The sequence below is a fragment of the Seriola dumerili genome, unplaced genomic scaffold, assembly GCF_002260705.1.
Source record: "Seriola dumerili isolate Sdu_G_001 unplaced genomic scaffold, Sdu_1.0 BDQW01000193.1, whole genome shotgun sequence".
Lineage (NCBI taxonomy): Eukaryota > Metazoa > Chordata > Actinopteri > Carangiformes > Carangidae > Seriola > Seriola dumerili.
The window spans coordinates 1,746,093-1,863,344 of record NW_019174448.1 but is presented as its reverse complement, the minus strand read 5'-3'; the positions used below and the strand labels follow the sequence as shown (position 1 = coordinate 1,863,344).

The following is a 117,252-nucleotide window of genomic DNA, read 5'->3' as shown; positions in this document are numbered from 1 at the left end:
GTCACTGTTTACCAGTAAGCCAGACACATTTCAACAGGGAGGCTGTTCTAGCGTTGCCTGATGCAAATGCACAAATTCCTTATTTAAAAAGTTTGGATCCTCAGTTAAAATTTATTTTTTCCCATTTTCAATTATCATTATCAAGTCATTGTTATGTCTGACCAACAGTCCATAATCCAAGATAACCAGTCCACTGTTGTGTGTTACAAGAAAAGCATCAAACATTATATTGAAGAGACTGAAAAAGCAAAAGACTCAAACAGCTATTCTGTCTTTATGACATGTCTGTGTTCTCCTTCCTCTCTCTTTCTCCTCTGAATATTCTGTCATCATCTTACTTTATCCCTCTGTTTATTCCCTCTCCCTTATTTCTGTTCTATCTCTCTTATGTCTTGTAAATATAAACATTATCCCTCTGGTTAGACATGTAAGTGTTTGTCTTCTCTTCTCTCTAGTTTATTTCCATAGATAACATACTTTAACACGAGTGATGATCGTTCTTATTTATATCTAAAGCTGTGCTATTAGGTTTTGGTTGCTGTCCATCCATGTAATAAAGTACATGCCGGTTTGCCAGAGTTTGCATGGGAGTCTGCGGACGCTGGCGGGTGGCTATAAGGATCTGGATGAGGCTAGCATATTCACCCAGTGCAACAGCGCCACCCGAGCCAGCACTGCGCAGGGACGACCGTGAGAGCAAACTTGGACCAGCGTACGAGGAGATTGAGAAAGACCTGCTGGTAGGACTGGTGTCGCAGTGAAAGCTCATACTGTAAACACTGCATTTCTTTTTGTTTGAATTGTTGTGAAATTGCACAGCATGTTGATGATGTGTCTGAACCTGTGTCAGCGTGCTCGAGCAAACAGCCATAGAAGACAAGTTACAGGAACGGAGTACCTCAGACCATTCGAGCTTGCTGTCCAAGAGCTGACATCCAAAATCTGGGTTTGACCGGTGCAAGCAAGGTGCACAACATTTTACAAGTCTGAGAAGGTTTGATGCATTCCGAGTTAGTAGTTTTTTATCCTTAGTGATCAATAATAAAGGAGGAGGTGTCACTTCGTCAACCTGGGGTCGTTTCCTTTTATGGTGAAATTTATTCATTAAATACCAGTTTATTCGGCCTGGGTTTGAATTTGTGTCGTTTTGGCCATAATTTCTATTTGTATAGTTGTATATAGTTTTATAGCTCACAGTGAAATCCAATGGATTTAGGTCAGCTGACGAACTTCTTCCCTTTGTTGTCAATAGAAACACCGGTAACTACAGCTGCAACGAATACGTCGATTAATCTATCTAGAGAAAATTAACTGTCAACTAGTTTGGAAAAAATCAATTATCTTTTTAGGCATTTTTAATAAAAGTCTCAACATTTGCTGATCAGCTTCTTCAAGATGAGAGGATTATTATATTTTTTATGACATTGAAACTGAATATCTCTGGTTGTGAGCTGTTCAGTCAGAATATATGATACCAAGTCTGCCCTTCCCCTAAAATAATATATCATCATATATTTGACATTATAGACATTTACATGTTTAACACATTACAACCTAGAAACCTATATACATCCAACAATACCTCACAAGTGGATCAGCTGTTTCAGTGCTGTTTCAGTGCTCTACTTCACCCACTGTATAACTTTTTAATTTATTTAATATATTATTTACTATTTTCCTGTTAGTTCATCGTGCTGTTCTGTGAAAGTATTTCAGATACTGGCATGAAACATCATGCAGAATCCCTGTTAGATATTTGCTCTTCATTCTGTGACATTTTGATGAAATTTATTTTTCGTATGCATTTCATTTCTGTTGTTATTTTCCACCTGCTGATGTTGTCGTTTATTTGTATTGCAGAAACGGCAGAAAACATCGGTTACTCATGCAACTTACTGCGAGAGGAGATGACTGAGGTCTTCATCATCTCAGGCAACACACCCGAGGACGTCAGAGAGGAACTGAGGTCAGAGCGAGTTCTCAAAAACTCAGTTCTAGTTCCAATTGCAAGTGAATCACTCAGCGACTGTCGCCTTCGCAAGCTGATTGTGAAACTTCTTTTTGTTTTTTCTTGTGGAGCAGAAATGCCAGAACCTCCATGAAACCAGACGCAGTGGATTCAATGTTTTTCCCGCAGAAGACGCTGGTTAACGGTGTGAAAGCGATCACAGACGAGGTGGTGAATGGAGAGTACGGCCTGGTCATCAACGGCCACAGTCTGGTACGCCAAAAGAAGTTCGCTCGTAACTTCCCAGTGTGACTTGTCTGTTTTACTCTCTGTCTGCTTCTAAGCTTGTATCATGTTTATTACCTCCTACTGCTATTTTAGCAGTATGGACATCTGAAGTTGTGAACACTGTGCAGCTAAGTTGTATTATTTTCAGCTGTTATATAATTCCTGCCTTTCATCCCTTTTTCATTTTTTTCTCCCATGGTCCTTCAGGCCTACGCCCTGGAGCGCAGCGTGGAGGTGGAGTTCCTGAGGACAGCGTGCATGTGTAAAGCAGTGATCTGCTGCAGGGTCACTCCTCTGCAGAAGGCTCAGGTGGTCGAGCTGGTCAAAAAGTACAAGCAGGTGGTCACACTGGCCATCGGAGATGGAGCCAACGACGTCAGCATGATCAAAGGTACCAGCAGGGGCAACGGTGTGATGTTCCTGCTCCTTCTGCATTCGTTTATTTGTATGTTTTATTGTGGAAAATGTGCATAAAAGAGAAATTATATTTATAATTTACAAAATGCAGAGAAACAGGAATATTTTGCTATAAAATTATAGCTTCTTTAAATGAAGATGCTACAGTTACTGCTCCTCACTTAGACAGTGCAGTAGTTCTTGTAGCTTTAGTTTCCATGAAAAAGGCTTTGGTAAACTGACAAGAGCTGAAACAATGAATCAATGAATAGATTGGTTGATTGACAAGAAGTTATTTGGCATCTATTATGATGATCTTTTAATCTTTAATCTGGCAAACAATTGCTTTCCAGCTTCTCAAATGTCAGGATTTACATCACTGTAAACTGATGATGAAACAATTTCTCAAACAAAACTCATTTAAATGATTAATCAGTTAATCAAGCAAATAATCTGCAGATAAATATAAGATAAAATTAACCGGTTGTTGCAGCACTAGAAATTATTGTAATTGCACTGCAATTCAATATGCTGACGAGCTGGTGAGCATGTTGTGTATCTCTGTTGCCTAGTGGCCAGAAACTGATTAATGCAGCTTTAAGTTTTTGGATCCGTGGTTGCCTGAAACCTGTGACAACAAGAGAGTGACTCGAATATCCGTGTCCACCCAGCGGCTCATATAGGTGTGGGCATCTCTGGTCAGGAGGGCATGCAGGCCGTGCTGTCCAGCGACTACTCCTTCGCCCAGTTCCGCTTCCTGCAGTACCTCCTGCTGGTGCACGGCCGCTGGTCCTACCTGCGCATGTGCAAGTTCCTGCGCTACTTCTTCTACAAGAACTTCACCTTCACCTTCGTCCACTTCTGGTACGCCTTCTTCTGCGGCTTCTCTGCACAGGTGAGAGAGTTAACAGGTGTGGGGAAATGAGGGAGGCTGGAGAGGTGGGTGAATGTGAAGGGATGAGAAAACAGTTTTTTTTTTTCGTTTATTTAATTCATACACATCCACAAACTTTCCTCACTCACATGTAACATTTATATGATGTAACACATCCTTGAACAGTTTAGACAATCTGACACAGCAATGAAGCAACCTCTAATGTTGGGTACGGGTCTGTAGTTTCTTTTCTGCAGCGTGTGAAACCACCTTTTTTTACTTTACAAAATAAAATGTAAGAATAAGCAGGGCTAGTGGAAGGATGAGGTATATGAGGAAGTACAAACAGAGCAATAGTATGTTTGAAAAACAAAGAAAGAAAGTAAAGTCTTGTACATTCTTACATGTATTTTTTTATTCATTTGCACTTATAGAAACAACTTAAAACATGTGACAGGACAGATATGACAATGGGCCTCCAAGCTAAACTAAAAGACACACAATATAGGGCATAATTAATAATATTAATAAATAAATAACAAAAAAGAAATGCTCATAAATGCAAAAAAGGGTAATAAGAAGCACACAAAATAAACAGAGCGATGTGGCACCAGTCTTACAAAGAGATAAATAGTGGACCTGTCATTGTATTGTATATGACTGATTATTATTAAAAGATTCTCTTCTGTTCTTTGACTTTGCTTTTCAGACGGTGTATGATGAGTGGTTCATAACACTGTACAATCTGGTGTACACAGCACTACCTGTACTGGGAATGAGTCTGTTTGACCAGGTGAGTAAATTTAATCCCTTTACATAATCACTTTTTATAGATACATTCGAGCTCAAGGTGTTTTTTTTTTTTATCAATGATTAATGTGACAGATACAAGACAGAGGGAAGTCAAACGACCAATAACATGAAGCTAATGGTGCAAAAAAAATTATCTTTGTCTCCGCCTGCTGGTCAGGATGTGAACTGCAAGTACAGTTTCCAGCATCCTCAGCTCTACATCCCCGGTCAACTCAACCTGTACTTCAGCAAGACGGCCTTCTTCAAGTGCGCCCTCCACAGCTGCTACAGCTCTCTGGTGCTCTTCTTCATCCCCTACGCAGCCATGCAAGACACGGTGAGGGACGACGGCAAGGACGTCGCCGACTACCAGTCCTTCGCCCTCCTAACCCAGACGTGTCTGCTGTTTGCCGTCAGCATCCAGGTATGAGGAACCATTTCTTTTGGATAATCTTGTCTTCTGCATTTATGAGGCCTAGAATAAAGAATTGTTTTCTCTCTGTGTGTGTTTGTGTGTGTGTGTGTGTGTGTGTAGTTGGGGTTTGAGATGTCGTACTGGACGGCGGTCAACACTTTCTTCGTTCTGGGCAGCCTGGCCATGTACTTTGCTGTCACATTCACCATGTACAGTAACGGCATGTTTCTCATGTTGCCATCAGCCTTTTCTTTCATAGGTGAGTGGCAAACTCTCGCCGAAGCATGAATTCACTGCAAAGAAAACTCTGTGTGCATTTCCACGTTTCTGTTGGTTAGTGACTGTTTAGATGCACGTCTGCTCCTTAGAAAAGCTTTGCTCATACTTTAGAGGCTATTTCAGAGTAAAAGCAGGCAGCAGAATTCATGTTAACCTAATTATACTGCCAAATACAGTGCCTGACTTTAGACTGGTGTGTTTACACAGGCAAAACATCTGGTTACAAATAAAACAGATAACAAAACCGGCTTTGTTCACTGGTGTGTGTGCAGAAGTCCAACCAAGCCTTTTTTGGACAGTCTCATCCTCTGCCCCCTCAACATACTGTCACCTGCACTGAGAGCTGGCATTAAACACTTTGTTAGCCTCTTTTCTCTTTTTTACTTATTGTTTGAATAGATACTTAATGATTTACATAATAATTTGGCTGATTTCAGTCTTTATATTGCTGCAGTGTTGTTGTGAATATATGCACGTGATGATGAATGGGAGAAGTTTGGTTTATTTTGTAAAACCTAAAACAAGAAGAGACATTCCTTCGTTTGATCCACAGTGGTTGGAGTGTTTTTCACGTATCTTAACTTAAACATTTCTAACCTTGCACATGAATTTAAATCTCTAAATTTAGACCAGATGCCTGTAACTGTCTTTAATGTCTCAAAAATCGATATGGATGCCATGAGTGCCATTTGCAAATTCAGCTTCATTTGAAGTAGGGCTGCAGCTGATTATTTTTATCGTCAAGTGATCTGATTATTTTCCCAAAGAATTGTGTCATGGAAAAAATGTCAATTAAAAAACAAACAATTTTTACTAAAACAGAGGGAAGATGCTTTGAGATGTTTTCCAACTGTCTGACCAACAGTGCAAACAGATATTTAACTCTCACACAAGACAAAGAAAAGCAGCAAATCCTCACAATCAAGTGGCTGGCACTTATAAATTATTTTACCATTCTCTAATTGTCCAAGTACAGTTTCTAAATGCTTAGCAACATTTACCACTGCTGTAAATGAGTGGCAGGAATAGAAACAGCTCCCTTGAGGAGGGCGTTAGAAGTGTTAGAATTTTTGATAAAAAGAAGAATTTTACAAAATTTAAACAAAATGTATTTCCGTCATTCTGTGCCAGAGGGCAGTAAATATTGACCCTTTGGTATTTGGTAATGTATGTAGTATTGCTGTTTGTTGTACATGTGTGTGTTTATCCAGGAACAGCCCGAAACTCTCTGAACCAGCCGAACGTTTGGCTGACGATCCTCCTCACCTCCACTCTGTGTGTCCTTCCCGTGGTTACCTACCGCTTCCTGTTGATTCAGCTCTGCCCCACCATCAATGACAAGGTACGACTCCACACTGACCACTTTACTCTCCCCCTGACTTTCACTTTGGATATCAGAGGATATCATTACTTCTGATGTCCATTGCAAATACACAAAACAAGCACTTGTTGTAACTCCAGACTTGCTCGAGAATCATCACATTTTTAAGTTTTCTTCAGCATTAAAACAATCCAGTGAAAGTTATCTCTGCATCTGAGGATACATTGCAAACAGGAGCCGCTAATAGCTAATTCGTCACACCTTTAATGGCGCTAACAAATATAGACTAAGAAAATAGGGCTCTCATTGTAGCCCACAGCAAAATCACTGAATACTTTTTGCCAAATTACGGGGACTTTAGTTTTAAGACATGGAACATGATTATCCACCGAATAGAAATCAAACAAACAATAATAGAAGGAGTAAAAAAGTTTCTATGTTTTCTTATGGGAGGGGTTTGTATGTGTTCACTGCTGGGATTCAGACCATTGGCTCTCAGAGGAGAGATGGCCAAAATACTTGCCTCTGCATCACCTATATAATCACGGTTATTTTGTTTGACTTGAAGAAAAGTGAAACTGCCGTACAGCAGACATCAGCTTCTTGTAGATCCAGCAATTTACAGTTACACGTTAAACAAAATGGTGACCAAGCATGTGGATAAGTGCATCTCTATCCAATATTTTAACTTTGTCGCAATCTGCCAAACATTTACAGGTGATGTTCAAGGTGAGACGGACCAAACCAGCACCTTCCCCTCCCGCTCGACGCACCCGTATCCGCCGCACCAGCTCCCGCCGTTCGGGCTACGCCTTCTCGCACGCGCAGGGCTATGGTGACCTGGTGACGTCCGGCCGGTTCCTGCGGCGTCCTGCTGTGTCGCGATCTTCAGCTTTTACCAACGCGGGCCGCACCACCATGGGCTTCAGTCCCATGGGACGATCGGCCGGATACAGCCCGACGGGACGCCCCCAGGCCGCCAAGGTCGAGGATGTGGAGGGGATGTCTCTTCAGATGTACAGGACTATCAAAGATTCCACCCTCTGACAGACAGGAAGAACACGCTAACTGGAAAGCTGAATGACACAGGCAGTCAGAGGTGTTTAAAGCTCACTTTTGTACATTTGTTAGCATGAAGAACTCACTCGGGCTCTCCACAGAACTTCATGTCAACGAATTTTCAAAATCCGTCCCTCATCTACACAGTCACCCAAGACGTGTTCTGAAGAGCATGTGACTTTTGCTCTGAGCATTTTATTTTGTAGGAGTTTATCAAAGGGAACTGCAGCAAAATGTGTAGCTGCCTCTGATGGGTGCGAGGAAGACTTTCCTTAGATCATGAGTGTTCATGTCAAACATCCTCATGCAGAGTGAAGAGATGAGAGACTGATGAACGAAGTGTTTCTGACACTAGAAACAGTAACGGTGTGATTCATCTTCCAGTAGGAACAACCACAGAAGGGAAAGGAAACATGTTCATGCTTCATGAGAAGGAGAAAATCATGTTTACAGACTACCAGGACTTTTGTTGACCCTGGGAGTCCAGATGCACAGCAGGGCTTTGTACAGAGGAATCAACCAGCAAAGCCATGTTGCATAAGATATTTTAATTTTTGTACCTTAAGCATCTTTTATTTTCCTATCTTAAAGGCTGTGTTAGCAGTTAGCACTTTGGCAGCGTCACACGGCGATGGGAGATGTTTGAAAGATCATAAACATCTTTCTTCTCAGTGAAGAAGAAAAACAGAAAAAAAAAAAAATTGCAGCAGGATTCAGCATCTTCAAAAGACAGGGATATTTAAATCATAAGCATCAGTGCCACTGAGTAATGAGACATACTTTATATTTTAAGGGTTTATAAGTTGTAAGTAATAGTTTTATTATCGATCAGAAAATGAAGGATTATTGTTTAACAGAAAATTTACAAAACATTAATTTTTGATCATCAGTTTGCAAAAACCTTCGTTTGTGGATGTTTATCCTTCTCTTGTGTAACTTTTAAATAGCTCTTCAAAGCATCTTGATAGGTTATTGGTGATTGGTTTTGACCTCCTAAGGGATCACAAATAAATCTGGGCTGGTCAAGAGGAAGGAAAAAACATATTTCTGCTACAAGAATCATGTTTGTTTTATTTCTGACCTCTCATTAAAATGTGAAATACTGAGTAGTTTTCTTCTCCAGGCCCCTAAAAACGAATCAAATGAAGCAGTCTGGGAACTTTGTCTTTGTTTGAACTACTCCCAACTCATGACCATGGAAATAACAACAAATACTTATGCTACTAGTAAAATTTAATGTATTGACAAGGTTATTTTGCATAAAATTTGTCTTAGTTAACTAGTAAACAATTTATAAAGTATTCCTTATTACAAAGTGGCACCAAATCTTCTGCAGGATGAAATCTAACCTGTGCCTTGGTGTTAAAGTCAAGGGTTTACATTCTGAGTTGCTCTCCAATAAAAGCAACTGAGAGTCTAAAAGGCCGTATTCCAGCCGGCTGTATTACATGTGGAGGTATCATGTTTTCATCATGTTTAGATCTAATTATTATAGTTCAATATTTTCACCAGAAAATCCCTCAAATGCACCTCGAGATCTGATTTATCGTCTGTGGCTGCTGAGCAAACTACAAAAGAAAAATTCACATTTTCCCCCCATAAAACAGCAGGAGAGGTGAACTGCGCGGCTGTGGAGGAACTAATTTGTAGTACACACCTGTTCAGGTTGTTCACCTTAACATCAATCACTCAACATCTACCCGTGATCTACCCCACACACTACAGAGTTGACTGCATGGTCCTTTTAATCCATTCAGAGACACATTAGGATTCATATTCATCCACATGTCTGTCAGAGCCGACCACTGGTGATCAGATCACACGGGACGCATTTTAGTGCCAAGTCTGAAAAACACTGCTTAGGTGATTTATACCTCATTTTAGAATCAGTCTATCAGATATTGCATCACATCATGTATTTGCTTTTGCTGTTTCCGTAGGTGTGACAGTCAGCTCTGTGGTTAGCAGTGTTTCTAACCAAACATGTAAAAACACAGAATGTTTTCACTGTTCTTTCAGCTGACTGAAAACATGAGCTAACTTAAAAGAAAACACAGAAGGTGCCTTAATATTGAAAGAAAAAGAAATGAAACAATAATGGCAAGAATGTATGATGGAAGATAAGTGTGTTAAAAATAACAGGTTTTATGCAACACAGTCAAGGACAAGCATTCATTTTCAGGAAACAATTTTATTTTTATACAGTCAGGTTTATTTTTAGTGATAACAGCTGGACAGCTGCCACTTTAATTTATTATTTGGTGTGTGAAGGTTTATAGAATAGTCCAAATTAAATTTTATTATTTGCAAAATAATTGATAGTTGCCCATATTTTTTATGCAATTACTGGTTACTACAATTCAGTTTAAACTGTTAAACAGCTGATGGATGTCTTGACATTGTAAACCTGTTAAAGCAGCTTTAATGTTTTGTGTTTGTGAACATCTGTTACCACAGTGTGACTGAGACAGAATTGAATGCACTAACTCTAACCCTGCTGGTGAACCAATGATTTTTTAAGGCTTTGTGCGTCAACACATTTCAATATTTACTCTGAAGTGTTCTTCATGGAAATATTTCAGAGTCTGGATATGCAGAAGAAACATTTGTTGCATGTTTGTAAAAGATGTTGGATGTCAGATGTTACCAGTTTCATTACACAGGGGCCCATTTCATTGTGAGCACTGCTTACACACAGTTCACAGATTGCGAGGGCTCCACATTTACAGCTGCACAGCAGCGGATAAATATGCAAATCATACAGCGCTCTTATATGCTCATGTGAGGGTTAGAAGAACGTCATTCATTTTGATTAGTCAAACATCAAAATGTGCAAGAGAAAATGATCTCATGATGCAGATGTGCTGAAACAACCCCTTCAATCACACCCAGTAGAGCTCTGTGTGCAGTATTAATGCAGTATAAATGAATTCAGAGAGGCCACTACAAGGTCAAATCATGCATTGCAAGTATTTTTTCCAATATTACTGTGGTACTTTCCAAAATAAATTGCAGCCATAAAGATAACTTTAAATGTTTTGATGTTTATCAATATATTCCTATCATTATATCTCCTGCCCTGAAGACTGAAACTGTAACTTGACCATTTCTCAAACATGACAAAAAAATCGAATGATTTTTGAACTGCTCTTCCTCATAACCATTTTGTATAATTTTGTACTTTAAAAAGTTTATACTGCAATAAAAAAGATCAAGATGACGTGTCCTATCTTCGCAGTTGTGCCCTTTTCCATTAAGAATAAGAAACAATTTTCTTTGTGCAACTGCAGTTTCTCTGTGTTTTCTGGGGGAGTCCAGACGTGATGCTTGGAATGAATTCTTCTTCTGGAAGTTTCTCCCATCTCCACACAGGATCTCTGGAGCTCAGACCATCAGGTTCTTGGTCACCTCTCTTACCAAGGCCCTTCTCTACGGATGCAGCAGCCCTGTACAAAAAGAACAGAAGATTAAATACTGTTTGTAATCCTAATGTTAATTTGTACCACATAATCTCTGTCTAATAAACCCAGGAACAGGAGCAGAACAATGTGACTCTACTGTCAGATAAATTCTGTTTTATATGTGTGCAGCTCATCACCAGCAGATGGTGTCATGCTCCTTTACACCACAGCAGTGATATCTCAGCCAAACCTTACAACACCATCCTGCTGTTTCCAATTAGTGTGTAATACTGAAAGAATCTTATTGTGCTGAAACACCACAACTATAGAAGACGAGGAATTATTACAGCTCAAGCAGAGCATGTTTACATGTACAAGCAGTAATGTGTAATATGTAATACAGTATGACTTATGAGACTGCACTTTACTGATCATCTGAGGACCAAAACAGCACCTGAGAGAAACCTATATCAGGCTGTGTTGCAAATACATTGATTATTGCAAGTTAGACAGTGTGCTGGATTTTTTGTTAGCTACTTAAGTCTTTGAAAACGAAGCATTTTTCATTTTAAAATTGGTAGAATATTGTATTTTCATGTTCTTTTTAACCCCAACAGAGCCTGGTGACATGCAAATGCAATGCAACATGTTTTGTTTAATGCATTTGAATATTATCCACTGTAGAGATGCTCAAGTCTTTGAAAATGAAATGTCAAACAACATTTCAATTTTCATTTTAACATGGTCAGAGAACACCCCCACACAAGTACGTGAGAATGAAACATTTTGAAAACTATTACAGTTTACACAAAATCGCAGTTTTATGTGTTGTGCCAGTCTTAGGCCGTTTCAGACTTTATAATGGGTTTGTATTGCACGGGATGTTCAGAGCTAGAGTGGATGACATCATCGCTAGAGTCGGAGAAGCTCTAGAAACTCCTCTGAAAGAATTCTGTGTAAATCGTCCTCACAGCCACATAGTTCAGTCTTCACACATCACGGCTTTCTTGGCAGTAGACAAATTTGTGCTGTTTCCAAGAAAGTGTCTACCTAAGCACAGAGATTTACAGAATTTGAATAGTGAGCCTCAAAGTGATGTGAGTATCCTCCACCTCTCCCACTGACTGCAATACAAATTCAGGAGCTGATTTCCAGAGAAAAGGAGAAGTGACTCTTTTTTGTATCTTGCTCCTGTGTCCACTTTTTTGGCTCTAGAAAAACCAAAGCCACCTAAATGCAAAATAGGTAAATACAAACGTTTGTACATCACAAATTTTATGCAAGTATAAGGGAAAGCATGATTGCATTTCAAATTCCAAGCATAGATTTATATATGTCAAAGCAAATCAAAATGTTTTGTATGCATCAAATGTGTCAATATCAGTCAAATTGAAGTCAATGTCTTTGTTTTAACTTAAGTGTCAAAACTGTAAGTTAGTTTGCAATGTGGGGAAAGAACATGTAGCTTTACTTTTAAATGTCAGCTTTGGTGGTTGTGCTGTAAATGTGCAATATAAGATGTGGCCAGAACTTTAGTTTAAATTGTTGAAAAAAATGAATTAGAACCATCAACGTGTGTGATGTTTGATGGAGCCACAGTGATGATGTCATGATCAAGACCTCCATCTGTTGCATTTTAGTCATCTACAAATGAGCATGTTGTAATACCACGTTGTGACACTAGACGCTGTGTGAGTCAGTGGTGCGTCAAGTCTGCCCTCAGTCCCACGAAGAAGAAGAACAACTTCCGGCAGAGCTTGAAGTTAGCAACACAGAAACAGAAATCGCTGAACCTCCTAGAAGAAGATATTCATCTGCATCCCGAAGGACTGCTCTCGACATGAAACCTTGTTCAACGGCAAAGAAAAGAAGCAACATGAGTAAATCTCGATGTGGCTTTCCACCGCTGGAGACAGCTCCTGAGAGTAAAGAGATGCGGTTTGATGCCGAGCTCGCAACTTTCCTGTTAGCCTGGTGAGTAGCATCCATGTTAGCTCTTTAGCTAAAAGTATAATCAGTGCAACGACTGACAAACCGTACCGACAAACATTTCAGGTGGTGATATTGAAGTTGTCGACAGACGTTTTAGCGGTTAGTAGGATTGTGTCTGTTGCTCTCGGCTGTTGTACAGCTTGTTACGTCAGTAACTTTAGACTCATTTTGTAACTGATGACTGTAACTTGAGATTGTATGGACCCAGTAGACCGAGTGAATACACGTCGACCGGTTCAACATGTTGTAACCCCTTTACATTACTGTTAGGAGATCAGCCATGATTGAAAGTGCACTAGGTCTTTACATTTCTCAGGAGATTTCAGCATCCCTCTGTCTTTTTCAGGACCTGAGCCAGTACAGATGCAATACCGCCTCCACCCGTCTCACCAACGGCAGAGTCCAGACAGTGAGGAGGGTCTAGGTGAGTAACATGCTATCATTCACTTTTAAAAGTATGACCTGTCTATACCACTGATTGAATCAGACCCACAGTGTAAACATGTTCATGCTGCTGATTCTTAATAATGAATATACGACTGACTATGTTTATGTTGTTGTGTCCCAGCTATCAGGTGATTTTAAGGATGGGAGTGTTTTTAGGAGAAGACCCTAGGAAAGGTCAGGCGCCAGAAGAGGGTGAGCACCCCTTCCTTTTCTGTTTTTCGGACATTCCTAAAAGCTGACATCTGTTAAAGTGAAAAGGAGTTGAGGTATCTTTTAACTTCATATAGAATGACCATGTTTGGGCATAAATGTTGGCTCTGTGCCACTATTGGTTATTAGGAATTAGCTTTGTCATGAATATGTAACTAGGGGTTACCCAGCCTATAAATTGTATGGTTTTGGGGAAAAACGGCTTTGGGTCCTCTCACAGGCAGTTTTGATGCTTGTTAAAAGATGCTGTGCTTTCTTGTAATAAACCTTTTTATATACAACTGAGCCGATGTCTGCGGAGATTCCTTCATCATCATCACATCATTGCGACGGAAGATACCACAATGTATTTTACAGTATATCCATATTTGTTGGTTATATAGTGTGTATACATTGATTTCTTATCATACCTCTAGTTGTTTAGTAGCTAGCATTAGATTTTTTTTTTTAGTTATTGGTGACAAAAACGGACAAACAACAATTGTAAAAAATAATGATGACATTGATAAGAATGATAATGCTAACAATGATTATATAATTGCAATAAATGACGATGGCATCACTGTATGTGTGTATGTAGAGTATATATAGCTGCCCCCCCATTTTCATTTGCCCTATCATTCACAGCTAGCTTGCTGGCATTGGTTATTGATGATTGAATTTAACGATTTATAAGATTGAAGAATGATACAATGTAAAAAAGGAAGAACTTTCTAAATGCACTGTATGTCTAACTGATTGATCTGTCCAACAGCCATCTCTAGTATTCTTTCCTACCAGGGAGTTTTTCTAGGATGAAGTGTAATTCAGGCAGAGTTTATGTTCTTACAGCTGCTTTCACACTGCTGTGTGTGTGTACTAAATTCACACACAAATATTAAAATTTGAAAACCCCCCCTCCCTCCAGGTGACAAAGAAGCTCAATGGTGCTACTTCTGAAACAGCTGCCTGGGTTACCAATATTGGTATGTTGGCTTTCCAGGATGGCAGCTGGATTGATGACGCCATATCTTCGAGGTGGACCCCCGGAGGTACCTGCTGTCTCATTGAGGCATAGCGGTCCCAGCTGGAGGGGAAGCACAGGATGCTCGGCCTGACTGTTGCCAAGGTTTTCCTGAGGATCTCCTGGGTGGAGCGGAGGCTCCACTGTTGGAGGAGGACACATGGGGCGGAGGAGACGGCCCTCCTCTTCCAGGATCTCCAGGTCACCCTGGACGTCTCTTTGCTGGATTCTCTCTGCATCCAGGACATATGGAGACACAGAGGAGCCACCTCAGCTGCAGGACAGGGTCAACCTTCCAGTTTCCACCTTAACCAGTTCATCCCAGGTACATGCGTGTGTCTCAGAGCTTGTGATTAAGTATAATGTGTATTATCATTTCATGTAAACATAAAATTCATTTTTGCTCCAAAACCTTTTTCCTCAAGCCAGTGCCAAGTACTTCCAAGCTCCTGGCAACACCTGCCGGATAGAGCAGGAGGAATAGCGAGTTGTCTTCCCTCCCAGAGACCAGGAGAGGCAGCCCAGGTGACCGTTCAAGGCAGCGACAGGGAAGAACGCCTCCTGTCCTGGGAAGGAGAGTCTCCAGAGGTGAGATTCACTTCATATATCACTGTTTCCTCTAATGAATATCAGATCTATATTAACACACACTGCTCTCTGATTATCTTTCAGCTGTTGGTCCTCCCCTCGCTCCAGTGCTGCTCCTCTTCTGTTCAGCCACCTCCTCTGCCTGGACTACCTGTACCCAGGACCAGAGCATACAGGAGGAGGATGCCGGCCCAGAGCTGCTGTGGCAGAGCGGGGGCCGCTGCCTGGAGGTAAAAAACCTGCCAGCAGCAAGTGTGGCCAACCCAGAGGGATTGACACTGACCACACTCACATTGCAGGTGTGTCACACTGTGTGACTTTTGGTGGAAAGACTGTGGAGGAATGGAGGGAAGAGATGAAGAGAAGACAGGAGGACAACTTTTTTTATCTTCATTTATAACTGGGTAATAACACTTTTATTTTATTTGTTGCATTTGGAGTGGTGTTTGTGTCACCTGATGTCTCATGATGATCTCCTGACCAGCTCGAGGGAAATCTCTCTTTAGCTTCTTAATGCTCCACTATGTTCGGCAGCTGCTCTCAGACTGTGCCTGTCTGCTGTTTGCTGCTGAGGAGGTCGTGGACAGTGGCTACGGCCGAAAAAGTATATATATTCAATGATGACAAAGACTTTTACAGCAGTTTTTTTTCTTTTCTGTTAATTATTCTTAAATTGCATTCAAGATGGCCTTAAAAAGGTCTTAAAAACTCTTCAACACCAAGATAGAAAGTTAAAATGAGCACAGTGCGAAGACTGGACATTGACTGTTTCCCTGGTAAAAATGTTGTAAATAGTTTCCATTGGACACAATGCTGTTACTGTATGTAAGAATTAATTTGTAATTTGTGCTTTCTTTTATTCTTGCAGCTTACATCATGTGCTGTGGTGCAGTGGATGGATGGGCATCGGTTGAGAAAACTAAAGTCATCACATGACTCACTATCACAGGGTGAGGAGCCCTGGAGAGAGATCATCAGTTTCACCTGAACCTCAAGTTCTATTAGTAAGTTATATGATTGACTCATTATCGCCTCTTGAGGACCAAAGTGGTGTTACAATATGAGACGGCCTGTTCAGGACATCTAGAACCAGTTACACAGTGAACCTTTCTAAGGCAATCTGCAGTCACTTATTTCTGCCCCATTAACTCCATTACCATTGTGTTCAAAGAAATGCATTTTATTAAGTGTTGCTGTATATTGGGTAAACTTTAAATAAAGGGCTGATTTGTTCTAGCATTTGTAAGTGTCCATAATTTTTAGTTTTAATTCATATATATGTGTTAGGTGAACCTGGATGAAACTAATGCAGTATGAGGTCAGTGTCAGGATGAGTCTCTACGACATGAATGAAGTTGAAAGTATCGTCCTTTGTCCAGATTGAAATGTGAGGAGTGAAGTACACGCACCAAGCAGCAGGAACATTTAAAAGTTCTCCAGGAATTTTCTAGTTTGACTTTAAAATTCCAATATATAATATTGTTTGTACATACAATGACAAATTTATGACACACCATTTTGTTTGCGTGATAATTTTACATCATGAAATGTATTTCTTATTCATATGACATAGAAGTAAATACTCAAAAAAAATTTTTGTTTTGTTGTGTTTATAATAAAAAGTTGGACTGAAATATATTTCCAGTCAGACAAGGGTCATGCCATGCAGTTATTTTGTGTCCTATCTACTCAAAACTTTCATGTTACTTTACTGTTAAACTAATAAACTAAACTTGTGTTATTTTCAGTAAACTTTGAACTGAGTGAGCAAATTGGGATTTACAGTGTAGATCACATATCTTTACAGTATGACGTCTGAAAGGGACCAGACCAGATGAACGCTTCGCCTTGACTGAGCACGTACAATACAAATCAAAGTCATAATGAGTCCCAGAGGGTGAAAGGTCAACAGGGGCCTCCTGCTCTAATTTGCAAAGTTTGTTTTTGAGTAAATCAACCAGGGTGTATAACTTGTCTTTTTCCCAGTGCATGCTGGGATAGGCTCCAGCCTCCCGTGGCCCTGGAGGGGATCATCAGTTTTAGATAATGGATGAATCGTTTCTCTGTGAATCATTTATTCTCACACCTGAGGCAGCCATTTAGATTTAATATGATGAATCCCATGCTGCATCTTGTGTGGTGTTTTTCCTTTTAAATTTTACACCTTGAACATTTGAGGAAAGGTAGGTTTAATAATACAGTAAGGCAATGATGATTCCTCCTTTACTTTTTTCAGTGTTGAAAGAAGTATACAGATCATTTACTTGAGTAATTGTAGTGATACAACAGCTTAAAAATACTTAAATTCAAGCAAAAGTCCTGCATTCAAACTTTTACTTAAGTAGATGTACAGAAGTATTAATATCTAAATGTACTTAAAGTATCAAAAGTAAACATTCAGCAGACATTGCCTCTTTTATGTTGCTAAAGGTTTATTACCACCGATGCAATAACTTGTGAGCAGTATTTTTGTTGGAGTTTGAGTTGATTTTTAAATACTGAATAAAATATTTAATCTGCAAAAAGTCGTGAAAACCTACAGACATTTGTCTAAGAGTCCATTATTTTATTTTGCAGGGCAGTGAGGATATCTTAACCTGCCTTTCATTAATTGAAGAAAAAAATAATTAAAACAAGCATCTGTATCTTGAAACAACACAAAATTACTAGAAATAATTTTAGGACATTTTAATGAGGTAATCTGCATTAAAATAGTTTTGTTAAGTTATGACATTTGGTTGGATTTAAAGATTTAAAGAAACTGGTCTGCATTTTGAGAATTTTGCTTCATGAATATTATGTTTTCTAAACAAAAATAAATAACTCAATCACAATATCCACCTCTTAATGAAAAGCTGTGCTAGGTTTCTTCTGCTGAACTGTGATGAAAATAAAAGTGAAAGCTTTGCTGCCCTCCTGCGACCGAAGTAGCTCCACCAACTGACATATACCAATGCTGCGTTTATGGCGTGTAAAGAAAACGGTAATTTCACTATTCTCGTGGAAAAAGACCGTTTTCGTAACCTTTCGGGTGGCAAACAATTCCCAATTTATTTGCCTTTTAATCTGACAGGACACATCTAATCTTTGTGTTTTTTGATTGTGATTTTCTGGGTTTTAACATTGTTCAGTAGATGGTAAAACGTGAACCATCCAAGCCGCGACTTCTACCGAAATCGAGCCGCACCAACGCGTATCACGCAATTTCCCTTCAGACCTCAAATCCAGCGCCGGGACCAGACTGCCTTACATTGTTAACGCTGATTTCTCCTGTTCAACCCAGCATTTTGTGTTCCGTGAGCCAAACCTGGGTCACAGGCTCCCACGAAACGCATGAAATCTCGGCTACGTTTGAGAGCGGGACACACACCGGCATACTGTAAGATACTTCACAGCGTATTCATACAATTTGTCTCAGTTTATTCGCCTCCAGAAAGAGCCAAGAAACGTTGGGCAAAACATACCTACTAGCTAACGTTACTGTTCAGCATTCTGAATATTTCAGACTGCAGAGCAATATTCAGCGGTTTTCATTTAGGAAAAGCTCAACGGTTAGGCTTTAATTTTTATTTTTATTTTTTTTAGGGTTGTGACTTTTTTTTTTTACACAGTGAAACTGGGCTGAACACCTGTCCAGGTCCTCCCTGGTCATTATTTAAAGAAGACGGGCTAACGATATGACTTTACTCAGCAGTCATTTTCCTCGCTGGACTCAAAGGAGGAGGAGTAGGTCTGGCGTGTTTCCCATGGCTACACCAAGCTTTCCTGGGGGGTTATTTGCATTCCTAACCAGCCCGTGGTGACATACTTATGATTATATAGCTATTATCTTTGAAACTGGCAGCTGTTATAGCCCAGTAATTCAAACTGGTACCTGGGAGGATAATAGAGAGAGTAGGGACTGGGAGGAAAGATCAGCTCCAGGAGTCGTGACGTCGCCCTGGAGGTGCAGGTTCATTTCTCAGTCAGTTAGCTTTTCCTTTTGTTGACTGGACGCCCACCCGCCCACCCACCCCCCCCAATTTACACCAGTCAGGTTTCACAGTCGAGGGCTAACGCTTCTGCCTTTTCCTTCTCTATTGTGCGATATCCACTTGGTTCGGGAAGCCCTAACATGAGGAGGAGTGTTGGCTGTAACCCTGCCCAGACCGGAGGCTCCTGGTAGGGATGGTGCCGCTGTGAAGAGCCGGTGTGCCGCGTCGGTGGACAAGCCTGTGTGGTCGGGGGTAAACGGGAGGAGAGGACGTGCCCGGACAACATGACTGTTTTCAACCAGGAAAATGTTGAGGAATTTTATGAAATTGGAGACGAGCTGGGGAGGTGAGTTTCACTAAGGTTTATTCTTATTCCTAATACGTATGAACTTCCCCTTTTCATGTCTGTAGTATGAGACAGAGGGCGGATGACATATTGGAAAAAAAATCTAATTTTCAGCTTTAGATTTAGATGATAAATGTTTAGGTTGCATGCAGCATTTTAACAGAGTGTTCATATAATTGTCCTAAATATGTGTTTTCATGCCATGCTGCACCCACAACTCTGCATACACATGGATTTAATTCATACACACAAACACCACTGCATGCTCTCACTTGGGGCTGCAACTGGTGATTATTTTCATTATTGGATAATCTGCAGTTTATTTGTTTGGTCTATAAAATCGTTTGGTGCCAGAGAATAGTCCATAGTTTTGTCTGACATGCAGTCCTAAATCCAAGGGTATTCACTGTATTATCACTTATGACAAAGAAAAGCAGCAAATCGTCACGTTTGAGAAGCTAAAAACAGCATATGTTTGGCTTTTCTGCTCATGAAATGACTACAATTATCTAAATAGTTGCTGATTCATTTTCTGTGGATCAGCTTATCCAGTGGTTCCCAACCAGAGGGTATATCTGCAGTCACTAGGGGGTACATGAAACATTGTGAAGCTCAAATCATTTGAAAATAAAATTATTTCATAATACATATCCAGATACTTGTGTTTAGGAGGAAAACAGAATTACAAATGTGAATAATTTTGATCTTTAGTTTAGTTATTGTCACAATAATATGCCAACTATGGTGGTATGACTCGACTTTCCACCATCCTGAGTTAGCTGTAAGTCGACTGCAGAAGACTAGTAACAACAAACACAACAAAAAGCTCAAAGTAAAGATACTGTAAAATGGTTGAAATGTCCTGTTTCTGTCACTCCAAATGGCAGGATTAAAAATGCAGACTTGACCAAAGCGGGTAAATAAAAAAAAAAAAAGGAAAAGCCTAAGCACAAACAATTACTGTATGTCTTGTATGGATTCACACAGATCAGCGTTTTTCTGCAGTAAAATACCATGAAGTCGTGTCATCTATGAAGGGGTCTGATAAAAGGGTAATTTGGGCTGTGGGGGGTGTGTCACACAGAAAAGGTTGGGAATCACTGAACTAATAGCTGTAGCTCTAATTTTAACCCATCTACTACATCCAGAGCGATCATATAATAGTCCTAAATATATGTTCTCATGCCACGATGCACCCACAGCACTGCATACAGATGGCAGTAGTCCATACACACAAACGCCAATGCACAATCTCACTCAACCAATCATGCTATATATGTGAGTGGTATCCAGGACTTGCATCCCCCCTGTCTGCATCGGATAGGCTCTGATTAATGCAGTCTATAATGCACCGTCGTCAGTGATGAAGAGGGTAGTGTCTACTGTAGCTGCCTCTTCCAGGATTTATGGCAGGAAGGGGCAGACGGCATCACCCTGCGTCTTTACTGGGAGGGAATTTACATCGCAGCTCAGCGTGTGTCTGGTGGAAGGTGTATACTGACAATGTGGATGAATGTAGGTGAAACCATTTGACAGGACAGATGTGTGTTGGTTCTTTGGGTTGCTTTTTTGTCTGGAAAGTTGCTTAAATTACAAAGCAGGGTGGTCACATAAAAGCTGAGGAGTGAGCGACGCACTTGATTTGCTGTGTTCTCATAAATATGAAGCAACAGTGTCAAAACAGCACAAGTAAAGGTGCGTTCATCCCCACAGTGGATCACTGACACCTTCTCATGTAACTGTCAGAAACATGGAAATGGATCTCTGTGAGTTTGTGGTTATCAAAGTGACACATGTACTTCATGTTGGTAATAATCAACCAATTGTTTTCTGCTCTCCAGGGCCTATCTGGCAACACTGCTTCTCCTTTTAGCACTCACCTTCCCGCACTGTGGGGGAGAGCTGAAGTTGCTGTAGCTGCTTCTCTATGCTACTTTGGTAATAGAGACGATTGGGGAGCTTTGTGTAATGGGATTGAATTTCTGGCTGGAGGTAAATAGACGGCTACATGAGTGTGATAGTCTCATTTGGTCGCCACTCCAACTCCGGGATCTATTCTCTATTGTGGTTTGTGTAGGACAACAAGAGTTTAAGTCAGGCTCTTTGACATCATAGTAGAATTTTCTAACATTTGGAGTGTTGAAATATCGTAACCATTTGCTTTTCTTGTGAAAACATCCTGGTTCTGTTATAAAGGCATCCATGCAAGCTGGTTTTTGGAGTGTGCTTCAGTGGGCAAAAGCCCAGATAGCGTATTGCACAAGTTTAGTTTTGGAAGGATTTCATTTCTTTATGAAACAGAGGAGTTATGCATGACTTGGGGGGGGGTCAAGACTACCGCTTAAAATGGAAAATTAAATATAACCCACTTACTATTTGATAGACAAAATCTGTAAAATCTTGTAGATACAGGTAGAGTTGGTATACAGCAGCAGCCTGCTTTTGAAAATACATTAACTCATGAACAGAAATAAATAATGTCTGTGGGAGAGACGTGTTTTGCATTGGCTGTAAAGGCACGCACCTTGTCTGCAGCGAGAACTAGAGTTGAGTTTTATGCAAGAACAGCTCCTACAGACACGAATAACATGTAGTGATTTAAGAGAACTTGTTTGCTAATTTCCTTTACTTAAATGTTTCTCTGAGGTTAGCAAGACATTTTTTTTTGTAGCATCTAACTTCATGTTGCACCATCCCTTCATTATTTCTGTCACAGTTTATTAATGTTGTAATCACACAAAGTTGACAGCTGTAGTAATATAATATTGCTTTTGGGTCCTGTAATACCACGACTGACACTTGTCTTCATCTGCTGATCTCTGACAGCTGGACTCAAGGCTTCTTTTTACTTTTTGGCATCCATTGATGAATAAAACGGAATAGAATTGGAATTAGATCCTCACAGAAAAAGTAGGAGAGGTTTAGGATAAGAACAAAAAAATGTACCTCTGAGGCCCAATTACTACTATTGTGCTCGTGTTTACAAACATCGCTTCAAGTTTTTTTACGTGCATTAACTTGGATGAACTTTTGTTAAGCCATTGTTAGTTTATGATAAAAGCCTGTGAGTCTGTCTATTCATTGGCTAAATTACAGCGGCATGACCTGCACTATAAAGCCTTGCACACTTTAAGACAGAGAGCCTTTTGATCTGACTGTACTCCAGCCCTGACTCCGGCTGGAATTGGAATGAGGCCCATTTGGTTTGGCAAAATGATGAAAATGGGAAATCACCCGAGCAGTGACTTTATCCTTTTCACTGACGGTGCTTGCTTTGGTGTTTATGCACGGTAGAGCCGAAGCCTGGTGAAGCCAAGCATCTAACCTTCATTAGTATCCAGCCACAGTGAAGCATGCAAGCAGTATAATGAGGAAGAGAGTGTGGAAGAAGCTACGCAGATGCAGACTTCAGTAAATACAGTCAGGAGAAATGGATAATTGTCATTTTTGAGCCGTGTGTGCAGTTTGATTTTATCTAATCCTGTCTCTAAGTGTATCTGTAGCCTCTGGAACCACAGGTTAAGGTCTCTGAGGTCTTCACAGTATACAGAATGTTTGATTTATCAGACCTTTATTGAACCACCTAGTGTGGCATATATACTGTATGTCGAATATCTAGCCAGAGTTTAATGGCCCTACAAAGGTGCAAAAGGCAAGTGTAACAGTGGGTTAGCTGTTGAGCCTGCAGGAAAGGCATCAAGTTGTTACTTGCAGAGCTGCATTGAACAAAGTGCAATAATCCCAAGCAAATGAATTAGTGGTCAAATAATTCTCCCTTTTGAACTGTGTCCAAAAAAATGGCCACTTCAGCTCCTGATAGAAATTGCTACTGCTGGTCTCCTCCAAAGGCTTTCCTCTAATAAGTCAAGCGCTGACCACATCTGTGCACAGTTGATCTCTCTAATTGCCTCACAGATTGGCAGAAAACTCTCGCTTCATGCCTGAGATCAGCGGGGAATTACTGAAGACATTATAGCTACTGCCATCTCAGACGATCTCCTATTTGATGCCACCTCTAAATGATGGTTACACAAGGGGAGAAGCATCGTTGAAGGGTTTATGGGTTTCACACTGGTGCTGCAGGGATAAAAAGACTCTTAGGGCTTATGGCGTCTGTAGTCTCCACTTGAGGAATACTGGCACTTGTATTTTTTTTTCTAACAGGCTCTCAAACCTGTTATTTGTGTATGGTCCCAATACTCACTACATTGTGTGATTTGGGATATCACCCTTGACTCTGTGGAACTGTGATAAGCATTTTTTTTCTCCACAGTTTTTCACATTTCATAGAGAAATTAATAAAAAAAAAATACTCTGCCAAATAATCAGTCATGAAAATAAAAAAATAAAAAAATAATCATGAGTTGCATCCTTAATATATCTGTATATACCCAGTTTCATGCCAAAGAAGACGAGTATTCAGTGTTTACCCAAGTGCTTTTAAAATCTTTTAAACTTAAAACTTAAAATTTTTATAGAAAAACTCTAAACCAATTAAATTATAATGTGGGCAAGAAACTCTCAGGCGACTCTCTGCTGTTGTTTGGGGATAGAGGAAAATCTGGGACACTGACTAGCTGCAATAATCAAGACTGAATTTTCAAAAGGCTTCATTAAAGGAATGTGCAAAAAAAACAAAAAACAAATTACATATGTATTTTTCCATGGCTGTTAACAGAAAGAAACCCCCATCACGTCACCGGTAGACGACACTGACACTGGCTGATATTTGATCTCTCTTACGAGGCCAGTGTGAGTCTAGAATATCAACAAGCCTTTATATTAGCCCGACCATAGAATGCAGTCATTTAGGATTCCCTCAGACGGGTTAAAGACAAGAGCAACATCCAAGCTGATTTTTTTTTTCTTAAGTTTCCATGTTGTCATTTGTTTTGAGATCCACTGACTCAGCCACTTTCCGGCTGACTTGGACAGAGAACGATGACATTAGCCGACTGTGGAATGCATTTTGTGCTGCTTTCATCTGGTCCACAGGGCAGATGTACACTTTGCATAATTTTGCAGCGCTCTGCCTCCATCATAAGTCTGCATTAATCTGACCGCTTGTGTGTCTCTCTACCAATTGGCCCTCCTTTTGTGTCTAAGGTGTGTGTGTGTGTGTGTGTGTGTCTGGGCATGTGGCTGCCATTCGTAGGGGAGGAGGGGTGGGTGTATTTCAGAAAGGATTCTGCAATGCAAATGAGCGAAGAAAGCATTAAACTGGGACTGAATTTGGGTTATTCCTCTGCAAAATCACCCCAAAGACAAATTTCCATGAATACAAAATAGGATTATATGCAACACATCCATATGGCTTCCTGTAATAAATGGCAGTACAATTCAGAATTTCTTTTTCCCTCAAGAAACCGGTAGTCTTTATGCCGACCATTAAAAATAAATCTACAGAATATTCGCTACAGCAAACTGTGACATCCTTTTTTTTTCTTTTTTTTTTAACACACCAGCACCAGCTAATGCCATACATACACTCCGTGCAGACAGTGCCCCAGCTACTGACCTAGATTTACCCCCCTACCATGGGTTGCATTATTGGGTGGAGGGGCTAGTCTGGGTAGCAGGAGTGGCCTTGATGAGGCCTGCCACTCAACCCACCCCACCCTAACCCACCCTTACCCACCCCCCTCGACCCCAGGGAGCAGCAGCGCTGTCACATAAATGCACTGTTACTGCTTTTGAGTCCAAGGATTTAGCTTTGACTGCAAGACTTACTGGTTATTCCATGATTTATTAATAAAATCTTAAAATAACTGAGGTTCAGAGCATGATTGATTCGAGGCAGTTTAGCAATGATAGTCGCTGGAGAAAGAGAAAATGCAGAGCTTATACAATGAGACTAAATAATGTGATAATAGTTCCTGTTTTGACCCTCAGTTGAATTAAACAGCTATAATCTGTAACAGCTGCCACCTTCTTATAAATGAATGGCTGTTTTGCCTGCAGCTACTGCAGATTAATATAATACAATTCCGATTTAACCTGTACCCACTTCATCAGACCTTTTTAAAAAGGTTACACTCTTAGACAAAACCCTGTAGCTCAGAGGACGTGATAAGCCCTACATTTTTCGGTGAAGGTCACCGTGGATTGATGGACAGGCAGATAAGAGCATCACCTACACCTACACTGAACACCCAGACAGTTGATTGTCACATGACATCTGTAGGTTACCATTAATGCCTCAACTAACTAACTAACTGTTGGATACACAGTGGTTAAACCTGTTAAAACTGTTCCAACCTTTAGTTTCTTCAGGTTATTTTTTGCTGCTAATTGATAATAATTAAAAACAATGCAGCCTAATATCTAATAACTGGGGTCTTACTGGGAATAGTTTATATGGAAGGACTGCTGTAACAAAAGATTTGGTCTGCTCAACCCAGTATCTAAAAAGTATATCAGGTGCCAACCAATTGACAGTTATATGGAAGGGGGCCAATGATAAAACTCATGGTAGAATAACACCTCTTTTTGGTTGCAACCATTGTGCATGTATTTACATATTAGTCATTTAGCTGACACACTTACTACAGCTCTGAGTAGACTGGGTGGAAAAGCACAATAAGCTTCATTCTGTCTGGTGCCAACTTTATCTAGCAGTAGTAAGGACTGTATGAGTCAGAAAGCCATGATAATATTCCTGTGACCTCAAGATCATCATGAAAGAGAGAAACACTTGAAAAAGGGAAAAAAAAGTAAAAAGTAAGAACAGTGTACAGTTTGTTTTACTTGAATATGAGCGGAGAAATGAATTCTAAAATGATGCAAATTCACAGGTGGACAGTTCCTGCAGGGCTCAGGGTTTTTCCTTTTGTTGCTCTCTATGTCTTGAAGGTCTGTCCCTCTTCGCCTTGGCGATTCACGCCTTGTGATCGCCCTTGAATTGCGGTCAACTTAGACTTCAAATTGAAATCTGACTCATTTGGAATGTGCTCGAGGAGCGTAATGAGTTATTTTCAATTAATCTCTGCAGTCAATGGAGGATAATTGGATCCCTGCCAACTGTGTTAGCGGGTGAATGGCAGGGGTGTCATGCTCTTTACGTGTGAGTGTATGTATGTGTGTGTGTGTGTGTGTTGGGGGTGGCGGAGGAGCTATAACCCTTTGTGGTCAATTAGGAGAGATCTGCAGGCAGTCGAGCGTGGAAACTGAGAGGCTGTAATTGTCAGTAAGACAACTTTCCTCTTTTCTGTCTTTTATCCTCCTCATATTTCTTTTGCACTCTCCCTAACACTCTGTCACATGATCTTTTCTCCTGCAATTAACACTAATGAATATGATTACTGCACGTAAGTAAACTGTACGTCTACATGGAGCCGTTTACATGGAGTTGAATTTGGAATAGCTAATCAAAAAAAAAAAACCCTGAGGAATTTCATTCTGTTTGAAATGAGTGGTGTAAACCTTTTCTATTACATTAAGAAGATGCAAGTTTGTTATGTAACATTGGAATATCTATCTTCTTATCACACATGCTCGCCTTAAGTTGAAGACAGTTCCCTGGGAGGATGCAGCACTTGATGTCAGACTATATATACTTGCAAATATGAAGCAGTTTCATTGATATGGCACCTGATTTAAACTTGATTACATAATTTACAGTAATGAGTTATTGACTATAGATTAAACACTACGTACTTTGCTGTTTTCTGTTGTTGATTTGTGGCTTTTCATTAACCCCCCCTACCCCCCCACCCCACACCCCCACACCTCCCCCACCACCCACCCACCTCTTTATCTGAAAAATCCTGTAATGAACAGAAGGTGATGGTTTTTGTGTAACCAGAAACAGCAACAGCTTGTTTGTGTATAAATAAATAAATAAATAAATAGATAAAAAATAATCTTGCCACCTCCATAGATGATCAGAGCTGTAGCTGGAGGATGTTGTATGTCGTATGTTTGCTTGTATGTATATACATAAGAAAAGCCATGCAGGTGTGTTGTGGGATTGTTAAAGACAAAATGTCAAAGCAGTGATCAGCAGCGGGGTACTCACCTGTCAGTCAGTGCATGCAGGTAGTGAAGACACGGAGACACTAAACACTGACTCTACTATAACACATCCGTCTGCTGCCTCACTTCATGTTTTGTTTTCTTTGTCTTTGTTTGATTATTAAAACAGTATGAACGAGGAAGGGACGCCTACACATTTTCCACACATGCAACTTAGAAATGCTTTCATTTTGGCACACAGACCGTCTCTTTGTCAGAAGTTTTGTGTTTTCATTTGAACACATCCCACTGCTGCCTCTACACTCTAAATTGAAACAGTATGAGCAAAATATCATCAGTCCCCAGGATTAAAGATCATTGTTGAAAAATACTCTGAAGGCTTTAAGTATGACTGTTGTAAGCATCAATATATTCTGGCTCAAGCTTGCCTGGCTGCAGCAGAACAGACTGAATATCTGCTCGCTGTTACACCCATGGCCCATCAAAGCCAGAGAGTTTTGAAAAACTACAACAGAATAAAAACCTGAGTTTTCAAATCTTGAGCTCAATTAAAAAAACAGGATGTTCAATGAGCATCAGGTTTGAGCCTCAGAAAAGTCGTATTCAAACTGGGATCAGAAATACAATTTAAAATACCTCGCTGCTCGTTCAGCTTAGTTTTTGGTGTTTCCTGTCATTGTCTTTCAGCTTTATTAACAGTACGTACATCACCTGTCTGTGTCATGTTGAATGTAAAGTTAGTTCAGTCCTGCTTGGGACTGTCTCATCCACTTATTGACCAAACAACTTAGAGTAGCCAGTGGTTTCTGTTTGACTTGTTATAAAACATTATCAATGCCAAAGCATGTGATGTGGTCAGTGTACTTAAGCTAATATTGTTACTTACTGACCTACTTATCTGCACATTGTAATAATTAATTTTTTTTTTATCAAGGAAGTGTTCTATCCTGATCAGTGTTAATATGGTTTATATCATCTAGCCCTGGTTTAGAGGAGACTCTGGTTGAAATGCTTCTTAGATCAGGCCTGTCTGGAAATTAGGGGGGAGGAGAGACACCAACACTACCAAAGATTTAAAGCAGCTTATATAACACTTTCAATCATATGTATAATATATCAAATAGCAATATGAAAACAATGTGAAAGGGGTCAATCGTAGTGATCCGCTCATCTTTACTGGGTTTCAGCTCACTGTAAATTTACAGTTGTTTTTCACCCTCACTGCTTTCATAGTGTTGTTCTCGGCCGCAGTAGGCAGCTGTTTTCAAAGCTCTATTACCTGCTCAGCACCAAAGAGCACACAGACACAGTTAGAGACCAGCTGGTGAATATGGTGGAGCATTTAGCAGCTAAAGAGTCAGATATTTCCTTGAGGAGTCGGTGGAGACCAAAAACAGAGCTAAAGGAGAGTGACTATCCAACTTACATTTGACTCCAAGTGAAAGCTAATGTTGCTCCATAACTGCTTGGTGTGTAAACAAGCAACTGTTTACTTACAAGTTTACCCTATCAACTTAAAAAACGTGTTGAGAACTTATCTTCACTGCAACTTTAAGGCCTGGCCAGCACAAACACTGTGGAACATACTCAGCGTGCTACTTGCAGTGGAGGTAAGGAACCTCAGTTCTCAACGGGGCGTGATATAGCTAATAAGAGTGTTCTCGTGGACGCAGTCTGTCTGAATGAAGAGGTGACAAATATGATAAATATACCTCTGCTAGAGTTTCGTCGACCTTGTCAGCCACTTTTGAGCAGAAGTGAAACCAAACGGAAAGCTGTCTTTTGTAATTACGTGCTATAGCGCCCCTAGCTGAAACACTCAGACAGCAGCTTGTGCTTGCGTTGCATTAACAGGGCACACACTCCAGATCTTGTGCAGATTGAAGCATCTGCATTTGTGTACTTGGATGGGCCATTTTTGGGGCCTAAAGCTATGTCAGAGTTAACTGAGTAAGTGCTGCTTACACCTGGGAAACTGCAAAGAGAGTTTTATCTTTGTCACGTTTCACTTTTCTGTGCTCTCTCCTCTGCTGTCTCTTTCTCTGACCCTTTATACACTCATCAGTCCGTTTCAGCAGTGCTGCTGCTTAAATGTCAATAACATTCAATTATATTCTCATGCCTTACATAAGCAGACATACAAATGAAATCGAGGGCCAAAGGGAAAATGTAGAACCATTTTTCTAGTCCTGTTAATCCTCTCACAGTTTCATGCCAAACATTTTCTGTTGCTTGTTTCTAGGTGGATCATTGTTGTCGCTCTGAGTTGCCTTGGTTATATTCATGCTCCCGCAGTCTGTTATTGTTTGGGTTCCCTGAAGGTCCTCTCCTTGAGGATCAACCTTTTGTGTTGTCTCTGATGTGCTTCTGCATTGAGATGATCAAAAGAAAGGGCAGGGGCTTTCAAAACTCTGTTCACTTTTAATTAATGTCAAAAAGGTCAGGCTGGAGGTGAGGAAATTTAGCTCTGTTAATCTCGCAGTCATTACTACAAATCATAAAGTGCAGTCATCATTTAGTATTTGAATGTCATGTCTTGTCTCCTTGTCAGTTTAGAGATTGTGTCATAACAGCGGGGTCACATCAGCACTTAACATCTTTGAGAAACCTACAAAACCAGTCTGTGTGCCTGCTGATTTTTCCCTGAGTCATGACAGAGTTAACCACCTCGAAACCTGCTGAATGTCAGTATCAGCAGACATATAGGGGCCCTGTTTTTAAAGAGCAGGCGCAAAATAAAACAGGAGACGATAGATGGACCAGCTGAAGAGCTGAAGCCCCGACAGCCCCCCCCCTTCTCCTGCCACCATCTCCTCGGTTGTCAGAACAACAGTCTTGCACTTCTATCAATTTGTATGCACAGCCTGATATCAAGTTGGCATCTGTATTTGTTTCTGTTTTTTGTCCTACTGTTTAACAAACTGAGCACATGAGTATCCACAGAAGACAGGTAAATCAAAGCCTTTCCTTGTTCTGAGGGCCGTCTTAGAAGGGCTTAACCAATATGACGAAATATCAGACTAAGTGCAAACCTGAAAGAATGGTGTTGATGGTTATTAGAGAAAAATTCAGGGAATTCAAAATGTGTGTTTAATATTATTAAGTTTAAAGCTCCATATTTTACACTTTTCTGTGTTTTATTTGAAGTGTTGGTGCATAAGAAGATATATTTGTGGTTTTAAGAACCAAAAACCATCTCAGTGTAGTTTTACATCTCCTCTCTCAGGCTTCACTTTGGAGCTTTAGCAACAACAGTTCGGTGAGCCAATCAGAAGAGAGGAGGCTCTGAGCCTCTCTTCTGATTTTTTTCTGAGTGATTTGAATAAAAAATATCAGATTTCAGGTAAACACTCAGAGAAACCAAATCCTGCAAGGCTGGATGGTGGGTCCAGGTGGGTGGAGCTTGGAGCAGTTGGAGAAGTTACAGAAGTCCTGACAGCTGATTTTAAGGCTCAGTTTCTGAATACAGGCTGTGTGCATTTCTCTGTGGACTGAGCACTTTGATACTTTCATTCATTCATTCATTCATTATTAATATAGAACCTAGACCTGATCTATAATCACACTACACATGGAAATCTACCTTTATGCAATAATACAATAAAAAAAAAAAAAGATTTCAAACTAAATTTAAAATGATACAGGCCAGTAAGTGTCATCCATATATGAGAAAAGGGGACAGTATGATGGTACTCAGTGGCGTCATTGTCAGCAGTGTGTGAAATCTGCAGCGATGTGTGTCTCAGTCTGTCTAAAGTGATTTTAGTCAATACTACAAGCATATCAATATGGATTTCAGTTGAATTTTAGTGTCCGCTGAGGCCTTTTCACTAATTGAGAGTGAAATTCCAAGATAATGCCAAATTTGTGTAATTTATGAAGGTACTTTTGGCATGGAAAAAGTCAGATTTACAGAGTGCATAAATGATCAACTATTGAGAGCCTTAGAACAAGCTTGGATGACAACCTCAGTTCATCTGCTCATTCAACTGTTTCACATTTAATGTTTTTTTATCAGGCTGTCCCAATTATCTCTGCATGATTAATTGATTCTCCAGAAGAACTGTTAGGAGAGATGATTGAGGATCTTCAGAGGATACCAGGATGATTATCTGTCCATTTTAATCTGAAACTGTGTTTCTGTAATGAATTACCCCAGATCAAATCCCTTGGATCACGGTTAACGTGTGTGTTTGGGCTCGAGGAATCAAGGTTGAGGAGCTCTTGACAGTGAAACTGTTTGAGAATCTTGGAGGCTGTTGATCATAACAACTCTGAGGATGGTAAGGGAAACCTTTCGCCTCTCTTTACCTTTAAGCACAATGTATCCATTGTTGGTGCTGCCTTAAAACCTTGGAGCTGGGGGAGGTGAATGACATTCCTCTGACACATCGAATGGCTTTTCACTGTGGCTACTAGACAAGGGCAAACACTGCTGCCTCTCATTTAGCTTTCTGTCAGTAATCTGTCTGTCAGTGAAGCTCAAACTGCCTCTGTATGTGACTCCTCCCTCCTGAGTTCACGTTGACTGTGAAACAGCTGCGAGTGGAAAGAGTCCGTACACCTGTAAAGAGCTCTTATGTAATAGGAACCTGCCGTCATGTTAGAGTTAATGATGCCTCAGTGGCCTAAGGATTTAAGGTGCTGATGTCCCTGGGTCAAGTCTGGCCAGAGACCTTTGTCACCTCATCTCTTGTTCCCCTCATTCCCTGCCAGTTTTCCTTCTACTGTACTCTAAAAAAGTCCCCAAAATACCTATATGTGAAAAATTACAAAGAATTGTATGGGTTATAAACAAAAAATTATCCACAAAAATAAGTCATAAAGGCCTGTGAGTTCATGTCAGTTACTCTCATCAGCTTGCTTTCAACTGTATGGCATCACATCTTTTGATCTCTTTGTCATTTCGACTGTTTGTTAAACAAAACATACATATGACAAACCATATCTATTTTATACCAAACTTCAGATGTAAAATGTATTCTCCGTGTATGGGTCTTTTCTGACCTGTTTGGCCTCAGAGCCCAGTGCTGCTCCTAAACTTGATTGGTTAGATATAGCTTAGTTTCTCTGATGTCATTGGCTGTTTGTGTGCTGTCAAATAATGTCAACAGTTAATCAATGCTTCTCATTTTTAATATCAATATTTTTGATACAAGTATTTAGTTTATATAGTTTCTATTGCCGTGCCCTGATGTAGAATAGTTGATGTCTCCCAGTATAGTTCAAACATAGTTTAGTCATGCCAATCGGAAACTAGTAGTGTCTATGGCCATGACCTTATTAATATTAAATAGATTATCGAACAGGGGGGTTAAGGTGAGAAAAAGCTCCATCAGGACATCCTGACAAAATCCATATCTGTTCTCACACACACACACACACACACACACACACACACACACACACACACACTCTGTTGACGCCCACCCAGGATTATCTACCACACTCTTCCTTCCTCCAACCAGCACTGGTTCCTCTGGCTCAGTCTCTGAATCCTGTTGCCGTGGTTACCCTTCCGCTGTACACAATGGCAATGGTGGTTGCATAATGTTTTTTCTGCCGGTGCAGTTTGTGGCCCACACTACAGCTGAGTGGGCAGGGAGCACTCTGAGGCGTCCTCCCACACTTCGCTCCATGCTAATGAAAAGCTTGGCCTCACCGGGGAGTTTTCACACTGAATCATATCGGACAGCAGAGAACCGCGGAGCCTCCGAGGCTGCGGTGGTTGTCCTGCTGCTAAGACTCCATCTTTTTAGCTTCTCTGTCATTGGTTGAACTGCACAGGTAGTAGACGTTCATAGGACTCAACTGGCCATAGAAAACAAACTGAACTGGCATGAAACACTAAGGGAGTGGGTTTAGTTGCCCCTCAGATCATTAATGAGCACAAGACGACATCTTTGCTCATGCTCTGTTTTATGAGCGGACCTGCTACTTTGTGGGATTTTCAGTAGCCATCAGTCTTGAGTTTAGTATGGAGACATGGTGATGAGGTTTTGATTCAGGGAGATCACCACTTTGACAGGATAAACATATGCTATACAACGACTGCTATCACAATATTGATTCATATGTTGCACTAATATAATGATGTATTAATTATTTACCCAGGAAACTGCACTAGACACAATGCAAAGAAAAATAACAGTTTCAGTGTTGCCTGTGGCTGTGAAAAACTAGCCATAAAAGTAATAATAATAATTATCTGTCTGCAGCAGCTTAATGGTTTACTGGATGTGAAATGTGGAATACACTGGTCTTAACTAACAATTAGGAGCACTTAATGATTATTTTCATTATTGCTTAATCAATTTTCTTGAATAATCAATTAACTGTTTGTGATCCATAGCCCAAATATATTCAGTTTATTGGCACATAGACAAAGAACAGATGCAAATCTCTATAACTGAGCAGCTTGAACTAATGAAAACAAAAAAACAAGCTTTGTCAGCAGTCTGTAGTTTCTCTTCTGTTTTTTATCTGCTCTGTCATCTTTACTTACATTTTCTCCGGCACATAAACACCCAGCAAGTGTCAAATGCAGAGGAAGTGCTCAGAGCTGTGTCGGCTGCGGCTCTGAAGGGGCAGACTGATGTGGTGAATGTGGACACTGGCAGAGGACGCTGCGCAGTTCACTGGGACTTTATTCGTCCCCCATGAGCCAAGGACAATTTAATTAACTAGAGAAGCAGGACTGTAATTGCAGTGACCAGGCACATTTAAAGGGATGCCACACACAAAGGCAAGGACTGTTAGTTCCTTTCTTTTTATGTGGAGATGTGGATGGAAAATAAGGATGACCTGAATTCTCACTGTGGTGTATTTTTGGGGAAAAAGGCGCTGTAGTTGCTTAGCTTCTTTATGGGGAATCAGTTGGACCAATACTGCCCACATTCACAGTCTTACTGCTTTCTTTCTCTCACTCTCTTCAGTGCCAAGCAATTTGGCAGCAGTGCAGCAAAGATTATTTTATTCCCCATGAAATATTAATCTCTGATTTGAAAAGCAAAACGCACACACACAGCACATCCAAGGTTTATCAGTATGTCCATTTTCCTCTGATGTCATCCAAAACACTTTGCAAGCCTGTTTAAACCTCAGGTTCCTCACCGAATCCATAAAACCTGGCAGCTGCTGTGTTTTGCATTAAATGTTGACAGAGGAGTTTTGACAGTACAGCTTTAAGTATAGAAACACTTAGTGAGTCAAGGTCAAAAAGACAAGAAAATAATGAACAACTAATGGACTGGCTGGCCTCAAGTGCGAATTTAAGGAAAGGGAGTAGAGTCATACAGTTAATGTGAATGAACATTCATCACTGTTTCACTCCTCCAGAGCGAAGTTTTCGTGCCCCTACTTGTTAAACTTGTATGTATGTACGATGAGTATTAATACAGTGCATCCACACAGAGAGGATTTTCACATTGTCTGGAGAGTGTGAAAACCTTGTAACTGCATTTCATTTCATCATAATATTTACAGTTTCTGTCCTTCGCCTGATAAAACCCTCCAGTTTTCCGGGAATGAGCAGCAAGGTTGCTAATTTTCTTTTTCATAGAGCACACACGTTGATTTGCTGAGCTTAGTGTGAGTAAAGAAGTTGAATAAACACACACCGGAGGCTCTAAGCTGTAACATTTTAAATACTGCAGGATGTTGTAATGTGACAAAACAATTATACAATGTGTATTCCACTCACTTAACCACGGTTTATTGTCTTATAGTTTAGTCTTATAGAGACCTGTGACAACCCTGCCACTCTCTTTACCTCTCTCTGCCAGGCTGATAGGTGGATGACTGATCCCATCAGCTAGTCATTGGGCCGCATAAAAGCTGCTTTGTCAAAGCTGACAGGGATGGAGACTCCAGATTGCCAGATTACAGCACCTCACTTTTATCAGATGGCTGCATTATCCGACCTGAAATGTAGACCTGCGTTTAACGACATCAAATCCGTTTCAGTGCACCGTCTCCAGAAAGTCTGACGGACCATAGAGCAGAGGTTTAATGGGCAGATGAGAGGCAGCAGCGTATATTAGGTATTTGTAAAGATTATCACAGGGATAACCACACAAAAAAAACGTGTTGGTATGTAGACACTAATTGACCAGACGCTAATAAAATCATTGTTCTGTTTCATTATTTTGTCAATATTCTGTCTAAATACAATTTTATTACTATCAGTGTTGGAACTCGGAGAATATCATATCAAATATACAGAACATAGACTGTTATTCTTGTACTTTGTGTTTCCTCTGGAGAGGTTCAGCAGTGTCACATGAGTTGATATCACGTGACTTCAGTTTGTTTTCCTTGTAACCGGGAATGCATAAACCCAAATGAACAAAATGCAACAAAGCAAACTTCCTCTGAGGTTCACACCAAAGGAGACCAAACCATAGGTGAGATCACACTCATTATGTTCCCATTTGTGGGCCGTCCTCCATCAGTCCGTGTGCATCAGTATCAGATTTGAAAGAGAGGCTTTGTGTGTGAGGTATGTGCCTTCCTGGAGCTCTGCGAGCCTGCCTGCTATTGTATTTAACACTTTTCAGCTTTTCAGCACCCTCTCCAATTTCACGGTAGTAGTGCAGAGAGCCAATCAATAGCTAGCTCGCAGTAGTGGAGGAGAGATGAGACACAATGTAGTACTGGCCACTATAATGACAGGGCGGTGTTTCTTTTCCATGAAAGCTAAATCAAATATGAGGACATTGACAATCCTGCCTCTGGATTTAGGAAACTCATTGGTATTTTATGTGTTTTTCCATCTTTATGTGAGCACAATGAATCACAAGTGACATAAGTTTTCTGTCATGAAGACATTTTCTCTTTTCATCTTAAAAATTGTGGAAATTTGCTGCTTTTCTCTGTTTCATATCACCCATCCATCCATCCATCCAGTAGATATACCGCTTATTCTTGAGGGTCATGGGGGAGGGGGGCCGGAGCCAATCCCAGGTGAAATTGGGCGAGAGGTGGGGTACACCCTACACTCTTAGTCAGAGAAAATAAGCAATTTGAAGGCCCCACATTGGGTGTATTTTTCAGATTATATAGGCTAAATAATTAATTAATTAATAGAAAATGGCTAGATTAATCAATAATAGAAATTAAAATAAATACTGTTCTAGATTAAATTCTGAGCTGGATGTGTTTCCTTCTAAAACAAAATTAGACACAAGGATAACAAAGTCTTGGAGTAAATTGTAAGATGTAGGGATTGCATGAATTCACATCACTCAGATGTCTAAGGGAAATATCAATTTAACATATTTTAGTTGCTAAAATGCTAATTAAAGTCAGATTTTTGTTGTGCCAAACTTTTCTTAACCAGAATGTGACGATGTTGCTCCACTTCATAGCTTTTACCAGGAGCTTTCAACCATGTCTTGGTTTTCATCAGCAGATATAGTTTTCTTCCTTCTTGTGGAAATGGTTCAGTAGTTATAATGTGATATTTGTCCTAATTGTTTGTATTGTTTCATTGTTTTCATCTCGTCTTGTATGATTTTCCACCATGTCTCATATTTGACAAAGATGTGTTGCACTGTTGCTGATCAGGTCTGAAATCTGGGGATGAAATGGGGAACTTTTGGACATTGTCGCTTGTCAGCAGTCAATTACACTGCAGCGTGCTGTTATTGTACTATTGTGTGCTGTATGTCCTGCTTCAGAGCCAGTAATGACTCGGCTCTAATTGATTAAATGACAGCTTGCATGGTGTTGTCGCTGCTGGCAGAGTTGCTTTATTGCTTTGAAACAACACTGATGTGATGGTTCTGACTCGGCAGCTACTGTAACTGTGGGCGGGGGGGGGGGGGCCTACTGAAAGGTCAGATGTTGTGTTGTTAACCAAGATTTTGCAAGGAATAGACAGAAACTGCGTGTATGGCACGATGTTTAACATGCTGCTCTGTGCAGACAATCTGCAATGTTGCAAGTACGGCTTTTATTTTATCCTCGGATACTATGAGGAATACATTTCTGGGATGTGTGGGAACAGTGGTCTTAAAAGATCACGATATACATTGCATTATACTCCCACGAGTGAAGGCTCTGCTGTATTTAAGAGGCTGTAATGTATAGATGGATTATGGCAGGATTGAGGCCAAAGATTAGAAGGGTGAGTGTCATACTTTCCTTTTCCAGCTCAGTCTCCCTGAGAATTACTTACATATTAGATTATTCTGCAAGTAAGTGATTTACATCTAATCCTGTCCAGACAAACATTAGCTCAGTCTTAGAGAAGGCTTGCTGCTGTGTGGCTGGAAGGAAAATACTTCTATTGGTTAAATACCAGGTTTTTTCTCTGTATTCTAGTATCAGGAATGCATCTGCAAACAGAGACTCACCTCTGAGATCTTGACGCCAGCTGGAGCATGTGTCAGAATCAACTCTCCAACAGGGAAAATACAGATTTTCTAGGCAGGTAGTGGTGTGTGTGTGTGTGTGTGTGTGTGTGTGTGTGTGTGTGTGTGTGTGTGTGTGTGTGTGTGTGTGTGTGTGTGTGTGTGTGTGTGTGTGTGCTGTCAGCCCAAGCTGTGCCAGACACCCTGTGCTGACGACTCGAGCTTCAGACTGAGATTGTTATCACCTCATTCTCACTGAGGACGCTGCCGCCTAAACACAACCCTGTGTCTGCTTCTGAAACTAAAAAAAAATCTTGCAACACGTTTAATAAAGAATGATCAAATAGTGTTAGATAGGAAACTGTATCGCCGGTTGAATTTCATCATAATGCTCCAATAAAGAGGCCTGGTTCCCTTCAACCAGAAAATATATATCATCTCTGGACTTTTTCTCTCTTTGCTTCATCAATATTTCATCAATATTTTCTGGCCTACTCAGTCCAGACCTGGTTTGGGTAGTTGTGTCACACAGTGTTGAGCATGTCAGTCAGGGGCTGATATTCAAGGGACTCAACTGTCTGAAGAAACAAACAAACCGGCATGAAAGATGCATGAAACCAATAAAAAATCAGTCCTCGAAAAGGCTTAAAGAATTTCAATAAAGAAGAGCACATTTTCCACACTGATCAAATAGTGTTATTTAGAAAAACGCGTTAAGGTCAGAATCAAATTTGCATGATGGTGTTCTGATTCTGACTGTGAATAACCCTGAGGTTATCATTGATTACTTCCTCCTGTCTACATGAAAGTGTTAGAATCAGTTACCTGGTGTAATCAGCTACTGATTCATCAATACTAAAAGAGTGAATTGATAACCACCCTTTATTTTTACACTGGTTTATCAGGTTTCAGGTAGAAAACTAAGTGCTTTCCTGAAAGTTCCTTTCCTTGAGAAAACTGTCTTATGCAACAAGCAGAAATATTTTCTTACCGTTTGCACTCCAGTGATTACGTATGACTCTTCAGTAAAGTTGGAGAACTTGACAGACATTTGGGGAAAAAAAAAAGAAAAAAGGATATCCTGACTTTTAGTCCCCTGTTGACCATAACAAGGGATTAGACCCTCCCTGCATTCTGTCCTTCAACATCAACAACCTCTGTTTGTAACACAGGCTTTCTGTTAAAAAGAATGTTGACATAACATCACATTTTAAGTTGATATGACAAACGTGTTAGAAAACATGTAGCTCTGCTTTTGGTCTCTAACTCGTAAGGGAAACATCTGGCTCTTTAGTTCCTAAATGCTCCACAATATTCACCAGCTGGTCTCTAACTGTGTCTTTTACCATTTGTTGCTGAGCAGGAAGTGTACTGTGTTTTTTTTTTTGTTTTTTTTTACAGTGGCAGCTTCAGATTCAGGTCATTTCATACATTGTTATTATAAAAATATTGATTCCTGTAACTACTAATCTGTACATCACAGTAGTAGACAGAACTCAAATCAATTTTTTTTTTCAGTGAATCTTGGCATTTCTGTTTTCTTGTGCACCTTTTTTCTTGTACATTAAGTCACCCATGATTAAAAAGTTTTTTTTTTCCTATTCTCTATGTTGTTATTTTATTCTCACACATCAGTGGTTAATACAGACTTTAAAATAGCTACAGCTGCTTCTGCTTTTGGGTGTGGCTGTTTCACCTGTGGCCGTTTCCACTGTAAAAACACAGGTGATAAATATACTAACAGAGTTAGTGATGTAGAAAACTTTTACATCTCTTTGTTCTTTCCAGACTGATTCATCCACTGCACGAACACACTGGAAACTTTAAACACTTTGTCTTGTGCTGTATGGTGCTGTGTTGTGTGCTTGTCACCATCCAGTGTATTCCCCATCCTGCCCACTCTCACTTGGCTCGTCTTTGTTTAGAAAGGCCTTTGTGTTGCTCATTACCACTGAACATTGTTCATTCCAGCGTTGCTTGATCTTAACAAGGCCAGGCTTCCAGTCCGAGCAGCCGCCTCTAACTAACATCAGTCTGTCGTTCGGGCAAGGCCGCGCTGATTTGACAGTTCACTCGTGTCCAGTGATCAGTCTTCTTACTGAGAGAAGACTCTGTAACATCACGTCTGTGTTTTAAAGCTGCGTGCTTTGTTGTTTGTTGTGTGCTCCTCTTCCTGGTCGTACACCCTTTTGTTCCACTTGCTGAATTTATCTTTTATTTTAGGGCAGCATCAGGACACAAGAGCTTTTTACCCCACCAAGCAATAGACGGTGACTTTTAGCTCTCTTAGAGAATCTTTTATTTATCTCATATTTTATGTTAAGTCAGGAAAACGTATTTTATAAGGAATGAAATGTTGCACTATCAACCATATTACTAAACTTTTCTGCTTTAGGTTTTTTTTACATTACATTATTACATGCTGCAAGTAAAGATTATTTATTCATTCATTCATTTTCTACTGCTTATCCTCTAGTAGGGTCGCGGGGGGGCTGGAGCCTATCCCAGCATCTTTTCAGGCGAGAGGCGGGGTACACCCTGGACAGGTCGCCAGTCCATCGCAGGGCAAACACACAGAGACAGACAACCATTCACACTCACAGCCACACCTACAGTCAATTTAGAGTAACCAATTAGCCTAGTCCCCATTTGCATGTCTTTGGACTGTGGGAGGAAGCGGAGTACCCGGAGAGAACATGCAAACTCCACACAGAAAGATCCCGCGTCCGAGCCGGGACTCGAACCCGGAACCTTCTTGCTGTGAGACGACAGCGCTAACCACTGCACCACCGTGCAGCGGCGGGCCGTCACTGCTAAATGAATGTAGAGGAAACACTGATCAACTATCAAAATAGTTTTCGGTTTTCTGTTGATTTGCTAATCAATTATTCTACTCGCTGTTTCACCTCCACCTTAGGTAGAAGCTGCTTTTGTCCAAAGTGAAATGTAGTCAGTTACTTGACTCCATTTCTGCAGTGTGAAAAAGTCTCTGAAGGTGTTTCCACCATTAGTTCTGTATAATCAAGGCCTGTCTACAGCCAGATCATTGACGCCACACTATAGTAGATGTAAAATCCAATTATCTGCGTTCACACTGGCTGAGCTGAAACTCTTAGCCTGGCTCCTGTTTGGCTGTTTGCATGTAAATTGACTGAGAGCAGGTCTGTTTTTAAGAAGCAGCTCAAGCAGCGTCTGTTACTTTGTATTTTGTATATTCAACTGTGCCTGCACGTGTTTACATTCAACAGGCGGGACTGCATATAATACACCTGAGATATCAGTTGGTGAATGTCGAGTAGTGAACTGTCTCTGCCGTACAGACCTGCTGTATCGAGGGTAAAGGGAAGCATGCAGCAATAAATCTGTTAACTGCCGCAGTATCTTTCCACAGATAAACATTCTCCAGCCTGCAGTGTTAAGTAATGCAGGGCTCTGCGAGGCATTGTCACACACCCAGGCAGCTCTGATAGACACAAACAAGCCTCTCCTCTCCTTTCCCAACCAGCGTCTTTCCTATCATCCCCTCCCCTCCAGTTGCTTTAGAGAAACAAGTAGGCCAAAAGTGGGAAGCCTTGTCTGTGCTTTAAGCACAACAAAGGGAACTGAGCAATTTGATCCTGCTGACTATCTGGGGTTTTGCGCTGAACAGGGTTGAGGGGGAGAGCTGCTCTTGAAAAACAGCCTCCCTGCCTCTGTTTGTCAGTGATTTCCCAGGAACAGTTTTTCTTGTCTGCCTGCACATTATTTCTGGCCCATCTTCGAGCTTATTCAGCAGCATTCGTGCAAGTCAGTGCTCTCCCTGCACATCCCTGGAGGATGAGAGGGGTTTCCCCAGCTAGCCTCCGCTAGCAGGTAAACATAAAAGGTCTGTCAAACGGGGGGGAATCCACCACATTAACTCCGGTTAAGTTAGCTCCTAGCTAGATTCTGAGGAGCTAAGTCTCAGCTCTCAGAAAGAGAAACTCTACCGGGGAAAGGTATTTGACTTTCAAGCCAGCGTTGGGTTTTCGTTTCCCTCCACTACCTCACCAAGGAAAGAGAACTCTGTTGAACCGCTGCCATTTTCCCCTTGTTTGTATGTGTGTGCAGCTGGTGTTGTTAACGAAGGGTGGGCTCAATTTCCCCTCTCTCTTTATGTGTGCACAGCTTTGGAAATAACAGAAGTGTGGACTTTGAGTTTGATTCCCACAAGCCTGTGGTGTTTTTCCCTCAAGCATCTTTTAGTTATGTTATTGTTTGATGTCGGCTCAGTCTCCATCCTCAAATATGATGATGGTGATTGGAAACTTTTCCATGTTTTCAGTTTTGTTTTCTCTCAACCATCACATTTGTGGACTAATGCTCATTTACTACTGTGCTGAGGATAACAGCATTTACTGAACTCATTTTCTGCAGTTGTAAATATATTAATTTGCTGAGCTACAAATTTGGATGCCTTATTTTGCAGATTGGTCCATCATCAGTATTCAACATCCTTTGCTTTAATTACCACATCATAGTTTTATTTGAATCTTCCTTGTGTGTATAGCTCAGTAAAGATAAGAAGGTGCATTATAAGCATTAGTACATTAGCATTGTCAAGTCCTCATTACACATCACTCCTTCTAATATACTGTCACACCATCAAAAAGTCCACTTCCAGCCTCTTTAAAACCGATTACACTTTAGTGTCTGTGTATCTTTTTTGCTGGATTGTTTCATACAGTTTTACACTCGATGAGTGAACAGCTACGAAGCTTTGCTCTCAGACTGTTTCATGTTTGTTGTGGAGGGAAAAGCTCGGCGTGAATTAGATTTCTTCATCTTGATTTATGATTTCAAAGCCTCCCAACCACGCCCCAACTTTTGAAGACTGTAACATAATTGCTTAACTTGTGAACACAGTGCTTTGCTGAGACTGGATCTGCGCTGTTAGCCAACCCAAGAGGAGATGTGGCTGTTTTTCAGCTACCTGCCCTCATGAAGGAATCCTCCAGAGCCACTGTTCTGCTTTGTCACAGCCTGCTCAACATGACACCTAGCAGGTGTTTTAACATAATAGTCCATGTAATTATAAAGTCATATAACTCTCCAAGCGTCGTATACCAGTAGCTTTTACATAGCTTTTTTTCCCCCCTTTAGTAATATGAGATTCACATCTAAAGTTTGTATCCCTGCAGCAGTATGAAGTTCAGGGAAATTTAGAAAACACTCATGTTCACTGAATTTAGATATACATGGAGCAAATTATCATATTATCTTTTGTAATTCACAAACTGTCATTGATATTGAGATATGGCTGCACAGCTGAACACAATACTTTTCAGTGTATACTTGGAGTGAATTTTGGGCTTAAAGCTTCACTTGCCTGTTTTAACTGTCAGGCAGCTTAAAAGCATTTTGAAAATATCCCACAGAATATTTTCCAATGTTTGAAACAGATCACTTTTTGTGCAGAGGACGAATATTTGTGTGTTTGTGTGTTTCAATACCTAAAGAGTAAATGAGTGAATCTCATCAGCATCAGTGAGCCAACCAGCATTCAGTATGCTTTGCTGTTTTTTTTTTTTTTACACCAACACGTGTAAAGAGACCGAGCTTCAAAATAAAAGTAAATTAAAACTAAAATTTGTACTTTAATGTATATTTTAATTTTTCTTTTTGTTAATGGTTTTGATAAAATTGGTATTGGGAAAAAAAGTATCAAAGTCAAGGTATCTGTATCAATACTGATACACCCTGCCGTAGGTAGATTTATATTTGGTGTCACTGAAGTGAATCCCTGGACAAGTCAATAAAATCACTGTCAAGTGCTTCATTGACTTGACAAGTATTAGTGGCGCAGGATGTCTCCAAAACTGCACAGATGGTGTAGCATCCAGTACAGGAAATCAGTTGTGTTTTCCTTTCTCATTCTCAACAGTATTTTCACACCGAATCCCACGGCTTCACAGATTACACTTTTCCTCTGCACAAACTTGCGACAGTGGAAAGTTTGACAGGACGAGGGTAACTTGAAGGATGTTCTCATGGCTGCTTCCTTTTATTGAGGCTCTGCTTTGTTGTTTTTGCTTGTCCAGTATTCAGTGGTAAGCACATGTTCAGCTGTTGAACCTCCAGCTAACTTTCTGTACACCCGGATATCCGTTTGTCCAAAAGGGTTAAATAAGGAGACGACACCTACTGAACTTGTACACCAAACATTTAATCATTAGTCATAAGTGTTCTTGTCACCATGGCTGTAAACATGTGGCCTTTACACCTGCACATTTGTAGCTACAGTGATTATCATTTGAGTTATGATAGCACCCAAAGATCAGTCGTAGACCTAATGTGGCTTCACCCAGCCAGGCATGTGTGTAGCAGATGTTCAGTCATTTGATTACAGCTTGTGTGTGTGTGTGTGTGTACGTGTGTGTACGTGGTTAATATTACACGTACATGGCGTCTACTTTCTTCTGTCGATCAAATCCTGATGTCTGTCTCTTCTGTCCACACGAAGGAAGCCTGACTGATGGAGTGTGGAACAGAGGGGTGGGGGGGGTGGAAGTGTTATTAGCATGAGAAAGGCCTCGCCCTCAGCTTTCTCTTCCTCTTCACATTGTCTGCTTTGTGTCTCTGGCTCGGTCGCAGGACAAGTCACTTCCTTAAAGAGACATCATTCCCTTTAGCTAGTCCGCAGTTCAGTTCAGAAAAAGCGGATTATTCACTTTTGAAATATCTCTCCTTTCATCTGCTTCAGCATTAAACCAAGTCAGAGTTTCACCAAATAAATGTTTTAAACGTCTGGTATTTTTAATTGATTGCTGGCTGTTCTTTCATTCATTTTTCAGTTTGTAGACAACGATGGCCGAAGCTCTTGTTAAGCGACAGCCACCACCACCCGCTTTTTAAGCCTCCAAATTCACTTGTAATCAAATATTTTATGTATTTTATTTATAAAACAGACTGAGACTAAAATTTAAATGTGGAAATATTAGTGTGAATGTTTTAAAAATCTAAACAGACAAAAATAGATTTCTTTTCTTTTCTTTTCTCTCCATATGACTGTGGACATGACCCCAGATACCACTGAGCAGCCCATGGGAGACACCACAGTTACGGGTCAGAATAGGGCAACATTTTTGTTACTGATACTTCCCAAGGGACTTTGTTGTTGCCTTATTTCTGTTTTCCTTTAAATCTCCTCTCCAGCTGATAGTACTCTAGTCAGGATCCTACATTTACTCATCAAATATTGGGAGATGCATCGTAGCGAGAGGATTAGAGTGGGAAACCTATAGCTAAATTACTAAACTGCTTCCTGACAACTGTGCTCTGTAGTCTTGGCAGGCCTGTGGGAGTCGGATGACAACGCAGGGCTTTCTCTTTGTTATGGCCTTTTTTTTCCTTTTTTTTCGTACTAAGACAGATGAAGCTTTGCCAGAAAGCTTCCTCGCTGCTGTAAATCTGGTTGGGAAATCTAAAAAAAATAAAATAAAAAAATTAGACAGAATGTGGCACTCACTCTCGCTTTCTCTCACTCTTCTTTCTCTCACCCCCTACTCCCTTGTTCTCTTCCTCCCTCTGTGGGTGTTTGGTACACTAAGTGCTTCGTGATTGCCAGGGCCGTGAGGAGGTACAATTGGCGGAGGCGTCAACAGCCCTCAGCCAAGTGTCCTTGCTTCCCCAAGTGGTTTTGCTGGCAGTGTTTTGGTGGAGTGACAGTGGGGTCAGCGTTACCCAGTCAGATAGCAGCGCTCAATAACAACGCTGCATGGCAACACGATGGTGGAATTTCCATAACAGCTCCCGTGTTGCTCATACGTAGACGTCATGTGTAAGGCTGAAATGTCAAAATCTCACCACATTTAGATTTGCTTAAACTGTAAAAGTACTCATTTGTGTAGCAGGCAGACTGTAGACACACATTTTTTTTATTTTATTTCAATAAACTTACAGTCTATGGTTAAATGTGAGGAGCTTAGGATTGCTGCTTGGATGCCTGTCAGCAGTGTTGATGTTCGGCTGAGCTGCGATTCTTATCAGTGTGTTACTGACAGTGCGAGCAGTGCTGGATGGCTGTAATTTAAACACTACTGTCAGACTGAATATGAGGGGTTGCTGAAGGTTACTCCATAGGGATGCACAAATACTCCACTGCAGATATTGATACAGTCTCACTTCTCCTTTTCCAGATTAGAGACAGGTTTGGGGATCAGAAGAGGGGGAAAAGGAGATGAGCGATATAACCTAGGTAGATCATCATGTTATATATGTAAGAGAAGAATTGTGTTTTAATATTAGAGTAAGTCTCTGAAATACCCCCACTGGTCGACCTGATGCTGCCCTGATCTGGATCTGAACACATACCGGTGTCTTTATTCAGCAATCTGTTTCCAGGCAGCGTCAGCCATGATTCATCAGCCAGTTATTAATTAAAGCTGTTTCTGATCAACAGTTTTAAGGCCTTATAATCCCGCCCACTCCTTTGGCTCAGATGTATGTGTTTACCACATTCAAATGGATAATGATGAGGCCAAAAGTCTGTTTTTCAGTGAACTGGTGAATCCTGTGGGAATTGAACACTTGAGCTGTGAGTGTCCCAGCAGCTGATTGATTAGTTGTTATTGTCAGTTGTTCATTTAATCAGTTTGTATTGTTTATTGTCCTCTCGCATTATTTGTCAAACTCTGCATCTTGTTGTTTGCAAAGCTTTTAATGGACCTCTTTGTAAAGTTAACTTACATTTAACACATTTAGATATATAATTTTGAAATTAATTATAATTCTTTGATTTAAGAATGAGAAAATTAGTACCTCTCTCATATCTGTATGGTAGATACGTACGTGTATCTGGAGCCAGCAAGTTGTTAGCTTAGCTTAGCATAAAGACTGAAAACAGGCGGAAACAGCTAATCTGGCTCTGTCCAAAGGTTATAAAATCTGATGACTAGCACCGCTTTTGCATGGATTAATGATCCCTGTAGGCTGCTTGTAGGCATTTTGTTTTAAAATTCGGTGTTAATGTTTCAAGTCCACTGTAGGTGCACATTTGACAATCTCTTCTTCTCCTCCTAGCGGTCAGTTCGCTGTGGTCAGAAGATGTCGGCAAAGGAGCACAGGTGTGGAGTATGCCGCCAAATTCATCAAGAAGCGGCGCAGCAAATCGAGTCGACGAGGGGTGACGAGGGAGGACATAGAGCGCGAAGTGAACATCCTGAAGGAGATCCAGCACCCGAACATCATCACGCTGCACGAAGTCTTCGAGAACAAGGCGGAGGTCATCCTGATCCTGGAGCTGTGAGTCGTTGTTAACTTTTTCTCCCTTTGTATTCGCCACAACTGGGCAAATTGAGATTTTAATTTTTCTCCAGAAATAGAAGTGCACTTTTTACAACATATTTAATGAAGTTATGAGCTTAAAACTTCAAGAATGAGGAAAAAAAATCCAAGAATTCCATATCAAAGGCTTTGAAAAATATCATCAATACTTAAAAGATTACAAACTCAGGCAAAGCAGACTTAGAAATTTGGGATGAATGATATTATCTGCCCATGCAGTGAGACTTTAGGCAATACAGTATAACTCAGCGTTTTCGAAATACTGTGGTCTTAAACATGTGAAAGTTTAAAGTAAAGCCCGGCAACATCATAGGAACACTGTTTAACTGATAGTCACACACATGTTCTCTTTGAAAGTTGAAATTCCAGTTCACCAGGTTATATGGAACTCCAAACACTGAGATCATATCTGTTTACACTGCAAGTATCCAGCTGACACACTTATTCAGAACAAACAAACGACACCTCACTGAATAGGTCCCTATACAGCCAGCAGTAATGAGTGTAATGTTGCCTGACAACATTCCTGACAAATGATCACATGCGATAGAATAGCAAGGAAGAAATAACAAAAACAGAACCTCTCCAGGACGACAGCACGGCGTGTGTCTGAATAATAAGTCCGTGGCTTATTTCCAGCTCAGTATATTAACTGGTAGAGCAGGTCATTGCAGTTAGAGATGATATTTGAATATTGTTAAGGCTTGATTGAATGAAATCAGTATAAAAATTATCACTGAACAACCTTTAATAAATGCCAATAGCATTGCACAGACCAGAACAAAAATGATCTTATTTAACATTATTAAGCAGATAATTATTACGTTTTAGATCTTGTGCTGGATAAATGTGTGTATAGCATTGTCACATTCTGTAAAGTGCAATCAATGCAGGCTGTCCTTTTTCCTTTTTCCTTTCAAAAACATGTAAAAATGTTTCTTCTCACTCTATGAAACATCAACATGATCCCTTCCTGCCCCCGATAAGACAAATTCACCACTTTATAGTCTGTTACATTTCAGTTTCGAAACTGCTCCCATTTCCATATAATATCCTCTGCAATCAGTTATCTGAATAGATTTGTGGATATAAATAAGCTATTCAGCTGCAGCAAAATAATGCTTGAGTTTATATTTACAATGCCCAGTCTAAATAATTGCAGCCCCCCCCCCCTCTCCTCCCCCACAGCTTGGTCTCATGAAAACTGAGTCCACACAATTTGGCCGACTTCTGCAAGGATACAAAAAATGGTCCAGTTTGTCGACAGCCAAATGTATCACTCCAACCATACAGCAGATTTGATTTGCAATACTGCACAGACAACGCTATCAACACTGTCTGACTACTGATAAGAAAAGATGAATACTGTGTTTTTGTGGAGTGCTGTGGCATTGGATTGCTTGTGAGCATGTTGATGAACCTGTGAAAAACACAAATCTCGGGATGTGAGGGGCGAACGAAAAGGCTGAGACAATAACCTACTGTATTAACTATATATTATCCATGAATTTCCAGAAAACAACATGGCATATGTGAATCTTACAGCTGTGGTGGCTAAATGCATCCGGTTCAACACAGATACTTAAGAGCAGGATGTTTTCATTGTATGGTAAAGCTCCATCAATCGCTGATCTTTTCTTTCGAGTTCATCAGAACAACTCATCTTTGTTTGAGCAGAATAGACGCTGAAGAAGTCGACTTGTGACTGTAAGGTTGCCAGTTCAAATGTCTGATAAAGCATGATTCAGAAACATGAATGAAGCTTGTCAAAGCTTCAACAATAAGTGCTGTGGTGCCTTTGAGCAAGACATACAGGCACTAGCTGCTGGAAAGAGACAGTTTCCAAGAGCAAATATTAAATGGAAACAAAACAGCCTCCATGCCATTAAGCAGACATTTCATTCTCCACATTATTTGATCTTTTTTAATGCATTTTTGTGAATATTTTCATGTTAGAATGGGCCTCAGTCTTTACACCTCATAAATGATAAGAGGTTGTAAAGATTGTAGAAGCAGCTGGATGGTCAGTGATGCTCGTAACAGCTGAGGAATCTGGGTGCGGTGGTCTCCGTTAGTGGTGTGGTGTTACCGGGGAGGGTGGGGTGTTCAGTACTGAGTCTCAGCTCATCAGCCCGGACCCTAAAGCCTGTTTGAGACCGGCCCACTATCTCTCCTCCTCTTCCAGCTGTCATCCACCCTGTGTGTTGTTTTCCTCCATCTAACACCTCCACAGCTCATGCTGTATCTCACACATTCAGGCTGTGTATAGCACAAGTCTGTGTTCAGGTTTGGAGCCTTCAGAAAAACGTGGTTCAGAGCCATGGTGCTGTGAGATCCAAATAAAACAAACACCTCCCAGGTGATGGTTCAGAGGAAACACCTTAATTATCATGGCTCCTGTTGCATTGTTTGTGGAGACATGACAGTTTATTTTCTTGGCTTGTTTGTCATAGATGATCTAGCCCATAGGTTCTCAAATTTGTCTATGTCAAGGTCCACCAGAAAGTGTGGGCTTCTGTGGGTCTTGAGCATTGAATTCAGTTCGCTCTCAAAAAAAGGATACCTTATAAGATTTGATTTACAAAGGCCTTGAATATTTTTCTTTCCTGCCATTGACAGTGATGTTTATTATTTCTTTTGACTGTCAGGAGATGCAGAATTGACAAGTGACAAGTTTAGAAAAACTGAAATTACAAATGTAATAATTACATTTTTTTTATTGGTTCATGCATCCATCAGTCATCTGTTTGTGGTTGTTTTGTGTATTTTTCTAGCCGTTTTTTTGTTTGTTCAGTGTCTCTTTGTTGTCGCTTTGTGTCTTATTTTCCATCATTCTGCGACCGATTTGGCCATGAAAAGGTTATTAAATTGTATTCTGTGTGGTTTTGAAAAGGTCTTACATTCAACTTGGTGAACACTCGTGTGATGAGATGTTTGTCATTGTTGCGTCGTCAGGCTGCGGTTGTGCGGGCATGTTGCTATGAGGAACTGCCAAAACACCACACAGTAGCTTACACGTCATGGGGTTGGATTTTTTGATTGTACAGCAGCCTTAATTTTTCTCCTCTGTCTTGATGCTTGTTAAAAGTCCTGACCTGATTTGACCTGGTGTGGGTTCTTGTACATTTTGAATCATCTAAAGCAGCACTTTGTGATTTCTGGTGAAGCCGAGCCGGGGCTGACTTTTTGTGTTGGACAGCTCTGTCTGTTTTTGTCAGAGTCCCTCCAGCGGCACACCCACTGCACTAAAGTGTTGAAATGAAGGGAGACATCAGATTCTCTAAAGGTATAAAGTTGTTCTGAAAGGGCCAAAATTGAGCACTCTGACCACCTACATGTAATAGAGGTACTAATTTTCATAGATCCATTAATCAACTCAAAATATTAAAGCATGACTTATTATCAAGGTTTATCAATTAATTTTTTTGGAGGGAGTGATCCTGTTTCAGTCGATGACTCAGTGTTAATGCCAAGCTTGTGCCAGAAATGCTCTGTGGCTGCTGACAGTCCTCCCAGGGTCTGACACTACAACTTACAAACTGCCAAATGTAATAAAAATTAATTTAATAAAGAATCTACTGGGGGAGATGGGATCAGTTAAATGCCTGTTTTATGCACAATCTTTGTTAAGTGAATAATCTACAATCAGTTGCACGCCATGGTATAAATTACAATCCTCAGTCACTGCTCCTGGTTCTCCAATTATAATTAGTAGGATGACATAATGCTGTTTTTTAGTTTTTACAGCCCCGGGCAGGTAAAACAACAAGTTAAATATTTGGTTTCATGTTGTGTCCTTTTGTCCTCCACATCCTCCTCCCCCTCCCGTTGAGCTCTGGGTAAAATCAACCGTGACAGCGACTGACCTTTGACCTACAACACTGACTGACCTGTAAGAAAACAGGCAGAGGTGACAAGTTCGAAAGAAACCTTCTTTGATGTGTGTGAATCCAACTTTACACCCTGTTATCCACTGAAGCAGATGATGAAATAAACATCCCTGATATAGAGTGGGTGTTTTGTGGGAGGAGGGGTGGAGGTCCCAGCTGTGCAGCTGTTCTGGTGTTTCCTCCCTGAAGGGCGGAGCAGAGTGTGTTTGTGTGTATTTGTAGGTTTCTATGCCTGCAGAAGATTTAAGGAAAGAAAATTCAAGTACATTTTATATAAAAATACGAGACGATAAAAAAGTAGCAATGATTGAAAAAACCATTGTTTTTTCATTTAACTGTGACTTAGTGGTGAATTTAATTTGCACATGTATTGCAAGATAAACACGTGTTTGTGAGTGGAAGGCTGAGTGGATGCTCAGACTGGATAAGCATGGCTGTAATTACAGTTATCTGTGCTCTTCCTCTCTCCTCTGCTTTCTCAGTCACACTTTCCCTCGCTGCAGGCTTTCACTCACGTTATCGTGCTGTGACCGTGATAAATCGTCTCTCCCTCTCTCTCTTTCTCTTCTACCTTTTATCCTCACATCTCTCATTGCTTCATCGCTCACTATCACTACCAGTTTCAATAATTATTCAATAAGTGCTGAATCACGCTGTGGTTTTCATAAATGATCTTCAGAACTGAACAGACCTTCATAAGTTGGGATAGATAAAATGTAGGGTTGTGTCTTTGTAATGATTAGCAAGCATTGATGCTGATATGAGAGACCTGAATACACAAAGCATTATAATTAAATTCTGATATGAAAAGATACCTTTGACATCAAAACCTCAATAAGCGTGAGTTGAATTTCAGCCTTGTATAATAATATGTTGGATCTGTTTTCGAGCTGCAACAAATTGTCAATTAATCTATTTAACTTAATAAGTCGCTAGTTTGATAATTAAATAATCGTTTTAGTAATTTTCAGGCAAAAATTTCTTTATACATTTTCCTGATTCCAGCATCTTAAATGTGAATATTTTATGCTTTTCTTTGTCATTCATGGTAGTAATCCAAATATGTGTGGGTTTAGCACTGTTGACACGGTTGGACACTAGACATTTGAAGACATGATCTTCGTATGTGGAAAATGTTTTTTGACATTTTATAGACAAAACAAATAATCAAATATTTCAGAAAGTAATCCACAGATTATCTGGTAATAATCATAATATTAACTGCAAAGTAAATTTGATGATTGTGATTTTGATAAACAGTGTAGACTTTCACTTGATGAATATGTAAATGTTCCTCATGATTCAGAAAATAGATAGATAGATAGATTCCTTTCCGCCATCTTACCCATTGTTGTTGTTAATGGAGGGTTTTCTATTTAAACACGATGTAAAGTATTTTATTGAGAACAGCGCTGGTTAAAATGTGCTCGGGATGTGTAAATTGGTCGGGCTCTAATGCACCAGGATGATTAGATTACATCAGCTCAGCTCTGTTAAGCAGGGATTTGTAGCTGGCTCTGATCTGAGAGATCTCACATTTTAATTCTGCCTCTCCCGCTCTCTCTCTCTCTCTCTCTCTCTCTCTCTCTCTCTCTCTCTCTTGTCTCTTTCATGCAGAGTGGCTGGCGGTGAGCTCTTCGACTTCCTGGCAGAGAAGGAGTCGCTGAGCGAGGAAGAAGCCACTCAGTTCCTCAAGCAGATCCTGGATGGAGTCTTCTACCTGCACTGCAAACAAATCGCTCACTTTGACCTTAAGGTACAGCAGCAGCTAAAGACAGAGGACGTCATGTCTGTCTGATTGTCTGGTTTCAGAGCTGGAGTATAAGTTTTGGGGATATTGTCCGTTCAGTCTGCTTCCAATTATAACATACTACAACATAAACTGTGTCCTCATTCCATACTACATACTAATGCTAAGAAGTTTGGTTTTGAGTCTGTTGCACATTCACAATTAAATATTGGAGCTGAGATGATAAGTTGATTAATCGATTAGTCAACCAACAGAAGATTAAGTATAGTATTGTATTAGTTTAGTATATAGTAATAATAATGTCCATTTTCAATATTCTCTCATCTATTATAGACAAAATTAGAGAAATGTTGTTGATTAATTAGTAAATTAACAGCAATAAATCAGCAACTAGCAACTTTTATGAATCAGTTAATCATGTTGCTTTACACCTGTGTTTTTTCAACTGTGACATGTCGAAATGTCAAATTTTATGCTTTGTAAAGTCGATTTGACAGTGAAGGTCACAGTTTGATTGACATCTGTTGCTTCACTTTCTGTTGAGAAAAAACAGGAAAGTACAGATTTCTTGTGTATTAACTGCTGTGAAAATGATTATATACTACTAGCATTACTAGACACAGCAATGGACACTAGACTCATGCATTTATCCTTCATAGGTCCTTTGTTTGAGACAATTTAACAAATGCAAATAAGACTTTACAAGTGATTAGTCTTGAAAATGTACAATTTAAGAAATAGAAAGATCCACTCCTCTGATGATTGTGAGATTGTGAGAGGCTTCTTCAAGGTCTTATTACGTTTAGACGCAGCTGGTTCTGTTCTTTGAGAAGGGTCCTCCGACACAAACACTCACAAAACAAAACAAAAACCCCAACATTTATGAGTCTTAGTAGAGACCACAGTAAAATGCTGCCTGTACTTCAGCGCCCTGAGAGTAGTCTGATGTTCATGCACATTTTCTCAACTGCGAGCTCACTGCAGGACTGGATTTACAATAGTTTGTGAATAAATCTAATTTTTTTTTTGCATTAGCTGACCTCTCTTCTACCTCTCATTTTACATCAGTTTCTCTTTCTATCTGTGTTTTTGAACTAGCGCATCTCAGGCTAATTACCATGACTAATCTGTTTTTGTAACGTCTCTTTTTTATTATGGAGTGTGGGTAGTTTAAACTCCTGAGGGGATAAGGGTTAAGGTCACAGTGTACCCACAGCAGAACGACAGGTAAACCATACAAGTTCCTGCCCATTACACCACCTCAGTGTTTAGTGTATTTTTGAAATCTAGTTGTTTATTTAAATTGCAATCAGTGTTATTGATCAGTTGTTCACTTACAGCTGCGTATATGGCGTCTTCGCCATCAACAGTCCAGACTGACTGCTCCACTCACAGACCAATCCTCACGAATCATACATCAAAGTTCAGGACCTCCAGTTCTGCAGAAATAATAGTAATAACCTCTGTGCCCAGCCAGCCACTGCTGATCAATGGCAGAGCTTTTACTAACCACCACGGCCTCCATTTTGGATATCAGCTGCTGTTATTTACCGTTTTACAGATTAAGACTTAATTTGTTTAGTTGAATGGCTTTCTGCAATACCGCAGTATTCCAAGGGTGGAAGTTTAGTGCATTTATTTGCTTTTTTCACCTAGCCTCTGATAACATCTTGTCTTTTCATCGTGTTTGACTCCCATTACAAAAACATTCTGTCGGATTTAGCTCCAGGCTATTTCTGTGGCTTTTTATGTGGATACTGACCAGCTGTGACCTGACCATGACAGCAGTTGTAGTAGACATTAGGGGTCAGACATAAAAGCTCCCCCAAATGTTCTGTCTGTCCATTTTAAACTGCAATCACATAGTTTAGAGTGCCAGAAGAAGGCAGTTTTGTGAAAATGACTTTCTCCTTTAGAGTCCGATCAATTCTACAGAGACAGTAATATTGCCAGGCAGGGTACTTATTATGCTCAAGAGCTTAATATGTTGGGCAGGGCAGACTAATGATGTCTGAGTCTTCAGCAGTCATCTTATATGCAATTTGTATCTGAGCTGAAGGAGCAAAAGGATTTTAAGTAATCTGTTCTTTAGATGGAAAACACTTGCAAAATCCACAAACTTTGATGCATCTACTGTATCATTGTTTCATCAATAATCTAATTAATGCTCTTTGTAATTTTCTTCATGTCGCAGAGATATCAGTGGGGAAACATGGTTTTACTTGCAGTGAAATTGGTCCTGAAATTCCCACTTTGCTCATGATTTAAGGTGTTAACATTTTGCAGACGGAGAGCTGGGACAGTTGTAATCCACATTTGATCGTTCTCCTTCATTCCAGCATAAACATAAGCATGTCAGTGTTTATAGAACAGAGAAGAAAACCAACAAGCTGAGCCGGAGTTTGATTGTATTTTCTCATCGCCTCCTGTTGCCACTGCTGCCCACTGCCAATCTGTTCCTTGTTCCTTCCCTAGACTAGATCCTCAAGCTCGGCTCATAGTCAAGCTGAATGGACTAGGTTTGGAAGGAAAATGGTTTTAGTAAAAGAGGCATTGTGTCCTTAGGAATGTCCGGCTTCTGTTGTTTGGCTTTGCTTAAAGCGCATCTTTGCAGTCCTTTCCTTTCTCCCACTTCCTCAAGAGGTTTTTACTCGTGTTTTGCATGGGATTTCCATGGCTGACGAGCCTCCTTCCTGACAGACTGATCCTGGTTTTGTGTCTGACTCTGCTGCTGGCCTCTTGTTTACACTTAGTGTGTGTCCTACATTGGTGGAACGTAACAAAGCACATTATACATTATACTATTATACTAACCCACTATACTAGGTTATAAATTTGTATTAGTTTTAAAGTAATTGTACTTTTGTTGAGTGTTATCTATTCATGCAGCTATACGATTTTACGTACAAAATTTATGAAGAGTTTATAAGATTTGATGCTTTGCTATAGATTGATACCCAACATATACAGTTAGAGATGAGTTGATCAGTTAACTGTATTGGTTAGCAAGTATTTTCAGTGTGAAGGTGTCACTTTGTGCTCTGGGTGTTTTGTTTTGAGTATTTCATCACAATTTGGAGTTTTACAAACCAAACAATTTATTGATTATTTGAGTAAATAATCAGCAGATTAATGCAAAATGAAAATAATCTTTGGTTGCACCAACTGCTAACACTGCTACTGCAGCATTAGCATTAACAGCTGTTGTGAGTTCAGCATCAAACTTCATTCCTTTTACTTGCCAAGAGCTGTCTCCACTGGTGGAAAGCAACACCAATGTTACCTCTTATTTTGCTTTTATTTCTAACTCTAGTCCTGAAGTTAGCATGCTAACAAGCTAGCACAGGTCACTTTCTGATACCAAGTCACTGTAGCATCCAGTCTGCCCTGAACAAGTAGCGTTGCTCAGATGGCGTAACCTTTTATATTGTAAACGTAATGTTGACTGAAGTTCTTGGCAAGCGGCCATCACCACCACCTGCTCCTGGCAAGAAAACAGATTCAGCGGTAGAGAAAACTTAAAAATAATTCCTTTACTTTTGATACTAACATTTTCATTGTAGCATTGTCGCTATTAGTTTGGTATTAGTAGTTTTACTTAAGTAAATGATCTGTATACATCCTCTACCACTGTTGTTGTAAACTCATAATTTTTCAGCATTTGTTCTGTAATTTCTCTGTGAGTATTGTAAATGGTCCCCACTGAAATCACAACACACAGGTGGCTGCAAACTAATAACAGCTTCAAAAGAAAGTGTCAATAAAGAGAGGTCTTTATAAAATAAATTTCTAAAATATCACACCACCTCTTCCTGCCTCTGTCTGTCCTCCATGTCTCAACTTTTTTTTTAACTGTCTCTCTTTTTCTTTCTCTCTAGCCGGAGAACATCATGCTGCTGAACCGCTCTGTGCCTCACCCGCGCATCAAGATCATTGACTTCGGCCTGGCCCACAAGATCGATTTTGGCAATGATTTTAAAAACATTTTTGGAACTCCAGAATTTGTAGGTCAGTACACGACTTTTGTTTTTATGTGTACATCGTTTAAAAGCTCATTTGTCCTCTTTCTTTCTTTCCTTTCTCTACTACAAACACACACACACACACACACACACACACACACACACACACACACACACACACTCACTGCACCACCCTGTTTCTCTGGCTTTATCCCAGGGGTTGCGCATTGTGAGAGCAGGTGCCAACCGTGCCATAGGGACTAAGTGAGAGAGACCTGATAATAGACTGGCAATTATCAGAACTGCTCCTTCTTGCCAACACAAACACACACACACACACACACACACACACTGATAGACACATCAGTGGCTCTGTCCCTCATCTACCCCTTTGCCCGGGGCGGCCGCCAACACTCATACACTCCCCTTGCCCGCTACCAGCACCATCCAGGCCAAAGCCTGAGCCTGTTCCCAGTTCAGCAGGGTGGCACTGGTCAAATGGTCTAAATAAAGATCAAGTGGCAAAAAGCCCAAATCATGCTGGAAAACAGGCCGAGCAATTCTGAAATTCATCGGGTACAAAAACAGATGGAATTGTATATTCTTTACAAATGTAAATTGAGTCTTTTGCATTTGGCTTTTCAACATGTGGTTTTGTAATTGCGCACTAGAGGTTTTCAGACTGTGAAGCGTACCTCCGCTGGCGGGCACAGGAGAGGTTAAAGTGACCCGTTTGCTTCAGTACCACAGTAATCCAGTGATAGTTGACTCTAGGTCCATGGGTAAACTGCAAACAAGAACAGCTAATAGATAATAATGTTCCATACTTTTTAACAAATGTAGCAAACACAGGCTACAACACATGGTACCTCACAGCTAACTGTCCCCATGGCAACAATTATAAATTTTTGTTACTGCTGCTATTCGAAAAAGTTGATGTGTTTTTGTCCATATTTAGTTGCTTCAGCAAATGAATTTATTTGTCAGAACACATGGTTCTGTTTTTATTTGTTAAATCCAATAACCGTGTGATTGATGACTGTATAAAACATAAATACAAATGAACAACTAACCAACTATTTGCCCAATTTTAGACTTCTAGCTGATGTAGAAAATGTTTACACATCTCAAAAACAATGTACTTCATTTAATTATTCACATATCTGAGGACCTGTGACTAGAGAAAAGAATATAATAATCATAGGTCTTGTAGGTGTGATTAAAAAAATAGTAGTTTATAGAACAACATTTTTGAAGAAACAATAAAATCATTGAACCCAGGTAAAAGCGATTATAGGCCAAAATAAAGCCTGTCACAAAGTGCAAAGGGACTGCAAGAAGAAAATACATTATTCTTATTATTAATTAGTAAGGGAAAATAAATACTCAAATGAAAAAAATCAGAGGTAAGGTTAGTGTGTGGTGTGGTGTTGACCTGAATAATAATTATCCTCTGTTTTATGTATTTGCCTTACAGCTCCAGAAGTAGTCAACTATGAACCTTTGGGCCTGGAGGCAGACATGTGGTAAGTAAATACAAACTCAATCTGCTCTACAACCACCATAGTGTACATATGCTGTTTGAAATCCTGAACTGAACCCGAACATCTGCTTTTGAGTAAATGTATGTTCTGCACGATGCCATGCCGTCAAAATGCACGATTGTTTTGTGACGAGATCAACTGTTCGATGCTGAAAATCTCTCCTTCTCCTCTGTCTCTCTCCAGGAGCGTCGGTGTGATAACCTACATCCTGTAAGTATCTGAAATATGTATAAATTGGAAACACATTTTCTTACAAACCCCAGGGCGTTGTCACCCTCTAAACAAGGCAACATCAGAATGCTTGTTGAGATGTAAAGAGGTTAATGGCGGCTCTTTGACCTCTCTGTCGTTGAACTCGCTGGCCCCCTCAGCAGTCACAGTGTTGAAGTGTACACGTATAACTGCTCTTTCAGTGCATGCGAGTGTGATAGTGTGACAGCAGTGGTGTGAATGTTGTGCAGATTCAGTCCAGGACAGTTTGTTTTGCTGATCAGACTGATTGGCTTTTTATTAAATATCCAATATCAGTGATTCATTGTTGACCACAGTATAGAGGCTCCTTCTTTACATCAAAGTATAAAACCTGCAATTATGTTGTAGCTTATTTGATAATTTTATATTGATTAAACGCTTCATTAATGTCTCTGCTGTTAATGCCATAAAAAATGATGATTTTTCCACCTGGGGTTTATAAAGTTTAAAAAGTTTTATCATCTTTCCATCATCTTTTCTACCTCTATCAAGCTTTTCATACGTTAATTTGCGGGGAGAATCGCTCCGATGATCACACTGTCACCGCTCTGATATTTCCAATTACTCGTTGCCTGAAAAGGTTGCATATTACATTTTAATGTAAAAAGTGAGATTTATAAATGATCTAATGATTTAAACTTTATTTTATTATATAACCTTTTTACTTATTTACACTGAAGAATGTAGACTCATTTCCACCCAGATTTTATACCCCCACACATCCAAAACTTACATTTCCTGCTGCAAAAAGACAATGTTAATAACAGCTCCTTTCCTTGTATTTAAAACAAGTATTTAAAAAATCCTTATTATTCCCAGATCTTTGTTGAATTTATTTTTTTAAAATGTGACTTTAATCTGTTTTTTAATATTCAAAATAAACGCCAAGAAATTCACAATTTCTTTTTTCTTTTTTTTTCTTTTTTTTTACCAAAAAGGTAAAATAATGGTCTCTAGGCTGCTAGAAACTAGTCTAGCTGGACTTTGTCCAAAGTCTGGCAGGTCTTCTGTGATTTAGTCAGCAAGTTATGCAGTTACTGAAGGAGATGTGACCTCAGAAACAAGTCCAGTTTATACATTCCCCTTTTTAATTTAACAAATCACAATCTATAGATACAGCTCACTGTTTAATGAAAATGAATGAAGGCAGTTTATTATAAAAAAGTCTCAAGAAGAAGAATCCATTATTGTCTAAGTTTTTTTCCACTGGTCCAAGGATTCAAAGCGGTGACCTTTCAGTCAAAATGTCAACCTTTTGGTTTGAACTGTAGGCCTACACCTAATTTGCTACTAATTCATTCTGACAATTGATCTTTATCTTATCAACAAACAACTTCATCCTCTACAGCCAAAGGCTTTCATTTAACCAGCGAGTGTTCTTAAAGCAGCTGTCTGCAGGTTTAATTCAACAGTGAGAGAAAAGTTGATGCCCTTGGCGACCCACGGATCAACTGCTGTTGGCTCTCGATGATGCTGCCGTCTTCTCTTTACACCCAGCAACAAGGCTTTCTGAGCTCCCACTCACCTTTATCCTTCAGGGAGACACCTACACGAAAACAAACACATAATGTGTGCACAAAATTGCACATTAGGTGCGTTTGCCCACACAAACATGTAGAGAGTTCTCACCAGAATATAATAAAGGGAAAGTAAAGGCAAATACCAACACAGGTGTTATCTCATTATTATATAATACGCAGCTACAAACATTACATGCTTCATTTTGGGAGAGAAATGTGTAGGTGCTGTTAAAATGATGCATCATTTTGTCCCTACATTACACAGTCTTACACATGCACAAATGCATCCACACACACACACACACACACACACACATGCTGTACACATGCACGCAGGATCTTTGTTCATGCTGTCCACCCACACAGCTGTCACAGCTCCGCCCGGCAAGGTAGAAAATAGATCGTTCACTGCCTGTTATCACAGCGGAGCAACAGTGAGGTGCACTGGATGTTCATCTCCTATTGTTAAAAGGAAGGAGAGAGGAGGAAAAAAGACTGGGAGCGATTCAATGAACGATTTTGGGTGATTTTTTTATTTATTTTTTTGGGAGCATCTCCAAGTATTCTGCCTGAGTGATGACCCAATTGCAGCAAAGTAGTGAAAGCTCCATTAGGCAACTCCAAGTAGTAGCAAGAGATACTACTGTTTGCACTTTTTAACAATGCAAAAGACTCGCCTCGCCTGAGGTAATGTAAACTGAAATCATTTGGGGAAATGTGGTGAATCAGCTAGTGGTGATGCAACTCTCTGCTCTGCTGGAGCCCTAATTTGGGTTGTAGGTTGTGAAGATGGGTGTATCTCAGCATAAAAAATGTGCATTCTGCATCTTCAGGTCTCATTTGGGAAGCATTTCAGGAGAAAGGGTGGATGAAATGTGTCCACAGATCCCTGACTTAACACTTTGCTGCTGCCTCCCCTGCCCGGCCCTGTGAAGACCTGCGTTAATTACTCTGTTCTGAGCAGCTGCAATTTATACAGTTGATAAATTCATACATTTCCACTCAACTTGAGCTCAACCTTCACCACCTCAACGTCTGTCACAGCTGGCATGTTAATTAGTGGCTGGTGCTGGCGTGCAGGAGAGAAGGGAAGGCCAGGGTTTGAGGCTGGGACCTTGTCACCACGCATGACCGCTCAGCCCTGTGTGTGTGTGTGTGCGTGTGTGTGTGTGTGTCTCGGTTTGGTCCATTAAATTGTGCTTTTGTCTTGCATGTTGGGAATATTATCCCCTCGCTGCATCTGCTGATTTTTAAGTGTGTTCATATGAAATTTCTGCGCCCCACTCAAAACTCCTCACGCAGTCATTGCAGCTGAAAGCCGTGCAGCTGGCTCTCCTGTGATAGTGTTTGACTAGCAAATATCACATACTTCAGTCTGATAGCAAGGCTTGACTAATGAGTCACCATTAGTTGCTACGCAGCTCTTTAATCACATTCCCCACATCAACGAGTGGTAAGGTCTAAGTTTTGATTTTAAGGGCCAAAGCTAATCAGCGGTGAGCGAGTTCGTGTTTGAATTGAAAACCAATGTATTCATTTTCCCTTTGATTACAAGACCCAGTGGGACGAGCTCGATGATGAGACGGCGTTGCTGTTGTTAAAGTAGATTATATTGGAGATTCAGACGCTGTTGAGCACAAACATAGAGCTCAACATGCAATCAGAAAGAAATCCATAGCTGTCTGTGTTTTAGATGTGTTTCTGTATTTTGTATCGTTGTCTTTTTTATTTAGTAGGGCTGCTACTAACAATAAAAATAACTACTAAATAATCAGATAACTACTTATAACTATATCTCTCTCTCAAATTAAATCGAAGGCAACTGGACTTGTATTTGTCTGTGGAAGGTGTTTCGCCTCTTATCCAAGCGGCTTCATCAGTTCTTATGTATTGGTCTCTCTAGTCCGCACTAGTCTGACGAACTATAACTATATCATTTTCGTTATTGATTTGTCTGCCAGTAATTGCCTCAGTTGATTATTAATCAGTCAGAAAATAGTGGAAAATGGCCATCACAAGTTTCAAGCATCTGAGGTGACTTGTTCCAGCCAGAAGTCTAAAATCTAAAGATATTCAGTCAGAGATGATTTAACAAAAAACAGAAAAGGAGTAAGTCAGAGGCTGGAACGAGCACTTTTTCTTTTTGCAATTTAGCTTGAACAATGACCAATCAGTGGTTCGAAAACTTTGTCCATCTCAAGACTTTTGCTTTTAGATGTTTAACCACAGACAGTGTTTGAAACTCATGACCAAAATAGCAATAAATTCTGTCGTGTTATTTATGGATGGAAATATAGTGAAAATAAATGATTCTCCTTTTCGCTCAGGACCCCCAGGAACCCCCTCAAGTAGTCCCGGGACCCCTCTTTGAGAACCACTGGCCTAAATGATCAATAGTTGCGTTTGACTACTCATTTGTTCCACTGATGTACAACTCTAACCTCTCTCCCATCTTTCAGTTTGAGCGGTGCGTCGCCTTTCCTGGGCGAAAACAAGCAGGAGACGCTGGCCAACGTGTCGGCCGTCGACTACACGTTTGACGAGGACTTCTTCAGCAACACCAGCATCCTGGCCAAAGACTTCATAGCGAAGCTCCTTGTCAAAGACCCCAAGTATGTGTGAACCGTCTTTCTATTAGATGATGTTTGAGACAAAAGTCTTAAACGTTCAGCTTCAGGTAGAGATTGAGGTCATTTTTTTTGTTGATGCTCTGAAGAATTAACCTGACGTGCCAGTTGTTACACAGATCCATCTGTGAAGGCTTCGTTTGCGCTTTCAGAAATTACTTGACAGGGTATTACCATTATACTCGACAGCTAACTTCAACCAATCAGATTTTGCATCCTTCATATTTTTTCTCCACCAGCAGAGCCAGTTGCTAAATTAATATCTTTTTGCTTCTTTCAGTGAAGAAATACTCTCCGGTTCTAATGTAATTGACGTCATAGCAGCATCTACGCTGACTTCTTTATGAGCCGCCATTGTTCTTCACAAACAGTTGCTTCCCGCTGTTTTCAATACTAAGACACGTCCGTAGCTGCCAGTTGCTCCTCTATTATAGGATGCTGATTGCTCCGACACACTGTCCTGGCAAGATGGATTCTCGATTGTGAGAAATAACCACAAGGTTATTGAGGTATAGTAATATCACAGCATGGACTGAGAGGAAACAAATGTAAACTGTTTCCAGAAGAGTGAACTAGGGATAAGAATTATAATTATTTTCATTAGTGACTAAATATGTGTATTTTTTGATTAACAATGTGACAGACTGGTGAACAATGTCCAACACACTCCTGGTTTTATCGGACCAACAGTCTAAACTAAACCTCAAAAATATTCCATATCCATGATATGAAGCGGAGAAAAGCAAATCGTCTCATTTACTGTCGTCTGATATTGTTTTTTGCTTCCAGCAGCTTCTTGCTTTGTGGTAGAGTCTGGTACATTTGGAAGATTTTGATTGGCCAGTGACATAAATGATTAATCGGCTGTCAAAATCGTTAATTGAATAATCCTTTCAGCACTAGAGTGAACATCAAATTCTAAAGACATCAGCCCTTTTCTGGTTAGAATTCAAAAGTAAAGCTGTATTATAAATAAAATGTCCTGTCTCCTCCCTATCTCTATATAATCTCTATAATAATGTACTTTAAAAGACAATAGATGAATATTTCCTCTTTGATTGCTGCCGTTTATAAAACCATCAAAAGCTGACAATCACACAGAATACAGGCTCTCTGCAAGTTTTCCAAATAAAACTCCCTTGTCTCTAGACAATAAGGAACCTAAACCTGTCATTGTCTCTCCCTCATACAGAGTTGCTCTAGCAACAACTGAATGACTGCAGCTCCACTTAAAGACAATAACTGCCACCAAAACTCTTTCTCTCGCTCCTAATTACTCCCCTTCCTTCCGTCAGAACAATGGAGCGAGTGTGAGGGGGCTCACAGAGGTGAATAATTGTAGGTGTGGAGATAATTTCATTTAGACGGGCTAAAAGTAAGAAAGAGACGGGCGCAGGTTGCTTTATGCAGACGGTGGGCGAAAGAATAGACTGACTTTACAAACTTCCAACTAATGGGGCTTTTAGAAATCCCCGACTGAGTCCATCACAATGGAACGGCTTTTAACTGATCTACGTCGTGAGCGGACATGGATCCGTCAGCCGGCAGGAAGATTAATGGAGATCCACTCGGGGAAGACGCACATTACTATTTAACAATGTTCACCAGTCATTGTTTTCCATGATATTCTGGTTCATATGGTACATTTCCTCCCCTGAAGTCCAGTGTTACCTCAGTAGACAGTGTGTAGGTTTCTGGGTTTTTACTGCGTCAGGTGTGTGTGAGCGTTCTCTGTTAGACACAGGGATGTGGTAGTAAAGAGGTGTAGACGGGAGGAAGTGGTGTGTCCACTGAAACTCTTTCAGAACAATGTGTCGTGTTTGTTGTTAGTTTACAGCAGCTGTATTAAAGGATGTGGCAGTGAGAGTCTGAGGGAAGTGGCGTCTGTACTTTGAACCACATCAGTTTTTTTAAAAGGCTATCTTGGCTCTTACTGAATGTCAGATGTTAATTAAATATAGAGTGTCGATGTTCCAAGCATTGCTCTGTTAATAACGTCTGTTTAATATAATCTGTGTATAGATCTAGTGCTGACTCTATGTTTTGAAACATCTTCTCCAAATTAAGTATCACATCCTTTAAATGAATATATCTTGGGAAGTAGTACACAAATCGAATGTGAGATAAATTGTTCCCTGTTTGCTTGAACGTTCCAAATAGTTTGTCTCATTACTGTATCTGTGATGTTGTTAAAGAGACGTATGACAACTTTCAAAAAGGAAATAAGATGTTCCAGTTCAACAAAGGTCAAAGGTCAATATACAAGGCAATCGTTAGGTCATCACTGTCCGGCCAAGATGTTCCAGACTTTACATTTTAGAGGCTGGAAAGAGTGAATTTTTGTTACATAGATGATTAATTGATAATTAAAGTAGTATCATGTGACTTTTCGGTTTATTGACTAATCAGTTAATTGACAAATTGTTTCATACATTTTCCTTGTAAAATGATATTCTCAATTTCAAACCCAATCGGCTGTGTTGGTGCGGGATTGTTGTTTCAGGTACCAGCAGGGCTGAACAATTAATCAAAATATTATGAAAATCAGAATATGGCGAAGTGCAATATCCAAATCACAGGAGCTGCAGTTTTATCATACCAGTGAGACGATGAAACACAATCCAGGATCTTGAGTTTAATGGCTTATTAGACGCCAAAACATAACACTCCGGCAAGTGCATGTCCAGGGACATAAACAGTCTTAGAAAGTATCTCTCTGCAACTGCTGGAAATATCTTCAACAAATCAACACAGATTTCTCCCTCTCCTTATTTTCTGTCTGCAGAAAGAGAATGACGATTCAGGACAGCCTCCAGCACCCCTGGATCAAGGTTGGACTCTTTTGATAGCTGACTGATGAAATCTCTGTTTATATTAAAACATTAGTGATGCAGTAAAATTTAAAATTCCTCGTCATTTTATTTGTGGCAGCAGTTTATATTTTAACTGGTCTGAGTTTATAAGCTGAATGTTGCCAAGCCTCCACTAATTGATTCTGTACCAGATTTATCTCGCCAAGAATATTCTGAAAAGCTTTTTATGTCCATACATTTGCTGTGTTTGTGAAATCAGCCAAAAGACACTCAACAAGCGCTGAGCAGGAAGGAGTCGGCTGTCAACATGGAAAAGTTCAAGAAGTTTGCAGCTCGAAGAAAATGGAAAGTAAGTACTTCTCTTTGATACTGTCTCTAATTTTTACTCACTCGAGCTTGAGGGGGAAAAAAAAAACCAAAACTCGCCCAGTAACTCGTCACATCCCCAAGACACTGCACTTTAATGTCACCACAGTTCCTGCAGGCTCGCCATAACCATCACATTTACTACCAGTTCTGCTTTGGTGGTTGTTTCCTTGTCTGTTTTGGTTCATCACATCTGACCGGGCTCTGCTCCCTGCCTGCAAGAGATGCTGGGACTCTCTTGTCTGGTGGTTTCAGCGGCGATGTCACGCCACATCTCTGTCTTCCAGCTCAGGCTACCACTGGCACACTGGTAGCTTCTGGCTTGATTTGACTTTGTGTTTATTTATTCATCACATATAAAACTGGCACCAAAATATGACAAAGCAGAGACGTAAATATAGTTTGTTTAGACGAGATTTAAAAAGTCTGTCAGGTTTTTGAAATATCTCACCATACTTTAAAGGAATAAATAAAATCCAGCTGTGTCCAAAAGACAGAGCAAATAGAATCCAATTCAAGACTAAGACCTATAATCATATTTTCCTTTTGAGGTGTACTCATTTGCTCGTTGGCCGCTTGTCGAAAGGATGAGCACTGATTGCAAGGCGCTCTTAAACTCAGCTTTGAAATTATTTTCAAAGCACAGCGATCCCTAGCACGTCCTGAAAAACACATGAGAGATTATCAGTCACCCTGCACTTTTCCTCTATGACTCCTTTAAGCTAATGCCGTCAGGTATGTGTTTTAGATCGCCTGTATGTAAAACAAATTAGACTTGTTTGACTTCCGAGCAGCAGCAGTGCAAGTGATGATCAGTTTACTTTGTATAAACATTGGTAAATGCACGTGCCACCATGATGTCATCATCATATTTTGTATTTTTTAGGTTTTAACTGTGTGTGTGTGTGTGTGTGTGTGTGTTTGACTTTGCCCTTTGAGGGAAGAATCGAGTCACACAGCAGTACAAAAGACAATGGGTTATCACAGAACGATGCAACGAGTCAAGTAACTGTAAATAGAGCAGAAAATTGCTTTATGTCTACACCTGCCTGCCTGTTCGCAGTCTTCTTAACTCTACTTGACATCAACTTTTTCTAGTTCTTGATAGTCATTCATGTGTCGCCATTCTTCTTTTCCAGCAATCCGTCCGACTTATCTCCTTATGCAACCGCCTGTCCCGCTCCTTCCTGTCCAGGAGCAACATGAGCGTGGCACGCAGTGATGACACTCTGGTAAGACCTCAGAAAAAAAAAAAAGTGCTTTTCTCATCTAAACTTTCCCACATTTTACACTTTTCCTGTTTTATTTGAAGTGTTGATCCATAAGAAGATATATTTGTTGTTTTAAGAACCAAAAACCATCTCAGTGTAGTTTTACATCTCCTCTCTCAGGCTTCACTCTGGAGCTCTAGTAACAACAGGTCAGTGAGCCAATCAGGAGAGAGGCTCTGAGTCTGCTTTGTTGCGACATCACAAAGTTACAGGAAGTCCTGACGGCTCGTTTTAAGGCTCAGTTTCTGAATACAGGCTGTGTATGTTTCTCTGTGGACTGAGCACTTTGATACTTTCACAGAATTAATATAGAACCTCGACCTGATCTATAATCAAAAGAGACATGGACATCTCACTTAAAAAGACAGGAGAAGCAGGATCTTGATCCACATTCATTACAGTTGATTGGGTTTGCAGCACTTAACACCATCAAGGCTTTAAATTGCACTTGAGACATGTGCAGCATGAGGATGATTACTGTTATCTCAACAGTCCTATCTTTAATATGAGCCAAATAAAAGTAATTGACAGGGGACTGGCAACATAATGAGTTCCAGTTTTTTTATTTTTTTATTGAAGTAGCATTAACTTATTACGCCCCCGAGCTCTCAGTTACAGCTCTGGTATTTTCAGCTCTACAATCTCTCTGAGAATCTTGAGCTTCTTCATGTAATTGATCTGTTCCCAGTTTCCTCACAGGGCCACAGTTCAGATGTTTACAGAACTGTAGGAATTTGAGTGTGTGTAACCTTAAAACCAGACTGAGCTGGTAGGAATGTGCCTCCAGAGAAGGAAACTCTTGTTAATGAACGAGTCAGTGTGAACACAAATAGTGATGCACAAAACAGCTTTTATGGTATTCATACGTCGGAAAGTTGATACTGACAAGCCTGGGAGATGTAAACACTGCAGCTTCGGTGAGAGGATTAATGATTTACAAAGCTGTAGCGGCAGGCCAAGGCCAGGCCTGTTTCCTCAAAGGATTACACAGCAACTTCCTTGTGTCACAGGTGAGCTGGCAGGTAGAGATAAACATGTTAAAGATGCTGCGCCCCCTGGAGTACACTAACAGAACTGCAGCTGCAGCCGATACAAGTTCAAGCTTCCCCACAGATCATGGCTTTATTGGCTGAGCAGTTTCAGGGTTAAGTGCCTCACTTAAAGACCTCACTCAGAGGTTTAGTGCAGCTCCCCCTCTGTAAATTTCCAACTAAGAAGTTTTTTGTGTTCTGTCTTAGAGGGTCTGTGTCAGAGGGTTGGGGAGCACACATGAGGGATTATTTTCATTTCATTACTGCTTAATCTGTTGTTTTTTTTATAGGTTTATGTTATGGTCAGTTTTCTCATAGCAGATCCATTCATTATTGAGAAGAAGTGTGAATCTGAATCACACCTTAGCTGCTAAATTCATCAACATCCTGACCCAGAAAGTTAAAAGTTAAATTATTTCAATTGATAAATGTTTTATCTCATTTCTACAAAGTGTAATCTTTAGTTTCTGTTCACCATTAATGTCACCGGAAATAAACATCTCTCCATACAATATGTTAGCCAGTCAAAATAACTCATCTCACTTTGCAGTTCTATAATGAAATATTCCCCAAAACCAAAGCTGACGTCTTTGTTTTGCTTAATTTCTCTATTCACAGTCACACCGCAAATTCTCACATTGAAGAAGCTGAACCCAATGAATGTTTAGCATTTGTGCTTCACAAATGACTTTAACAATTAATCAGTTATCATGCTTGCTGGCAAATGTTTTTCTGTTACTCATTCTGTCAAATCATTGCAATTCAAAGAGAAACTCACAGAGAAATGGATGACTGTGGGTTAAAAGGAGCATTTTAGGTGCCAAGGTGGCGAGGATATAAGGTTTAACCACCTGTACAAAATACTTCAAGATCAACTTTCTGACAGAAGAACATTACTCATTCTCGCTGCAAGTTTTCCCAATCTGTCTGAAGATTGTAACTGCTGATCTTTTAGTCATAAGACCGCGGCTTTATTTTCCAGATACCAAACTCTCTCCTTCTGTTTTTTTTAATGTGGAAACTGTTATCCATGAGCAGAGGTGTTACATAAGAGAAACAGTCATCACATCAGTCATTCAGCGACACTTTAGTGGAAGTTTTCTTCTGTTGGTTGGAGAAGTTGTTAGTTACCATCTGGCTGTCAAAAAAATCATACACACCAAAGAGAAAATAAGATAAATGGGTAATACCTCTCCAGTACCGTCTCCATCATGAATTAGTATTTTCAGGGGGTAAAAAAAAATCCCACACAGCTGTGCTGACAGCGAGTCACTTTGCTGCTCGGACATATTTGTGTTGTGTGTGTGTGTGTGTGTGTGTGTGTGTGTGTGTGTGGCTCTCGGCGGTGGTTTAGTCACGGCTCCCCCAGCAGGGAGGTTATGTTGAGGAATGTAGCCGGAGTATCACGCTTGGTCGAGCAAATGCCACATCAGCCTCGCCTCCTCTCCCCTCCTCTCACCCCCCCCCTCCTCTCCTCCTCACCTCCCTGCCTTCATCCTCCTCGTCTCTTTGTGCAGCAGAGCATCACAGCCAATTTCTGTGCTGTACAGTCGACTCTGGCTGAAGGTTATTGGGTCACATGTCACAGGAAAAAAAAAACACTTTTAATATGTTTTGAAACTAGACTGTGGATGCAAAAGGAAAAATTTCTGCTGTTTTTTTGTTTGTTTCTGTGTTTTCGTGCCTGAGAAAAAGATGAAAGAGAGACTTAGGGTGACCATGTGACAGAAAGAATTCACAGGATTAATGTTCACAGGATTAGATCATCCTTTGAACACTGGAAGAGTAACTGTCGTTCCCACATGTTTAGGATGAGGAAGACTCCTTCGTGATGAAGGCCATCATCCATGCCATAAACGACGACAACGTGCCCGGCCTGCAGCATCTGCTCGGCTCCTTGAACAGTTACGACATCAACCAGCCCAACAAGGTGACTCACACAGACATATTTTATACCACCCAATAGTGTTATATTCTTTTAACTCTCTATTTTTTTTATAATGTTGTATTCTTGTGTATTAGTGTGAAGTGTTTCCTAAACCTCCAACTTTCAGAAAATCAACTTCCTTGTTAATACTTTGCAGTGCAGTCCACTCTCCCACATTCACACTGGTTCAGTGTCACCGCTCGGGCAGCTCATTGGTCAAGGGTGTCGTAAACCATTTGTCATGGCGCTCACATGTTCTTCTCTGCCTTCTGCCTGTTTTAGGGACTGAGCAGAAGTTTCTGATCACAAGATCACAAATTGAATTTTGTGCTGCTTGTGATTTGGATAAGTCAGTGTTCCAGTTTATATAACACAAACAGCTGTTGTCTTTGTCTTACCAGTGTTTGTGTGGATGAACAGCGACACAGAGATGTAGATGTGGATGATTTTTTTTTCGATGTGTGTGTTTTTGTTCCAGTTTCATGTAAAATTACAACCAGTGCAGCAGATACTAGGTTCTTCCACAAAACAGTGAAAAACCCAGTCAGGAAAAATAGTTAGGTTTTGTGTCTGGTGTGGACGACAGAGGTGGATGATGTTCAAGGATGCGGACTAACACAGACCATACAGGCTTCTTAAAGGGAAGAAAATGTGAAACACACACTCGGTTGTCCGTTAATTAGGTAGATCTTTATTTTTATGGTGCTGTCAGACTGTATTGCGCAATACTGACAACTGCTTCTATTATTTTGTCCATTTCTCTCAACCTCTCTGTTTAATGCAAAACCGTTCAACAGCCACACAAGTAACAAAAAACTGAACATTATAACCTTCAGTGTAAAAATGTATCCGTATCTGTACAAAATGGAAAAACAGAGAGAGAAGACAACTACAGGTGTGTAGTCGAGTTTAAACAAACACTACAGTTACATATATTTTAGGGGAGAAAAGAGCCAAACTGTTTCAGCCTGATGGTCAGGTACATATACAACCGCCTCATCTTCATTCTGCTCGCTGTTCCAATGCTGAAGAGACACTGTTTGTTGACAGCTGGTAGACGATGGAGGGACGTGATGTTATTAAACTCAGTGAAGTGTAGAAGAAAACAAAGGAATGAGACGGAGAGAGGGAGAATGGAGAGAGTATAGAAATCTGGAGGGGAGGAGGAGAATATCACTACAGTAAGTGACAGAGAGCTTGACAGCATGAGAGAGGGAGAGAATTTAAAAAGGCAAAAGAGTCGGGGCTGGTAATTGCCCCATTTCTAACTTTGCTCAATGTTTAAGAAGAGGAACTGATACAGAAAAGGTCATCCTGGCATTTTCTTCCATCTTCTTTTCTCGCACCTCAGCCAATATTTCCACCATCATGCAGACTCTCTTAGACACATGACAAGTTGATACTGTCTCTGAGATCTGAGACATGTCCACCCAAATTCAGCCCACCACCTCTTTTTTTTTGCCGTCAGATTGAGGCTCACGGCGCCAGTTTTTGCACGTATATAAAACACATAAAATCACATGACCGTGGTCACTGAAAACTGAAATGATAATATGTGTGTGTATTGCAGCACGGGACTCCGCCCCTCCTGATCGCAGCCGGCTGTGGCAACATTCAGATCATCGAGGTGCTGATGAGGAAAGGTGCAGAGATCAAAGCCCACGACAAGGTAAAGACTCATGTGTTAGCTGTAATCAGTGGGTCATGACAGCCAGCTGCTGAGTTTAACAGACAGGCATTAAAGGCATCAGAGCTGCAGTAATGCTGACGGACCGTCATTTGGATTATGACAGAGGCTATAAATATAGTATAGACAAAATCACCCATGAACTCATTGCACTGCACTGCGCCGAGTACTCATAGAGAAAAGCATACGTTAGTCATATTCAGAAATGTCATGAATTCATCCATCTGTACACACAGGACAGCTTCAGGGTCTGTAAACGACAAAACAAAATATTTCCATGGATTAGATTTAGCTCAGCATTATTGTCACTTTTATGTGTCTTTTGTGTATTTTGATTATGATCTGTTGCGTTATCACTTTACAAAATCATCTTTATTCATTCATTTCACACACATCTGAATAAAATACAAGTAAAAGGATAAAAAATTGTAATAGCAACGAGTGAAAATGGGACAAATGGGACAAATGGGGAAAAATGGCCCCTATTCACAAGCTTTGTACAAATACAATTACAGCCACAAAATACCTAAATCCTAACACTTAATACCTGGAACCCTAAAAGAAAAACTAAATGGTCGCAAAACATCATCATCTGTCCCATCAGTCCAAACATTAATTTTTTCAAATCTTTCAAATAATCAACAAATTATTTAGGCTGTAAAATGTCTGAAAATGGTGAAGAAGTCCCCACAGCCTCAGGTGATGTCTGCAATTGTCCAACAATAGGAATCAAAAGATATTCAGTTTACTGTCGTCTGAGAAACAAAACACATTAGTAGATAGACCAACTGATTCATCAACTTATCTTTTCAGCTCCAGCTCATTGCACCGAACACCATATTTATATAATTTTACATACATTTCTAACATGGTGATATACATGGCTATCAGAAGACTTTTAATGATACTATAAAGTTGATGTCACTATATCACTAGGCCCTGAGGGGCATGTTGGGCGTCTTTTGTGTTTTCAGTATTGACATGAGAACTTTTTAAAAATAGACTCTGCATCTGAATAAATTCAGCTTAGTCCTCAAGTTTTATGAAATACTTCACTGCATAGCTGGAATTCATTGTAGAGATGAAGTGGTCTGCCCTGTCGTGGGGGTATGAGCACAGACGACGTGACCAATCCTCTCGCTCACTCACATTCATTCAGTCATTGTGGGACGCCAATCACTTTTTAGTACCGCAGCATCACTGGCCTCATTTTACCGAACATGGCAAATGAATATCCTGTAAATGACACTGGGGTCTACAGATTTTAAATGTGGGACGAAGAGCAATGGTATTGAATCAATGCTTGGTATCAGCAGAATTAAGGCACTGGAATTGGCATTTGGTGGGAAAATGTTGGATTGTTGCATCTCTAATAAACTGTGCCGCTGCACTAAACAAGGTTTTCATGTAAAAATGTACTTAATCTTAGCTCACTTCTGAAAGTGTGGCTGGAGCCTGTAGGAGAATCCCGTTCAGACAGGCTGAGATACTCCTGTCTGCTTTTCCCTCTGTTCTTACATCGTTTGCCTCTTGTTCCTTGTATTGTTTGGTATAAATCATTACCAATTAATTATCATAACAAGCAAGAGTGTGCTGTGTGCAAACTACTGACACACTGTCACCAGATTTCTAGCAGGATCAGTTTTAAACGGTCACCATGATCTGACATGCAGCTCTAAACGCAGGATGTTGGCACGTCCTCACACTAGTCCCAACTTGTGTGACAGAGAATGTGCTATGCAGTCTTTTAGAGGGATGTGTTCATATCATCTGGCTGCAGACACAATCCCAGAGAGCTGGATTTTATTCTAAAGGTCAGGGATAAATCCTGGAATTTTCTCCTCTCTGGATCCTTCAGAGTGGAGCCAATGCCATCTACTACGCAGCGAGACATGGCCATGTCGAGACCCTGAGATTCCTCCATGAAAAGAAATGCCCTCTGGATGTCCAAGATAAGGTGAATCAAGAGCTTCTTTTTCTCTCTCTCTCTCTCTCTGCCTGTCTCACAATGAAACATATTCACACACACACACACACACACACACACACGTGTACAGAAACACACTTAATAATAGTCAACACACTGTTATCTATCAGCATTTACTCACACTCTCCTACCTCATTAAACCTCTTGAGAAGCATTACCCTGATTCTCCAAAATGCCCAGAAACACACACACACACACACACACACACACACACACACACACACACACACACACACTCACCACAGTAAGCACCTGGGGAGAAAACCAGTTACTCTGGCATTTTATCAGCTTATTTGCTGTTGCTATAGAAACAGGTCTTGCTGAGAAAGATGGTTTGTGTGTGTGTGTGTGTGTGTGTGTGTGTGTGTGTGTGTGTGTTTTGTGTGCTTGCTTTTGATGCTGGTTTGATGCTGGCCTCCATCACTGAGCTTGCTTGGGCAGACGAAATCCCAAAAGCATTTCCCACTCTCTTCAATCACTTTGCCCGCTGGTGGTGTCCTCTCCTGTCGGAGGCAGAGCAGAGGCCTCCTCCACCAGACCAGAGCTGATCTGCACTCTAGGCACTTCGCTGATTATTATCTAGTTCCTGTCCAAGGATCATTTAAGTTTAATCTTATTTTATTACACTATAACACTGAATCACAAGCTGAGGCGTCTGTGTGTATCTAAATAAGCCATAACACTTTTCTTTTTTTTTTTTTACCGAGGTGAATCCTTCCTCTCTCCTGTGTTTTTATATAATCCCTCTAATTGAATAGATCTCTAAAGCCCCCCCCAACATAAATCCATTAGATGTTATTTTAAGCGCTAAACTTTCCCACTTACAAGCGAACACCGCGTCTTGGGTGTCGTTTCACGTAAGCAGCTTCTGCTCTGACTGGCAGCCATAATGTTAGAGCTGATGGTTCGATTTCTAATGAGCCCAATGTCTGCAATGCGCAGGACTGTAAAATATAACAGTCTTGTTTAAGTGGAAGCTTATGGAAAGTTGTTAACTCAGAGGAAATGGCTATAATCTAGTACTATAATCTTTTCCTTCATATGTACTCATTTATTTGCAGAACAGCATGTTGTGGTTTAATTTAAACTGCAGTAAATAAACTACTTTCTTTTGAAATGCTGAGCAGTTAGCATCATGATGTTCTGCTTTTCCTTCTGTTGCACTTTTCCTGCAGTCTGGAGAGACAGCTCTTCATGTGGCGGCTCGCTATGGCAACGTGGACGTGGTGAGCTACCTGTGCAGCATCCGGGCCAACCCAGACCTGTCTGACAGGGTAAGCACGTGCAGAAAAAATTACCGAGCTGTTATCAGTGAGACCTTTGCTTCAACCGAAGTGCGCAGGTTTTATTCTTTTACGTTCTATGTTTCCACATCCAGGAGCAGGAGACCCCGCTGCATTGCGCTGCCTGGCATGGATACTCGGCAGTAGCCCGGGCACTCTGCCAGACAGGCTGCCATGTGGACGCGAAGAACCGCGAGGGCGAGAGTCCGCTGCTGACAGCATCTGCTCGGGGCTTTGTGGACATCGTGGAGTGCCTGGTGGAACACAAGGCCGATATGGAAGCGACTGACAAGGTGATAAGCCCCGACCGCTAAAGCTCAGAAACACTCACTAACACTAACACTAACCCTCAACATAACAAACACACATCTAACTTTTCTTACCTCTGACTCTTCTCAATCTGAATGTCAACTAAATCCCAAATTATTCCCAGAAAGTGAGCCACTTTTGAGCTGTAGCCTCTGAGTAGCGTCAAGTTTGACTCTGAACATTTTCAGTACAACATACAGTGTTCAATGACAACGCAGGGTTTATTGATGCTGCGTGAGACAGAAAGATGAGTTGACTAAATCTAAGCGCATATTCAGAAGTCCATCTGTCATTTTACCAGATGCTTCTGGGGATTCTCAGCACTTCTGGGTCAGGGTTGCCTCCCATGTGGTTGTTCCCAATGCACCTCTAAGATAAAAAGATAGATGACTTTATTAATCCTCAGAGGGTGGTCACCATCACACAACCAAAAACAGTTGAGAATAACACGTCTGACAGATCAGAACGAACCAGGGAAAGACTGCGGTAATTGCACTGACATTATGGCCTCAGGGAACCAGCCCAGATTAAAGTTAAAAGACAGAAACCTAATTAGAACAAATGGATTCTCTGATAAGACGCACAAGTGATGCTCCTTGAACAGAACCAATAAAAAAGACAATACGTTTAAAAAGTAACCGAAGCACATCATTCACCCCTGTGGGTCGCAGTCTGATAAAACAGCGTGTTGAATCTGCAGTGTTAAGGCTGGATATTCATCAGTTGTGCTGCGTCTGTGTCTGTCTGTGTGTGTGTCTGTCTGTGTGTGTGTCTGTCTGTGTGTGTGTCTGTCTGTGTGTGTGTGCGTGCGTGCGTGCGTGCGTGTGCGTCTCCAGGACGGCCACACAGCCTTGCACCTGGCCGTACGGAGGTGTCAGGTTGAAGTGGTCCGCTGCCTCCTCAGACACCACTGCCACCTGGACCAGCAGGATCGCCATGGCAACACGCCGCTGCACATCGCGTGTAAGGACGGAAACCTGCCCATCGTCATGGCGATCTGCAGCGCAAAGGCCAGCCTCGACCTCCCCAACAAGGTGAGGACAACCACTTCCCACCACACCCATTCCCTTTCAGCGTAACAGCAGCGATACAACTTCAGAGATACTTGACTGGTATTTTTGAAACAGCACAAGGAGCTGTGTTTTTGTTTTTTAAGGGACTGGTAAGACAATGAAATACAATCGAAGAAGTCAATCGGGTTTAATTAAAGGCTTATCAGACACCAGAACACAGCGCAACAGTTTGTTTTACTCACAGACAGGATTTTATTTTAGGATTTTAACTGTTGAAATTGATCGCAGCACCAATTTGTTATGACAATCATGAGGTAAACGGTAGAAACACAGAGTTCAGATTACAAAGAAATCTTTCAGGGAACGTGCCCTCGCATCATTGGCCAGTACAGCACCGTGCCAGATGGTGCTGAGTCTTAGCCAATGTTCAGTTGAGAGTCTTTCTCAGGGACACTTCCACACGTTGACAGGAGAAATCATGAGATAAACCACCAACCCTGTTACTCTACCATTATCGTATTACTGTTTTTCCAGCTCCTCCAGGGGGATCCTCGGGTCATCCTGAGTCCACTGAACTGAACTGAACTTTTTTTTTTTGTGTTGGCAAATTAGCAAATACTGTACTGAAATGGTACCAAAGTGGCATTAAGAACCCAAAGGATTGATTTTCTGAGTCACATGCAGAATATTCTCTCTCTCTTCAAGCGTATGTATTTGTGTGGGTTATTTGCATTTACGATATTCAGATGTTAATTTCTGAGAACTGTCATGACGCCAGTAACATTTGAATAACGTGTCCTTGTATTAAAATGTTCCTGGTTGCACTATGAGCAGTTTTGACACTCATCTTACATAATCCAAACACAGCTATTGTTTTTCAGATGGCAGCATTATGTAAACCCATCACACCACCTTGATGGACTTTTAACAGTTACATACGGTGATATTTCAGACCATAGTTTTGCCTCTAACTTTTCTTATTTCATCATGTCTCTGCACACAAAGTCACGTCTTTCCCAGTTTGGTGCAGAAGAACTTCACTGGTCTGCACAGAGTCCTGCCCTCAACCCAATCCAACACCTTTGCTCTTGTGTCTGAATGGGAGCGAATTCCTGCAAACGGGCTCCAACATCTCGTGAAAGGCCTTCTCAAAAAGAGTGAAGCCTGTTGCAGCTGCCCGTGCTGTAGAAAAAAAAAAAGTTGGCATAACAGCTAAATATGGCTCAAGTGTCCATATACTTTTGACCATGTAGTGTAGCTGTTTCATCCAAGCTAAACTAGGGCAAATCACGGGCCAAACAGAGACGATAAATAAACGGAGAGCAAAACCTATTACAGGGATTTAAAGGATTTCTGTAAGTGTAAATACAGGCAGCGTGAGGATTTTGACTGTGTGATCCAATCTAATCTAGACTTGGCTCATGAATCTGAATCTGGCATTCAGTATATCGCTCCTAAAAATATTTAATATAGATGTACCTATTGTGGTAGTAGTTTAAATTGAGAGCTCATTTCAGCTGACTTTTAACATCAGTTTTAATTCACTATGTCCAGGAAATGGTCTTTATTCTGATATCTGCTGGCAATGGAAATGTGTCCTTTAATGGAGATCTCACACACCTGGTTTATATATTGGCTGAAGGTTTGCAGGGTGCGACTTCCCACATGTTTCTCCCGTTTATGATTTCACATTCTATTTTGACACCGTCCATTTTTTTTTTTTTGCATACGGAAACATTTTTTTCCCGTCGTAGTTCAGGGAAGTGATGTGCATCAGAGGCAGACAGCACTGCCAGAGATGCTGTGATTTATTCATTATTTTCCATTTCTGCTTGTTTTTTTTTTTTTTTGTTTTTTTTTAAAAGCTTATCTGAAGCAGCATATCACACATTGCTGAGTCTGTGCCTGGATTTGTCTTCGCTGTCGGCTGTAGGCTCTGGGGCGGGGTGGTTTGGATTTGAAAATGTTTCCTGTTTTGTTTACAACAGATTCAAACAGGATGAATGCTTCCTTGTTTCTTCAAGTTGTGACAAACAGGAATTGATTGAAATGCTGCTTTCAAGGACGCTCATTCTGTCGTGGTTATTGATATTTCCCAAAGCTTTTCTTTTATCTTATGGATGTTTTTTGGTGTGTTCCAGTGTGTCTAAGAAGAAGAGGGGAAAAAAAGCTGTTAAAGGAATAACAACACGCTACTATAATTATAGTAACTGCACTTGTTTTCATGCTTTCATAACCAGTTTTATTCTTCTTGGCCTCACCACAGAGCACCCTTCTACCAGTCAAACAGGCAGGGCAATGACGGCAAGACCCGCGAGTAGACCCCTTGTCCATCAATGCCAACGGCTACGCTATGCTAACAGTAGCCAGGCAATCAACTGAGGCACGACCATGTGGGTGCTGAGTCGAGACATCATGTGTTTCACGGGACTGAAAGAACAGTCGTTGGTGTCTTAAAGCCATACTCTTGGTCATGGTGTTTTTTAATATGGTTAGCTGCTTGATGGAGGTGGTCAGGATATTTCTGATATTTCTAACCACTATGATTGACCATTCAGCCATTTTTTTTTGCTGCTTATCCATATTCCATATTATGCAAATATTCACCCTGTCTCCTATTTCACTTCTACTGATGCCTGCAATCTGCAGCCGTTCACCTTTGTTCATCTTTGAATGAGCCGATGTGCACAGTCAGCCAATTTGAACACTGATGCATTGTTTTTTTTATTTGGAAATTGAGTACTATATCACGCTACCAGACTATAAACTGTAGCATCGCTCTCAAACACTGTTGACAGTTTACAATTGCTCCCAATATTTATTTACTGCCTGCATCAGCCCCTTGAAATCAAAATTTTAAAGGGCAGGTGCAGGGCAGTTTGGCTCAGGAGAAATGACTGTAGCTTTAAGCACAAGTTATAATTTCCACATCTGCACAGCTGTGAGAGTTTTTTCATCTTCCTATTTCTGTGAGGATATATGTTTAGTATACGCTGACAAACGTGTGAACACATCCATGTATGCTGACACAGCGTGGTATAAACAGAAGTGTGTGCACACCCATTGTTCATGTTCAGGGCTGGAGATCAGCCCAAATCATACTTTATATCCATGTATCTGTATCTGTGAGGGTCCTTCATGCAGACCTTCGCAGGCACGCAGAGGCAGAAAGTACTTGAGCCTTTGCATCCACTTTTGTTTAATAGTATCCAGCCTTCAATAATCCAGCTTCTCCTGACTCACTTACCACATCCAGTACTTTGTGGATGCTTTTCATCACCTGTCACTGACTGAAATCTCTTTCTTCTTCTTGTCTTTTTATCCAGTATGGCAGAACTCCCCTCCACCTGGCTGCTAACAACGGGAGCCTCGAGGTGGTTCGTCACCTCTGCCTGGCCGGAGCCAACATCGACGCCGTCACCAACGTAAGTCACCACACGGGTTTCTTCTTTTCACTGTTTCCCTTCACTTTACAGCAGCAGTAGCTTCACATATTGTGATAGTGGAGCTGAATGCATTGGCATGTATAGCGGATTTGCCACCATGACACATTGCACCGCATGTATCTCCTGAAGGATATCGCCAAGGTTCACTGAAATGCATGAATAACATACATGACATAGCTCATATAATATACAAACTGAAAAGATCTCAGCCTCTATTTGTTATAATAATGGCTTATTTGTATGGCGAGTTTTTCATTTTCCACCTGAGCTGCAGAGTAAGTCGCTGCTCACTTCTCTCACACACACGTTGAATTAAAGTAGAAAAGCTGATGGCAGCTTTTTAACTCGAACAGGATTTAATCTGCAGAAATTCATTATGAAACTTCCCTCCTGATACTGAGCTGCACCACCTTTTTTTATCTCTGCCTCTGTGGGTTTAAAGCTTAAAAATCTTAATGTGTTTCCTCCTTTTTATTATTGAAATTTATTTAACCTCTTGAACCCTGAAGTTTCCCTTTTAAGTAGCGTCAAAGTTAAACACCCATTTGCTTCACACTGTAACATCGTCCCGTCCCATTTAGAGTCTGTATCTGCTTGTTTGATCATTTCTTTCAAGCTATGTTTCGTCCATTCGTTCATTCGTTCATTCGTTCATTCGTTCATTCTTATGGGGGCTGAAATGTTCAAACCCAAGGTGGCATTTTTGTGGCTTCACCATCAAATCAAATTAAAAGTTGTTGTTGTTCTATTCCTGTATATCTGAAATATCTGAAAGCTTTGGCATCGCCATTATAAATCAAAATGCAGTTTACAAATGAAATGTAAAATATAACATTTAAAAAAAAATAAAATTAAGAAGGTTTAATCTCACATAAAGTAAACATAAAATATTTATTATGAAAATAAAGAGTGAGACAATTTTCCCAGTACTGTATGACTAGGAAATAAAAACGTAATTTTCTGATTATTTTCTGATAATTTCCTAATAAGTAAAAAAAATATGCATATAACTCAGTTCTAATTATGGGCTAAAGAGAGTTTATAAGTGTTTGCTGATTTCTAGAAGAACTTCACAGAAAGAACTGCTCGATTTCAGTCCAAGTAAATATATATTTATCATTCATTTATTTTCTTAAACTCCGGATATGCTGAATTTTTCTTCCTACCTGAGGCAATCTTCACATTTTTACATGTTCAGCTGAACTGTAGTTGAATAAATAGTTCTTGCAGTTTAATTTCAGAACATATATTTTAGATTATATCTTCTCATTATACGTCTGTATATGTTTATGAATTTTGTATTAAATGACAGAAACTGAATTCACACCACAAACAACCATGCAAGGTTGGCATGGTTTCTTGGTTAAAACGTACCGCGAAGTAGTGAGTAAGTTGTAAGTCATAAAAAAAACCAACATAATCATTGCTCAAGTGTCTCAAAGAAAGTTGTTTCTGCAGAGTGTGAACAGCAGGTAAGATGTTGACGGCTCCACCAGCCGCAGGCTAAGAGCTTTTATCAAGAGCAGACTTGGTACGAGGAGTCAGAGACCAGAGTCAGTCATTTTATCTGGATGTGAGTGTGTTTGACCTCACAGATGGGTGGGAGTCCACGTACAACGATCTTTAGAGGCTGCACACAAAAATGTAGCTGCATCTTGCATCTTGTAAGAAGAAGCTGTGATCAAAACCTCAGATCTGTCAGTGGATATTTCTCCAGGCTTTTCTAAGCTGGCAACCTCCGAATCACGACGGACTTTTACCCACATTCAGTTAGCAGAAAGATCATAGTTTTTTGTTTTCTTTGTTGTTTGCGTTGTTCTTGTTTTTATTCTTCTGCCCAACATATAGAGGTATTTTATCTTTAACTAAGAGTGGAACTGAACTGAAGCACTTTATTGACAGTGAAAGTGCTTTTTTTCTTTTCACTAAATTGTTTTGTATATTAGGTTTGAACCCACGAGGCACTTGGAGTCTTGTTTGAAATGCTAATGGTATAAAAGTGTAATTTTTCATCTGTAAAATCAACTAAAGCTTCTCAAGTCAAACACATCTTCAGATATATGATAGAAGTTTGTTTTAAAGGGTTGGGCATATTACATATTTTATTGGTTTTTAAAGTGAAAAGAAGTGAATACTCATGTAGCAAACAGACATAAAGATGAGCCTTCCTTCAAACATTAATACTGTAAATGCTTCTTTTTATTTCATGAATTTGAAAAATATAAAAGCTTAAACAGAAGCTGAGGCATGTGGAAAAATCTGGCCACCCTGCTAAATCAATGAACAGTAACCTTCCCTTGAGAAGAATGGAGTCCACTAAATATCTGCAAATGCAAGATGCAGATGTCCTGCAGTCAGTCGAGAAGCTGAAACTGAAAAGAAGCTGGCCTTTACAACGGGACAATGATCCAGAGCAGACCTCAACATCCACCGTGAACCAGCTCAAAAAAATACAAGCTGAAGCTTTGGAGCAGTCCTCACTGAAAATCTGTGGATAGATTTTAAACATGCTGTGTTCACGACAGCCTAAAATATCTCCTAACTTGAAGAGTGGGTGAAGGTTCCTAAATCAAGAATAGAAAGTCTTAGCAAGACTTAGAGTCTGCATTTGGAAAGCTTTGATATCTGCCAAATGTGTCACTTGACGTCCTCTGCATAACTGATCCATTATTACTTAATTTCCTTCATACTACATGGGAGATGAGGCCACAAAGCTCCTGGGATTGTTCCTTATCTTTGGCAACATATTGAGTCGCCCCAAAAGTTAAGTTCATCTTGGCAGCAGGAGTTTTTTCTGTCACGGTTCTGCGTCAGGTCATCTTTGCCCGAAGGACTTGTCTTACTTATCTTAGTGCGACAACCTTCAGGAAGTGATCTGCTTCTATCTGAATCACATGGTCGAGCCGTCACAGTTGCCTCTGCTTTACTTCAGTTTACTTCATGTTCTTGATTTTAAGTTTTTCTGTTCAGTACCCGTTGTTTTGTGTATGTGTATATATATATATAGTGGGCATGAAAATATTCCCATCACATCTTGGGAATCTGGATTCTTGAGCATTTAACTCAACTTTTAGAAAAGAGTTAAGCCACAAAACCCATCGTTCATCGCTTCTAAGCTTATTGCTCTGTTACTGAAGATGCTTGACTAAATACGTATTTCATCTGCATTAAATCAGACATCAGATATAAGAAGGTCTGTAACTAACATTAAGAATTAAAACCTTTCCCAGCGGCTCCACTGCCACATGTGCCACGCTGAGGTTTCTCCTTCTCCCTCTGTTTTCTCTAGCTGTTAATATTGAATGCCCGCTGATGTTCCTCTGTATGCATGTTTAATCTGGAAAGCACATACGGAGATGTATAATTCATTGTCCAGTGGCCTGCAGTCACTGTTTTGTGGAGCAGCTGCATGTCATCACCCCTCTTTCTTCAGTTTCCCTTGATGCTCTGCTTTACATATAATTAAAAAACACACTCATGGACAAACTGCTCAGATATTTTAACTAAAAAGGAGATACTATGTGTGATCCAATATTCATCTCCAGTTTTGTGTCGAGACATAACACCAGCCGTTCATGTGTCGCTGCCAAGCATCAGTAGTATTAACCGTGACACCCTGCCATCTGTACCAACAGAGTCTCATGAATTTGTTCACATATTAAATTACACTAAGTGGTCAGTTTGTGGTTCAAGCTGCACTTCATTTTCACATTTCTGACATTTATCTGATCCAAACAACTTGAAGGTCTGTGTGTTCTTGTGCTCCTTTAGTATTAAGTGACCTTATCAGAAGCTTATCGAGCTGGAAAATGTTCAAGGATTCAGATTAAAAGAGTAGATTCTCGTAATTGATTTTTCTGGATAAAACACTCAACATACCCAGCTGAATATCCTTTGCTGTAAAGGTCTGTAGAAGTAGGAAGTGGTCTGTGGGCGTTTCAGGCTGTCAGTGCAGTTTTTCCCCCAAGGAACAGCAGCCGGAGCCGGACAGTGACAGATGGCTGAGTTAGGGAAAGAGACGTGAGAGTTGTCGGGACTGTGGTGTTTCTGTGTCAGGGTGTTGAGGACAAAATGGAGAGAGTGACAAATGAAGGCAGTTCTGGAGCTGGAAGGAGGGAAAGAATGAGCGTGCACGTACTGTAAGTGTGTGTGTGTGTGTGTGTGTGCGCGTGTGTGTGTGTGCGCGTTCAGACTCTGCAGCTGCAGTCAGTTACTGGAGTCAGCTGTGATACTGCAGTGCTTTAATGAGTTGTGTGCAGCAGAAATATCAGATCAATTCAGTGATGATACTGGATTTTCACGTCTGATACTGATATCAAAATTTAAAAAAAGCAAAATATATAGTCTAATATATGTTTTTTTGTTGTTGTGTCTTAAACATAAACAAACATTTTTCATGAGGAGCCCTTCACTTTGTTCATCAAAAAATCATGACCAAGATATGTCTTGAGCAGGTCGTAAGGGCTGCAATTAATAATCATTTTCATTATTGATTAATCTGCTGATTATTTTCTTGGATTGTTTTGTCTATAAAATGTCAGTAAATAGTGAAAAATGCCTGTTATAATTTCCCACAGCTTGAAGTGACATCTTTAAATGTCACGTTTTGTCTGACAAAAGACATTCAGTCACTGTCTCATCTTCACATCTGAGAAGCTGGAACCATCATATGTTTTTCACTTTTACTCTAAAAATGACTAAAATGATCATTTGAGTAGCATAGTTTATAGTTAATTATCTGTCGATCAACTAATCAATTAATTGACGGTTCGTTGCAGCACTACAGGACATTTTACCAAACTTGCAAATAACAACATGAACAGCAAATTTTAAAGTTAACTCCAGTAACAAATATTAAGAATAACATCATTACAAAAAATATTCAGTAATGCACAAACTGAATCTGCTGGAAATGAACATGGAGCCAAAGTGTGAAATTATAAACTTCACCTTTGTTGGGACTTCAGGTGTGAATTAGCTCCTGAGCTAACCCAGGTACATTTACACTGGTGTTGTTAAATGTTAAATGCTAATTAATGTGAAATGAACCCTATAGATAAACAAGTAAACAAAAGCCTGTGTGACAGGCTGATGAAACAGTAGTAGGAGTATGATAGCATGATGTGTAGAAGCCACTCCATCAGTGCTGCCTATATCCCTCTGTTAATGAGCAACGCTCTATAAACCTGTGAGAAGTTTAGCCTCTTAAATACAAAGTCAACAACAAAGTGTATTAGAAACACTGGAGTGCACATTTAAACAGCTGAAGGAAATATGAGGGATTATCTGTTTGCTCATGCATATATTCATCCCTCTCTTTTTTTCCTTCTTCTCTCAGGATGGAAAGACAGCGGAGGATTTGGCTTCTACTGATCAACACGAACACATTGTTTCTTTGCTGGGTAAGCTTAAAAAGGTAAAAAAAAAAAAAAAAAAAAGCTTGAGTTTATCAGTATGTTAATTAAATCAGTGATTTCTTCACAACATCACAGTTTAAATGGAATAAAGGGAAAAGAAAAGACCTAAACTCTGTGTTATGTAAAAGCAGGTTTCACAAACACTCATCTCACATGGTCTATTTCAGTGCAGAGGTGTGGAGAGAGACGTTTTCCAGCAGGAATGTGTTAGATGTTAGCACGCCGCCGCTTTTAGACTTTGTGTCGCAGCACTTTCCACACACACACACACACACACACACATACATACAGGTGGAAATGGATGATAAAAGTTTTTTTAAATCCTGAGGAGCAGCTACTAATCTTCCGTGTCTGTTTTGAGCTGCAGTTTGCTTTGAATCACTAAATGATAGAAGCTTATAGTACATTACAAATATGTTTTAAAGCCTTACAAGACTTACAGAAAGAAGAAATACAGTCCGGACCGTAAGTATTCGGAAAGTTTCACATTTTTGTTCTTCAGACTCTGTGCTTCAATGGATACTACATTAAAGTGCCACGTCTCAGCTTTAATTTGAGTACAGTGACTGTGTGGGAGATAAAACCCTTTAACACATAGTGTCACAAGTTTAGGGGTTTAAAAGTAATCACAACATACAACAGCTCACTTCTGTGAAGTCTCTCTCTTCTTCAGTCTGGTCTTCAGTTAGAAGAATGCAGCTCGGGTCTGATTGAGATCAGGTGATTGACTCGACCCTGACAAACTCTTTGGTTGGTTGGTCTGTATGTTGAAGTTCATCGTCCCGCTGTGTTATGAAATGTTGTCCGATGAGTTTTGAGATGTCTGCATGCTGCATTTGTCTGAATCTGAGCTCACACCGAATGCTCCTGTAGACCCCTGCAGTCATCCTGTTGCTTCCATCAGCAATGAAATCGTCAATAAATGTCACCGTGTCAGTTCAGTTGGAGCCATAAATGCCTGGGCCGTAACAGAAGCATCTCCGTGTTTGACAGATGAGTTAGTGGCTTTGGGTCATGAGCCGTTCCTCTTTATATCATTTTGATAGAGGCAGATTTTTGTCCATAAACCTTTTTTCCAGAACTCTACCACTTTATTTTTGGTTTTTTTATGAACGGCAGCCTGGTCTTTCTGTGTCTGAGGTTTACCAGAGGTTTGCATCTTGTAGTGAAACCTCTTAGGTTCTGCTCAGAAGGTCTTCTTTTGATCTTTGACAATTAAACGTGTCCGTCTACATCCTGGAGAGTGTTCTTGACCTTCTGTTGCAGTAATAAATGGGTTTCCCACAAGCGTTGTGCTTCTCAGTCGACTGGATCGTTGGCGTCATTATTGTGCTCTTCACTCGCATAAACATTACGCTGAAACTTGGCATTTTGATGTAGTATCCATTATTTTATTTCAGATTAAATGTGCTGAAGCGCAGAGCCTGAAGAACAAGAAAAGCGAAACTGTCCGAACACTTAATCCAGAGCGACTTTAAATGCAAGAGAGTATAGAGTGAAGCTGTTGGGCTTGCTGTCTTGCCCAAAGGCTCTTTAATAGAACAGGACACATACCACTGTGATCAAAGCTGAAACCCTCCGGTTACATGACATTTGTACACTCTTCCCTCCAGAGGTGCATGTGGAGCTCAGTCTGGTGTTCCCAGTCTAAACTAAAGTCACATCCTCCAAAACACACAGACTTTTTTTTTTTTTTTTACCTGGAGCTAAATGTTACCGACTTCTCCTCTAATCCACCACCTGCTGAGATTCAGTGCAGAGCGTGAAAACATGAAAGCCGCAACTGTGAAAACAGTCATCCTCTGCATATGCTGGGCTAATTTAAGACACTATGGCACACTGATGCCAGATTTGAAAGCGAGGCCGACTTCCCAAGAACCCAGAGAAATAAGATGCAGCCCCGTTCCTCTGACTTTAAAAGAGAACACATTAAGTTCAACAAAATTTATTTCAAAATGAAATGCGTTCTGCTCGGATGTGAATCACACTTATTGAAATTACAAACTTTATTTATTGAATGCGTTAACATAACCCAGGTGGGAGTCTGGAGTGCTTTCACATCCCACACAACCACTCACAGCATTTGAGGCCACTTCTGGTGCGTGACTCATCTGTTGCATGGTGAAAAAAGTGTCTTACATGTTAATAAATGTTATGTGTTGAACTGGCTGAATTACAGCAGGGTGCAGAGGAGGCACCTGTCTTTGCAAGTGGCTTTCGTTGTTCATGTATCTTGAGTGAACAACATGCTATGTTTTTATTTCTTTTATCTCAGCAAGTATTCAGTAGTTTGTCTTGAAGTTTCAGTTACCTTGAACTTGGTGCGGGTTCGTAGTTCTTCTTATCACATCCTGTCATGCCCCCAACACCGAAGGCTGAGTTTGTGCTAAAGTGTCATCGTTACACAAGGTTATCAGCTCATCCCCACCCACAGCTGCTCGTGTTATAATATCTAAATAAGCCTAACATTTATTTACTTTATGATATCCCCACCCTCATCAGTTGGTTGGTACTAATAACATTAGTATAAAAACAGAAGTTAGAAACCTGTGATGTAATATTTACATGATCCTGTGACGGTTTGATTCGGAAAGACGTCTACTGTCTGTCCTCCTCAGAAGCAGGAGATCTGTTCATGGTGCATAAGGAGGAAAACGTTACACAGCTGTTTGTTCACTGTTGGTGGTTGACATGGATACAAACGTGAAATAGGAGGTGTTGTTAAAGCTCTGTGATATCCGGTGTGTTTGGAAGTTTCAGAGAAAGAAGATGCAGCATGTGGAAACAAACTCTGGCATAAATTCTGGCATCTGCTCCTTGAAATGAAAACGTGTGGGAGTCGATGCCACACAGTTGATAAATGAGTTTCTCAATGTGACCTTTTTTTTGTTTGTTTTTTTATTTCCAGGACAACCACAAACTGAGCTACATCCAGCAGCTGCGGCCCACTCAGACCCTGCAGCCCAGGATCAAGCTGAAGCTGTTTGGACACTCTGGAGCTGGGAAGAGCACCCTGCTGGAGTCCCTGAAATGTGGCATCCTGCGCAGCTTCTTCAGGAGGAGGAGGACACGCATGACCAACACGGCCCGACACCCCAACTCCCCCATCAACTCCAAACCTTCCGGTAGGTAACACAAAGATCTGAGGACGCTGTGATAATCCTGCGCAAGATTAAGCCTCCAGCTCACCTGCCAAGCACCACAATTATTTATTCTAGCAAAAGCAGGCCAGAATAATTCACTTGCCAGTCACGTTAATACATAGCAACAGAATTAATTCAATGCTTGTTCCCCTTCATTCATCATTCTTCAGGTTCATGCAACAGCTTTCCTGTTTTTGTGAAGCCAACAAAACAAGCAGCCAATCAAACGCCTGTTATTTTTATTTATTTTTTGCTATCCATCAAAGATAAAAAAAAAAATAAATAAATTCACCAGGAGTAAATGTTTAAGGAGCATGAAAAGAGGCCGTTTCCTTCCCAGAGTAGAATCTGTGAGAGTGCCCACGAGCAAGGCACTTAGCTTCACGCTGTCCTGATGGAGCTGCCACAGTATGAAGGATGGATGGCAGTGCAGGATCTGACCCGCTTTGACCTGAATCATGGCTTAGCTATATGCATTAAATATGTATAAGTTTATATATGTTTTATATATACTGTATATGTGAATTATTTATATTTATAGTATTTATTGTGAACAAGCGCATTTTCTGGAAATTCAATTGAGACACATCTAAAAAAATAAAAATAAATAATAATGGGAATGGGGCATATTTTTTTGTTTGTTTGTTTATTTTCATTACATTCACCAAAAAAATAAATTGAGGCTTTATCTCATTATAGATGACTGTCTCATAATTGTAAGAAAACAATCTCATAATCACACGAAATGGGATCCAGTAATTACGAACAACACTAATTGTGAGATGGTAAATCATAATTACAAGATAAGTTTTCTTTGTTTTTGGTGAACACAATCCAATGAATGAAATACCCCTGATGTACAAATACGTCCACTGATGCCGAGCACATCATCAGTGAATATTCAGTCATCAGGTGCTTCGGGTCTTTCAGTCTCCGCCATGTGACCCAGCTGAGGTTGATCAGACCACCGCTCATGTTCAAATGGCAGCTTACCATCATCCTCCCCGTAGCTCTTCTTCCTCCACCCAGCTCTCCCACATTAAGTTATTACATTTCACATCATTTGCACAATATCAAAAAGGGAGTTTTTGTAATTAGCTGCATAATATTTCAAGCAATAACAGTCGGTCACCCACATTTTTCCACTTTTTATTTAAATTTAAACAGGGCCAGTGAAAAACCTTAAATTGTACAAAGTAAGTAAAAACTGAAATATGTCGCAGTATGCAGACATGACACAGATCAGGTTGTCTTAGTTTTCTACAAACAAAAACATGCAACCCTTAACCGCAGTCCCAGTAACCCTAAATATTAACCCCATCACTCCAGCAACCCCAACTGGAAGCTTAGTGTAGTAACAGTTGCTGCTCCTGGTCTTCAGAAAAGCTTTTGTTTAGCAACAGGTCTGTGGTAAAACTCCCTGACATGTTCAGGGTAGTGTAAAAAAACACACACCAGCACACACTCACACACTCGTTTCTCTGTATTTGCTCTATCTGCCCTCCCTCACACACACACATACATACCTACCATTGTGTGTCCTTTAACCGCTCTGTGTTGCAGCGCTCAGAGCCATTACCTCCCGGGCAGACTCGATGTTCCCTCAGATAATGGTCGTTTACGTGAGCTGTATAGAGTTACTGATCCCATCCTCTATACTATCTGGAAATCTGTGGCCTCTGTCAGAGCTGAAGGGGGCGTAGAAAGAGTTTTTTCTCTTTCTTTGTTGCGTCTCTAGCTGAATTCGGTGACCGTCTTTATTGACTTGGTGTTATAACTGCAGTGATACGTGATGTGAGTCCTCAGTGAGACACAGAGAAACAGGGCTGAGAGGGAGCGAGTGCCGCCGTGTCCATTTGTCTCGTTTTGAGATTTCCATTCAAGCAGACTTAATACAAGCATTGATTTTCTACTTCTATGAGCTCGTTGAAAGTCCAAATGTGGCACGTTGAATGCATATTTACCTTCGTCTAGTGTCAATATTTGTAACTTTATGATGCTGTTAGATACAAAGCTCAGTTTGACACCTGGAATAATTCTGCTCTGTGTATTGATTTCTGGCCTTGGTTGTTCTCAGTAGTTGAGTTCTGTGCCTCAGTTATTGGAGAGGGACTGATCTTCCTTCATCCATTCCCTTTAGTAATTTGTAAAATGGCACAGAACAGCACTGAAGAGAGGTTGTGCTTTACTAGAATTCAGTCTAAGGTTCCATTTATTATTTATGATTCATTTATGAATCACCCTTTCTTTTAAGACACAGACATAAGAGTATATCTGAAGTCCGACCCTACAGCAGCTGTTGGTATTTAAAAAAAAAAAAAAAAGAAGCTGTCTGACCTAAAACCAGAAAAAATATGGCAGCAGTTTTTCATGTACCATAACATTTTTCTCACCCTTTTCCAAAGATGTCTGAAAGCAACAAGTGAGAGGCTGGCACAGTGACCACAGTGTCTTGTTTTAGTTGATATTTTTTCATTGTTTTGTGTTTTTACGTGAATCACTCAATAAAAGTTAAAGTCATCAGAGTAAAAGAAAATGTGATTTATCTGCAACAAATATTTTGAGTTCGTGAGGTCTTCTGCCGTCGTTTCTGCCATTATCACTCCTAAAACTACAAGCAGCTGAATATCTTGCGTAATGTCTCTTAAGTAAACAGCACAAATTCACCTTCAGCTTACTTTTGTAGGTGCTTTTTCACAGGGTGTATTCACACCAAGCACACATGAAACACTTCAACTCAACCAAGTGTTCTCTTTTAGTTTTGTTTGTTTGGTTCAGTACAAAACTCCATGATTGATTAGGACTGAGAAAACAACCAGCTGCAGGAAAGCAGAACACTTTGCTGTTGGATTTCAACATGAGACAGCCAAAGCTTTCTCAACACAATTCATTGCCAAAATGCTTAACTTTGTATAATGACAGATAACCCAGAAATGTTTTTTTATTAAGGACACAGCTCATGAAGGATCAATAGAAAGAGAAAAACAAAAATAAATCCACATTAAAACAAAACAAAAGACATTTGACATTTGACAATACCAAGACATTTGCACACTGCAGGCTGGAATGGTTCTCTCGCCAATGGCTCCACATTCTAGTCGACAAAAGTGTGATTCAAGATGAAAGAAAATAATCTGTAGGTGTGGTCCTACAGAGTGTCGAGAAAATCCAGATGTTGTGTCTGCATAGTGGATTTATTTGATGTAGCACAGCACCCCCATGTGTTTGCAAGTGTGTAATTATTGGGTGTAAAAAAGGCTTCGGATGCACATCTGTTCACTGTTCACAGACTTGAGCTCAGCTCTCTGTACAGATCTGCACTGTAATATTTAAATATTCAACTGTTCATCAAGATACATGACACATGGGAACAATTTATATTTACATTTTATTCAATCGGTTCAGAATTTATATTTTCAGCAGCTGCTGTGCAGAGTTTTGCAGGTAGAAGTTATGCCTCATTCTTGTTGTATTTTGCTCTAAACAAAGCAAGTCAGTTTTATTTATCCAGCTCAAAATCACAAATTTGGCTCAAGAAGCTTAGAATCTGTACAACATACAACGTCCTCCGTCCTTAGACCGTCGATTCAGATTTGAAGGAAGAACTCTCCTAAACACTCGTGTCCAGGAGGGCAGCAGAGGACGGACAGATGCAATTTATAATCAGATATGTGCAGTTTCTCCTGAAAGACAGAGCAGAAAAACAACATGGTCCTCGCCTTTATAACACGTTTTCAACTATTAACTAACAACACCTAAAACACACTATAGCTATTATTTTATTTTTTTTATTTGAACATTTTCTTGCGATTCTGGGCAAAGAGTGGAAAAACGCCTTAAGTAAAGATGCACTAAATCACAGATACTTACAACAACATTAATGTAATACTAATAAAATCTATTTATATACCACGCCAACTTCAAAAAAATCATCAAAGTGCTTCACAAAACATTTAAAAAATATCCGATATCATTTGAATGTAATGGCCCTGCTGCAGATGAGAATGAACAGTTCCCATCACCTCCTCCTCATGTGTCTTTTCCTCTGTGTTTTAGTGTCAGTGAGTATTTCCAACTTGTACCCAGGCTGTGAGAACGTGAGCGTGCGGAGTCGCAGCATGATGTTTGAACCCAGCCTCACCAAAGGCGTCCTGGAGGTCTTCTCCCCCGTCCACAACGCTCTGTCCGCAGCTGACGACCAGGCCACAAAGGCCATTGACATCCAGCACGCCAGCATCCACGGTGAGAACCAGAGGCGTTTACATTTAACCAAAACTGAAAAAAAATATTTTCTCCGCCCTCTATTAATGTGTGAACATTCATGGTTAAACCTCCTATCACGTGTTCCCCTCTCTGTAGGTGTGGGGGATTTCAGCGTGTGGGAGTTTTCGGGGAACCCGGTCTATTATTGCTCCTACGACTACTTTGCAGCCAACGACGTCACGGCGATCCATCTGGTGCTGTTCAGCCTGGAGGAGCCGTACGAGACCCAGCTGGGCCACATCACCTACTGGCTGAACCTGCTGAAAGCCCTCACCCTGCCCCAGGACAACATCGGTGAGGACTGAGGGAGTGGCGCCTCAGAAAGAAACGTTTTAAATTTGATCTATAAGTGTGTTGATAAAGATTTTTTCTAACATTTTTGTTTGGAACACATTATACATCTGTAAACTACAAGTGCTGCGATAGTGGATTATTGATTTATACACCTGGGAAGTCCTGATAACAATGTAATATAATGTGTAGTATGTAAAAATGTGACATATGTTCTGTGTTTCTCCAGCTTTCGGAGGTCGGATCCAGCAGCCTCTCATGGTCGTCCTGGTGGCGACTCACGCTGACCTCGCTGACGTCCCCCGAGCTTTCTCTGGAGAGTTCAGCTATGACAAGGAGAGCGCTCTTCTCAAGGAAGTCAGGAACAGGTCGGGACTTAAACCACAGCACACATGGCTGATACAGAGATTATTTTGTTGTTGTTTTTGCTCTTTTTTGTGGGAGGATCTTATTCACCACATGACATCTCTCCCATTGATTCTGTAATAACTTAAAGCAGGTAAAGCTAAGTTTGAAAAATCTTTTTTTTTTTCTGTGTGTTTCCTATATGAAATAGCTGTAAATACTACAGTACCCATGAGCCTCAGCAACATTTGCAGTGGAGAACTACACACCACATCCTTTTACATAAAGTGATACCACTGTCATTAGTGTAATTATTGGTAGTGACACCTGTTTGATGGGTCAGACTGAACAGTCAGCTGTAGCACTTCACTATTTCCCACCAGGTTGCTGTTTATTTTCCAATATACGGGACATGGTCCTTCACCTGAAGAGATTTATCTTTTTAAAATGGCTGTCTTCTTTTTTTGTTTGTCTTCAGGTTCGGGAACGACCTGCAGGTCAGTGACAAACTGTTTGTGGTGGACGCTGGAGCCTCAAACTCCAAAGACATGAAGCTGCTGAGGAGTCACCTGCAGGAACTTCGCACCAACATCATCTCTGTGAGCTCTGCTTTCTCTCCTGTGTCTGTTTCCCAGCCTGATTGTTGTGTGTATTTTAAACCTTCCTGAAAGAGCACGTGCACACAAACAACTTATAGATAAATATCTGACAGTATTTCTATCAAAATACTTGCTGAACTTGGTTGAAAATAATCTGCTTTCTATTATCGGATTACAGATTTAACATTAATGAAAATAATCAGATGAAAGTAATTTCTCATTTGAGTTAAACTTAAGAAACGATAACATACAGTGAATCCACTTCCTGTTGTAGAGGTGTAGTCCCATGATGCTGTTGTCGGAGCGTTTGCTGACCACGCTGCCGACCTGGAGGAAGCTGAGCGGACCCAACCAGCTAACGTCATGGCAGCAGTTTGTCAGCGACGTCCAGGAGCACATCAACCCTCTGGTCAGCCAGGATCACCTGCGCACACTGGCCCTGCAGCTTCACAGCATGGGGGAGGTGCGAGTTTGTTTGTTTATAAAATAATTATTTGCCTTTGTGTGGAGATAACGGTGCTAACAAACTGACATGACATTTACAAACAAAGATACCACAAAAAAAAAAAAAAAAAAACATTGCCGTGAAAACCAAATGTGAAAGTTCAAGTGAGTGCCAAGTTTTGGAAAGTGCATTAATAAAATTGCCAGACGCAGCATACACGGCCTATAAAGTGTCTCCAGTTGTGAACTGTGTATTCAGGTTTATGTTGTTTCTTTGTGCGTTCAGCTGCTAAACAGCCTGGAGCAAGATGAGAAGAGTCCCTGACAGAGGCGGGATGTATTATGTTATTTTGAATACAAATTTACATTTGTGTTGTACAATATGTCTTAATTTTCTACATTAGAGAATTCACTGAACCTGAAGGGAACAGTTTCCAGTAAAACAATGATGGTCTGTTACATATGGTGACTGTTTTGTGGTATTTGATCAGATGAAAATCACCATAATAGAAAATATAACTTAGAATAAGAGGTGCGCTCCTGCTGCTTATTGTTGCTGTTACTGATCTTTTTTTAACGGGATGTATTGTTTATATCGGCCGCTGTGAGGAAAAGTCAAAGGTTTTTATCAACATTTATCACTTACTCCAGCAGCTGACTGTCAGCTCACCAGACTACCACCAGGATGCGCTGTTTCTTCATGAATTAATTAAACCAAATCTTAGTTTCCATTCTGCAACAGGAACATGTTGTTTCTCTGTTTATTTACCAGAATGACTCTTCTCAGGAAACCGAATGAGGAACCTGTGGAACCAACCTGAGTTTCAAAAGTGTTTCTTCATGTGCTTGCTGTTGATTTTGTCTAAAATTAAGTCTGATGTTACTATAATCTTACTATAATTGCAGCATCTTCAACAATGTATTTTCTATATGTAAGTCAGTATGTTTCACTGCAATTAACTTCTCTGAATCTTCCCGTCTTCTTTTTTATCCACACCTATTTCTCTCTCATTGCTTCATTTCACCCTGTTTCTTCTCACCTTCTCTGACTTATTTTTACTGTCAACTTACTTGTTTCGTTTCTTCTTGCTTCCTCACCACCGTCACCTCCTTTACTTCCTCCCCCCGCCCTCAGATCAACATCATGCAGAGCGAGACGGTGCAGGATGTTGTTCTGCTGGAGCCTCGCTGGCTCTGCAGCAACGTCCTCGGCAAGCTGCTCTCCGTGGAGACGCCCAAGGCCATCCACCACTACAGGGGGCGCTACAGGCTGGAGGAGGTGCAGGCTCTGGCTCCGGAGAGCGACGTGGACGAGCTGCTGCAGATTCTAGATGCCATGGACGTCTGCGCCCGCGACGCCACCAACCCCTCCATGGTGGACGTTCCAGCCCTCATCAAGACAAACGGCCTCCACCGCTCCTGGACCGAAGAGGAGGAGGAGGAGTCGCTGATCTACGGCGGGGTACGACTTGTCCCTGCCGAGCACCTTACTCCCTTCCCCTGTGGCCTGTTTCACAAACTGCAGGTGAACCTGTGTCGCTGGAGCCACCAGCAGAAGCCAGAGGAGGAGGGCGGGGAGGATATCGACGGAGATATCCACCTGTGGACCAACGGAGCCAAGGTGAGCCAGGGCGCAGTGGAGGCCATGATCCTGCTGGTCAACCACGGCCAGGGGGTGGAGATTCAGGTGCGTGGACACGACTCAGAGCGGGCCAAGTGCTACACCCTGTTGGACACCATCTGCAGTATAACGGAGAACCTACTGGCCTCCACGCTCCCCGGACTGCTCACAGCCAAATACTACCTGAGTCCTCAGCAGCTGCGGGAACACCACGCCCCCATCATGATCTACCAACCCAAAGATTTCTTCCGCGCCCAAGTCCAGCGGGAAACTTCCCTCACCAACACCATGGGTGGCTACCGGGAGAGCTTCAGCAGCATCCTGTCTTTTGGCTGCGCTGAAGTTTACCAGCAGGGGATTCTGGGAACAGACATCCACTTATCGGACGTCCCCTTGTTGGCTCGCAGGAAGCTCTGCCGCATGTTGGACCCCCCTGACGCTCTGGGGAAAGACTGGTGCCTGCTGGCCATGAACCTCGGCCTCACGGACTTGGTGGCCAAACACAGCAACGGGACTCCGAACGGCGCCTCTGAGCTGGACTCAGACCCAGACTCCCAGCAGGCCGTGCTGCAGCCCAGCCCGACGGCAGCGCTGCTGCAGGAGTGGAGCGGGCGAGCAAACGGCACGGTCGGCGTGCTGATGGCCAAACTGAGGGAGCTCGGCCGTCGAGACGCCGCCGACTTCCTGCTCAAAGCTTCTCCTGTTTTCAGGGTCAACATGGAGGCAGTGGGAGGGGCCGCCAACGGCTACCCGCCCACCTGCAACGGAGGAACATCGTACAACTCCATCAGCTCGGTCATATCCCGCTGAACCGAACACGGTCGACTTTCTGTCCTCGCCAGACGTCAGACAGTCGGTCTGATGGGACATTTCCCCTGAACAGGGCCGCGACAGACTCGTGTGCGAATGAACAAGTGCAATCGTTACCAGAGAGTCCAGCTGCTCGCTCTTCAATCACTCCATTAAGTCGGCGTATGAGCCAGATGTTGTGTTTGTGCTCTCACCTGTACAGCTGACCTTTCCTTCCACTATGAATGTTGTGAAAGAACTAAACGTCCTGAGCTCCAAAGAGGAATCCTGTGCTTATATTCTGTTCTTAATCTTGTTGTGCTGCTTTTCTAATATTCCCTCCTGCTCTACTGTACACGCAAGTCTCACTCCGCTCACAGATAACAGTCAGAAAGTTGAACTCTCGACACGGAGGAACGGACGTGGTTCAAAAAGAAGGCAGCCTCATGTTTGGACCTTTTTTCATATCCATCCTTCAGTAAAAACTGAGGACTTTATTGTATCAGTGTACATGAGGAGGCTGTCGTCTTTACTCACTCCATCCATCACAACATACAGTGAAATCTCCCCCCTCGCTTCTGTTTTACTGGTGTAACATTTGGCCGTTCAGCGTAGTATTTAATAAATTAACAGCATTTTTCAGAGTGCCTTTGTGGCCTTCTACCTCCCTAAAGAGCACAAATAGTCTTGTTATAAAAACAAAGTAGTTCTTTCTAACATTTGAAGAACTGTGCCTTGTTGACACGAATAGTAAAAATTTCTATCAAGCAGAAAGAAAAAGATTATTAAAGAAAGAACACGAAAAAGAAAAATGAAAGCTTGGCTCATTTTACAAAGTTTTGAAATTTGAATTTCACTGGCAAAAAAAAACAAAACAAAAAACAAACACACGACTGAAATCAGATCGTTAGATTTTCTGCTGTTTGTTTAATGTTTGGGAGTCGGTCAGGAGATGAATGAGACGTGATATTAAATCAGTGTGGAGTCTGTGTGACGCTCTGTGGAAGCCGTGGGCTCAAAGGGAAACTACTTCATTCATTTTTAATCGGTGTATTTGTGGGTTTTTTACCGCTGACCTTCTCGTAGTATTATCCCTCATTCATCCATCTAACAACACCAATGATTTGTTGATTGATTTGGTGACGCTTTATTTTACAGGTTTGTTACTTCCTGATACTTTCTTTTTCCTGAACTGTGTAATTACTGGAGAAATAGTCCCAAAGTGTCTATTTGACCTGTGATTATTAGATAAACTGGAAGTTACAGACTGGTGAAATAAAGCATTACCATGACTTTTTTGGTGATTCTTCGTTTTATATGTCCCAGAGTTTCTCCATAATCTCCAGGGAGTTTTCCCATAAAGAACAATGTAATTTGGTACTAATTCAGATAATTGTCTCAGACTTTTCTCTTGTTAGTGTTTCGACTTGGACTTTTCTCAGTCTCAAGCGACGGTCTCGCTCATCACAGTCTTTGTTCGCACACTTTTCCCACCTTGTTGCTCTTTGCAGTAGAGATGCGTCATTTACAAGAGCAGGTGATGTTTAATTTCTATAGTGTGTCTTTGCCATTTAACAGGCGAGCGTCATCATTTTGAACATGCAGTTCATGAGTGGACAGATGTCGAACTCTTTTTTTAGGCAAATAGAAGTTTGTTGTCACTGTCACATTTCAAACTTTTCTAAACTGAGGAATAGTGGTGAGTTAAATTACCATTGACTGTCACAATGAACAGTAAGAATAATTCAATTTTTCTGTCTTTTGTTCTCTCAGTATTGACTGAAGTTGTCCTGTTGTGATGTCACAAAGTTACAGAAGTCCTGACGGCTGGTTTTAAGGCTCGGTTTCTGAATACAGGCTGTGTGCATTTCTGTGTGGATTGAGACTTAGATACTTTCACAGTATTAATATAGAAACTAGACCTGCTTTATAATCAAAGAACTTTATATAGAATTTATACATTATGGGACCTTTAAAAGAACTGCTAAAATCCAACCATAATACACTCTGCGTTATGTTAAGAGCTAATTGGAGCGAATAAATTAATATAATTATCTTTCTGGGAACCTTCATATAGATTTTTCATTCTCACATCAACCCCTCTCTAGGAAATTATCAGGAAACCATGGGACCTGTAAAATAAAGTGTAAATATAAATGTGTTCACCATTTACACAAAGGGAACTGTAGCCATTTTTACAGAAAAAGGAGAGTTTTTTTTCCTAAAGTACAGTGTCTTACTGAAGGCGTTGATCCTTCCAGCATCTAGATTTATTTGCTGTAGTGGGTTCACACATCGTCGCTGAGCGTTAATGTTAAAAATCATCATGGCAGACAGAGTGAAGCTCAGCACTGATGCTGCTAAGCTTCAGGGTCCAAACACTCATACAGCGTGCTCTGAAGAGAAAGTGCCATCAAGGTGATAAAAAAAAAAACAGAAAAACAACCTAAAGGAAAGTGAATTTTGTCTTTTGTACCAAGCTAAAAAGTGATGTATTATATCTACAGCCTGACACTGCACCTTTTTAATGCTTCCTCAACAGGTTTTCTGCATTAGTGACCAGTGCTTGGACGTCAACAGTCATGTTACCGTCCACAGTGTCAGAGTTTTGCTCGGTGGCATCGACTCCTGCTTCTGTCTGAGCTTCTCTCAGTATCGCTGTCAGTGTCGGTCGGCCACGCGTGGCTTCACATCTTCTTTCAGTTTGTCTTTTTCATAACGCGAAGCTGCGGCTCGGACACGGTCAGCAGGGGAAAAGAAAGAAGGCATGAAGTTTGTATTGTTAGCTGAAAAAGGCCAAAGGCTGCTGATGACAGAAATGTCCCAGAAAAGCATTTTCACCTTGTGTAAGCTGGTATTTTATAATGTTTGTGATCTGACATGGACCCAAAAATGCTTCTTATTTCAGTACATATGTGATGATGTTGGGAAAAGAGTCTTTCATTCCTAAAAAGTAAAACTTTGTGGATGTAAAGGGCCTTTACATCAGGACATAGTGTCACAGTCTGATAGAAGAAAAGCTCTGTGCCAGTATTTCCTGTCTGCTTTACTTCCTCTCCAGTGTTAACATCTGTGCACAGAGATGAAACAAGACTTTAAAGACTATTTCAAATATGTACTCCTTCACTATTTTTGTCTCAGCCTGAACTTGCCAATTGACACAGCAAACGTCTTGCTGTGATGTAAATACTCGAGGCCTGTGTCCTCGACTTCGTCCTCTCTTTTCTGTTTGTTTTCAGCTCACCTTTTTTCTTGCCCAAATATGTTGATTACAACGAGGCAAAATGAATGTACTACACAATCTTCCTAAGAATAAGGTGACAAGTAAAAAAAACAATGAAACCCTGACGTGTGTACAAAAACATGACGCAATGAAATGTCCCAAACTGGTCATAAACATTGTTTTATTTTCTTATTTTATTGAGGCTTTTGTTGAAGTTGTGTATAATCGTTGCCAATGTCGTGTGCCTGACACACACACTCATTCATTCCTCTGTTATTGCCTTGTACAGTATACAAATGAGAAGTGATTCTTCAGAAAGGGAAGTGAATATTATGTTTCTGTTTCTCTTGTTCCAGAAAAAGAGGCACTTTTTTTTTTTTTTTTTTTTTTGGTAAAATCTGAGAATCAACATAATATTATTAAGTCTCTCTCGGATGCTTCTGGCAGCGGGTCCAACTGAAACACCTGGATTTAAAGGTTTTCTCAGAAACATGTTTCTGATGGACGGAGGAAAGACGTACTCGATGTTTCTTCTGAGTGAATTTTCCCCTCGTAGACTCCGGTCTGATCGCCACATTGCACAAGCTTTTTTGTTGCTATTTATGTTACGTTCTTTAAGCATGTCTTGGAATGCCATGTTCTTAGTACTTCTGACACTTTATAGTGTAATACATTTTGTAATAAATTCTTTACCTAAGGTACTTGTCCCTGTCCTACTTGAAGAGATTTTAAAGGTTTTTAAAGGTTTTAAAGGTATATATATATATAATATAGACATGTATATAATTACAGCTTTCACCAAAATGTTACTGTTTTGGTTTTTGTCGGTGCCACTTGCAATACCTTCGCAGCCCACCAGTGGGCCTCGGCCCACAGGTTGGGAACCACTGCTTTACTTTATCAGTTTTAGACATAAATAAATATATATATATATATACATTTATTTACATATCAACAGGCTAAAATGCTCCTCGTGAAGAGGATTAAAAGACTTTTTACACAAAATAAAGTTTACACACAAAAATATGTTTTACAGCAGTGCTGCCCCACCTGGGGATCAGGAGCCCCAACAAACAGGTTCCAAATTGACTGAAAGGACAAGAGGATAGAATAAAAAAAATAGTTTGACTACACGGAATTTATTTATTTATTTATTGCACTTTTTTGTTGTGAATTCCTGAAAATTCAAGAAGTTATTCAAATAAAATAAAGGAAAAAAGTCGCTATTTGATTGAACTGGTCACAAGGATGACGAGGATTTTCAGTGACAAGTTGATGAGGATGTTACTTCTGTTTAACAGTTAAGGAGCCGAAAATGTTTGTAAAATCTGGTTTTACCGCACAAAACAGGAAGAGCACCCCTCAAAAACCAAGCTGACAGTTACAGAACAAGTGCTGTGGACAAGGCCGAGAGAAAGATCACTTCATTTATAACTGAACTTTTACAACCTGGGATCGGTACTTTACTTTCTTTAATAATCAATTGGTAGTTTAGTGTATAAATTCATTATTATTCAAGTTAACTTATTCTATTTTCTTGTTTTGTAGAGTTTACTTTTATAGGAAACTATGGTTAATACCATTTGAGAGGCTGCAGCTTATTACCATCTTCTAGCTACAACCTTTTTGCCCTTGGGAGTTTTTTTCTTTTTGTCGTACATGGTATTTGTGTAACTGAGATTTTTAAAATCAGTGTTTTACATTTGCACATGTGCATAACAAAGACCTCTGACAGCAGAGATCAGTGCAGCCATGAATATGTGCAGGCTGTGAAAATGAAACTCTCCTTTTTTCTATAATTCAGACATGCTCCCACCTTCATTAGAGAGCCGGTCAGATAATACAAAACACAGATAAAAGGAATAAAACATCAGGAAGCAGCTATTTTCTAAACCTCGGCTCGTAGCCTGATTTCTCTGAGTAACCCGGTTTCTTTCGCGCGTGTAAACAACTGATTAACTAACACTAACGACAAGTTACACAACAAACCAGAGTTCAAGATATTGTAGGTCAACACTTCTCAGTACTTGTGGGACATATTTCACTAGTGTGTGAGCTCTGTGGTGGCTGCAGGAGCGGGCACCGGTCCGGCAGCTACAAGGAGGGAAGGGGCCGTTAATCTGGAGAAATCACTGTCATTAACACTTTTTGTTGGACAGTCAGAGAAAGTGGGAAACCTTTTGCTCCCGGTCGATTACATATCTACCAATGTCAATTTAAAACCGGTATTTTTTTTTTTTACAACTGCACAGCGCACACAGACTGCAGTACGTCTACATTAAAATAAGTGGTATGCAGCTTTTCAGTTCAGGTGGAGTGACAGTTAACCTGCAAAATATTACTGGAAAAGACACAAAATGTGCACAAAATGAGACTTTTATGTGTCCTATCTGTGACTTGATTTTAAAACCCAAAGTAATCCTCCTCAAGTTGTGATTCAATATGTGTGTTAGAGAACACCCACGTAAGAGATTATATTTGTTTTTGGTTTACATGTAGACGGGCAGATAACAGAGAGAGTGAAAACTCTGAACTCACCACATCTTAACTGTGCTGTTTTCAAAAAACACATTTATCCTTAATATAAAATAGCTGCTCCTGAAAAGAGAAGATTGTGGAAAAGATGCCAAAAAAATATAGAAAAAAATCTTTGTTGACAACAAGCTGAAACGTTTACAGATTGTATCTGGTGTAATATCTTTTCTCCACTATGTGTTGGGCTTTAACAGCCTGACAATGACTGTGTTTAACACACGGAGGACAGATAAGACTTCTAATAGTATCAGTGATGGCCGATGTTTGCATCGCCAGAGCTGTGGCACCAGACTATGAATATGCATCATGTCAGGACTTCCAGGAAGTGCAGGCACAAAGTCTGAGTTAATCAGGGTCGGTGCTCATGTGATTGATAAGACTGTGAAACTCTGAACAGGCTGATTTGTTTATGGCATTTAGAAGATTTCTTATTGACAGTAATAATAAGTCAGACACCAGTGGTAGAAAGTTACTCAATACATTGACTAAAGTTCTCTGCTTGAGATGCTTTAACTTACTTTACTTGAATATATCTATTTTGTGCTACTTCATACTTCTATTCCACAACATTTGCATTTATCCAACAGCTTCTTTCTGCAGGTTCACATTTTACATAGAAACATATGATCAACAAATGAAATATGACACATTTCTACAGATTAAACTACCCAAAAGTAAATTGAAATAATAAAAAGCAGTAGTAAAATGTTGCTTACAGTTAGTAATAATCAATTGATATGACATATAATAATATAACACTGTAAAATGAGCTATTTTCTGAGTACATTTACTTCGATACTTTAAGTTTATTTTGTTGACATTATTTCTGTATTTTTTTTCTTAAGTAAATTATTTGACTGAATCTTCCCCCACCGACAGAACCAGTGAATGTCAGACTAAAGTCCAGACATTGACCTCAGTATTTTGACGGTTAGTGTCTCAGTTACATAAGACTGAAGCTCAATTTTCACCAGATCTCTGACACAATTTTATAATGCAAGAGGGTAGGATAGAAATGTCTTGAAATTTCAGACTTTAAATATGTTTTTTCTTTTCATATTTTATTTATTCAGCTGGGCAAATATTTAATATTAAAACTGTAAATATTTCCAGTTTAAAGGCCTAAATTTTCTCTGAAAGCTTTATTTACATTAACAAAAATAAAAATTTTGGATGGAAAATAGGGAATCCCTTTTGTATTCATTTATTTATTTTGGTTCAGGATCAGTCAATAGTTTGACATTTTGAGGACTGAGCTTATTGGCCTTCTGTACAATAAATATGAAGCTGGAGTGACCAGCTGGTTAGCATAGCTAAGCTTATCTTAGCTTAGCTTAGCATAGCATACAGACTGGAAACAGGGCTGCTGACACAGACATGAAAGTGGTATCAAGCTTCTAACCCAACTCTTGACAAAAGAGTGAACTACTCCTTTAAATATACTGAGTCTTAAAATACTGGAATTTATCACATAAACACTCACATATAAACAGTCTGTTCATTACCCTCAGCTGCTGAAACTGGGGTTTACAGGAAAAAAAAAAGAAGGAAATTGATGAAATCATACAAACCTCACACCAACAGAAAATACATTAACAGTGATATAATGTGACATGACTCATTTACATCTCTCCATGTCATGACTCATGTCTTTATGCTGTCACATGCAGGATGTTCCTAAATTTCCTCGTGTAACTGTGTGGTTAAGCTAGCATGGCGTCCTACTTTACATCAGGTCTAAAATTAAATGGTTTCCTTGCATTTGCAGAAAGCAGACTGCGTCCTCAGCAGTGTGACTGGATGGTATTGCTCAAGCAGAGCGACACATGACAACGGTTGACTGAACGCTTTCTGTGCGAGCATGCAAATCTGCCCAGTTACCATCTTTTAGAGTCATCTAGTAACTGCACTTGTATTTCCTCATCGAGTTAACCCTCTGAGGTCGATGGATGTTTCTATCAATATCTTTGCGATTATACAGCGTAGAAATATGGTCTGAATGTTGTTAGAATCTGTCGACTCTCCACTTTCCTTTGCTTACTCTTGTGAGATCGTATGTGACTCACAGCCTCTAAAATTTGCAAAAGTAGAGTGACAAGACGACACCACGACTCAGCAGTATTACAAAATTTCTGCTATATCTACTACTTTACTCACATGTTGCACTGTTTTTATGAACCTATAGACTTTGGGGAACCCATTTCAAACATTGAAAACAATTCATCCACATCAGTAAAGGTTTGTCCTCACAACAGATTTGAAGAGTTTCAAAAACCAGGCTTCAATTTTTCACATCTCTTTGCGCTACACCTCATTATAGAAAGAGCAGAAGAAGAGAGAATTGTGCTAGGAAACACTTGGGTATTATATTATATGCATGAACCCTTTAAAAGGTGACTTTAAGAAATAATGTAGAAATCAAGAAAATGCCCTCAGAGGGTTTAATATTGTAAGTTAAATATGTATATTTAGGTTAAAGTGCAAAGGTTTTATAAGCAAATTGTACTTAAGTCAGTCAATAAAGCTCATGCAGAATAAATATTATTCCCATATTATTCCTAATGCATCAATTTGTAAGCAGCATTGATGAGGTGAAGCTAATTTTGGGTTATACAGGTTTGTATATTGTATATTGGATAAATCATTGGATCAATATTTCATGAGGTTATCGTCTCTTTTACACAAGAACACAAGGAAGCGGATGACTCCCAATATAACAAACTATTCCTTTAAATGTCTCTATTATCCTGAAGGCAGCTGCACTGTCGCATTAAGACACAGTCACTCACCTTTGTGCACATGCTTGTAAAGTCAAACAATTTCTTATGTGCAATTTGATGAACATATCTTGACTGTAACAGGCTGCTGTGGAGGCCTCGGTGATATACTTACCGTTTCATTTATGGAGTCGACATTCCTCAGATTAGGACGCTGATCGATCAACACAACAGCTGAGGAAGGTTATCAGCTGCTGCTCTTCTTCCCATCCATCGGTCACAAAGGTTAACAGACCTGAACTGATGAACACGTCCTCAGACCAGGGTCAATATCACTCCTACATGTTGTTGTTTTGTTTTTTTTTAATTCCCACGTAACAGCCTCAGTTTTTTAACAGTATTGATCCAGGAGCTGTTTGCTTAGGTAACACAACAACATTAAAGGTCTGCAGCCACGCGAGCAGTCTAGTGAGGCAGCAGTACTCAGTATACACATCAATACATTGTGTATTAGTTCCAGATCGTCACCATTAGACTTGTATAAACTGTTTATCAGCGGGTTTATGTGGCCATTTCGGGAGATTTTCAATGATGAAGATCATGTAATACAATCAAAAGTTCCAGTAAGATTGTTTATATGCTAACACGAAGTCCTTCACGAAAAATGAATAATCAGTGACAAACCAGTGAAAATATCTGGTAAATGTTCAGTTTGTAATAAAGAGAGTTCAGTTTTAAAGGACGATGTTTCCATCATTCCAGTTTTATTTGCATGTAGAATTAACTCCAACAGATGAAGATAAACATTTGTTTGAGCTCATTCTTACACTGAAACAAGACTTTAAAAATATGAATTGGCAGTTTAATGACCGTGGGGCACATTTTCTAAATTAACGCATTTTCTTCACAGTGAGAAAAAAAAATCAGTTTTGGGTCTTGAAAATTAATTCTATGTGGAAAAGATACCACTGAAGTTACTATCTTCATTTTGAATTTTAAATCCCGTTTATAAGCAGTATAGCAATTATAACGTCTCCTATGAAGACATATTGTATTTCATTATTATTATCATTCATTCTTTAAACAGCAGCCTCCACTTGTTGTTGTTGTTGTTGTTGTTGTTGACAAATGCCCCATTTATTAAAAGTGTATCCTGATTATGAATAATAAAAACCTAAAGTTAAAGTGTTAGTAATTACACCCAGTTTGAATTGGGCTTAGAAAAACTTTTCACTTCCTGCTGTTGCTGCAAAACACGTGAGATAAAATTCAGATTCACAGGGTCAAAACGTCACAGCTCCATTAATCTCTTCTCTGAACAAATATTTTTGAATGGCAGTCGAAACCGTCAGCAGTCGGGACAAGTTAAGACAAACCCAGAGTGCTGCAGCCGGCAGACGGTCATGTGAGCGTGTGGGTGGAGTGTGGATGACCCTGCAGTTCTGCAGCTGAAGCTCCACAATGAACCCAGAGGAGTGTAAATAACACAGCCTGGAATTTAGTAGAGGACACGTAAGACAAAAGTCTGTCCCTGCAGTGCTAAATTCACCAGTGGTGAGGCCGTCTTCTAACCCAACACTTGGTTCAGTTTGTTAAGTACAGTAAGAAGGGTGATTTCCCAGTAGCTTTACATTCATACTCATAAACCTCCACATTGCAACTGCTTCTGGAGGCGTCCCATTAAAACCACAGACTGTTGCTGCAGGTCACCATCACACAGGTCACATACCACAAGTCTGGACTCAAAAATCTCCCAAACACACATCACATCTCCTTTAATGCTTTAGTATGTCTTTTCTTTTTCTTTACACATCCCCTACTTCACTGTAAACTTGAACCCTACAGCAAAGTACTAATGAAGTGCACTATGTGGTAAAACCTCATGCAGAATCAATATGTTGACTATGTAAAAAACTGTAAAACAAGAAAAAGAAATATCAAAGAGTGTGGTCAATTTCATAGTCCCTTGATCATTTTTATTTCTAACAAATCAAAAAAATTACATATGATACAGATCATTTTGTTTCAAGATATTAAAGATATAAATGATCTCACCTCAGTGGCATCATTTGCTCTGCCTTAAACAACAACCAAGACCTTTAATATTTCTTGGTCTATTTTTGTTGATTTAAAAGTGAAATGTTTGCAATTGTTATGTAAATGCATTTAATTATTTCAGCATTAATAATGACAATAATTGTTGGTTGCAGCTTTGCAGTTCTCCTAAAATGGAATAACATTACCTTGCTTGTCTTTCTCTTTGTTAATAACTTGACACATAGAAAAAAATTAAGAAATGAAATGAAGCACAACTTAAAACGCATGAGCAAAATATGAATTTCAAGTTTTCCAAGTATTAGTTTATGTATTTACTTGGGGTTGTAGGGGATCAAATTCTGCCCAAGGCCCTTTAAAAGGCCAGGCCGGTCCTGTGTCAAATTACCAGTGTTGCAAAAATAATTTTCACTCCACTTATTGATCTGTTTCCAGTAACAATAAATGGTGAGAGCTGCTACAGTTTATATCTAGTCAGAGATATTTCTCGTTTATTCTTTTCTGAGTAAGTGTTTTTGCTTTAGCTAATAGGCTAATTTGATTACCAATAATGAGTATTAATAATAATTAATAATGAGTACTGAGCAGGATTGTAAGGCACTATGAATCTATTAGAGGATTCTTAACATTAAACAAGTCGAAACAAACGACCCACAGTAAATAAAAATGCTTATTTTCTCTGTTTTAGCTGCTACAATCCTGCGCAGAAAAAAACAACACTGTCCTCTTCTCAACACCACTCCTGAAGGGGGGGGATCACGTGCTTCCACGATGACGATTATATCGGGGGCGGGGCCTCACTGGGAATAAACAAGGAATGAACCAATCAGGGAGCTCGGTGGGACGTTATTCAGCTGCCACTCAGGCCTTTATAAACTTTGTGTACCTCGGTCGAAGGAGGCTATTTTCTCCTTCTTCATCTACGACAACAAAGTATTTACAGTAAGTTTTAACATTATTCATTTCTTCCTGCCTATTTTATACCTAAATATCGAAGCTCGACGCCTAAATTCACGATAAAGAGCAGAAAATACCGATGAATGTTTGTTTCTATGGGGTTTTTTTTTCGTCATTTGTGCCCAGATTTAAAAAACATCACAGAGTCCATTCAAATTTTTTTTGATTAAGCCGATTTCTCAACGCTATTCTATTTTTTCAGTCAGAAACATCGATATATTTATTATGATCTACTAGCTTTTGCCATCTTGTTTCTTTCGGCTGCCTTTGTCGTCGTCTGCCTCTCTCTGACGAGGAGCAGCCATTGCTTGTTTTTTTCCCACGGTTTAAATTAAGTAGGAAAAACGACGACTTCGGCCTCTAGCGGATTACGTTGAATATATCTCTATCTGGTTGCTACCGGTTAAAGTTTTGGTTTTAATTTCGTTTTCCTGGTCGTAGTTTCGATGTCCAGGCTTTTCTCAGCTCGGGTCCCGTGACTCTGCACAAAACAAAAACAGGCTCAGTTTATGGTTGGGATCTGGCCAAGTTTCCGCTCTCCAGTTTGCAGGAGAACAGCCTTAAAACAATCAATACAACCATCCCCCCCCCCGCACACAGTCAACATTGTGTTATTATCCAGATCCCCCGGTATTTTATTGGTTATTTGGCCTGACTAGTGTCCCTGCCTTGGGCCGAACAGACGGGAAATGACTGTGCCGTCGGGAATGTGTAATGCAGCGTTAATGCGGATCCCATTTCAGTACGAGTCCGAGTGAACAAAGTGTACTGCCTCTGGATGCATGACAAGCATCACGATGGTGGAACATGTGATAATGAATTTCGATGGTAAATGACCATGAGTTGCGTCTTTTCCTGAGAAAATAATAGATGTCTTTTGTAGTGGAGTCTTTTTTTTGCTTCGTCATTGTCAGAGCTCCAGGCCTCCATCAGTGATTAACCTGCTTCTTTGGAAGTTGTGGCCTAACTTATTATGCTTTCTTGTTGTTTTTCCAGTAGGAAGCCACAATGCTGCCTCTTGCTGTGTTGGCAGTGTGCCTAAGCGCAGTCCTCTCAGCCCCTACTCTGGATGCACAGCTGGATGAGCACTGGGACCTGTGGAAGAGCTGGCATGGTAAAAAATACCATGAGGTGATGCTTTTTTTTTTCTTTCTAGCAAGCTGTTTCGGTCTGCCACTTCCAGTGGGGAAAAGAAAGTCTTAATAGTGATTGTTTTCTGTAGAAAGAGGAGGGCTGGAGGAGAATGATATGGGAGAAAAACTTGAAGAAGATCGAGCTGCACAACTTGGAGCACTCCATGGGCACACACCCCTACCGCCTGGGCATGAACCACTTTGGAGACATGGTGAGACCACACTTTGTACACAAAGAACCATTTCTCAGCAGGAAACACTTATCTTGGTTCTTTGGAAACCAAAGAAAGCGAAGGAGAATGGATTTGATACAGCTGGCATATGATTGAAAACATGTCAAAGGATGAAAGCGGTGATTTTATTTGAGTTTATTCTGTCAGAAAACATTGTGAACATCCTGGGAAAGAAAGGAATGACAACAAAAAATAGATTTAATATCACTTGAGGCATGGAGGTACAAGGTCAGGAAATAAATGTAAAATGAGATCAGATAGAGCTACATGTAGTGCAGACAAGGTATGTATAAATCTGGGGCATGCCACAAACGAGTCAACAATTGCTAAGAATTGAGCTGCTTTAGCACTGAACTGAGGTTAGATCAACAGCTGCAGCTAAAAACACACATGAAAACCATTTTATAATCCCAAAGCACAGCTGCTCATCACATTTTGTCTTCTTGTTTTCTTGTTTGTGTATGGTGCTGTCTAATTCACATTGTCAGTGTCACTCAGTCACTTCACTTTGTCTTTCCACAGACTCACGAGGAGTTCAGGCAGATCATGAACGGCTACAAGCACAAAACAGAGAGAAAGTTCAAGGGGTCCCTGTTCATGGAGCCCAACTTCCTGGAGGCCCCACGTGCTGTGGACTGGAGGGAGAAGGGATACGTCACTCCCGTTAAGGACCAGGTAACGTGATTTTTCCGCTCTGTTTGCTCGTGTGCCGTGTAGCCTCAGGGCTCCCTCGCCGCCACACCTGGTATGAGCTGTCAGGGTCTGGTTGAACATGTTTTTGTTCTTGGTGAACCCTTTGTATCCTACACAAAAACATATATTAAGGACATTTTCAAGGATTTATAGCAATTTACACGAGCACTTGTGAATAACTGGCGTGTGAAATAGATTTTTCAGAAACCATGAAAAGCACACAAACAACCAATTAGCCCTTAGTGTCACACATTAATTTTAATGAAAGTAAAAGGCTCGGTCTCTATCAGGATCAGTCGTTCTGCTGGAATCACAGTGAATCAGTGAAGCAGCTCATTTGTTGTCACAATGAAAGACACTCAGGTTGCAACACTGTAAACTGTAAACGACAAGCTCCTATTTTAAGAGCCACGTTGGCATCAAGGACATAGAAAGTTGTGGCCCCATATCAGCTGTTGCAGAAACTTGGTAAACATGATGATGTAATGTGCAACCCACGACATTTGTGTTGTCACAAATGTAATTATAAGAAGTAACAAGGGCACACTGTCCACTGAAGTAAATGTGTTGCTTGAACAGGCAGATAAGATGGCCAGCTGTGAGTTGTTTTTGTTATCTATGTGCTTCACACACACTCCTCCTCCTCCTCCTCCTTCTGCCTGGCTGTGCAGTTTGTCTTCTCCACCCCCTCGGCATACGTTAACACGCTGTAATCTGAAACCAGTCCGACCGGCCCACTTTAAACAAGGCCAGGGTGGCGCTAACACGGTCCTATACATTAGGTCAACGTGCTGGAGTTCAGCATACAGTATAACCTAATTTCTAACTCTGGACATAAAGTGCAATAACAAGAGCAGGGTACCATAAAAGCATATTAAAAGACAAAACATAAGAATAAAAAGATGACAGTAAGGGGGAAAGAAGAAAGCTTAAAAAAAAAAAAAACTAACCTCATAACTAATATTCAGTTTTATGCAAACAACAAAATGACTAATAATCAGTCTTGCAGATTTGTCAGGACAAATACCAGACAGACTGTGTAAAGGTGAAGATCAGGTTGAATTCTGGATTCTCAGTGAAAAGTCATAAACCAGCAAATCATAGGAAACTCTGCACTGCTTTCTTCTGTTTCTGTCTATCAAGATGTTGTCTTAAAATTATTTGTCTGACCAGCACTCTGAAGCCCAAAGATGTTCACTTTACAATCATAGGAAGCTAAGATCACGAACATTTGACAGACTGGAAGTAGTAGTACTTCCAGTCACACTATCAAAATAGTTAGATTAGCTCTCCGGTGATTGATTTAATTGACTGTTTCAACTCTGCAGTGCAGGGTTATGCAAGTAGAGAATAACAGCAACAAAATGACCGACATCAGAAAGAGACTCAAAACCAAGAGAAAGTAAAAATATCAAACAGTAATTAAAAATCTCGCTCTCTCGCTCTCTCCAGGGTCAGTGTGGCTCTTGCTGGGCTTTCAGCACCACTGGAGCTCTGGAGGGTCAGCAGTTCAGGAAAACCGGCACACTGGTGTCACTGAGCGAACAGAACCTAGTGGAGTGTTCCGGACCCGAGGGCAACGAGGGCTGCAATGGTGGTCTGATGGACCAGGCCTTCCAGTATGTCAAGGACAACCAAGGCCTGGACTCTGAGGAGTCTTACCCTTACCTGGGAACAGTATGTATCTCATGGAGGAAGTCTGGTGGATATGTCTTAAAATGTCTGGAAAATCAAATTTAAAGGCCTTAAATGTTCTTGAACACACTTGAAAAAGCTCCTCACCGTCACCTTTATTGATCTTAGTGCCCCTTTTTTTTAAAAGTTGTTTCTACAGGAAATGATGATCAGTATATTTTGAACCTAGAGGTCTGTGTCAGCACCATAACATCCTGTCCACCATCTTCTCTTCTTCCAGGACGACCAGCCGTGCCACTACGACCCCAAATACAACTCTGCCAATGACACCGGCTTCGTCGACATTCCCAGCGGCAAGGAGCGCGCTCTGATGAAGGCCGTGGCCGCCGTGGGACCCGTGTCTGTCGCCATCGATGCCGGTCACGAGTCTTTCCAGTTCTACCAATCAGGTCAGTTCTTGGTTTTGTGAAAATGTACAAGGAAAAGTGATGGATGGATCTGCATAAATTAGCTGTTAGATTGAGATTTAAATTGCTTGTATTCCACACGATTTATAATTTTATTTAAAGTGGCTATAATCAATGTTTTTATACTGACAAATGTATTAGTAGTGATACAGAGCAGCACCAGAGCAGACAGACACAGTGGAGCATTTAGCAGCTAAAGAGCCAGAAATTTTTCCTCAGGAGTTGGAGACATAAATCAGAGTTGAAAGAGTGAATCCTGGACTTACAGTCATTAGGTGGACACACACATGACTCAAAATGACTGATGATGCTGTTCTGTAACTGCTACATGCGTAAATAAGCAACGGTTTGCTGACGGGTTCAACATATCAACCCAAAATGTGGTGATATGACAGTGTTGTTCACAACCAAGTGACTGGGGGAAAAAAAGAAATCAGCTACTGCAGGTTGAACTTGTGGCTGACTGGATGTTTGGGTGTTATAGGAATCTACTATGAGAAGGACTGCAGCAGTGAGGAGCTGGACCACGGTGTGCTCGTGGTGGGTTATGGCTTCGAGGGAGAAGATGTGGACGGCAAGAAATACTGGATCGTCAAGAACAGGTCAGTAAAATAACATTAAAATCGGCTGTTTGAAATAGAAATGTTGAAGTCTGTGCAAATGCCACACACTGCAATAATTAGATGGGGTTTAGTTCTAATTTCTTTTCTATATATTTGTATTTCCAATAGTGTTTCCATTTTCAAAAGTTTTTCTAAGGGACTGCGAAGTCCTAAAAGAGTCGGAATTCCAGATCTTTGTATTAAAATGTCTAAAATCAACTTTTATTTTTTACTTATTTTCTTTTACAGGAATACTGATAAACATTGTTACATAAGAAGTATTACAATACATGTAATGTAAATAAGACTTCTATCTAAAGCTCGTTTCCAGCTGCTTCCTGCTGTTAGGTTTAATGCTCTACACTGCATCCACTGTAATTCTATAACAAAGGGAGCAAATCAAATTAAATGTTTTCCTGATCTGTTTGTCTCCTTTCAGCTGGAGCGAAAAGTGGGGAGACAAAGGCTATATCTACATGGCCAAAGACAGGAAGAACCACTGTGGAATAGCGACAGCAGCCAGTTATCCTCTAGTCTAACATTTGCACAGCTCCACTTTGTAGCACCATAGTGTTCTTATTGCAATAGTCCGTCTGGAGACGAGGGAGGAAGCTTTGGTCGGATCGACACATTGACAGGGGATTCTGCGACGTTTTTATGAAGAGAAACACTGTTGTTTTTAGGGAAATGGCGCCATTGTGTTTTGGCTGGTTTTATGCCACTTTATTATGTCTGAAAATATTTTAGTTTAGTGTTTATTCTTTGTAAATATGTTTATGCTACTTGGTGAGTGATTCGTTAACACTTGCTTCGGTCATTGTAAATGATTTTTTTTTTCTACTTTTACTGTGATCAATTAAAAGTTGTGAAACACTAGTTTGGTGTTTGGACTTCTGTGAAGATTCTTTAAGTAAATAACTTTATAGATGAGGTTTGATGTATATTATTACTGTTCTGTAGACAACAATTAGTTGAGCGACAGAAACTTCATCTGCATCTATTTAAATATCAATTAATAGCTTTGAGTTTTTTTTTTTTTTTTTTTTTTTTTTTTTTTTTTAATAAGAAAATCAATATTAATTTGAAAGTCTTTGGGTTTTGGATTGTTGGTCAGACATAACTTGACATTTAACACCCCAAGGCTTCAGGAAATTGTGACAGTTAATCAATCACTGATGGCCTGCTCCTTTATCTGTAACAATAAATGTATTGTGCATTGTCCCTGTTAAACAGTAACTAATTATATGGTAAAACACTATTTTATAGCTGTGAAACCTACATATCAGTCACCACTATTGATCTTGTTACTAACTTTAAAGACTCCTCACTCAGACATCAGCACTAATGGAGGCTCATTGATAACTGAACCCTTCCTTGACAAATTTGGGGATCTAAGTCACCACATAGTATTTTTAGCTGTTATAGATGATGGAATTGGTCACAAAATAATTTCTGCAATTGGTTTACCTTCGATTTGAATTGATTTATAAATATTCCAACTCAAGGTACCAAATACAAAATTTTGGTATTCAGAGTGCTAAATGAGGCCTCTGCTGTACTCTTAATCCCAAAGGCTGGTTTAACATGTAGGGCAAAGATGGAGTCATATGATCTCATGTCCACAGCTCACAGCTGTGCTCTCTGATGTCTGGTACTCTTCGGATTTTATAGGATTATTGATTCTGGCAACAATGGTGTTGATTCATAAGGAAATGGAGTCACCACTTCACTGTGCGGAGTGAGGGCGCCTAACATGACCTTATAAATCTGTATGTAACACCATAAATGCAACTCTATAAGCTTGTGCTAAAGGTATTAGGTGTTAACTAATTATTATAACAATAAATATATTATAAATAATGATTTTTATTGTTGATTCATTTAGAGTAATAATCTAACTGATTTAAAGAGTACTGTATGATGAACTATTCAGGGTCAAGTTTCATAGAGCTCTTAAAATGTCTTGGCTGACAAAAACCTAATGATATTTAACGTGCAATGATATATAACAGAAAAAAGTAGCATCTTTATATTTGAGGAAAATATTTTTGGGAATTTTTCTTGATATATGATGTAGGCAAGAGAAAAATAGTATAGTAAGGCATAAAAAGTTAAGTTAGAGTAAGGCATAAAATTTCATACTATAGTAAGGCATTACATTGTCATAGTATAGTAAGGCATTAAAAATCATAATATAGTAAGGCATAAAAAATGTCATAATATATTAATGCATAAAAAGTCATGCTATAATGTGTAAAATGTCATTAAAACGTCATGGTATAGTTAGGCATAAAATGTCATTGTCACGTGCCGTAGTGATGTGTATGTGTGCTGGTCTGCCCTCTGGCCTACTATTTTCACTGCCAGCTGACTCGGCACAGCTATCCCTGATCACCAATCAAGAGCTAGATAAAAAGGCAGATTGAGGAGGCTGGGCCAGTGCCAGAGTGCCGTCCAGCAGCTGGATTTATAGTAGTTATCTACACTGATATTGATCTTATCTAGTGGTTATTTGTTATTTGGTTTGTCTATAGTGGTCAATTAGTGATTTAAGTTACCAGGTATTACTGTGAGTTTTCTGTTGTGGATTGCTTGTCTTTTCTGAATTAAATTACTTATTTTTTGGACTGAATCTGTTGTCCTGTTTCTTTCTATTTTGCCCAGTTCATTTTGCCCATATTCATTGTTACTTCCCTCAACCCCTGCACACCGGGAACATAACAGTCTAGTATAGTAAGGCATAAAAAGTCATACTATAGTTAGGCATTGAAAGGTGTGAGTATAGTGAGGCATAAAAGTGTCAAAGACCGTCACAGTATAGTAAGATATAAAAATGTCAAAAAATGTCATGTTATATTGAGGCATAAAAGGTCATAAAAACGTCATAGTATGACAAGGCATCAAACACCATAGTATGGAAAGGCATAAAAATTCCAAAAAACGTCATAGTATAGTAAGGCATAAAATGTCAAAAAACCAAGATAATATATTAACACATAAAATGTCATAAAAACATCACAGTATGGTAAGGCATTAAACGTCATAGTATAGCAAGGCATAAAAATGACAAAAAAAATCATAGTATAGTGAGTCATAAAAATGAATAAAACATCTTGGTATATTTAGGCATAAAATGTCATAAAAACCTAACAGTATGGTAAGGCATAAAATGTCAAAAAAACATCATAGTATAGTATGGCATAAAATGTCATAAGAACATCATAGTATATCAAGACACAAAATGTATTAAAAACATCGTAGTATATTAAGGCACAAAATGTCATAAAAACATCATAGTATGGTATGGCATTAAACGTCATAGTATATTAAGGCATAAAAATGACAAAAAACGTCAAAGTATAGTATGACATAAAATGTCAAAAAATGTCATAGTATATTAAGACACAAAATGTCGTAAAAAAAATTGTAGTATGGTATGGCATTAAACGTCATAGTATAGTATGGCATAAAATGTCAAAAAAACATCATACTGTAGTTACTGTCCAGGATGCATTGCGTCAAATAGACTGATTTTTGTTTTTTTGTGTTGAACTTGAAGTGACGGACCACCGCTTCCTTCGCTATGCCACCCTCCCACGAGAGATTGTTTGCACAGAGAATCTGACACCCTGGAAGAAACTCTTACCATGTGGNTAACAGTATGGTAAGGCATAAAATGTCAAAAAAACATCATAGTATAGTATGGCATAAAATGTCATAAGAACATCATAGTATATCAAGACACAAAATGTATTAAAAACATCGTAGTATATTAAGGCACAAAATGTCATAAAAACATCATAGTATCGTATGGCATTAAACGTCATAGTATATTAAGGCATAAAAATGACAAAAAACGTCAAAGTATAGTATGACATAAAATGTCAAAAAATGTCATAGTATATTAATGCACAAAATGTCGTAAAAAAAATTGTAGTATGGTATGGCATTAAACGTCATAGTATAGTATGGCATAAAATGTCAAAAAAACATCATAGTATATTAAGGCACAAAATGTCATAAAAACATCATAGTATGGTATGGCATTAAACGTCATAGTATATTAAGGCATAAAAATGACAAAAAACGTCATAGTATATTAAGGCACAAAATGTCGTAAAAAAAAATTGTAGTATGGTATGGCATTAAACGTCATAGTATAGTATGGCATAAAATGTCAAAAAAACATCATAGTATATTAAGGCACAAAATGTCATAAAAACATCATAGTATGGTATGGCATTAAACGTCATAGTATATTAAGGCATAAAAATGACAAAAAACGTCATAGTATAGTACGGCATAAAATGTCAGAAAACGTCATAGTATAGTATGGCATAAAATGTCAAAAAAAGATCATAGTATATTAAAGCACAAAATGTCATAAAAACATCATAGTATGGTATGGCATTAAACGTTGTAGTATATTAAGGCATAAAAATGACAA

The 117,252-nt window shown here is 40.1% G+C and overlaps 3 protein-coding genes across 3 annotated transcripts in view; all 3 read left to right on the top strand.

Moving 5' to 3' along the window:
* Window positions 1–10,599, top strand: part of LOC111227985 (phospholipid-transporting ATPase ID-like) — a 41,882-nt gene extending 31,283 nt beyond the window's left edge. The window contains exons 20-28 of the mRNA XM_022753750.1: window positions 1,861–1,966; window positions 2,083–2,221; window positions 2,444–2,627; window positions 3,304–3,527; window positions 4,216–4,299; window positions 4,477–4,722; window positions 4,834–4,972; window positions 6,204–6,334; window positions 7,031–10,599. Coding sequence (XP_022609471.1) covers window positions 1,861–1,966; window positions 2,083–2,221; window positions 2,444–2,627; window positions 3,304–3,527; window positions 4,216–4,299; window positions 4,477–4,722; window positions 4,834–4,972; window positions 6,204–6,334; window positions 7,031–7,360 — 1,583 coding nt within the window. The 3' untranslated portion in view covers window positions 7,361–10,599. The remainder of the gene's footprint in view (window positions 1–1,860; window positions 1,967–2,082; window positions 2,222–2,443; window positions 2,628–3,303; window positions 3,528–4,215; window positions 4,300–4,476; window positions 4,723–4,833; window positions 4,973–6,203; window positions 6,335–7,030) is intronic.
* Window positions 10,600–18,309: 7,710 nt separating this feature from the next.
* dapk1 (death associated protein kinase 1) lies at window positions 18,310–98,424 on the top strand. The gene is made up of 26 exons (XM_022753751.1): window positions 18,310–18,392; window positions 19,121–19,333; window positions 46,702–46,923; window positions 52,473–52,611; window positions 56,484–56,613; window positions 58,045–58,093; window positions 58,295–58,321; window positions 62,343–62,495; window positions 65,296–65,341; window positions 65,583–65,672; window positions 66,829–66,921; window positions 69,802–69,921; window positions 71,489–71,587; window positions 73,464–73,562; window positions 74,768–74,866; window positions 74,971–75,168; window positions 76,021–76,218; window positions 79,524–79,622; window positions 84,982–85,059; window positions 87,969–88,185; window positions 92,260–92,445; window positions 92,563–92,760; window positions 92,987–93,125; window positions 93,581–93,701; window positions 93,976–94,164; window positions 95,281–98,424. The coding sequence occupies exons 2-26, from the start codon at window positions 19,272–19,274 to the stop codon at window positions 96,574–96,576; spliced, it is 4,347 nt and encodes a 1,448-aa protein (XP_022609472.1). The 5' UTR covers window positions 18,310–18,392; window positions 19,121–19,271; the 3' UTR covers window positions 96,577–98,424.
* A 9,505-nt stretch (window positions 98,425–107,929) lies between these two features.
* On the top strand, window positions 107,930–113,681 carry ctsl (cathepsin L). Its single transcript, XM_022753752.1, has 8 exons — window positions 107,930–108,027; window positions 109,039–109,173; window positions 109,265–109,387; window positions 109,931–110,083; window positions 111,554–111,778; window positions 112,017–112,185; window positions 112,688–112,805; window positions 113,245–113,681. Exons 2-8 carry the CDS (start codon window positions 109,051–109,053, stop codon window positions 113,342–113,344), a joined length of 1,011 nt encoding a protein of 336 aa, XP_022609473.1. The 5' UTR covers window positions 107,930–108,027; window positions 109,039–109,050; the 3' UTR covers window positions 113,345–113,681.
* The last annotated feature ends 3,571 nt before the right edge of the window (window positions 113,682–117,252 follow it).

Excerpts from the sequence above, each read along its gene's own strand:
- dapk1 (XM_022753751.1), top strand. The coding sequence starts at position 19,272 with ATGACTGTTTTCAACCAGGAAAATGTTGAGGAATTTTATGAAATTGGA. Across the intron at positions 65,342-65,582 it reads TCCAGCACCCCTGGATCAAG|CCAAAAGACACTCAACAAGC; the intron begins GTTGGACTCTTT and ends TTGTGAAATCAG. Across the intron at positions 92,446-92,562 it reads CCAGCACGCCAGCATCCACG|GTGTGGGGGATTTCAGCGTG; the intron begins GTGAGAACCAGA and ends CCCTCTCTGTAG.
- ctsl (XM_022753752.1), top strand. The coding sequence starts at position 109,051 with ATGCTGCCTCTTGCTGTGTTGGCAGTGTGCCTAAGCGCAGTCCTCTCA. Across the intron at positions 110,084-111,553 it reads TCACTCCCGTTAAGGACCAG|GGTCAGTGTGGCTCTTGCTG; the intron begins GTAACGTGATTT and ends CGCTCTCTCCAG. Across the intron at positions 112,186-112,687 it reads TTTCCAGTTCTACCAATCAG|GAATCTACTATGAGAAGGAC; the intron begins GTCAGTTCTTGG and ends TGGGTGTTATAG.